This window comes from Plutella xylostella, chromosome 22, assembly GCF_932276165.1.
Source record: "Plutella xylostella chromosome 22, ilPluXylo3.1, whole genome shotgun sequence".
NCBI classification, from domain to species: domain Eukaryota; kingdom Metazoa; phylum Arthropoda; class Insecta; order Lepidoptera; family Plutellidae; genus Plutella; species Plutella xylostella.
Window position 1 is genome coordinate 5912181 of NC_064002.1, and position 142779 is coordinate 6054959.

General features: G+C 37.0%; 13 protein-coding genes and 1 non-coding gene across 25 annotated transcripts; 8 read left to right on the top strand and 6 right to left on the bottom strand.

Moving 5' to 3' along the window:
• Positions 1-3915: 3915 nt before the first annotated feature.
• Positions 3916-8122, bottom strand: LOC105382735 (pollen-specific leucine-rich repeat extensin-like protein 1). Of its 2 annotated transcripts, none has more exons than XM_011552670.3 (8): positions 7876-8122; positions 6673-6711; positions 6321-6443; positions 6103-6228; positions 5372-6022; positions 5166-5279; positions 5029-5079; positions 3916-4827 (listed from the first exon to the last, which is right to left on the bottom strand). In XM_011552670.3, the coding sequence occupies exons 1-8, from the start codon at positions 7925-7927 to the stop codon at positions 4217-4219; spliced, it is 1767 nt and encodes a 588-aa protein (XP_011550972.3). In that variant the 5' UTR covers positions 7928-8122; the 3' UTR covers positions 3916-4216. The 2 variants fall into 2 exon arrangements, with proteins under 2 accessions (XP_011550972.3, XP_011550971.3); XM_011552669.3 differs by having other exon boundaries at positions 6321-6446.
• Positions 8123-12624: 4502 nt separating this feature from the next.
• LOC105382769 (sporozoite surface protein 2) lies at positions 12625-14664 on the top strand. Of its 2 annotated transcripts, XM_011552706.3 has the most exons (5): positions 12625-12818; positions 13018-13356; positions 13504-13967; positions 14142-14240; positions 14558-14664. In XM_011552706.3, the coding sequence occupies exons 1-5, from the start codon at positions 12794-12796 to the stop codon at positions 14585-14587; spliced, it is 957 nt and encodes a 318-aa protein (XP_011551008.3). In that variant the 5' UTR covers positions 12625-12793; the 3' UTR covers positions 14588-14664. The 2 variants fall into 2 exon arrangements, with proteins under 2 accessions (XP_011551008.3, XP_037961660.2); XM_038105732.2 differs by lacking the exon at positions 13018-13356 and having other exon boundaries at positions 12628-12818.
• Positions 14665-15256: 592 nt separating this feature from the next.
• LOC125490348 lies at positions 15257-19230 on the bottom strand. Its single transcript, XM_048629323.1, has 2 exons — positions 18618-19230; positions 15257-16915 (listed from the first exon to the last, which is right to left on the bottom strand). Exons 1-2 carry the CDS (start codon positions 18955-18957, stop codon positions 15372-15374), a joined length of 1884 nt encoding a protein of 627 aa, XP_048485280.1. The 5' UTR covers positions 18958-19230; the 3' UTR covers positions 15257-15371.
• Positions 19231-19810: 580 nt separating this feature from the next.
• LOC119690403 lies at positions 19811-21782 on the top strand. 2 transcript variants are annotated; one of them, XM_038105362.2, is made up of 6 exons: positions 19811-19977; positions 20140-20271; positions 20392-20481; positions 20691-20890; positions 20973-21252; positions 21567-21782. In XM_038105362.2, exons 2-6 carry the CDS (start codon positions 20178-20180, stop codon positions 21656-21658), a joined length of 756 nt encoding a protein of 251 aa, XP_037961290.2. In that variant the 5' UTR covers positions 19811-19977; positions 20140-20177; the 3' UTR covers positions 21659-21782. The 2 variants fall into 2 exon arrangements, with proteins under 2 accessions (XP_037961290.2, XP_037961289.2); XM_038105361.2 differs by having other exon boundaries at positions 19812-19977; positions 20121-20271.
• Positions 21783-22111: 329 nt separating this feature from the next.
• LOC105382734 lies at positions 22112-35299 on the top strand. 6 transcript variants are annotated; one of them, XM_038105354.2, is made up of 31 exons: positions 22112-22227; positions 22450-22569; positions 22683-22766; positions 23005-23055; positions 23265-23408; positions 23630-23674; positions 23951-24025; positions 24373-24471; positions 24564-24680; positions 24755-24871; positions 25180-25287; positions 25575-25664; positions 25768-25821; positions 25916-26029; positions 26131-26217; positions 26556-26666; positions 26946-28565; positions 28949-29011; positions 29164-29229; positions 29316-29408; positions 29524-29763; positions 29870-29992; positions 30068-31291; positions 31556-31723; positions 31865-31993; positions 32085-32150; positions 32609-32698; positions 33114-33194; positions 33473-33601; positions 33924-34133; positions 34609-35299. In XM_038105354.2, the coding sequence occupies exons 2-31, from the start codon at positions 22461-22463 to the stop codon at positions 34896-34898; spliced, it is 5997 nt and encodes a 1998-aa protein (XP_037961282.2). In that variant the 5' UTR covers positions 22112-22227; positions 22450-22460; the 3' UTR covers positions 34899-35299. The 6 variants fall into 6 exon arrangements, with proteins under 6 accessions (XP_037961282.2, XP_011550965.3, XP_037961284.2 ...); XM_011552663.3 differs by having other exon boundaries at positions 29885-29992; XM_038105356.2 differs by having other exon boundaries at positions 23633-23674.
• Positions 35300-37604: 2305 nt separating this feature from the next.
• On the bottom strand, positions 37605-45055 carry LOC105394186 (peroxisomal targeting signal 2 receptor). Of its 2 annotated transcripts, none has more exons than XM_048629124.1 (8): positions 44912-45055; positions 44445-44658; positions 42625-42807; positions 41976-42161; positions 39406-39523; positions 38633-38717; positions 38154-38316; positions 37605-37745 (listed from the first exon to the last, which is right to left on the bottom strand). In XM_048629124.1, exons 2-7 carry the CDS (start codon positions 44643-44645, stop codon positions 38157-38159), a joined length of 933 nt encoding a protein of 310 aa, XP_048485081.1. In that variant the 5' UTR covers positions 44646-44658; positions 44912-45055; the 3' UTR covers positions 37605-37745; positions 38154-38156. The 2 variants fall into 2 exon arrangements, with proteins under 2 accessions (XP_048485081.1, XP_048485082.1); XM_048629125.1 differs by having other exon boundaries at positions 44851-45055.
• A 1266-nt stretch (positions 45056-46321) lies between these two features.
• On the top strand, positions 46322-48354 carry LOC105394177 (arrestin homolog). The gene is made up of 6 exons (XM_011566022.3): positions 46322-46622; positions 46699-46905; positions 46984-47115; positions 47194-47545; positions 47628-47822; positions 47903-48354. Exons 1-6 carry the CDS (start codon positions 46458-46460, stop codon positions 48049-48051), a joined length of 1200 nt encoding a protein of 399 aa, XP_011564324.1. The 5' UTR covers positions 46322-46457; the 3' UTR covers positions 48052-48354.
• A 3597-nt stretch (positions 48355-51951) lies between these two features.
• LOC105382767 (altered inheritance of mitochondria protein 21) lies at positions 51952-54348 on the bottom strand. Of its 2 annotated transcripts, none has more exons than XM_038105733.2 (4): positions 54219-54348; positions 53648-53772; positions 53013-53130; positions 51952-52740 (listed from the first exon to the last, which is right to left on the bottom strand). In XM_038105733.2, exons 1-4 carry the CDS (start codon positions 54243-54245, stop codon positions 52000-52002), a joined length of 1011 nt encoding a protein of 336 aa, XP_037961661.2. In that variant the 5' UTR covers positions 54246-54348; the 3' UTR covers positions 51952-51999. The 2 variants fall into 2 exon arrangements, with proteins under 2 accessions (XP_037961661.2, XP_011551005.3); XM_011552703.3 differs by lacking the exon at positions 53013-53130 and adding an exon at positions 53215-53338.
• Positions 54349-63857: 9509 nt separating this feature from the next.
• Positions 63858-69684, top strand: LOC105382732 (activating signal cointegrator 1 complex subunit 2 homolog). The gene is made up of 5 exons (XM_011552660.3): positions 63858-64029; positions 65983-66105; positions 66482-66637; positions 68465-68644; positions 68961-69684. Exons 1-5 carry the CDS (start codon positions 63940-63942, stop codon positions 69108-69110), a joined length of 699 nt encoding a protein of 232 aa, XP_011550962.1. The 5' UTR covers positions 63858-63939; the 3' UTR covers positions 69111-69684.
• A 1319-nt stretch (positions 69685-71003) lies between these two features.
• Positions 71004-75907, bottom strand: LOC105382731. The gene is made up of 5 exons (XM_011552659.3): positions 75684-75907; positions 72953-73065; positions 72172-72347; positions 71658-71847; positions 71004-71572 (listed from the first exon to the last, which is right to left on the bottom strand). Exons 1-5 carry the CDS (start codon positions 75717-75719, stop codon positions 71413-71415), a joined length of 675 nt encoding a protein of 224 aa, XP_011550961.3. The 5' UTR covers positions 75720-75907; the 3' UTR covers positions 71004-71412.
• A 173-nt stretch (positions 75908-76080) lies between these two features.
• Positions 76081-83351, top strand: LOC105382730. 2 transcript variants are annotated; one of them, XM_048629182.1, is made up of 7 exons: positions 76081-76339; positions 76683-76879; positions 77391-77541; positions 78540-78671; positions 78910-79049; positions 80303-80325; positions 81115-83351. In XM_048629182.1, exons 1-7 carry the CDS (start codon positions 76104-76106, stop codon positions 82744-82746), a joined length of 2511 nt encoding a protein of 836 aa, XP_048485139.1. In that variant the 5' UTR covers positions 76081-76103; the 3' UTR covers positions 82747-83351. The 2 variants fall into 2 exon arrangements, with proteins under 2 accessions (XP_048485139.1, XP_048485140.1); XM_048629183.1 differs by lacking the exon at positions 80303-80325 and having other exon boundaries at positions 78910-79072.
• A 577-nt stretch (positions 83352-83928) lies between these two features.
• LOC105382729 (protein anon-73B1) lies at positions 83929-85023 on the bottom strand. The gene is made up of 2 exons (XM_011552657.3): positions 84777-85023; positions 83929-84315 (listed from the first exon to the last, which is right to left on the bottom strand). The coding sequence occupies exons 1-2, from the start codon at positions 84921-84923 to the stop codon at positions 84214-84216; spliced, it is 249 nt and encodes an 82-aa protein (XP_011550959.1). The 5' UTR covers positions 84924-85023; the 3' UTR covers positions 83929-84213.
• Positions 85024-95194: 10171 nt separating this feature from the next.
• LOC105382728 (netrin receptor UNC5B) lies at positions 95195-102919 on the top strand. The gene is made up of 13 exons (XM_048629272.1): positions 95195-95697; positions 95784-96199; positions 96420-96630; positions 96990-97189; positions 97318-97396; positions 97731-97904; positions 98153-98209; positions 98498-98659; positions 99045-99170; positions 99432-99594; positions 99909-100027; positions 100448-100705; positions 101419-102919. Exons 1-13 carry the CDS (start codon positions 95616-95618, stop codon positions 102588-102590), a joined length of 3219 nt encoding a protein of 1072 aa, XP_048485229.1. The 5' UTR covers positions 95195-95615; the 3' UTR covers positions 102591-102919.
• Positions 102920-105828: 2909 nt separating this feature from the next.
• On the top strand, positions 105829-105908 carry LOC125490353. Its single transcript, XR_007267622.1, has one exon. It is a non-coding gene; the product is annotated as a small nucleolar RNA U3 (small nucleolar RNA).
• Positions 105909-142779: the final 36871 nt, after the last annotated feature.

A 142779-nucleotide genomic window follows, 5' to 3' on the forward strand; every position in this document is an offset into this window, starting at 1 on the left:
AAATACTATAAAGTTTAAGCCCCATAGCGCATTGGCACCCCGTGGGCCATGGGGATACTAATATTTTAATTGGAACCAAACACACATAATACGATTATGTTATGTATTTATCAACCTGTGTAGATATGTATAGCTATTAAGTTTTGTGCAGACCACCATCTATCGAATTTTAAGAAAACGATATTCATAAACTATAAAAATATAATATTAAGTTTCAAAAGAGTATAAATGTTAAAATATTCCAATTGGATAGCACATATATTCGTGACCCTGACTATTAAGCTGAAAGTCCGGGATGATTTTGTAGATAAAAAAATAAATTATCATTACAGGGACTACTTAAATATGTTCTTTTTTATATTAAGTACTTTGGATTGTTACATTATAATATGAGAGTTGCATTCAGTCATTTGATACAGATAAGGCCCACTTGCGTGGATCACAGGGTTAAAAATATAAACTCAGAGGTAACTAACTCAGGGTTAACTTTGTAAAATTTTAACCCGGACTTTTGATTGCGCTAATGGAAAATAACCCTGAGTTAGCTAACCTGACGTTTCTTTTTGCACTCTGTGAATCTATGTCCCGTTCCAGGCTGAAAGGGACCAAGTTTCTATTCCGTAAAAAAACATTGTCTTCTATCTCGTTTTCACCTCACGTCTTTGGATAAAACTATCCCTCTCTATTTCCATTTTCGCAATCTGTCAGTAATTTGTATTTTGTCAATACAAAGTGTCATATTTGTGATTTCCTTGTAGATATACATTACGAAAATTATAAAAAATTGAAAAGAAGCGGCGCGGTAGCTCAGTCGGGTAAGCGCTCGCTTCTCACACAAAAGATGCGTGTTTGGATCTTAGCACAGACATACCAATAAGTTCTTTGGAATTTAAGTACAGTGTGTGGCAACTTACAACCACACATTCTACTTACCACAAAACGTTCAAGAACCTTATCATAAGCAGCTCTCTTCAATCTAACCGTAACAGCAAGCAATACTCAACCAATAACAACAGCAAGTATTGATTTTATTGAACACATCGCGGTTGCAAGTTGTGCTTTAGATAACAGCAAAGATAGCCCTGAAAAGAGCTGTTTCTGGAAACAAAGAGGGAGTTCCGAAAATAACTGTTCAGCAAGCTCAAGCAAGCAGCAGCAGCGACCACCACCGTCACCGCGGCAGCTCGGAGAGGAGAGCCTCCGACAGGAACGAGTCCCCGTGCATTCCCATCGCCACGAGTATTTAAGTTAGGACCGCGCATATAAGTAGGCTTATTTTCTGTAAATAAATAATTATTATTCTGTCCACTCTGAGTATTATTTTCTACCTACTCTACGCAATATCTCCAAAAATGTATACCATAGCTCTTACGGTGAAAAAAACATCGTGATCTTGATGTGTACCCTAAAGTGCATTGTACTCTTTCAAAAACGGCGATACGGCTCGCGACCTATCACGTGAGTACAAAAATGTACAGCGAAAAGTGGGTGAGTCACCTCTGAGTAACTACATTACAGTCATAGTCGTGAGCATATATGTATGTAACCACACCATCGTGCTCTTAATTTCACAAGTGGGACCATTTGCTACTTTGCTAGATAGTGGAAAAATATAAGAATGATGAGTTAATCATCATAATCAAACATTTCCAACGAATACAAGAATATTGATAAAAACCTTTTCTTTTGACGTAAGCCGGGTTAGCGTCTTAACCCTCCAATATTGGGGGGTTAAATATTTAAGAGTTTATCCCAAGGTTAGCGCTCATGTTTCAGCGATGCAAGACAAATTAATAATCTAACCCTCCTTATGTCAAATATCTCCGAGTTAATTCGCTAACCCAGGTCTGCGCAAGTGGGGCTAAGGTATTTTAATAATTATTATACACTGTGTGCGACAAGGTATATTAAATCTGATTAAATCAATAGGAAGTCACATAAACCAACCAAGTGTATACCTAGATCAAGCGTATCGATAGATTGTAGCTATACAGGGTGTTTGGCACATTTATACTGACTATATTTCGAGTAATAAAGGATAGGGAACAGATTCCCAGGGCAAAAGATGTCTACTGTCACCTATATCTGTCACGAATAAAACGTATTTCGGTTTATATGTCGAACACTGTAGATTGCAATTATACCACCTTTTAGATTAAATTATCTTGTCGCAACAACCTTGTTTATGAAAGTTTTTATAGATACTTTAAAGATAATTAAGTATGTGAATCGGTTTCGTGAATGTTTCGTAAATAGATATTGATATACTCGTACATATTGGGTAACTTGGTGCCAAATAAGTTAGAGTAAAACTCTGTAAAAGTAATTGATTATTTAGGTTCTTTTGTTGAAATTTTATCTGTTTTTAAACTGAAGGTCAGACTACGGCTTGTCGAGTCAAACAATACTGTAAAAGATGTGCTGAAATCAATTTTTATTATTTATGAAATATTTAAATAGATTTTTTTACTTGTTAAATAACAGAATGAAAGAGATTGGTTTATAATAGCATTGGTAGATGTAAATAAGTTAAAATACCTGAATTAATTTAAATAAATGTACTTATCCATAATAGGGTGTTTGTTTTATTTCATTATAATATGCGGGGAACTATTATTTGATGTGATGTGGAGATAGCTGTCTTTATAACTAGGTATATAGGAGGATGTACTATCGGAGAATAGGCTGATGGCCGACCTTAGTGTTCAGAACCCTTAAAAGCCTGACGATTCGAGCACGGGATTATGCTTTAAAATCGGGAAAGCTTGGATTTTCCTAATACATGGATTACAAAAGAGAGAAAAGTGTGTTGTTCTTGGATCTTCTTTACAAATGCAAAAATGCAAACGGCAAAAAGCGGCGGTTATTTTGTAAGCAGTTTTTACAAAGTACCTACCTACCTACGCTAAAAAGTCATCGACAATGATCACCCTGTAACTTTTGAAAGGAAAAACTATATTCTGCGCAAGGATTTTTCTCTTTTGGGGTCGAAACAAAAATATTGGGTAATAAATCAGGGAAAGGGTGACCCGCTGATAGGTGCTCGGCAACTCATCGTTTCAATTCAACACGAGAACTGTGTTGGAGGCTTTGATTATGTTGGAGGAAGTTATTGAGCGTGTTCCTGAAATTCTGATATTTTCAGCATCTGTAATATTGGAAGTAAATTTGTCAACGTTTGATAAATGCTGTAGATAAGTTATAGGCTGTGTTATTTATGTACACAAAGGTTTTACTCGTATATATAGAACTATATTTTTAGAGGCTTATAAAACTGATTGTTTTATTGGCAAAGCTATTAGCTTTGATGATTGTACTTACGAACTAATATAGCTAGCTAGTTTACCCATTGTTGTTCGAAGACCAAGGATGATTTTTATAACTCTGTTATTATTGCTTCATTAATATTGCTGATAGGAAATAAACTTTTCCTCTTCGTTGAGGTAACACATTGTGTCACCTATGAGAAAATTGGGTCATTTGGGGGTCTTCAGGTCATTAAGTTAAATGTTCTTGTCAATATTGTGTCAGTGATTTTATCACAAATTTTCTTGTCTTCGACGTTTCGAATGTTTCGATGAAAGCGGTAAAATTTGAGGTTATACGCGCCGGGCTACGATACGGGGTATGGTACAAAAAAAACCCGACGGGTTACGGTACGGGTAAACCCGACTTAATAGGGCACCAAGTCAAATAGGAAACAGCTTATTTGTGTATCAGACACGTGTGATTCTTGGACACTAAAACGGGAAGACAACTTGAAACAGAAACAAACTGTGACCTAAAACGCAGCTAATTACACAGACAATCAACTCGTATTTACTTTACCCAATTAAAAAAAGCTTAACCTTCATCCCCGTGAACGTCCCAAGCAAATACCCGTGAATTAAAACGCAATTATGTAGTTGATTCTTCTCGTGTAATGAGGTTACGGTATTATCGGTCGCTACGTGCTTTGAGTGGTTAATAAGGACGGGTAATAGCGAGAAGGTTAAATTGTTTGCTTGTACAATCCCCGTTTTACTGAGGACTGGTTAAACAGGACATAAATTGCGCGTTTTGATGGAAGAACTGCTACAGAATTGCTTGATATATAATAGGGATTCATAGTGAACTATCAATCAAACAACTAAAGCTCTAAAACCACTATTATAATCCTAAAATTTTTTTTTTATCAAAGTTAAATTATTTAAAGATTATTATTTCTCAAATTTAATCAGGATCGGCAACATCCACAGTTGCAGCATCTGTCGGAACCCGGCTCTTTACCAGCACAGGAACAATTAGAGCTCTGTACACATGGATCCTGTACACATGGAGCCTGTACACATGGAGCCTGTACACATGGAGCCTGTACACATGGAGCCTGTACACATGGAGCGGGTGGGCGGCGGCAAACCGTCGGTGCAGGCTTAGGACATTTCACTATTGGGATTACTACTCTCTGTGGAGGCATTTCCACTACTGTCGGCGGAGGGCACAAAACCCTTTGCATAGAAAATTCTGTTGAGCGACATTCTTGTAGCGGACTCGGGCATTCTCCTGCTTTCTGTGGGCATTGGATGACTTGCGGCGGCGGCGGACATTCCATTATGGGTTCTGTGTACTCCACGATCGGTGGTGGGATGATCACTCTCTGAGGTGGACACTCCACTACTGGCGTCGGACATTCCAGGATAGTTTGGGGAACAAACACCTTCGAGGGCGGGCATTCTATTGGCGGAGGACTTTCTAATACTACTGAGCAAGTTGATCCCATTGGGTCGGCTGGACGAGGAGAAATAGCTGTTTGGTGAGATTTGTGCGCAGGGGTCTGACATGACGTGTCTGTAAAAGAGAATGAGAGAAAATAAAAAAAAATAACTCGCCTTTCTACACAGAAGAAATACCTAAATCACAATTTAGGCTAGATACACAGTAGATGGTCCTGCGGTTTCATAAACTGAAGACTTGGTTCGATTCCAGGTAAGTCAGATTAATAGTTTCTGTAATTTTTTTTCATATTAGTAGATTATTTAATAAACTTACTGCGACAAGCGCGATTGCTTCTTAAACTCGCTGTTGAGGGACAATTTGAAGCTGTAAAATACAAATAAACATATATTGTAATATGTAAGTAAGTTAGAATCACAAAAATCACTAAACTGACACTTTTATTAACTTACGAGGGCGCAAACACTGGTTCCCTTTATTTTTCTGATTTCTTTTCTTACAATGGCAAGGTACGGTTGACCCAGGTGAAGGATAACACATATATTTTCCTTTTTGACAATAACATTCTGAAATAAAACAGACGTAATGTATACTTAATGTGAGAGGAATTATGAAATTACTATTGCACATTTATAAAGAAACTTGAAGCAATAATTACCAAGACTGTATTGTTTATTTTCTTCAGCATCCGTTCGCATGCCATAGTCATTCTTTTTGTACCGAGCGGACTCAGTTTCGTATCCTTCCCGCCTTTTACGTGGAACATCTTCGTAACCATCACTTCTGTGTCGGGGTCGCTCACTTTCATATCCATAGTTGGGAGATTCGTTATCTTGTCGTCTGTGGCTGGATGTCTCGTAACCTCTTCTATGTTCTCTTGAGTAGTGTCTTCTATTAGCTGGGGAATCGAAACCTTCTCTCTTGTACGTTGGGGCTTCTCGACGACTATCACTTCTGTTCCTTGAATGAGTTTCATATCTTCTGGACTTACTAGATTCATTTTCTCCGTAATTAGATGAATCGTAGCTAATTCTTTTGTTTGATGGGGCGATACGATCATCGTATTCTGTTTCTGCGTCTTCGTGATTTTCCGGTGTATTTCTAGCTTTATTGGTATGAGTATGGGGTATGGCCCTGCGGGCCCGAGGGCGGTTTCTATTTCTAGAGCATCTGCAGTTCGGGAGGGGAGAGAGGGGGTAGTAGTTGACGTCGTCTATCTCCGTTTGTACATAATCGTTCGCCGCGCGGTCCACGTGTTGGATCGATTCCAAATGATCTGACGACGCTACTGGCCCTAAACAAATCGAATCTGAAACAAACAATATTTGTATTTATGATTTATATCTATGTAAGGATAGTAGTTAAGATATTTATAATATTTGATTTTACCATACGAATCGGTAGCATTAGGACAATCTGTGACTCCGCAGGGTGATGGAGGATTATGGCGGTCCGATCTCATGTTATTTTCGTATTTTCTATCCTTTTGCTTTCTCTCTCGTCTTGTTTCTGAAGCTGTAATTGCCAGGTTTTTACATTCGTAAGTGACAAAAAAAATGCTTTGATACATTAAGATTATATATTTTTGTTAGAAGGGTTATATTTACTTTGTGTTCGCTGATTGTTGCACTGACAGTCCGGTTTCCGTCCATCTTCTAAACGTTCTTGAATAGGACAACACTCGGGAGAGCACCCTGTATCGTGACGCAGGTCGCTGTTTGATCTCTTCACTTCTGGAAGAACACGTAAAACTCATATTAAACACTCTGTTTTAAAAAACAGAAAGTGCCTTTGTATAGTTTGGGGTATAAGACGCACAGATAAAAATACGAAAATTACGAATCATGCTTTATCTTACTTGGTCATATGAAACGATCAATATTTTTTCCTACTCGCTCTTGTGTAAAGGCCTGCATTTACAGTTTTTTTTATCCGCACGCAATGTAATTAATTGCTTACCTGACCAAAAGCTGGATCTCGAGTCAGGATCTCTTGAATCTATAAAAAAAACTTATATAACAAACATTAACAGTTCAATAAATGTTGAAAATAAAATATTTGTATTGATGGTTTCAAAATCCTACGGAAAATATGCATAAAAAGATAAAGATAAAGATATTTATTTGCTTGAATATAGGTAATTACAATGATGTTCGTTACAATAGAGGTCAGCTATATTTTACCCTTAAGGGTGTACAAATTTTCATATTTCCATGCAGATAATAATTAATTTAATTACACAATTCTATTATAAAAATTAAAATAAAAATCAATGTCAGTTAAAATTCAAATAAAATAAATAAATATAGGAACCTATGTATATAATGTATTACAATGTCATGCAGCAAACATTAAAATATAAAAAGGAACTTCGGTCGACTGATGCCGTGAAAATAATTCATGTATACTTCATCGAGTCTTTTATATCTTTCAAGACTAAATCTCAACCAATAATAAATTCAATAACAATATAATAATATGTATTTTGTGGGATAAAGTATATAAATCGTGTCACTGCGTCCAAGGCTCAAAATTACTCGAGCACTAAAGCTTAGGTTGTTCCCAGTATTTATATTGTATCTTTCATTTCTTTATACGATACTGGTGGTAAAAACGATTCATTGTTCTAGGTGACTCCCTATACTTTTTAAAGATATCAGGAAACATTACACTTTTGGACATGGAACGATGATATCAGTTTATTAACTCAATAGATATTTCTCATATTCTCTAGGCCGAATACATTGATAACATGAGCAAATTATTGATTGTAGGCAAACTTGGACCTAGCCGAAGGGTATTGGAACTAAGACTTTTTGGCACTACAGCCGTTAACTACACTAAGTCGATCGAAGCTAACTACCTAACAGTGAGCCGAACCGATAGACTTAAAATGGACAGTAACAAAAAAATATATATCTGCAAGTTTTAAGAATGGATTATTTTTGCATAATTTCTAAGGCACCGATAGGCCGGTTCATGTTTTTTTCAGAAGAGAAAATTTTATCATTCATGGGCTTCAACTCCAAGGTCCATAAAGTATCTGTCTTAATCTGTATATCTGCCTAGAAAAAGCTGGACTATCAGCACAAGATACAGTTCCGATTTATAGCGATTCGTTATCTTCCGATTGATAACGAACTTTGTAACACTGTCTCTTACATGTTCCTTTGTGATGGTGATGAGGCTGGCTGTGATGTCTGCGCCTCTCCATATGAATTTATAACCCCCAATCAATTCCATAAATGTATTACTTTGGTAAAAATAAAACGTACAATTTAGGCTTTTCTGAGCCAACATTTGATTATATTTTTTACGTAAATAGCTGAAAAACAATGAAAATATTATGATGCGGATAATGGTTATTTATATTTTTGACAAGCATTTTGATTTTTTACACAGAGTAGGTAATATGATTTTTTACGACAAGATTGTTTATGTTTTTTATCGTGAATCGGCGCTCCTGCACACGGTACGGATGCCGCACTGCCACGGCATCGGCACCATTTAGATTTGAATAAAAAAAATGAATACTATTACAGTTCCCCAAAATTGATAATGCGCATAGAAATCTTCGTCATTGCTCGGCAACGGTCGTTTTTCCCGAGCGTTAGAAAACTATATGTATTTAGAGTGGTTAAGTGCATTTTCTTCATGCAATTTTAGTAGAATTATGTATTTGGTGCTAACAGAGATATTGATTTATTAGTAACGAAATATGATTCGATAATTCATAATATTGTCATAATATTAAAATTTACTTCGAAAATGTTACAGTACTTTTCAAGTGTCTTACTGCAGCTGATGTTAAGATGGATGAAAGAAGGTTTGAATAACACAAGGTTTATATTATAAGAAGAAAAATGGATTTCAAACAAAGTTTTACTAAAATTTTAAAATCTCAGTTCAAAAGTATTTACAGCACTGATAATTTCACTAATAAAAATGGATTTCAAACACAGGTTTACATTCAAATTTTAAAATCTCAGTACAAAAGTATTTACCTACATTACTTAACTGATCATTTCACATTAATATTACAATTATAAACTTAGTCTTTTGGATGTGGCTTTATTTACAAAGTGAAGTCTATCAATGTGACATATATTTTATTCTTTAATTTGTTTCATAATAAGACGTCATCAACAATAATGTTATTAAAGTGGAAATTAAATTCACATTTGAAAACAAAACCAAGAACGATGTGTAATAACAGCTCTAGATACATATAATTCCACAACTGATTGACAAGAACTGAAGGACCTTTGACTGATTGGTGACAGCCGCCGACAGCCCGATTTTTTTTAGATTATGTACACATGATTTCAATCAAGGTGCAAAATCCAAGTGCATTGTTTAAGGCTCCCCTACGATTCAATGATTCGGGTGTTTCCGGGAATACGACAGTTTGCGAAGGTTTGCATGCGCATTATAAATATGGCAGAACTGTACCAGATTGTAAGTTACACTTAAAAGTATCATCATCTTACAATATTTATTATGTAAGCAAGATTTCAATATGAAGCCTACGCCGTAACTCGTAGCATCGTAGCGAGTGCTACGCATCTCGTAGCTACGTAGCGAGTGCTACGCACCTCGTAGCCTCGTAGCCCGTGTTACGGATCTTCCGTTCACTCATACACACCGACTCGGAGAAAAGAGCAGATTTTAATAATATGTAGGCACTTACAGAAAAAACACGTCCAAAAATGATATAATGTCAATGAGTATAACATATTCCCAATGTTAAACTCTCAAGCAAGCGTGCTAATCGAACAAAACATCGACGATTTCCGAAGAAACATATTTATTTCTATTGTCGAAATTCGGAGAAATCTCTAACAAGACTACCTACCGGTGTATTTTATCGAGACTCAAAGTATCTTGTTTTATTGTACCCTATAAATCTATATTACGGCTTTCATGTTTTCGCAAACCATTAATTTTGGCCGCAAACTGAAACTGTTGCTCCGTTTCTAAGATTTATGTAATTTTATCTGAATATCTTAAGTTTTAGAAGCAATTTATTTATTTACAACATTAGGTTTCTCAAGATTAAAATAAATCGATGCATTAATATGTTTATAAAACATTGCTGTTTTTTTAACATCATATAACAGGCGACAAAGAAATAAATAAGTAAGTAAGTATATTATGTATGAATAAATAAGGAAAAACAGAAACTATAATTTTACCACGAAAGCCAGTGAATGCACCAACATAAAATGTTTACTATGTATTTTTATATCCTTAATGAAAAAAAATACAGTAGTTTCGGCTATGATCGGGTGACCCATGGCGAAAATTAGGTCAAATCAAATCCAATATAACGTAATCATTTGCAGAAAGCCCTTTCTTTTATTGATCTGAACTCAACACTTACTGTGGCTTTCTTTGGTAAGTTATGCCACTTTAGTATCTTGGGATGTGGGAGTGGGTCTATCTACTTATATCAACTATTTATATTTCTTATTTTTATCACCGCTTTAAGTTATTGGTATTTTTTTATATTAATTAGTAGGTCTAAAAGGAATAGACCGATTTTAATTAGTTTTTGTTTGAGAAGGGACGAGACAAATGGGATATTATAAGTAATTATACTTACCAGGAACTTTATCCCATTTTTATGCTAATCAATCTAAATAATAATGCAAAGAGTTTAATGCAATATATTTTACACTAGCAGTTTTTTATAGTTTCCCGACTTTCATTCCATTCATGTATGTGTATCGTGTATCGTTATTCCATTCATGTATGTCCATACTTGATTCCCTATATAATCATTAAAAATACAGGATGTACATATAACTATCGACACGTTCCGTGACATGTACTGAATTATTCAATACCCACATCCAACTCTTCAGTGGGAGTCGGGATCGCGGTCCACATTTCAGCGCCGTATTTGTGGCGAATCGCGATATAGTGTTTATCTATGCCGGTAAGAAACCTGTGTAGTGGCACATGATCTAGGATGTACAATACTATAGAAATGTACTGATGCGGTCTCCCTCACACGCCGACGTTTGGCGCGTAGATGTAGTGAGCATCGTGACCTACCACCTACGGGGTAAATAGGAGACCCGGGCCTTAGAGATTCATTGCAACTCGACTTAGTTCAGGTGAAGTCGTACTTGGCTAAGCATTAGTTTGAGCAAGTGCTAAGCAACGACTATTTATCTGGGCCTCAATGTCTACAAACGAAGTTATAGAATCTGTCAGCGCGTCAAAAAAAGAGTTGCAATCTTGCCACGGAGGTCGGTAAGCGGTACCAATTAACAATTTGATTGTGTTGACGGTACAACTCAACCACATTTACTCAATACCTTTAAATGCAGAAATAACAAAATAATTTTATAGATATCACCATGTAACGGAGGTTGGTTCATGTCTTCAACATGGTTCAATCTTCTTCTATCTTATGTCTGGAGCAGTACCCTCAGTGGCCGTATTGGTATGTTTATTGTTGGCGTTGATTCGGCACCTCTTCTGATGTTAGAGGAGGGTCATCATTAAGATTCAAACAACCAGATTCTGCCATGTTTTCCTTTAATAACACACTGAAACATTACAAAACTTATTAAAAGTAATATATATAAACTCAAAGTAAAAGTAACGAACATTGATTCAAGTATGGAACATTATAAAAGAACATGAATTAAAAGTAATAAACAATTATTAACATTTTTTAACAAGATGTTGTACTTTAAAGAGTATTTTTGTGTGGCATAATTTAATTCAGAATAAAAATATCATTAAAATTTGGACAGTTTAGGCCATATTTTACGCTTAGATCACAACTAAATAACTAATAATATAATAATATTTGTAATTTCACTACAGTTTATAACTTAAGGTTTCCCTTCATAAAATTGTATGCGAATTTTATTAGCAATATCATAAGGGAACGGTCGTAAATAAAGTCATAAGTTAAGGGAATTGTTTTCGTCAAATTTACAAGACCACGCGTTTTGAAAAGGCTTTGGGTCACTCAGCAGAATATAATATCACGACGTCAAATCATATTCTAACCACTGACCTTCAACAATAATAGTCCTATATGTTTTAGGCGTGATCTCTGATTTTGTCATAAAGTTACAAACATTTTATTACTTCCATGGTTTCAGTAAGTTTCTTCCTGGAAGACGTAAAAGAGGCCGCCCAAAAACAACCTGGCGACGTTCTGTGGAGAGTGAGGCAAAGTTGTGGGGATGGAGTGGGAAGATCTCGCAGCCGCTCTGCCCAAGATCGAGTCAGATGGAGAAATCTTCTCAAAGCTTTGTCCCTGCTGAGGGACGTCAGGATGGATGTATGTATGTATGTATGGTTTCAGTATGCCAAACATGTTAGTGTGTGTGAATGAAAAGTAGTGAGTACAGTACAACAGTAGTTGTCATCAAAAGTTCTAGTCAAGTCGCTTATAAAAACTTAAAAATAAATCTGACAATAAGTTTTCTCGTTTACATCGTAAAGTCGCTCTTAATAAAAATAATTGTTATGTGTAATAATAATTGTTATGTCACTCTACAAGCCTACACTATTGCACTATACACCGTTATTGTAAGTTAATTAATTCATACAACATTACTGTAGATTTAAACTTTGTTAAATATAACAATATCTTTGGTTGTACTTTGCGAAACGTCCAAAAAGACGAGATCATTTTCTTGGGGACATTCTTTAATGCTATAAAACATAGCAAGTCCCTCGGGACTGCCCAGAGGTCAGTGTCGACCACATCGTAAACTCTAGGACAAAAGGGTATCAGCTATTTTATAGAGTAAAGGAAAATATTCCTATAGTATATTTTGCCATTTTTTAAGACCTTCTCTGAAACTTTTGTTAATATTCCTTCTTTTGAAAAGCTTACGAACTTTATTTTAAAATTAAAATAAAAATGTCGAAAAAAGTAAATGTCATAAGATGTTGTGTCATTCATAAAAAAACGCAAGGATTGGTGAAAAATGCTAAAATAAAATGAAAGTAAACTAAATATCTTCAAATACAACTTGATATGGCAAAATATTAAACCATACTACTTACATAAACATAGATATTTTTGCATTACATATACTTCACAATGTCTGCGCCAAGCAAGCAACTCGGTAAGAAATCATAACCATAATATAACCTACTTTAAATGAAGCAGTATAGGCATTCATATTATTTTTACCCATCTACTGCGGAAGACAATTCTGTTTTAAAAAAACACATTTAACAATCAGTAAGTACATTGCATTACTAAAGACGCGAGTTACGATAGTTCTTAAAAAAAGGACGCACCCTAAGCATAGAAAATTATAGTTTCAGAAGACGATTCAAACAGCGAGAATTTCTTCGGAACTGACTCGGCTTCCTCCTCATCGTCTGAGTCAGGAGATAGCACAAATAATTTCGAATTTAGCGAACCTTTTGTATTGGAAATTCATGACATTAAGGAAGGCAATGCATTAGGCTACACAATGTCTTCAGCTGATGTTAAAAACGGGAATGTCAAGAGATTAAAAAAGAAGAAGAGGAAAATAAATGCTACTAGTGGTTCCACCAACACTGCTTCAGATATTGTAACACCGCAGCCTTCAAACACAGATACGGCTAACGAAGAGTTTTTTGATGCGCATGAAAGCTTGCATTCAATGCCAGGTAGAGAATATGCATATTTTCCTCTTCTTCTTTTTCAAGGGAATTTATTAGGGATGAAGGAATAAATAAATATATAAAATTACTTTATTTTATACGCAGTAACCGTTTCTAGCAAGCGATTATAAATATTATGTATAAACTTTTCAGAAAACAAGCCTAATACAGTTGACCCGAAAAACGCACCTGCGGAGATAGACAACTCACAAATGCCAAAAACTAAATCAATATCTGGACCTCAGAACCCTCAACTCGCGATCAACCCTGACGCATTGCACCCCAGCCCACCGCCGTACAAACAATCCTCTTTTATAAATCCTCCCGATGCAAGAAATCCAACTGTGAAAGAAAAGGCCTCAGAACCAGCTAATCCAAGCATGAAGAAGCCTTCAGTACCTGGGCTTGGAGCACAAAGGGGTATCACGATAACATCGATTAACCCTCAAACTGGCAACACCCAAGGAGTAGATCCAGCTGCGAAGGACCAAGCGCCGGGAACACAGCCCGTGCTGAAGAAGCCATCAGCAGTGGCTGGTCTGAAGACACAGGATCCGAACGCAAACCAAGTAACTCCACCGCAAACAGATGCAGAGAAGAAAATAGCTAGTGGATTGGTAACGTTGCTTTTAAAAAAATTTACGTAGGTATTCTTCAGCAGACGGTTTTTATGTTATTTGATCGAGAAAGTTATTGTTCACACCTTCATCATGCAGCATCATCTTATTGTTGACATGAATTTATCTTCTAAACCTGTTATTATTTGCTTAGATTTTGGTATTTACTTGCAGGCTCCACCGATGGTGCAATCGGGACAGCTTCCAAAAATGCCAGCCGACGATGCTCTGCAGCAAGCCGACAATGCCGTTAAGCCATCCAACCCGGGATTGGTAAGTTTCTAAAAAAACTATTTTATAATTAAACAAAAGAAAGCTGTTGTGTGTATTGTATAATTTATAAGTACACCGAAATTCCCGATTTACAGCCGTGGTCTGGAAGAGATCGCTTTTAGCCATAAGACCGCCTCGTGTGCATTTCTGTTATTTAAGTTATGTTTTACGGTGTGAATTACTAGCTGTAGTAGTAGTAGTGTTGTAGGGTAGTATTAAGTACCCATATTTAATCAAAATTGGAAAGCACACTCGGTAAGATGCTCATTTATTTTGTAATATTTGTATCGTATAAAGATATTTTTTTTTTGTTTCAGAAACTTCCGGAAAAGGAAACACCGAAATGATACATTTAATTAGTTTCAATTCTCTATAGAAATTCAGTAATTAAATTGATTATACAAATAAACTATAACACCAACCATAAAGTCGTATTACTGATATACAGGGTGATCCACGCCGTGGCATCCTCGACGCGGACGCCCAGGCACATAATGTTGAATTTTCAGAATGTTGAATTCACAAAAAGTTGGAATTCCATAATGTTGGATTCCAAAATGTTGGATTTGCAAAATGTTGAACTGTTAATCCCAAAATGTTGGATTTGCATAATCTTGAATGATACTACTTACAAACTATTTACTTGCATACTACCTTTAGCGGACGCGATGCCACAGAAAGGAGAAGGAGGTTTCGTGGTATCGTGAATCGGGTAGATAGATGAAAGCTTAGAGAAAGAACATGGCTGATACGGAATCGAAAAGAAATATTTTACTGTAAAGCCTCTAAAGCCGCGTACACACCGGGCCAACGAACGCCAACGAACGTTTTTCGTTGACCTTCGTTGCTGCAATCTGCCCTGTATTATGTATGAATAATATCCATCGTTGGGATCACCGTTGGCGTTCGTTGGCCCGGTGTGTACGCGGCTTAACACATAAAACGTAGTGTTCTTTTCTCTATGCACATAGAGTAAAAATAAATAATCTCAAGACAACTTGCCTCTAAAGATTTTTTTTTTTTTTTTTATAATCTTTATTAATTTTTAGGGATTTTGGTACACATATGCGACCATGTCAATCCCATCATAACTTAACCTTAGTAAACATTCAAAAACTTAACAAACATAATCTAATTTCTTCTTAATTCTAGACACTTTTTTACAAATTTATAAACTAACTGAGCATTAATCGAAGTGGGTTCAGCTATAATACTAAAAAATACACCCACATTAACATCACTACAATCTAATCCTAAGCTACTAAGTAGCACCCTTCTTTCGGAAGCGTTCCGAACACACTCCGTCAACAAATGTTGGACATCTTCTATTTTACCACATACCTCACAATTGGGTGATTCGACTTTTTTCATTAGATATCCAAACTTATTTAACGGAGCGTGTCCAGACCGCAAACGATGAGCTGTAATTATTTCAGCGCGACTTATCTTGCATAAACTGAACCAAGGCACACGAGGAGGCTGTGACTGAACAATTCTGTACCAAATGCCTTTATCTAACGATCTTTTATCAAAATATTCTTTCCACAAGTTGTAACAGTAAATTTTGAATTTTGGAACTACTTCTGTATAACTGGGTAACACATATATTTCTATTCCTTCTTCTACTGCAAGTTTAGCCAATCTATCAGCCTCCTCGTTACCCCTGAGTCCAATATGTGCTGGTATCCACTGCAAACAAATTCTTTTATCAGTAGTGTTGTGCAACTTATTGATCACTCTCAATACAGCATAAGCCAGCGGGACTCCTCTGTATCCAGAAGCACACCGCATAATATGTTGCAAGGCACTTTTGCTATCACTTAAAACTACAATCTTATTATATTCTAATGTATCAGCATACAATACTGCCTCTAAAATTGCTAACAATTCAGCCGTCATAATACTAACAGACTTATTCATTTTACATAGGACCTTTTTATTCAAAACAGGATCCCAAAAAGCCGCCCCCATTCCTTTATCACTACGCGAACCGTCAGTATATAACTTATGCCATCCTGTGTATTTGGTATTTAAATCCAGCAATGTTTGGTTTTTTAAAATATGAAGGTTGTATTGATCTTTTGCTTTCTTGACTGACTCTAATTTATCTAGAATGACATTCTCAGTTTCAATATTTGAAAGCCAAGTATTGAACGAAAACATTTCTAGTGGATAAGATGAATGGATGTGTTCACTTTTAATTTCTTCATACAATAAAGGCAATAAGGGCTTCTTTTTGTTCATCCAATACCTATTAAGGCATAGATTTTGAAGTTTCTCTATTACATCATTATTTCCATTTTTAGACCATGACCTAGTTTTCAAACAGTACTTATACCCTAAGAATCGTCTTCTTAAGTGTAGAGGAGGTATACACAATTCACATTCCATCACATGTATTGGACTACTTCTAATAAAACCCCCTACTACCCGCATGGCCTGATTTTGCACTCTTTCTATTTTTCCTAAATGAGTCTGAGCACAATTGTCATAAAGGTAAGATCCGTAGTCAATTCGGCTTCTTATTAAGGAAATATACAATCTGCGTAAATGTATAGGGTGAACACCCCAACCCGATCCTGCTAAAACTTTCAGTAAATTTATAAATTTTGTAGTTTTTTCACAAATTTCGTTGAGGTGTTTACCCCATCTTAAAGTATCGTCTAACCATATTCCTAAGGGTGGGTTGCATCAACATCCCGGTTATCGTAATAGTTAAGGTTAAACTTAGCAATGACAGAGTCGTTACAGTTAATATTTTACTGTAACGTGTTGCACCATCAAATCGTCGGTCATTGTTAATGTTATTAGGGTTGCTATTCGTTTGAGACATAATTATCCCCAAAGTTATTGTGGGAAACGTTTTTAAGTAAGGCAATACCAAATCTAGCTGTCGGACTGAAGCCGTCACAGAGTACATTGTAGCCGTCATTCTCTGTCAAAGCACTCAAAGTCAACATGTCATATGAACTAAGTCTGTTGTTCCTCCAAATATTGACCAAAAGATTATCATCAATAAAACCCGCGACAAAGTAGACTCTAATAAGCCTTTATTAAGAGCGGTGGTAGCTCTGTCGGGTAAGCGCCCGCTTCTCACGCCAGAGATGCGGGTCCGATCCCGGCGCTGACATGTACCAGTACCAATGAGTTCTTTTAACATAAGTACAATGTATACCATCGCTCTTACGGTGAGGAAAACATCGTGAGGAAACCTGCATATCTAGATTTAGCACATCTAGATATGTGAACCCATCAACCCGCAGTGTACCAGCGTGGTGGAGAAATGGTCCAAGCTTTGGAAGGCAGTTTAGACCTTGGGGATATGCACAAAGGTTCCATTCGAGAGAGCCAGGTGCAGGTACTTACACCCCCAGAGAATAGAATAGAATAGAAGCCTTTATTATTAATTATCTTATTAATTAATTCTTAACAAGTTGAAATAAAAACTAAAGATGTAATCTATTAAAATAATTATTTATTGACATCCTTCGATTATGCTCATCATTCCTGTTAACTGCATAGACAGGTTCCTCTTCTTCAGATGATGAATCATCATAAAAAACCTAGCTGGTGGTACAGCACAGGGTCTCTATTTTGTTTACATAATATATTATGCAGCTATGCCGTAGCCACAATAATGGGCTGCACTCTTCTTAGTTCTGTCCTTATTTTCATTGATATATTGCTGTATTTGAGTGATTGCAAAATTTCTGAAAACAAGGTTATTCAATTAAAGAGTTACCTAGGTTACTTTGATATTAGATTGCTGCGCTGGACCGGCAACCGGCAGGTAGCCGGTAGTGGCTGGATAAGGAGGGCCGAGGGCACAGTGTTGTTTCGCTCCTTGGAAGAGCCCATGGCTAGAAGTGGACGCTTATTTGGTGGTGAAGATGATCATTACACCTACAACATAATAATAGGTGCACTTACTTCGTCGTTGGAGGCAGTAAGAAAGGTTCTAGTTTTAAAGCCAACACACGAGCCACATTTTTGAGACCTGGAACCTGCGAATCTATCAGTTCTCTGAAAGTACACCTTTCTCTTCATATTTCGTAAGTTCCGTACTTACTCCACCTCAATCTCAATTTCTGAGGAACTTGTTTCAAGCACTATTTCACGTAGAAGCGACATGATAAGAATTATTGAATATTAATATTTGTACGTAATACTGTTACTTTGAGGTTATACAACGGGTTTGACAGCTACCTGACTTTAACTTTAACAGTAACCGGCCAACATGGGGTGGTTATGGTTATCGTTAAAGTTATGACGTCATTTTAACCATAGTTGAATGGTGCAACCAATTTTTCGCTTAACCAATGCTTTGACAGACGATGTGACGTTTGTAATAGTTAAAGTTAAATGGTGCAACGCAACCTAAGTATTTAACAACATGGACAAGATCTAGTGAATGACCGTCTACCTCTAAATATATTTGCTGACGTCGTCGTCCTCTACTAAAGATACATATTTTACATTTTGTAGGGGCCAATCTTAAACCTAATTCATCTAAAAGTGCCTCCATAGTATTTAGAGCAATTTGTAGGGAATTACTGCTGTCGGTTAACAAATTACATCTTTTAAAAATAACAAAATCATCAGCATATTGTGTTATATAAACATTGTTAATTAGCTTACAAATTTTGTATGTAGCAATGTTAAACAACAAAGGGGATATAGGATCTCCCTGAGCTATACCTCTACTAGCCCATCGCATTATTATAGTATTATCATTTTTATTATCCTGTTTAATCTGTAAATGTCTTTCGTGTAAGAATTCCCAAATATATGTACAAATTTTGTTTCCCACATTAATTTCTTCTAAAATTTTAACCAATTTTTCTAATAGTATGTTATTGTAAGCGTTCTCAATATCTAAAAAACAAGCCACAGTCGGCACATTTTCCGAAAAACCTATTTGTATATGTGTAATTAACGCAACTAAACAATCCAAACATGATCTGGATTTTCTAAAACCAGATGAATTAGGCGACAGTATTTTATTATTTTCTACAAACCACTCAAGCCGTTTGCCTAACATATCATGGAAAATTTTACAAACACATGAAATTAAAGATATTGGTCTTAGCTTAGGTGGTCCACTATTTACTACAGGGCCAGACTTAGGGATAGGTATTACATCAATATTGCGCCACTGAATAGGAATATAGCCAGAATCAAAAATCATGTTATAAATTTTCAGTAACAGTTTTTTACCAGAAAAAGGCAAATGATATATCATAGAATACGTAATCTCATCATTACCTGGTGCAGTGTCTTTTTTCTTTTTATTTATACTACAATGCAGTTCTTGTATTTGGAATTCTTGTTCCAGAGAAGTGTTTGTCGAACAAAATGCAGGATGTGATGGCGTAACATAATCTCTAAAGATGTTGTTATTATTTTAAGGTATGGTTACTTATTTTGAGAAAAAATAATACAAAGATTATTTTACGGCTGATGTCACAAGCATGTCACAATCACAATAATTTTATCATAGACTAGAACAGACTAGAATGCTGATTTTCTTTAACTTTTCAAACTTATTGTTATTTTCTCTATGTAGTCTTTCAAAAATACCATAATATAAGGTTTATTTTTATTATTAACAATCTGAAGTCTCATATGAGACTTTTAAAAATCTATTGTATACCTAAATAAAAAAGACCGCGAACAGCTATGTACATAACCTGAACATAATGTTTTAATACATATTTTTTATTAAAATATAAGCGTGGTAAGTATATAGTGCGTATCTATAACAACCAAATGCAAAACCATTACAATTTATCATTTCCACCAGTACCTTTGATAACAAATAGGTATAAATTCAAGCAATACTTATAATGTTATGATAATCTATTGTCTGGGATTCTTTAGGCCCATTTCATACCCACAGAAGTCATTTGTTGAGTTAAACAATAACAACTCCCAGTAATGGATTCAAAGGCGCTGCGCAGCAAAAATATTAACAATAAAAACAAGAAGGCTTCGTCTAAACAGAAAACTAATAAAAAGAAGAAATGCGATGGTAAAACATTTACAAAGTAACTAGGTTCACCTTGCTCAAAACCTGTGTTGTATGGCACAGGGTTCGTTATTCTAGCTTTACGCCAAAAAACTACTATATTTACTTGTCGTAAATTTTCAGGGCCAACATGTTCTATGTTTTTATCTGAACTTACAAAAAAATTGCATATGAAGAAGAAAAATGAAGAAGAGAGGCCTAAAAATATAGTTCGTAAGTATTTCATACTACCTATCACATCACCAATGAAATACGTACTAACATCGTAAAGGCTGTTGCAATCAAAGTAATATTGTAAGCCGAAAGGCTGTTGAGCTCGTCATTATAAACAACTTTAAAAAAAATTGTATTTCGTAAAAAAATTACTCCTTTACTAAATTCACGTGATTTTCAATAAAAATGGAATAAACAAACAATTTCAGATACCATAATAGACAGCATAAGCCATGCGTTGCCGGTAAAATTTTCAAGGACTTCACCGCCAAAACAGGACTCTCCATTGCAAATAGATGCAATACAGGACCTGGCTCCAGAGTTACTGCCCACCGATGCAATGGAAGTGGACCTAAACACACCACCCGAAGTACCACCTCCAGAAAAAAATATTAATGTCATTCAAGAGGTAAACCAACTTTATAGTTCAGTAGAAATTATATTTCAGTACATCGACATCTTGATATTATCCTAGTGAAATAACTTTTCAGCACACTTACAAACCGCTTGCTAAAAAGACACCAATAGACACCGAGCTCAAAGGAGTGGGTTTAAAACCGGGCATTGTCAAGGCATCTCGAATACCATTGAAAACTATTGACCTTAACCTTAAAAATCTGAAGCCATTAGAACAACCTAAACCGGTGGTACGCAAAGAGGACGCGTCAGTCAACACTGCGGTGGATCGCGATGTCGCCAGTGAGCTGGCAAGACATGTGACGACTTTGCGTAAAATATCCTTGATTGCCGAAGAATTTAACCAGAAAACAGGTAAGATACCTCTTCTTGCTGTGTGAGATATGCTGCCAGTTTCGTAACTGAAAACTTTAAATAAAGCACAACAGCTTATGTTGCAGCCCTGTGATTGGCTGAATTATGGATCAGTGTGACTTAAGTTTATGCTTACAACGTAGATTTACTAAAATGAAAGTTTGGGCCTATATTATTGTGGATCCGGGGCATGTCATTGCATTATTAAAAGTAGCTCTGTCACGGTAGCGCTCCGATACAGTTTGTTATAAAGTTACAGTCCTATATTATGTTTGAGTTAAAAGATACGGAGTGAATAAATCTTGAAATTTCAGCCAGAAATCTGAAAGAAATTGTTGACAGCGTCCAAGAGGATTTGCTCAGAAAACTGAATGAAGCACAAGCTGAAGAAAATGCCTCTTTTTAATGCAATAAGTATCTTTGGTATTTGATAGAAGAAAAATATTTTGATTACTTTATCAATTTGAGGTTGTCAAAATGAATTACAACAAAATTCTCAGTGCCAGTAAATAAAGTTGCAATACATCCCAGTTTTAACTGTTTTATTTAAATGTGATTTATATAAATTCAAACATATGAAATTAACAGGCGGATAACATGAAAAATCTGTGTTTTGATAACCCATCTTGAAAAATCGTGGATGTTGGTAAGTTAGATTCAGATATTTTTTATTTGTACACAAAGCAGGACATAATTTAAGTACTTCTTACAGATCCCATTCTAATATAATAGTAGGCTACCAAAGGTGGTATTATCACAAAAGCGATTTCTACCAGACAAGAAAGGAAATATATTAACTTGTTACCTACTTTTAATACTTATTATAGTTCCCGTAATGGGTACTTTGTTTCAGTTTTCATTCGGCTATAAGCTTCAGATGTACACCATACAAGAATTGGGGAACCAATCCACACATAATTTTTGAGACGAGTTTTATCCATAATAGCATACTTTTTGAAACGCATTTATATTTTTGTAAGCATGTTCATAATTAATAGTTTTTCGCGGTAGATAATATTGAATACTAATTGAATTACTTAATAATAATGATCTACAGCTCTCTTTATTCTAAAACCTTATGCAAACAAGAAATTTCCTTTGTTTTAAAATGAAACAGTGAAGTTATAAAATAAATCCTAGATTGGTATGGACACATAAAACCAGAGTTCAAACTAGTCTTGTAAAAATTTATTGCAGTTTTATTCTCAATGGATGAAAGCAAACACAGTTTAGGGGAATCCACTACAGGCGACAAAATAAATGAACACAATGACTCCAAACAGTTCGACAAAGTTATGGAGGAACGAATAGAAAATGGTTTGTATTTAGAATAACATTGCATGTTAATATCGAGGTATCCTGGGATGGGTTTTGAATTGAATTGTTATGAAATTGATTTGCACGTGATTCTTACTTACTCTCACTTGCAGTTCCACAAGAACACAGGAAGAAGCGATTACAGGGAAGCAAATTACCAGTATTTTATAGCTCAAATTCTTCTGTTGATCATTCAGGTATGTTAATATTACGGAGTCTAGAGAATAGTTTTGAATACCTACTTAACATTAAAGAAGCCGAAAAACGCCGATACGACTCGCAACCTATCACGTGAAATGTACAGCGAAAAGCGGGTGGCTCGCTTGTCCTACTGGGGAGATTATAGTCGTGAGCTGAATGCCGAATGTATAAGCTTTAATATATAAGCTTTTTGTGATAATAATTAAATATTTTATATTATACTTTTAATTTAAGGCCACACTTTGGGGGCAAACAAAAAAAAAAGAAAAAGCATAGAAGACGCGCGTGAGTTATGTTTGCTGTTTATTACCATGTACCATGTTACCACTCTTAAATTTTTCGCATACTCCATAGGTTTATAAAGATTACAATTAAAAATCAATTTGGCCTTTCTGTATAAGTTCAAAGTCTAAGTTTTGGTTAAGTAAATTATGTACAAAATGTGTATTTTAATGTTAAAGCTAATTTGTAAATTAATATTGTATACCTTTCAGATTTAGGTAAAAAGACAAAGCCAACTCGTATACCGCGTCCAAAAAAGTGTATAACACGAAAATCATCGATACATTCCTTACAAAAACATGTTGAAGAGGCTGAGAAAAACGTGGTGCGAGTCCATCGACTCTGTCTGTGCTCGGGTAAGTGTGTTTTGTTCACGAAAGCATTACTCTAAATGTAAACAAACTATTCAAATAAATTACACTTATTCATGGCTAAAACGTGTCACTCTTATGTAATACACAGGGTTTTGGAATCGTTGTTTGTTGCCGTTTTGTTTACTTTTCTGTGATACTTCCGTGAGAATTTAAGTCGCTTTTTTTCTTTCACATATACTTAACTACATAACAACTGTACATAGAAGACGGCCGCCCATACAATTCTTGGCCTATCGGTTTGGCGAAAGGTAATTCAAATATTATGTATAGAAAAATATAGATAGGTACTACTTACAAAAATATTGGAATAGCTCCATTATTAGCCTGATAGAAAACGTATCTTGACTGCAAGCATAGCTGTTGCTGTTGACGATTAAAAATATCCATAAAGTACGTGCACACACTGCACACATACTATTTCAGATTATATTCTTTTAACGATATAATAAACCTACATATTTGAATATAATATTATCTTCTTTCTACAGTATAATTAATCTAGATATTTTAATTGAAACCTCCAGAGCCAACCAGCTCGCGGCCGATCCCCAACATCACCAGCACTTACAGAAGAACAATAGCGAGCGAACAAATTAATGGTAAATTGTATATTCCTGACGTTGAATGATAATTATCAGATATTGTAATTATCAAATTATTTACAGATAATACCTAAATACTTTTGTGCAAAGTACAGCCATGTTAATTAGTTACATACCTTATGTGGTGTTAATATTTGTAGACAATGTAACTGTAAGATGATGAGATGTAACTGGCTTATCCCGGATAAAAAAATATTTCCAAAATAGAAAGATAGGATGCCGGAACTTTTCTGACATAATGTTTTCTAAGGTTGTCCAGAGCCAAGGTGTACCGATCATGCTTAGACGCGAGAGCATTATGTTAATAAGTACAATAATGAAACCTTGTTTTGTGTTTCTGGTAGATTGGTTGCGGGAAAATGTAAGCAATCCGAACATGGTGCCACGTGGAGCCACCAACTCAGCTCATAGCTACATTGATGACACTAATTTGGGCAGTACAGGTAAGTTAAAAGATTTTCAATAATGACTATTTATGTAAACCTTTTTTAAAATGTACACAAAAAAATAATATTGAACAATATATTTTATGTAGGTGCCCCAGAATATTACTTGGATGTAAAAACAATTAACTCAAAATTACTCCACAAATGTGCTAAAAAACAGAAAACTAATACCACAAGAGAAAATGAAGTGGAACCAATACGACAAGGTAAATGGATGGTAGAGAGAATTCGTATTTTTTACGACAATTTGATCCAATTTATTAATATGAAATGTTTTCAGACCAAGACCTCGAAACTAAAACCGCAGAAAATACCAAAAATATCAATGAAAAGAAAGCGTCGATTGAAACGGTGCCCTCAGAGGTTGAACAAAATACTACCGACTTCGAAAGAGATGGCAAGCATTACATTATAGTCATATTTTTTTTATTGTATTTTTTATATATTTTTCAATAGATGTACTGTACAGCACTGTATGCAAAGTTCAAGTGGACTCTACCAACAAAATTTATAAGCAGTTATTCTCAAAATCATCACAAACTGAACATTATTTGAGTAAGTAGATATCTGTGGCTTGAGCCCAGGAATAACAGTGGCGTGCTTTGGGAGAGCCCTATGGACTGCTATATTATGCTGATGACAATGACGTTGATTAGTAGGTATCGGAAAATTTCGATCTATTGATCTAATCGATATTTTTTGCAGGTCACGTGATAGACGTGGTAGGCAGCAGCTGGACCGAGACCGGCATCGAGAACCGCGAGGACGATCTCACTGAGAAGCCGAGTGACTACTCTGATTGCTATCAACAACGTATGTTAGATCAATAATTATTTTTTCAAACACCATTTAAAATTTGAACGAAATTGCGTTGAAATATCTAAAATTTGCCTAGGAAATCATAAAATAAGATATTATTAATTTTATTAAAAAAAACGTTTGTAAGCATTTAGAATATAAGTACCTACTCGACAGTTGATACTTTTGATAAACTTGATTATGAGATGCAGCGCTGTGATTGCCTAAATTGCCATTGAAGTTCATACTTAGGCTTATGTCTAGTAGTATGTGATTATATTTATTAATATTACAATTTTCAGGGTATGAGACCCCGATTACTGCATTTATGGCCGAAACATGCAACACTTCCATTAAAAATAATGTTTCCCACGAAAGATCTAACTATTCAGGTACAGTCGAAGTCATAACTTTCCAAAACAAAATACTTAGATTGAACGAACATAATATTTAGTAGGTACACTATGATTTCAAATCTGTAATATTCTTTTGCAGGCCAATCCCGTTTCTCAAAGTTCAAGTATAAATGCTGGTATTGTCGGCAAAATGGTAAGAAATTTGCCGTATTAGTGATCCACTATGCTCAATAATGTAGGTACTTACACATTAACAGGAAAGATTTTGAGGTTTTTATTTTATTTAGGAAATGGAGAAGGCAGCATATTCCGACGAAGAAACAATACAAGAGGTATCAATCGAAGGCGTTTCAATTTCAACTTCATGAAGGCTAGAACTGTATCGCATAATTGGATTAAACGTGAGCAATATTTGATGTTTTTTATTTTACTTTCTGCAAAATCTAACTAACTTTGTGGTTTTGTACTTACAATATTGTAATTTTCATAATTGTTTTTTTAGGTCGTCCTTTCTACAAAACGTTTAATCAGAAATCTGTGTGGAAAGAGATCGGATCACAGACGCCAGCGGCTTGCCTCCGTGATAGAAGTAAGTGAATTGCAGTCTACTTATTCACAGTCACGTTCACACCAAAACTTATACGTAGCACTCATCAAATAGCAAAGGATTTCGATCGATCTTATTGATAATGCGCAAATTACTGAAATCAGTGCCGTGGACCATTTGGTAGGAATCACTAATAGTTTTAGCCAATGTGCTATCTCAGACCACCTACGTAACTTCAGAATACATAAATACATTCTACATAAGTATATCAAAATTAGTTCAACTATACTTACATAAAAGACAAATGTACATTTTCAAAACACTCAATTATCTAATTAAAAGTTAGCCTTACAATTTATAAATTATTTTCTTAAATCCAGGTATAAATTGTTACATTCTCAATACGAAATCAAGAGTTTCAGCATACGTTGTCAAGAAGGCCAGTCCTGTTATAAGTGCTGCGATATCACTAGGTGATCCACAATCTTTGGGTAAGACAAGTATAAAAGTATCACAACGTATATGAAGCCCCTGTTTCACAATGTCTGATTAGTCGCTACCTGTCGGATAAAATACATGCTGTCACTGTCTAAAAAATAATAACAGAGAGTGACAGCATGTATTTTATCCGTCAGGTAGCCACTAACCAGACATTGTGAAACAGACCCTAAAAGTATACCTTCACATAATAATTATTAATTCCGTAACTAAACTAACCTTAAATAATTAAGTATAATATCTGTATGTTGTTATTTTTATCCTTCTGACAGTTTCATCTAACGAAACATTAGATTCGAATATGAATAACGCAACTGAAATAATATTAAGCGATGAGACATCGAAAAATATGGAAAGTTTACAACTTTCTACAAAATCACATAGCGATGAAATAGAACGGAACATTTCCAGTGACAATGAAGATAACTTAGTAAGATCTACCCATGAAGATTTCGAAGATATAACAACGGAAAACTTCTTGACATTAAGTAACCAAGAAATCACAACATCCTCTAACGAAAATTTAAAAATGAATGGCAGCCCAACGGCTTATTCAAAAAATACTAGCATTGATTTAGCCATCACTAATATTCCTCTATTTATTGAAAAACCTTTAGTCATACACAACAGTATGGAACAAACCAACAGTTCTCTAATAAATTCAACTCCATTAGCTCCTGATATTGTGCTACCTTTATGCCATGATATTTCTTGTAACAAAGTATTTTGTAAACCTTCCATGAGCAATGAGCCTATCAAAGCAGAAAACCCTCAACTGACTGTTGAGAAACATGAAATAGAACCCTACGATTCCACATTGGAAAAAGCAAATGAAGCAAATTTTTTGATAATTCCTGATTGTCGAAATAAGAGCATTACAGTAATTCCAGAAATAGCAGATAAATCAACAAACATGTTTGTAGAAGCAAATGATATGGAATTAAGGCCTTCAAAGTTTTCTTTTTCCTCTTCTTTTAAGTCCATTGCTGATGTTGAAACTAGTGTAACCACATTAAATGAAACTAATATGCATGTCATAACTAATACTAAAAATATAAATGTTCCATCTCATTTTAAGCTCAATAAAAGATCATTATTTTCTTCTACACTTCAAGTACTAAGTAATGAGGAAATAAAAAATAGAAAAGTTAAAAGAAAAGATAAAAAGACTAGATGTAAGCCAAAGAAAGAAAAAGTAGGCTTCAAAATGGATGATTCCGAAAAAAATCAAGATATTAAAACTCGTAACTCAAAACCAATACTAAATGAATCTTTTATTACTTCAGATAAAGATATAAACGCCGTCCCAATATTGGTAGATAAAATAACATACATAGAAAGCAGAGATTTACTAGTAACGACTACTCGAGAACAAAGTTCTAAAATAGTACCAACAGAAGACATGGGAAATAAAAGCATGAATGACAGTGACAAAAATATAACACTTTCTATCGACTTAAAATTATGTCATAGGAAAGATAACAAAAATGTGCATAAATTAAAAAACATTAGAAATTCTACTGTCAATTATCAACATCAAAGTAGTAACACGCCTTTATCAAGAAAACAACACTTTTCGTACGCTAATTCTTTAATCACATCAAATCAAGATCAAGTTCATTCAAGCAGAATTAATCCAATTAATACTTTGAAATATAACGATGATAAATTGAAACAGTCTGAAGAAACACCGAAGTCCAATCTTTTATCAGATTATAATAACCGTCATAATGAAATCAACCCTTTGAATGATGATAAGGAATCGTTATGTTTAAAGGATATTTACACATTTGCATCTACACATAGACTTAAAGCCAATAAGAAAAGAAGGAACAGGAGAGATATGACTGAACCGAACGCAACAGCCACTTTGTTTAGCTACCCTATTCCTGGTAGGTATTTATTATCAATACTTCTAAAAATCGTTTAGCCAATAACAGATTCTATAGAACTACTATTATACTAGCTAACTATTATACAGGGTGTTGCAAAAAGGGTATACTAAGCCGAAACCAGCATGTGCAGCATGTTATATCTAAGTCCGAAACTGCCTTTGCCCAGCAGTCGACACAGGCTATATTTTTTTTTTAATTAGGTATACCGCCCTCTAATTTCATATTTTTTCCCTGTAACTGATGGTTGCCTACAAGATATCGATCTTAGTGATACGCCTATTGTTCATTTTTTCTAGTATAAAAGTATTTTGTCTGTTCTGTTATTTTGGTGACCAATAACCGAACAGACAAAAAATACTACCGGTATTATATTCTTTCAGATTCAAAATATGTGGATAAACAGAATCAAAGTACTTCAGCGATGGTTGATAATAGTACATCAGGTGAGATTGAGATAGGAACAGACAAAAATATACAAGCATTGTTTTATGAAGCCCCCAGAGCTGTTATGATATTTTCTAGTAGCTACCTACCAGTAGTGTTACTGTTGCTACCGGTAGTTATCAGATACTAAATATATCATTAAATTTTATAGGAATGTTTAATGCAACCTTCGAGTCTGCAATTCAAACTAATGAAGAACCGAGAAAAAAGGAAACATGTATGAAACATTCTTTCAAATATCCCTTTTTTTATTTTAAATGTAATTAACAACTCGCTAACGACTATGATTTAATATTATTTCAGTAATTGAGATTCAAAAAGATAAACAGATACATGTTTCTGTTTTGGGTGAACCAAAAATTGTTGTAGTCGGTGTTAATCTTGCCGCAGCTCCTGGTAAACATAGTTTCATATTTTTATTCAATATAAAATAACATTTAATTTTATATTCAACAAAAAAACTAAATATCAAAGGAACTAAAATTCCTAAAAATATAACACTATTTTTCAGATCATCGTAAAAAGAGGTCTAAAATGACGGCTTGTAAGGCAACAGAACAATCTGTTACATCGTTTCATCAGAGTGAACGATCTGACGAAAGCTCCCGGAAATCATTTGAAGACTCCCGAAACCGGGAAGAGAACATATTAAAAGCTTTCGTGGAACCTACACCAGGGGAATCGATACAAATCCCAACAAAACTACAGAATGAGAATCTGAAAACGTATTCCAATGATGAATGTTATCTGCGTAAGTACGCTTTTAATTGGTTAAATGGTTGCAGTGTTGTGAATGTTATTTTAATTTATACCTATACACTTAATTAAATTAATTTAATTTAATTTATACACTTTAGCCCTGCTCATTTCAGCTGACAGAATATCTACATCGCCGGATTATCGTCTATCTTCATTCATGGATGAAAGCAGTTTTCAACACAAATTCACCCAAATGTTGTCATTCCCAAATACTGGATTTGGTTAGTTTAATCAAAATCAGTTTGAGTAACCTTGATAATTATGTACACAATAACTATAGCTGCTTTCATTTACAGCGGCATCTATATCCAATCGCGAGGGTCAGAAAGTTTCGGAAAAGATACCAAAATCAGTGATAAAAGCTGACCCGTTATTATTATGTCAAACGCATAAGAAACTTATAGTTTTACATTCGATAAACTTTACCATGAATCCTTTCACATCAACAAATAAGCCAAAACAAATCTCTGATGATCTAACAAATAATAAAGCTGAACCCATGACAGAGTCTATCAATAAAAATGTAAGATATCATACTAAACGAAAGTCAAATCGAATAGATTTGAAAAGATTTGATAAAAAAATCAAATTCGACAAACTCTTAGCTGCTAAGGTTGAACCTGATAAAATGTTTATTCCGTCAAAACTAGGAACCGATCCAATAGTCGCAAGGCTAAAAGCCACAAACAGGATTCGTAAGAATAAAATGGCATCACGCAGGGTTATGTTACGCAGTACCAAATTGCGTTCGGACCGAAAAAAACTTGCGCAATTATTTGGCAAACGAAGATCAGTGGTGGAGGTGGTAGCGGCGGCGGTGCCCCCCGCGGCCGGCGCGCCCACCGCCGTCGACGAGGAGGAGTGGGAGTTCGAGGAGGAAGAGGAAGAAGAGTGGCCTCACCCACCCTGGCTGCCTCACCCGGAACCAATATTCAAAACCAACGTTGAATTTCTCAACTCTTTCTTCACAACCCACAAAGCTGAGCTCATCCGGTTCGCTTTGAACAAATCGTTTATCGATCTCAGAACTCAGATGAAACGTATTCACCTGTACCAGCATAATTTGAAGGAGCTGAGCATCATGATGTCTGAGGGTGTGACTGAGCTGGAGGTGTTGAAGGAGCCGGAGAGTATAATTCCGTCAGCTGTGATGGGGTTTGGTCAGCCGGCCGTGCCGCCGCCACCGACGGGGCACCGCGGCTGCATTCAGCGCCAGAGGGCGCTGGAGACCAACCTGGACGCCGTCACCACCCTCTTCACTTGCGACCGCGCCGACACCTGCTCGTGCAACTCACACTCCAACCTCATCGGAAAACGGTTGATCCTAAATCTGGATTCTATGAACACCATGTTCACCAGCTGCAAGCCTAACCTCAAGGCGTGTGTGTGCGGCCCTCCCCCGGACAACAGGTACAAGCAGTGGCCGATCTACAGCCTGACTGAGATCAAAACTTACCGTGGGTTTGGAGATAAATTTGGCCTGAAGGAGGCGGCAGAAAGTTTGTCATCTGAAGATGAAGGTTTGTTAGTTTTCATTTATTCCGTGCAAATTATGACTATTAGTTAACTTTTAAGCATTTCTCGTGGCTAGGTAAGGGCTAAAATGTATAATGTAACAATGTAACTTACATTAAAATTTACAATATTCGAGAAATATATTTATGTGATCTTATGTCAGAAGTTTTTATTCAAATAATTAGGTATTTTACAAAAATAATGTATATATAAACCTACAAACCTTTGGTGTTTTTAAAGTAAATAATAAATATATTTCTATCCAACAGAGAGTGATACAGAATCATCGGATTCATCTTGTGATCTATGTTCAGAACCATCGGAACATAAAATTACAAATAAAGTAGATGATTCAGTGCCAAATAAAGAGCAAAAGATCAAAAAAAGAGTAACATACTGCTTGCCTGATGAAGATGAGAGCATAAATAATGAAAACGGTAAGAAATAAATAATTTTATTTTTAATGATACAATAAAGTATATATTAAATGATACAATACAGTATATGCCTAATAACACTACATAATAATTCAAGTTTGACCATAAATACAATACCTACCTAAGTTATTTTCTTTACAGAGACTCAAAATACTACGACCACCACAAGATATCAGCATAAAATAATTAAATCATTCCATAACGTGAAAAAGAAATCAAAAGAACAAAATATATGGGATATTCCCAACTTAAAGTTAAACCCCTTTCCAAGTTAGTAAGATCAGAATACTTACTTCTTTTTATACAATCACAAAACTTAATGGAACCTTATAAATAACTTACCATGTATTTTGTTTTATAGTTATTGAAGTCGAAACAATGTTCATGAAATCACTTCGGTCCCAGTTGACTAAGAAAAATTTCCAAGGTACCTAATTACTTTCTACTGCAAAACGATAAATATGTATTTCCTTCTTTCCTGTCTGGAAATCGAAGATCGTTGATAAAAGATACTAAACTAATGATGATAGGTGTGCACCTAATCTGACGTTTTGTCTACAGGTAGGCCCAGAATAAAACGGCTTCTTTACCCTGCTTGAATATTGTCAATTCCACGGCCAGGGTACGTAGGAACTTAGATTTTTTTATCACCAGATATTTAGTAACACTCTGATTACTTAGTTTTCCAGTCCATAAAGTGTAAGTTTACACTTAAGTTAACTTTGGTCTTGCTAATATTTTATAATAAGTAAGTATATTATTTAGTTACCAATGGATTTTATTCCACTCAGAAATAATTATTTATAAGTATCTTCAGTGTTTATCAGTCATCATGGTGCTACTTTAGTCAGTAATATTGGCAAATATTAATTTCGTTTATTGCAGAAACTGAACGGGAACGGGAGTGCTATTGTCGACAAAAATCAAAATCCGTTCAGTTCAACACTGCAGAGTGTACCCCGAGGATATTTTCAGGTACCTAAGAACTGTATTTACCCGTTTTATTTAGGTACTAATAATAATTGCAACTAGTTATATATTTTTTTAATCTCAAATAGTTAATATCTTTACATATAGGAACATAATACTTATATAAACTCAAATTAGCTCAATGCTATGAAATGGGTCTTTCATTTTCCATATACTATCTAGGTACTAATATACTTACTAAGACTCCTTTGCGGGGAAGGCAGGCAGCAAAACACGCTGCACCCACCTTTGACCAGACCATTTCAGCGGTAATAAGTATAGGGGTGGGCGATTTCATTTCATTTCGTTTCTTTTGATATTTCATGCACTTCCGACACTTGAGTCAAGGATGGTTTAGAAATCAGCAGACCAATATAGGTAATAACTACATGGAAAGTTTAATCAATGACCCTTTTGGCAGATATAAAAACGACTACAACTGCTGCCTTGACATCTCGGTGGTGTCTCCCGATCCCTCATGCTTGTCCTGTTGGTAATCCATGTAAGTCCTTTATTTTCATATATTTTATGTAAATTGGATCTAAATAGTCATGTATAACCTATTTCCATCTACTATCGCTTATTTACTAGCTCTAATTATAAGAAAATAAAGCTCTCGCGTCCTGACGATCGTGACTTCATGGTTCAGAAACGTGGACACAGACGGTCAGACTGGTCCACCGATATTTAGTCGCTCAGAAGGCTAATGGTATACACTATTGCGGTAGATACGAAAATTAAGAGATCAGATCATATTTTCACAATCATAATTTCTTCCAGATTGTACGTACCTGTACGGTGAGCCCCGATGTGTTGTGCATGAACCAAACTGTGATGTGACCATCCAGCGAATCCACATGGAGAGTGTGTCCACAGACAACTCACCCGTTGTGCAAGATAGCAGCTGCCGTAAGTTTAATAAATGTAATATAACACACGGTGCGGCTCGCCAGTTCTGTTTCTCGAACTTGGCCTGACACGCTAAGTCTGTCTAGATTCGCGTGTCTAGATAATATTAAGGACCGCACACGTAACATCGGTGGTACGCAATCCTCATAGGTAAGTATAAAATGGATAATGAACCTACTGCCTGGTGTTTCACTGGATCACAAGCTGAGTCAGCGCTTGCTTCGATGTCTGGTGGCAACGACTCCCAAGTGGACTTTAATGTCTGCAGTAACGTCTCTCTATAACCGCATAATAATTAAATTATTATGTCAATCCTTCACAGAATGCCGCCTACTGGTGCCAAGAAAGAAGCAGCCAATAAAGCAGCTGGTGGACAAGACAACGTACTGCGAGCAACGTCGCCGACGCGTTGCCAAGCTGCGGACGTCAGATGACTTGCTCAACCAAGTGCTGCCGGGAAGCTATGATGCGGTCGCCGTGACGAAGAAGTCTGTGGGGAAACCGGTTGTGAGCAATGCGTCTACGTCCACAGGTATGGGAAGATTGTTGATTTGATAATGTAGAGAAAGATATAACCTACCTAAGTAAGCACCTAGTTTGCTGTTGGTTAATTTATGAACTGAAAAAATATACGATAAGTGTACTTATAAAGTTAGCCAAAATCAAAACGCTCTGCACCCTGCCGATGCCGATGCACCAAGCGCAACATGTTCCATAGACGAATACAATCATAAAATTATTATCTTTATTCTGGGAATGCACTTTTAAAATTTTCACTGTCTTTCTGACATTTTGGATGTCAGTTGCATTTGAAAACAAATCGACTTGAGAAAATTTCTAAGTTTTTTCTTGCTTTATAATTCTTATTAGGTGCCGATAAATAGAAATCAATTTACCATTGTAAAAATGATCGATAACATTTGCGAAGGTGACATCTAACTTGATCTCTCTCGTGCATAACCTCACCAATTTGCTTCCAACATTTTCAACCTAACCTCCTCTTCCAGACAAGGGGACTTCAAAACCCAAGCCTCAACCAGACGTAGTGAAAATATCTGCAAACATGTCCAGTAGAGGGACGCAGCAAAAGTGCCACCAGTCTCACACAAACCGAAGCAACATCAAAAGGGCTGAGACTTCCAAGTGTTGTCAAACTGTTGAACTATGTCCCACCTATAGCAGTGTCGACCTGGCTCAAGATGAGGACAGGGAAACCCTGCGGTCTGTGTATTGTCTGTTGTCCGCCATTGATGGAAGAGTCCGACGAATGAACAACACTCTGCACTTACGGTTATAGGGTTTTTTTTATCTTTGTTTTTCATGTTTTATTTATACGCATTTAGGTTCGACTGTTGGTGTTTGGGTATACTCGTCGTCCATGGTACTGGGTTCTCTTGTCTAAGGGGTTCTCCCACGCTTTGAGTGTTTGTGGTTATTTAAACCGAGTGTCCATTACTGATACAGTTGTACCTAAATTCGGAGTGTAAATTTTACCTAAGTAGATTTATCTTGTACCTAACTAACGATATTATTATTATGATTTTTCACTGGTAGCTCTGCAATGTCCTTTAGACAAGGTAATATCAAGATTTTTAGTCCTGTAATGTTCATGTGTAGGTTTTACCTTTATTACCTAAATGCCGGTTCTATATTTTAAATTTTATAGGAATTTACACAATAAAAAGTTTTGTTATTGCATTTCCACTTGTTTATTTTCAGTATAATAGTTATAGGTAAAATTTATTTTATTTTCAGTTACCTTTCTTTACAATACATGGAATGTACCCTACACAAGGTATTTACAGGATTCAACGTAGATAGATGAAAATTTAGCAGGTAATGTTTTTAACATAATTAAGGTTGACTTGTGTGTCTTCACTTGCATCATAAAGATATTACATATAAATAAATTCATAGCATAAGTAGTAAGTACCTACACCTCCACCTTCATAAACTATAACATCAGCTTAATTATACCTACAGGATGTTGCAAAAGTGCTATAGTAAGCCGAAAGAAGAAATACTGAATGGTTCAGCTCTCAACACTTATCTCACGTGAACAACTAACCAAAAGATCTAAGTACGGTGGCCTGCGCCTAAAAGTATACAAGCGGGGTTTTTAAAATAGCGATCTCAAGCTCACATGCTGCACAAGCACATCCACATAAACACCACTGCTACACGCATCACACACAACACGTCCCCGGATTTATAACAGATGTAGCTGGTCCCTTCATCATCAGGGATCGCTATTTTAAAAACTCCGCCTGTATACTTTTAGGCGCAGGCGTACGTGATTTTTCCAACTTCATTGAAGATAAGTTTTTTTGAACCACGTAAATATGAATATGAGTATGAAATGTGAAATATGAGTCACCCGCTCTCGGCTTACAATACCACTTTCATAACACTACTCAAAAATAAAAACAATTTAACTAGGTACTTACTTACAAGTATCACAATAACAAATAAAAATATAAAATATAATTACTCAGTCAAAAATATTGTAAAAAGTATAAGGATTGACTCAATGTTGACCAGACCACTTTTTCCTCATGGTAATAATAATTTATGATTTATGCCGTTTCCAACGATTTCTTCAGTAGCCCGCATAAATTTTCTGTACAAAGTTTTATCATAGTTACAATAGTGGCGCCAATATAACATGAATGTTCCTTGACATTAAGGAAAATAAAATTAAAGATGGTCCATAGTCTTAACTTTTATCAATCTTACACATCAGCCTTTACACAAAATACCCGACTGTAGGTCCTAGACTCATCTCTTTAAAGTGCTTGGACCAATTGGTCTTCGTAATACTTACAAAAATCCCTGTTTTGAACCCTTATCCATCTATTACATATATATTTCATTTTTCCAATCATTAAAAAACAATTTATAAGACTTAGGTAATAATTAGTGTAAATTATACAATACAACAAAAATGGACCAAACTAAGAAAGTTATAGTTAGTCAATCTGACTGATTTTGTTATTTCTAGAGTAAAACGGTAGACTATACATTTGATACATTAAAATCGAAGTGATCATTTGAAATTTTAGCACTTTAGATTATTTTTTAAGTTACGAAATAAAATTGCCACAGACATGATCTATGTTCGTATTTGATGGGTAGAAATTGAGCTACATCGAACATACTTTGCTATATCTACAGTAATATAAACAGGAATGAGAACCATGAATAACAAACGCTTACACGACACTTAATGGACAACATTTCATTTTCTTTACCCTATATTTTTATTAGCTATTCGGAAAGTTTTTAAAAAATTAGAGGACCCGTATTTTTTTATTTTGTATATACATGAATTTTTGCATGTTATTTTTAACTTTAAAGTTAATTATTTTAAAACCGGAAGTGACGTCACATATTAGGCTCAATTTTTATTTTTGTCTATTGCCATAGTCTCGAAAAAAAACATAAATGACACTGACAAGTGACATTTAAACTTTGTTTACATACCAACCAACAAATGGGTCATTTTCAAATGACTTTGATATTTCTGATGATACTAAAGTACTTATCATGTAAAAAAATAAGCAGAAGCATTTTTCAGAAGCATTTTTTCAGCTGTGTAGGCGGTGGCATGCTCTGGGACATATTATATAGCGGTCATCTCTTAATAAGTACTAACCATTTTATATGATAAATAAAAAAAATAGTCAGAAAGTGTCAGAACAGAATTTATGAAAATGACCCAAATAAACAACAACGTCACGATAAAACGTCAACGTCAATCATAAATGAAGTGACAGTTATTTTGTTTTTAAATCTGTAGGCTTTGATCATCAAAATGCATCGCACCTGATGCATGACGTCATCAGCACTTTTTTACTATTTTATGATTTTCTCGAAAATGATACATCCAAAAAACACAAAAACATTTTTTTTGTGGCCTTTAGAGCTAAATCTCCAAATGGTTTTCGATTTATAGCAGCTTTAGTTTTTTGAAATGTTGTCCATTACGAGTAATACAATAAACTCTTTAAAAATTACTTATTATTGACACTGTTCCGATCACTAAGTTCCGTTAGTTCTTGGAAATCCCATTTGGCACAGTATTTATTGGCACAGCCGTTTATTTCCACTTTTTTCTTACTAATCTCAAGCTCTCAGTCTCCTTCTGAAAATAAAAGAAACCAAAATAAGACAAAAAGAAAATGTGTTACTTTTGGGGTTACCAGAAGAACCGATACACGGTAACTGAAAGTACACGACAGGGCCTCTGAATCCATTGTAAATTAAAAAATGCATTTAGTTATCACTGCTCGCGCGGTGTCAAACCTCCCTGTGATGGTCTCCAATGGCTCGCAGCGGCGCTGTGCAATCCATGTCCTTTTTTTACATACAAAGTGGCGCCTCTAGCGGAAACTTTAGGGACTAAGTGAGCGAGCGCGGGGTGAAGACGAAGAAATTTGCGCTTTAGAGCGTGCAACAATCTCTTACATACAAAGTGGTGCCTCCAGCGGCAACTTTCGGAACTAAATTTCAAAATGGCGTCTTCACGTTTGACAACAATCGCCGTATCCACCTGTTAAGTGAGCGAGCGCGGGGTGAAGACGTGCACGAGCGAGTCCCAGCCGCAGTCGGCGAGCTGGTGCGGCCGCAGCGGGCTCCAGTCCAGCCCGTACGTGAACTCGCTGTGGTGGCGGATGGTTTCTAGAGGCTCGCAACCGCGTTTTAGGTCCCATATCCTGGGGGTAGTGAGGTTTGGTTAGCAGTTAGAAAATTTGCCTAAAAGTGGGACGCACTTGGTTGAAAGCCTTGTTTTTTATGTGTTGTTGTGTTTAATCGCCTTATAAATGAGGCTTGGCTGAATCTTACACAGCTAGGTACTATGGAACTGGTATAACGCGCTAAGATAAAGAAACAATAATGAAAATGAAGGAAAGAGAATAATAGAGACAGTCCGTCATTCCTATTCGTCCGTTTATCATTTTAGTATTGCTTCTATATAACTGTGTTTTAAGCTTATAGATAAATAGAAACGGATGATGACAAATGGATTACCTCGTGGTGAAGTCGTAAGATACAGCCGCTATCACTGAAGGAGCGTGTGGAGAGAACTGTACCCGTCTGACCGCACACTCGCAACCTGAAACAGAAGTACAATACGGTTTACTACAAATACTGTCTGCGTTTACTTAAAGAGTTGGACCCCAGAGAAAGTTTTTTACTTCTTAAAATAATAAAACTAAAGCTAACTCCATCTTTTATTAAAATAAGACAACAACTTCTAACACTTGTTAAGCGATGGCAACACAAACTCTAAGTACTTCATCATTCCACCAATAGATGGCGTAATTTGAGAAAATGTTACTTTTAATATGTGCTAGGGTAGCATTTAAATTTTTCGTAAGTAGACATCATGAAAGAAGAAAATGACGGCACACCAATGGAATCTTGCGGTTATGACTCATTCCATCTCCAGTATTGAAGAGGCCTATGTTCTGCAGTGCATTATTACGGGCTGTGCGTTTTCGTTCACCCCCACACAGAATAGAATATAATACCGACTATACTGTATTCATTCTTATTTGGCGAAAAGGGTAAACAATCTTTGTGTGTCTTTTTGATTAAAATACTATTAAACAAATAAACTACGGCCAAAATAAATGGTTTAATTACGAAATCAATCATTTTTGCTTGTAAGTATTTCATTTATCATTAAGTTTTAATTTATAATTTAGTTTTTAAATTAATTCAAATAAAAAGACACTCAAAGATTGCTCAAAATCTAAGACAAGTAAGAAAAAAAATACATTATAGAAGTGCAATATTACCTTTGAGTGTGAACATGGGCGAGGTGAGGCGGCGCAGGTCCCAGCCGCGGACGAGCCCGTCCGAGCCCGCCGTGGCCAGAGCGTGCGACTCCGTGCGGCTCCAGTCACATGACAGCACCTGTCAGTGGAAATTGACGTTAGTTTCAAATAAAACTTAGTAATACTGAGGTACTGATACGTTATTATGTAGAATAGTAAAGTCACGTGACCAAAAATTTTCTATGGAAAATGAATATTTTTTTTCGCGAATTTTGAAATTCTGATTTCAGTTTCGGGCTTAGATATACCATGCTGCACATGCTGATTTCGGCTTAGTATACCCTTTTTGCAACACCCTATATTTGCGGCCAAGGCAAATGTTCGCTCTTCTCCTATTGCCATTAGCCATTTTTATATTGTTTCTTTATCTGTAAATAAATCTACAGGGTGTTAACTTGATTGCGTTGGAGCGGGAAATGGTAGATACAGCTGATGATACTGAACACGATAAGACATTAAAAAAGGTATTTTATTTGCTTTAAGCTGACCAACATAAAACAGTTTTATTTAGTACATTTTAAAATTTCATAGTCACCCTATTCATGTTTAGGTACGTTTGACAGAATGACCATGAACTTGAAAGCCAAGGTCAAGGCCAAAAAATTCAAAGCCAAGGTCAATAAAAAAGTATGCGTGCATCAGCACCACACTTGGAGCCACATCGTCAAGGTACCTACCGAGATTTTGGGTACTCAAAGTACCTAATCCATTGAAGACATTTCATTTTACTCCATAAGTATCACTTTATTGATACACAATTATCTTTTATGAATACAGAACAGTTTCATTTTATGCTTCATAACATAGGTCACACGTATTCACAGCACAGCATAACATAAAACGAGATGAGGAACAAGGCTTGGTAATCAAAAGATAGAATTGTAGGTACCTTTTCCCTTTTAGGTAATAATTGTAAAAAATGATTGTAAACAAGTAAACAACAATGACTGACTGACAGACAAGATCCACAGAGAAGGTAATGACTATCATAAATACTCGATGGTTATGATACGCGAGATTGTTATTATTCTACTGGTATTCAAAGTGAGGCCATACTTATTATGAGGATTTCCGTACTATTCGGCATCAAAGACGTCTCAATCGCAAGTACACAACACAAATCGAGATGAGCGAGTGTAAGTAAACCAATTCGTCATTGAAGTAGACCCTGTTATCATCCTGTTATGCATTGTGGTCTTTTATCTTTAGCTGCGTACAGACCGGCCAAACGAACGCCAACGAACGGGTTTTGTTGACCTTCGTTGCTCAATCTGCCCCTGTATTATGTATGATAAATGTCCATCGGTGGGCGTTCGTTGGGCCGGTCTGTACGCACCTTTAGGTAATAAAAGCAAAATAAAACGTGGTGAGTATCAAGGGTGAATACTAACCGCTTACCTTATTCTGAGTAAAAAGGTTTAATTATTGTTCTGAGCTCCTAGAAAGTCATAAATTATATTCTGTACGATCTATCAAACTTTATGCACATCAGCTGTTTAATTGTTGATTAGTATGTCATTAATTACCATGAATAATTTCAATTTTATTTAATAATTGTTATTACCTACTGTGTAATTAATTACAATCATAGTTACATCAAATAAATTATGAAAAAAGAAGTTGATAACAAATTTACAGTGTGTGCTCTTTTGCAATCGAATGTCTCATTGGTTATGTATTTGTGTAGGGTGACCATGTTTTTGATTAAGGTAAAACTTTCCACTTTACTTTAGACTTTAAACATAAATATTCGAGATTCTGATGTTTTTTTTTCTTAGAAACGTGCTTGGTTAGACTAATACTAACCCCCATTTCCCGCTCAAACGCATTCTAGTTAACACCCTGTATAATACACTCATAAGCAATGAAAAATTTCAGTGACATAATATAACGCTTTCATTGGACGCTTTGGCAGCGTTCCCACTACGCCGGACCGGCAGATCTGCCGAAAACCTGACACCGGACAGAGTGTTCACATTACATCGGATCCCGGAAGAAATTCAGACAGTCCTCAGTTGAATTTGGACCTGCGCGCACAATCGAGGGGAGCACGAGCGGGGCGAGCGGGGGACAGATACCGGCACAAACTCGTTCACATTACTCCGGGCCCGGTCGTTCTACCGGCAATTCGTAGTGACAAAACGTTCGGTAGAAATGCCGGGCTCGGCAAAAATGCCGGACCCGGGATAATGTGAATAGCTTCATATAAATTGTACAGCCACTAGCTCTTCCGGCAGATTTACCGGCGCGGCAGATCTGCCGGTCCGGCGTAGTGGGAACGCTGCCTTTCATTGGACGGTCGAATGGGGTACGATTCCCGGCTGTAGCAGATATTTGTTTAAAGACAGATATTTGTACTCGGGTCTTGGTTTTTGATATTAATATTTAGTATCTATCTATGTATGTATTTGTGTAAATATATCAGCTGTAGGGTATCGGAACCCATAACACAGGCTCTGCTTAGGGGTCGGATGGCCGTGTGTGAGATGTCCACATATTATCATTGCTTGGCAGTGTAATAGGTACATTACCTCAGCATCGTGCGCCTTGACGGCGGCGGCGGGGCGCGCCGGGTCGCCGCAGCTCCACAGCTTGAGGTGCCCGTCCCCGGAGACCGACGCGAACGTGGCGCCCGAGTGCGGGGAGAACGCCGCCGTGTACACCAGTTGAGAGTGACCCGCGAACGTGGAGATGCACGCTTCGGATTCCGGGTCCCACTGGAATGGTTGGGTGGGTGTGGGTTAGTAAAGAAAGAAAGACACAAAGATGACATACAGTAAGAAGCAGATTTTCGAGACTTTTCGGTTCGGGTTCAAGCTCACTTAGGTTACGTTGCTACGACCTTAGGCCATAGGCCACAATGTAAGTAAGCATTACCCTTGGTGTAGTTCTAATCAAGCAAAAGAAAATAAATTTAGGTTCATAGGTTCTCGTTCTAATGATAATTCAGTCATGAAACTTTAGCGAGCCGCGTAACCCATATTGCAACACTATCATACAGCAGCTATAGACCCCCACTCACCAGCTTAACACTAGTATCCCAGCTGGCGCTCAGCAGATGCGCCCTAGGCCAGTCCACGGAGCACACCTCGCTACAATGACCGCGCAACACTAGCTCCACATCACCATGTTCGCCGCGTAACCCACCCCGCAACGCTACAGCTAAAGACCCCCACTCACCAGCTTAACACTAGTATCCCAGCTAGCGCTCAGCAGATGCGCCCTCGGCCAGTCCACAGAGCACACCTCACTGCAGTGGCCTCGCAACACCCGCAGCGGCGCCGCACACCCGGCCCGCCACACCACCACCGCGCCGTCGCCCGCGCCGCACGCCGCGTAGCCCTCAGTCGTGCCTGACCATGTCTGTGGAGCAATTAGTCCTGCATTACTATAAAGCTTTAAAAAAACATACAGACGAATTGAGAACCTCTTCCTTTTTTCGAAGTCGGTTAAAAAGAGATAATTTTGGCAATGACACCAAAAATGATGAATGCTAATCGGTTGAATCCCGTGAAATAAGATGCAATAAAAATCTAATGTGTGGCATGCGAATATCGCGACTAGGTAATAATACAAAAGAATAAAAGTGGGGCCAAAATATTGTGTTAAATCAAGCAGTGCAATGACTCCTTTCGATTTGTATGTATTTCCTCTGTCTATAATTCTAACGGTAGGATATTCCCTGTTCAAGAATTCAACAGCAAGGTATATAAGTCACATCATACAATGTAACCAGTCAGCAGTATGCTATCAATCAAAACAATCAAGACAGAAACATTGCAAGCCCTACTAAAATCCAACTAGAATATTCCTATAAGACCCCGATTACACAAAGTCGAATGCCTAATCTACTTGTAGCTCACATTGCGCCGTGCGACCCAACGCCAAGACATTTCAAGCTGAAAATCCTTCAAGGCACATCTATAAATAAAACGCATGATTGAGTAAGCCTGTTAGGTGGTGATGCAAGTGTGTTTGCGCACGTAAGCAGTGTGTGGGGCTTCCGATCAATGTGGCCTGTCTACTTTGTACTGTGGGAATGTCCCTGTATAATTTGAAATGGCTGGCTTCTGTTGTTTACTCACTTTACTGAGAATGAAAAGCAATTATGAAGTTTTCATTTTTCCTGTAGTTAGGTAGTTATACCCGAGATAGTCATTTTTTACTTGTACAATAACAGGACACAGTTTACAAAGCAAGATTCTCACAAATTGTTACAAAAGGTGGCCTTAAGCGGCTGCCCAGACAAGAGAATGAATACTTGAGCTGAACTAGGTTTTGTCACAGTGGTTAGGGAACAGGGCACACCAGTCCAGACATGTTAGTAAGGTATCATTGACATGTCACTCGGGGCGACCCCTTTTGTGCATACCTGTAAGATCATGTATGAGCATACTCAAATGTATCCATTATGCATATATGTATATCTTAATTATGTCTTCTTGTGGTTCTAACAAAGCTCTCTCAAATGAAACCTTTGTGCATATTCCCTTAAGGCTAAAGTTCCTTCCTATGCTTAGACCATTTCCCACCATGCTGATCTATTGTGGGTTGCTAGGTTTACACATTAGATTTAGAGATTTGCTCACAATGTTTCTATTCTAAGTAAGAGTTTATGCTATACAAAAACATCATAAACAATGTAGGTGGTACATGGATTCATAATAACTTATTGGTAAATGTCACTAACGGTATTTGATTCTGATCTCTGTTAGGTATAGCATCTGTTTTTCATCTCTGTTATGTGTTTACAGGCAAATAATATTTATTCTGAAACAATAACTTATTTATTTTAGTAAGTACCATTATTTAATTAACAATAGAAGTAGATGATTTTATTCACTGTATGATTTACATAAATTATTGTTACAATCTATTACTTGGTCTTTTGTCCTAATAATTACCCAAATAAATAAATTATTTATTTATCTTATAAGAATGATATACTTACTTAAGTTCTGCATTATTTAATGAGCAACCAATCAAAAAATGTATCTTACCACATCAAACAGCCCATCACTCCATTCCAACTTCTGTAGTTCCAGTATTGTGGCTCCATCGGGCGCTAGTTCCAAAAAGAACAAGGTGCCGCCCCCTGCGAGTCCGTAGTACTGGCTCGTAGCCACCGCTAGCATATCCGGCCGGGTCCGGGAGAATTTGACTGCATACCCATGCCGACCAGGGGTCAGGAATGTAGGCATGCTGATGGTGTAACTAAAATCAGAGTAAAAAAGGTAAAGTCCCTACAAGTAGTCGAACAACCTTAACCTAGTAATCTATCCGACTATTCAGCTTGTGTTTAGTCTGGTATTATCAGTTAGTTAGACAGCAATTTCAGAAATTTACACGTGTGTAGGTGTGTTCGTACTCATAGGGCTTCGTAACAAATTAAGAAAGCAAAAATACCTATTGTTTGGGTACGAAGTCGAATCAATCAATGAAGCCTACAATAATAGGAAGTACGTACGTTCAATGAAGAAACAGTCACAGATAACAACTTCACTGATTAAACATGATTTAGTTGGAAATTCCACTTCACGTTTAATTCAATATTCTTATTAGTTCAGCATTAAAATCTTATTTATTTTTCGGATTTAGTGAAGGGTTAGAATGAAACGTCAATGTCATAAATGTGTCAAAAACGTCATCCGTCAAATAAGGACCAAGGAGCAAGCAAGGATTCGGGGTGGATTCGAGCCTGACGCGGGAAAATCCTTAGAATAAAGACTTCTCCTTTTTAAACTCACTTTTGAATAAAAATCTTTGGTACAGCTTCATCTGTTTTTATTAAGTATAATAAAATCATGCGTCGAAGCATGACTTGCGAGCCCGAGGTAATGTACGAGATGGTAAAATAGCTGAAAGAAGGTGACTTAGGGGTAGGTAATTCTGAACAATATTCTATGACATGGCTAGGATGACCAGCTGAGCATTCTGGTTGCTTTAATAAAATTAAGGAGGTAGGTAGAGAAGACCGAGCCTGTACCAATCTCATTGAGATCAAGCAGGACAGGACTAGTAGAATATAGTGACCAAGTAAGTATGTAGGTACACTACACACAGGAGCACTCTCTGTCCTATCATTTTCGAATACGGACTCGATTGGAGAGAGCTACGACTAGTTACGACGTGAAGGACCAACTGATGTTATAAGTACATAATATACCTGTCCAATATGTCCATCATAAAGCATGGATGCCATGGATCAATAAAAATAACTTTTCATCATCACCAGATTATAAGCTTATGTACTTACCTATACTAACTGAACTTGATGGTCTTACCCTGGGATCGAATCACATAAGAAGTTCTTTAGGTATCTACCTACTAAGATGATGAAAAAAATAGTTAAACATAAGTACTATAACTTACCTACCTACCTAGTTAGGTCAATAATTATGTACTTACTTACCAAGACCAACCAAACTTAACTCATCTTGAAATTCTTGAAACTAAGCTGCGCATTATAATAGTTACTTTATTGGCCTCTCCTATACCACAATAGGTACTTTCCCTGGCATTGACTTAAATTATTACTTTGTTCCGTGGACTTCTTCAGCCACCATCTACCAGGTATCTGTCTAAGGTCTCTTGTCCATTGAACCTACTCCACTTGGGTTGTCCTACTTCACGGTTGCCAGTTCCTATAGTCTTTCCTCAAAACTCATCACCCTATATTTGACCTAACACTAATATCATACGAATATTATTTTCTAAGACCAATGTCACAAAGTTGGTGTATGAGACATCAATTCAAGCACTTATGCGTCACACCACCGATAAGTAATCCAATAAGCGACACTACGTTTAATCTTATTAGACAGTTATTCCATTCTGCAAGAAACCTCACATGTTCACCCTTATAAAAGAAAATATTTCCTGGCATCCATCATTTGTGGTGAAGGTTCTAAAACAATAGCACCTCAAATCTTCACACTCTATCACCTGCTACCCTACACCTAAATTCATTTCGGCCTATTCCTCTAAACTTCCTAAATCTCCAAGCAATCAAGATGGTTGTCGCGGTGAAAGTTTTTAAGAAGACCACCCCCAATGGAAAAGTGACGGTTTACCTCGGCAAACGCGACTTCATTGATCACGTGGATTACTGCGACCCTGTCGATGGAGTGGTGGTTGTCGACCCCGAATACCTGAAAGGAAGGAAAGTTTTCAGTCAGGTACAAAAGTGCAGTGAATGTTGGTGTCGTTGTGTTCTCAACAGTGCAGTGATATTAATCACGTCTTTTTGTGCAGCTCGTTACCAACTACCGCTATGGTAGGGAGGAGGATGAAGTGATGGGAGTGAAGTTCTCCAAGGAGATGGTGATCGGGAACGAGCAAGTGGTTCCGTTGGTCAACGCCAAGATGGAATTGACACCGGTGCAGGAGAAGCTCCTCAAGAAACTTGGACCCAACGCCTACCCCTTTACCTTCAACTTCCCTGAAATGGCCCCTAGCTCGGTAAATTATATCATATCTTTAATGGAATGATGAGTTCAACAATAGTTTAAAACTTTAACGTTCACATTTGTCCCGTAGGTTACTCTTCAACCATCCGAAGAGGACCAAGGAAAGCCCATGGGAGTGGACTACTGCGTCCGAACGTTCGTAGCTGAAAACGAAGACCAAAAGAGCCACAAGCGTAGCTCCGTAACTCTTGCCATCAAGAAGGTATGTCATTTACTTTATCAACTAACAAAGCTAACTTTATAAAGTTCGCCATTAATTAATGATTAATTTCTTCCACAGCTGCAACACGCTCCGGCTTCTCGCGGCCGCCGCCTGCCGAGCTCCCTCGTGAGCAAGGGTTTCACCTTCAGCAACGGGAAGATCAACCTGGAGGTGACCCTGGACAGGGAGATCTACTACCATGGCGAGAAACTAGCAGCCAATGTGATCGTCTCCAACAACTCCCGGAAGTCGGTCCGCAACATCCGCTGCATGGTGGTGCAGCACGTCGAGATCACCATGATCAACTCGCAGTTCAGCCGCCATGTTGCCTCGCTGGAGAGCCGCGAGGGCTGCCCCATCACCCCCGGAGCCAGCCTCTCCAAGACCTTCTACTTGGTCCCATTGTCTCGCACTAACAAGGACATACGAGGTTGGTTCTGACTTCTGAACCACCCCATTTCACTTTAACATGTTATGCCTCCTCACCCACTCATGTTTGATTATTTTCCCAGGCGTGGCTCTGGACGGGCACCTGAAGGAAGACGACGTGAACTTGGCCAGCTCCACCCTGGTATCCGAGGGCAAGTGCCCGGCTGACGCCATCGGTATCGTCATTTCTTACTCCGTCCGTGTCAAGCTGAACTGTGGCACTCTCGGCGGAGAGCTCGTTACTGATGTGCCCTTCAAGCTACTGCACCCGGCTGAAGGTAATGGAAATGGTCCTTAAGGTATCCCCATCCCGGAAACGATTGAGGAACATTTTATTCACAGATAATGGTTGTTTTAGGGACTGTGGAGCGTCAGCGCTTCAATGCCATGAAGAAGATGCAGTCGATCGAGAGACATCGCTACGAGAACTCTCTCTACACCAACGAGGAGGAAGACAACATCGTGTTTGAGGACTTCGCTCGCCTCAGGATGAACGAGCCCGAATAAACAATTGACAACAACCAAAAAAAAACGTAAAAACAATCTAAAAAAGTACAAAAATATTGCATAATCAAAGAGTTTATATTTATGTATAGAATTAACCATGCCTTGAAAATTGTAATCGGGATATAAAGTTTTCCTTTTATACACGGCTGATAATGATATTCTTATTCAAATTAGGTAGATTTATTTTATCATAATCTATAAATATTTTCTTATTTATTTTATAAATAATAATATGTACTCACTGTGCCAAAATTATCTACAGCTTCCAGCTATTTATAATACATTAAAATTACACCTGAAAAATGTTTTTCACTTTGTAACCCTTGAAAAATTCACTTTCCAAAACTTTGAAGATTCTTTAAATTATCGAGAAGTTACCACTAGAACACCCTGTCTTGTACTGACTAGAAACTAAGATGCAATTTATTTCGTGTCCTTCATAGGTATATTTGCATATGAATCTATTGTACCTGCTCCAGTAATAGGGGCGCAACGTCCCTCTAGATATTTTAATACGCCCCTTTCTAATATTATTTTTGAAGACCCGCACCTCATACTTGCGTCTTTTGTGTAAAGGTGTTATTGTTTTGAGAACGATAATACAATAGATTTTGATAAGATGAGTTAAAATTAAAAATCTTTCTGATAGGTATTCTTATGTAGGTACCTAGTGCACCTCCTGAGTTCCTATAAATATTAGGTACCTATCTCGTTTTTATTATCAGTGTGTAAAAAAAAAATATTGTTGGGTGTCTGTATATTGGAAATACTTAAAAAATAAATACTGATGAAAACTATACTTTTAGATGACCACATAAATACGTGGCTGATAAATCTAACCCATACATACATATTATTTGAACTTCGTTAAATTCCTATCAAGCTCATTGGGGAGTACTTATAGGGGTGGCTGATTAGCTCTTTCTCAGCGACTGCTCTCATAGTTATACCTACCTCTACGTTTCAGAGAATAACAACTTTACGGTTTCAAGGTATAATAACTATCTATAACATTTTTGCAATACAATTAAGAAAAATAGAGGAAAGGTACATATGCATAACCCAATAAACTTACCTACTAGGTACATGAACTTATACCGAGGTATGTAGGTACTTACCATAACGGAACTCCGCGTCTCTTTCTCTTTTCAGAACCTATCTAACCTATGTAGACAGGTAGGTTTGCATTTTGCAGATATCCTTACTTATAAAAAAATCGTTAGTAACGTTTAAAATAATGGGTCATCAAAATTTTCCCAGGCCAAATCTGGTCAAACTTGTTTTGGACAATGGACTAGGAAGACACCACTGTCCTAGTTAGCCCCTTGTCTTTAGGTCGTCTTTTCGCGACCCTTTCCGTCCAAAAACCAGTTTGACCACATGCATCGCCATGTGGGAAAGGATAGTTCAGAAATGACCCTTTATTTGCATGAACTGAGGGTGCTATTGTCTGATTTGAACCCTGAATAGAAACTAGGAAGTCACAGGTGTAAAGAAACCTTTTTATGTGCGAACTGTCTTCTAAAATTCATTGAAATGGTTCGCAAAAATCCGGTGAGTCGGAAGGGATAATGGACAATAGTGTTCTCATGATTGAAAGTGGTCAGACTGGTTTGTCCAAAGTCCCGGCTTTACAAAAAGGGTGGACACCTTTTGACCGAAACAGTCTTGAGAAAGTGGTAGGACGTGACAGCGGTTATTTTGCAAGGATTATAAAATGTGGGAACCGGCTAAGAGAATCAAAACTTGCGGAAGTGCAATAAAATAAAATGAACTTAGGTACATTTAAGTAATATTAAAAAGTTTTAGGTTTCCTGATGGCGAGATGGCAAGGTTTTCCTACGGTTTTCATAATGTTGTTCTACAGAAAAAGTATATAGAGCCGAAGACTTTGTAATAATAAAAAAAACCTAGGTATATGTTTTACATGCAATAAGTACTATGTTTCCATCTGACCTGCATTATCTAATGACTTAAAAGATTTTATCAATCAAATTCAATCCATAAAAAAGCTTATTATCAGAGAATAGCAATTATTGGATAATTTATTTAGCCTTACAAGAAAATACTAACCGAACTCTTGAAAAAACTCCGTTCCTCATCATTTTTGCTCAAAGCGGTCCTTTATTTTTTATCTCGGCTCGTGCGCACTTTGCATCTCCTTTGTTATTGTCAGGATAAACATTTAGGGAGATGCGGATGGTCGGTAGCTGGAAGAATACGTCCCCTAATATCACACTTATGGTCCAGGCACATAGTGGTTTAAGCGAAAATATTTGCATCGCACCTGTATTGTATGATCTTTTTATTGACTTATCAAAACCATCGTAGGTATAGGTAGTGTAACTGTTACATAAATTAATAATATTGATTCGTGTTTGTTGGGGCCGGAAGATGTTTTGGATGTCATGGATTCCTTGTCTATGTTTAGAAAATGTATCTTCATTGACGAGATAAACGATCCCCCGCTACGTTTGATTAATGATTAGGATATGAGATACTTAGACAGAAATTTAGGAGATAAACATTTGTTTTACGGAATTTTATCTTTATGTAAGTAATAGGTACGTACTTACTGACAGCAAATAGTTTTACAGGATGTCTAATGCCTATCCAACTTAGTACCTAAGTAGTAGGTAAGGTACCTGTTTCTATGTATTATTTATATTTTTATATTATCTACATAAAACCAATTTGGTAGGTATGTCTCATCTCATAACACCTTACCTACTGTATCACTTATATATATATATATATATATATATATATATATATATATATTTTAAATTGCAAATAAATACTTACCTTGAGAAGACTTCAAAAACGAAGAACTCATAAAAAGATATAAACGAAGATCCCGTATCTTATCGTAACGGTTGAAAGCGGAAACAATTGTTGTTAAAAAGTGAGTGTCCTTTGTCCAAAAACCAGTTCCAACGCACAGACCGTTAGACGTGGGAAGTTGGGATGATCACGATCGTGACCCTTGATTCGTTTCTTTATTTTAACGCATTTTTGGGACAAATGAATATTCATAAACACTGAACAGACTAGCATAACTAACTATAATTGTACCTATTGATCAGATAGTGGAGGGATTTACGAGTACCTAGTGTTAAGTTAACTAGGTAGGTACTTATTATTAATAGTAAGGTGAGAGGTCAAAAGGTCCCTTGGAGAGAGATCGCCAGGTTTTTAGAGATATGACCTTAGAACTGGCTCTTACATTAGTCTTTCTTGGGTACCCAGTAGGTTTCCATTAATGATATTCGCCAGATCTCCCCCGCCAGAGCTTTGTAGTTTTTATTCCATTTCTATTATTTATTCTTAGAATAATGCAGTTAAAATTGTATGAGTGTGGGCTTTGTGGGATATCGAATATATTTAAATTTATATGTAAGTATATCGACGACCACACTAAAACAAATCCAAAATCTAATTGGTTTCCTGGTAGAAAATTCATGGCAAAGCCGGTGTATGATCTAAGAAGGCCATTTTATTGTCAACATAAATAACTTTTGCTTTACATAACTAAACATTGCATTGCACTTAGAGAGATCGTGTCAAGGAAGATAGTCCGTTGAACCCAAGTGCATTGCCATGTTTCCTGCTCTACGCGAGTGGATTAACTGGTTACAAAACCTTAGGTTAGCTCTGACAAACTCACTTTCCATGAGAATCACGTTTCAGACTGTTTACCTTACCTGTGATTATAACTAAGCATAGCCTATCTATATAAACATCGTATCTCATAATTGTTTTAGATAGATTTTGTGACTCTTTGACTGGAAACTAAATTGCATTATTTAATACCATTAAAATAAAAAAAAAACACTCAATATCTAAAACCAAATTTTTATATAAATTAATAAATAAAAGATAACAATTCCTTAGAAACTAGGTAACTATCGTTAAGAACTTTCTTACTAATATACCATTATTATTCTACTAATTATAGTTATTAGCCCGTAGAGGCTGCAACACGTAGGCTTGACCCGTGCTTCTATCCACAATGTGCCCAGTAGATGGATCCAGGAAGAGCCTAGGAGGAGCAGAGGCGGCTGTCAGCTCGGGATTATACTGTCTCACCCCGGCACCGGTTGCGTAGGGGACGTATGGGGCCTTTGGTCTATTTGGTACATTAGGAAATGATTCTTCTAAGGAAGGTTTTTTAACTTCTTTCGTATCTTCAATATTATCGTCGACATTGATTTTTAGTTTGTTTCCTATATTTTGTTTGTGTTCCTTTGGTTGTTCTGTAACTTCTTCATTATTAGACTCGTCGTGGACATATTTGGGTGTGGTTTTTGCTATATTTTGAGTTTTCCTTTCTTTGTGGTTGCGAGGTCTGTAAACTCGCTGGGTCTCTGGTTTATGTTCCTCTTGATATTCTTGCGGCTTTCTATCTACTCTTAGCCTTGGTTGAGCTCGTTTATTTCTACCACTCTCATCGTACACTGACTTGGAGGACTTTTCTGGATCGTAGGCATCATCACTGTTGTAGGTTGGTAACTGTTCGCTTGGCTCATCGTATGGGTCACTGGCTTCAGGGTGGTATGAACCATCATCGTCGGAGCTATGTTCATAAGATTCATGGTCATGATCATGATCATTGTCATTGTTATGTCCAGCGTGGTTCAAATCCCAGTAATGTTCACCATAACCACCTTTTTTGTCTCCCCATCGAACCTGTAATCATCACACATATTAGGTCCTTGAAATATGAATTAAGTACGAAGGAAGTAGTTATTAGTAATAGTCCAGCATGGTTTCCCGGAAGAAAGAAGTAAGGCAAATAGAATAGAGAAGGATGAAAAAAAGAGAGGTTAATCTAGTTAAAAAAATAATTATGATCATTCTGTATATAAAGTGGTACCGGTAATGTAATGTAAAAAGAAGACAATTATTAAATAGTTATTTCTGGTTATTGTTAGGAAATTAAAAAGAAGCAGCAGCCGTACTTTGGCAGAGAACAGTCCCGTGGAAGGCCTGGCGCGCTCGTGCCGCTCCGTGAAGTGTCTGTCACTGCCCTGCCGGTGTCCCTGGTCATAGTCCTCGTGCGTGGGCGCATGCATATACCTTCAGCCAAGCCAAGCAAGCGAGACAGAGAAAGAAATAGGAGAAATTAGCGCAAGAAGGAGACAAAGCGAACGGGATAGTTACTTTTCCCATATCCCTGTGGTTCTTAAAATCTTTCCTCTCATACCGCTGCTCCCAGTTGTGGGGGTCCTCGCAGACGTGACCGAACTCTAGCTTGTGGGGGCTCAACTGAACTGAGAAAAAATCCCTATAAAATAAGTATAGTTTTTGTATTTGCTGCCAGTAAAGGTTTTTTACCTTGGTCGAGATACGTGATCGATTCAGGGTTTTCACCACAAAAATAATAGTGTGTAAAAAGTTTGATGTGTCTGTTTCTGGCATCGTAGGTATTATACATTGTAGAGATTGACTTATTATTTCAAAACAGTTGCTTAATTATTGTTTTTAGGATAACTTTGCATAGCATATACCTAATGCACTTTAATGTGATTGATTATGTACCAAAATTTCTAATTCTCCTTGAAGCCACTTTAATAATAAACACGGTATGACTCACTGGAAAAACTTAGCCTGAGCTTCCACAGTTTTCGGTCCCGGTGGTGGATTTTGTGCAGAAACTGCAGTGATGCTGCTCCACCACGCTGGCCCGATTTGAAGGGCCAAAAGCCACCATGCCAACGTCTGGAAATGTAATAATTTCATTGTTGTTTAACACTTTTGAGTTGTTTGAAGGATGCTAATTTCTGAGCCCTGTTTCGCATTGCAACACTCAAGGGACGACCATAACTTTATCCTTTGCGATTATTTTCTGTATGTAGGTGTCAGACCGTAATCCTTATAATTTAACTTGTACACAAACTGACTTTTTTCGTATCGTGTTGAAACTTTCCGTTTAAATACCGGGATGATAATGAAATAATCCGTTATCTTTATCACTGCAGGCTCTCACAAGTATTCACACCAAACATATCTTATTAGATATTTATCACCGTGCACATTGTGTAGCTACATACATAGGTAGAATAATCAATAACTAAATTTAAACAAAAAAAAATTTCGAAACAAAAAGGACGTTATCTTATAATTATCACATTTAGATCTAATAATTATCACATTTAGATAATCACCGTTAAGTTAACAATGCGTAGTGACATCTCGGGTCTATCACAGTTGGTGACGAAAGCCGGTGACCGTTACTTTATTTATACTGACCGCAGTGATAGCGATTTTCCCAGTGGTCACCAACCATTTAGAGCAGACGAAATTCTCCGGTCGGATATTTACAGAAGTTAAATGTTTCAACTTACTTTGCTGCTCTAAATAAATACGCACTAGGCTTCATATTTCATAAACTGTATAATATAATGTATTAATCATAAATATCAGGCATAATATTTTGAAAAATCGACGCTTAAATTTTTGGAATAAACTGAAAAAAATATAGAATCTGCGGAATAATTCTGATACTGTCATTTTGGGACAGTGACAGCCATATATTTTTTCCATTTTATTTGACTATGAAAAATCTGCTTTGAATTTCGCAGCTAGTTGAGTACTTCTGGAAAATCAAATCCATCGATGAAAGAACGTATCTTGCCACTGGCGCCCATTTTTGAACCTGTTTGTCTAATGTATTTGTTTTTTTTTAATGTTTTCCGGTAATATAGTGTCTGGGTGTACCTAAGCATAGTTAATTACCCTGTAATATTTTATATTTGCAAATTATTTACTTTTTTATTTAAACACTAAACGTTGCAAAAAAGTGCATTCTAACATATACATACATAAATATATAGGTAGAGACAGATATTTGCTCGAACACGGTCAAGTTTTTTTCGTACGTAAGTGGGTACCTTGGATGAATAAGTACAGCACATGTAGGTAGGACACAACAACACAACATGGAGGAGGCCTGTACCCTGCAGTGGGTTGACATAGGCTGATGATGATGATGATGATAATGATGTAGGTACCGTAAAAAAAACCATCAAACATTCTATCAATATAGTAATTATTATGCAAGTGGCATATTAAATTCTTAGTTACGAATATTATTATTTTCCTTTTCTTCAGTTAAGTCATCATAGTATTACGTAAAATTTGTCATTCACTGCTACAATAGGCAATAAAAATACTATAAAATACCTTTGCAGTTTTAATTAGTAATTAAACTGGGACTACGCAATCGCAACTGTCGAATTTAGGGTTTAAGTGTAGGGTGACAATAGAACGATCGCGCTTGGAAGGTTAATAAATTTTGATTTCCGATGTGAATAATTAGAAGTTCAAAATGTCAATCTAGTTCAAGCCAATCATGGCAATTATATTTTTATTTTATTACTAAGTAATTTAAAGCTGTGTTTGTTTGACGGATAAGGCCTATCGTCCCCTTATTCGAGAGGCCATGGGTATAGTATAGATAAAATATAGGTATAGTTGATTCAATAAAAAAAATCACGAAACATACGTGAGCAAAGACCGCCCCTACGTTAAAGTCTAGCCCCTAAAATCCAGTATAAGAAACCAACATCATCGTCACCCTAAAAGTAAGTAATTAGAGCACAGCAATGATTATAGAATGACGGAGTGAAAACAAGTGCATCCAATCCGCGCTCAGCCGCCATGTAATGAGAATAGACGTAATCGATGTAATGACCAATTGTTGAGTAAGTACTCTTTTTACCCCGAGGGCTAAGGAGGGTAGTAATAAGTATAAGTGTAGTACGAGTAATGGTAGTGGGAAAGGTTGCACAAATTTTATCATAATTAATGCTTTTAATGCAAAAATATGAATGAAATCTCAGATTTATTTGTTTTAGGATTAGTAAACTTTTTTTGCGATACATTGTTTATAAAATGTGTAAGTATATAGTAGGTATATAGGTTTAAGATAAAAATACATGTAAACGAAATTGTATAATTTTTTTTATTATGTTTTGATTTCAGTCTAGAACTTACTTTTATGGGCAACGCGTTGATGTCTAATGTATGGAAAAGTCATTGGAGTGCTTTTATTGACTTTATAATTTTTGATCAATGATTTTTTGAATTACGTAGGTACCATGTTTGTCTCATTGTTACACAATTATTATTATATGTAATTTCTTATTGCCTATATCAATACATGTAAACTTTAATTTAATTATGTTTGCAGTAACAATAAACTGCAACACAGACCGTAACTCTGTATGGGATTGGAAAGTATGTCAGTCCGGCGTGTGCCGGAGCAGACCCAGCTGTTCAATACCTCATATCGATCACGAAGCCAAACTGTAACAATAACCACAGGGTCTGGCACAAGCCATGGTCAGGTTACGTTTATTTTTATATCGAATATAAGACTAGCTGATCCCGCGAGCTTCGATTTTGCCTTAATTTTCCCATGGTAACTCTGCGATAAAAAGAAGCCTATGTGTTAATCCAGGGTGTCGGCTAACTCCATAGCAAATTTCATTAAAATATTTTCAGCAGTTTTGACGTGAAGAAGTAACAAACATACACTCACAAACCTTCGCCTTTATAATATTAGTTGGATAAATACAGCCAATGAAATGCGATCATATATTTTTGGAATGAAATTATATCTGTGAAATTATATCGCTTGCATCATTCAAAACTCTGCTGAATAAACATTTATATTAGCCAGAATAATATTTATTTATTATATATTTAATAGTATGTATATATTCAAGTATATAAGTATGTTTTATGTCTATACCTATTACTAGGTATAGATTAGGTGTTATAATATTATTTTCCTGTAAGTATGTATAAGTTATGTTTGTAATCTTTTTGCACTCTCTTTACACACTCCGAGGTAGTCTGGAAGAAATTACTCTTAGTAATAAGGCCGCCAATTGTACCATCTATGTTGTGTATTTCCTCGTGTAATTTCTGTGTTTGTGTGCAATAAAGAATTATCTATCTATCTATCTTCTCATCAGCAAATCAAAGTATTATACTGAGCAATATTCAGTCATAAAATTACACATCGCTAAATTTTGTCACTCACACCACAGATTAGGCAGATATAAAGCGAACTTAAACTTTACCTACGAGTCGTATCTGTACAATAAAATTGGACTTCGTGGACTAGCCGGGGGCCACGGCAATCGAACGCTGTTTATGTCATAGTCCGGGAGTCTACTGAGTCCATGACATACACGACTGGCGAGCAATAGAAAAGTTCCACCAGCCATGGCCGTTCCATATGTCACTGGAACATTTTCATTGCTCGTGGGTGTAGCTGACTATCTATGTAACCTGTTTATAAAATATGATGTAAGAATTGTAGAATTATACAAATATAGTAGTAATAATAGGAAGATTATAGAATAACAAACTTAAGGAATTGTTTAACCCTTTAGGGAGCTGTGAAGTTACTTTAAACTTTGACCGATTGTAATAATTTAGTGTTTTCATGTCCCATATTTGGTAATTCTATATTTATAAGTGAACTTATATTTATAAATTTATTTCGTATTCCTGCACTACGATCTGCTAAAGTCGGATCACGCGCCCATGCAGACAAAGAAACCAGGTCAAAATCATGGAAACTATCGCTTGTAGATACTTGTGCACAACAATAATAACTAAACACGAATCTGGGATGAAAATAAAATCGTGAATTGCAAGTTGGATAGTGAACTTGATATTTTATTTATTGAAAGTATTTAAAGATTATTTTTTTTCCATTAATATCAGATAAGTACATATATATTATTATCTAGATATTTGTAGCTTGAAGGGGTCATCACTATAACCACGAAGGGGTATCACTATAATCACGCACAAATACCTTTATTTTCTTTATGTAAAAATATTATATTCATCAAGACTTAGTGCTGTAGTATACCAAATAAAGTGACACATGTAGTCACTATGTTATTGTAATAATTTACAATCAAATATACGAACAACTTAGTACATTCCACATAACTGTAACATACGAATTTTCTACTACTAATCTGTTTAGCAAAATCCATAATATAATTGCAATAAGACCGAATATAGGAAAAGCCCAAGTTACTAAGATCAATGGCCAGCATCTCAGGCGAGCGAGCAAGCGGTCGAGCGGAAAAGCAATAGAAAGTGTTTAAAATTTGTTTTCTTCCTGCATTTATAAATAACAGACCTGACATCTGTGGCGCCATTGGTGATTTAGAGTGCTGACAAGGCGGTGCAAGGGACAGTTTAAAATTTTCGTTATAATGCAACTTTATACCTTGGTAAGTGACAGCCCCCTATTTTTATTATGTATCGTTTAACTTAATTTATCAGCTTTATGGGCTACTAGCTGTTCCCGCGCGCTTCGCTTCGCCTTAAAAAGTTTTCCTGTGGGAATTCCGGGATAAAAAGTACCCTATGTTCTTTCCCAGGGTCTATACCATATGTATACCAAATTTCATTCAAATCCGTTCAGTAGTTTTGGCGTGAAAGAGTAACAGACAGACAGACACAGTTACTTTCGCATTTATAATATTAGTTAGGATGTATAGTCAGGCATAACGGCTGTTACTCAAATACATTTACATAAGTAACTCATCTCGTCATCACAATTTTAAAAGCCCTTGTTGCGCCCTGCACTTGTGAATAATTCATAAATGTTATTAGCATAATTTTGTACTTCATTACAGTTGACCTTGGCATATGCTGTTGTGACGGTGTCAGGATGGTCTTATTATCCCGTAAGAGGACCAATCAGAATAACCAGATTCGCAAGACCACCTCCTTATAGAATACCAGGTATGGAACTAACTTTACAGAAATTTAGGTTAGAACGTAAAATTACATAATTATAGTTAGTTTAGGCTGAATTCAAATTAGATGCATTCTTATTTAACAATATTTGTCAGTATTTGAAATCTAGTTGGATATTTGATCCTTATAAGATAGTATATTTAGCACACCACTTTAAACTAAACCTCTAAAACTCTGTAAGGTAAGGTGGTAATTTTACCAATACTTTGTTAAATATAGCATGAGCCCTATGACGTTTTATTGACGAACAAATGACAAATAAAAATGTACGGATTTTAGGTGTCATCGGGCCTTTACAATATTTTACAAAGTATAGTCTCATTATTTTGATGGAGATGTTTTGTGACTTTGACTTTGATTTGCTGGTCAAGTGGTTAGATAGCTGGCTCTGGTCCTCAATGTCCCCTCTTTTTCGAACTCTAGCTACTTACAGCAGATAAACACGTGTTTATATAATATTGCTTGTAACTTGTTACGATGAAATAAAATTCTATATCTCAAAATAACTATATTCATACAATTAAAACGCTATCTTACAGTGTACCACCACCGTCCCGCTCACCACCCGCACTTGGCACCTGTCGCTGAAATAGAGGAAGCGGAACCGGAAGCATGGCAGCAGCGGGAGAAGAGGAACCATCACGATGACTACGACTCCGATCATCATGACTACGATCACCACAGTGACCACGATGACAAAGGCGTCACCGGCCCCGTCCACACATTTGTGAAGACAGATAAAAACGCCAACTACAAATGGGGTGTGCGACATCATGTGGGGAATAAGTTTGCGTCCTAGAGTTCTGTTCAAGGGTCGTCAGTTGGTGACTTCACCCTTTTCGTCTTCTTGATTCTTGTTGGTGATATTATTGTCGTAGCCGCAGTGGGGGATTGATTGTTGAGTAGTTTTAAGTTTTTGTTGTTAGTTTAAGCATGTTTGATTTAAACCAAAGAGTCTTGTAAGTTTTGATAATAAATAAAACAATTAATGTTAAATACCCACTATTATGGCTTTGATTATCTTTCTTATCACGGCGGTATCATTATATTATTAACCTATTCCGAATACCTAATTCAGCAGATCACATCTGACAATTCGGACAATAAATTATGAATCAAATAAATAATAGGCAGCCCGCTACATACTTCTCGTAACACCTGTCACATGTCTTATCATAAAATTCTAATAATTATGCCACAGTTTGCTATTTTAAGAACACTCGACCTGTCTCACAGTTCTCCCAACATGACCTTACTTCGCATCTCCAAACTAATTACCCCATTACCGCGGCTGTTACATAAAGCCCAACAACAGCGGTTCGCAACGTGAGCCCCGGTTTTCCGGTCCACTATCTCTCGGCCACGCCCGGGTAGACAGTTTCGACACTCACATACCTACTGCATGCTCCACGCGGCCGCAATACCGTCTCACATGACTGGGCTTGGGTCACCAGGTTGCTGAAACAGTGGTAGATCTAGATACTTTTACCAAAGAGGTCTGCCTTGCTTTGTGAACAACCTCGTTTTGTGAGCGAGCTTAGACTGATTGATGGTCCTGATAACATCTGATCGTATTATAGCGCCAGATGCTGGTACTAACACCCTCACATAGAATAGAATAGAATAACTCCGGACGAAAAAATATGTAAGTAGGTAGGTATTAGGTAATCATCAATAATCATAGCAAAAAAATTGATTCTTGTTTTTCTTTCCTCAAGACCTTCGTCATCAACTCATGGCATCCACTATAAAATGCAGTGCCATTGATTTGCTTTCTAAGTCCTAACAGGATTTAGAAAAAAAATATGGTCCCATCTAGGCATCTAACCCAAGACTTCTCGATGTTGTCGCAAAGTTTCTAACTCTAGACTACACAGAGTCCTGATAAACAAATACATACAACTGCTTCCCGATACAATATTAACTTATACATTCATTATGTCTGCAAAGACCGTATTGAATAATACATGACCTGATTCTTGATAGGATTATCGGCAACTGGGTCACATGTTCGATATCAATTCGCAAAAGTGAAAGGGGTGAACTGAAACTGTATACGTTTCAAGATTTTAATACAAACTTTGAGCACCTTGACAATTACTTCTTCACAAAATTCAATAATTAGGTATCATCATCATCATCATCACCACTACCCATCACGTCCCCACTCGGATCTCCTTCCAATTAAGGAAGGGTTTTAGTCTTAGTCCACCACGCTGGCCTAGTGCGGGTTGGTGGACCCCAACACAAGCAAGCTTGAGTTAGGTAAGTCCTTATAAAGAATTTAAAATTACGATTATATAAACCTGAATGATAATTAATTATGCCAGTAGTAAAATTATCAGGCCTCTATGAGCTTGATCGGGAGCATTCTTTTCATCTACCTACACCCTGTATAGTTTCCTTGACAATAATTTAATTCCGGCGGCGTTCCAACAGATTAGAATCACTTACTAAGTAAGTATATAAGTTTTTGTTTACTTAAAGTAATTATACATTTCCACATCAGTTAACTTGAATGATTTATTGCACTATTCACTCAATATTTTCTGTCCACTTAACATTAATTTATGATGATTTCTTTTGCTTATGATTCAATTTACAGTTGTATGCTACAGGTATTTAGGAAGGAACTTCCATTATTTTAGAAGATTTTAAGTTTTTTAGTATAAGGATTGGCTGTCGGCCTGTAGAACTTCCAAAAATACTCTAATTTAAAACCCGTGACATTGATTAGGTAGGGTCAAATGTTACACCTGTGGACAGTTTCCAGAATTTGGAGTAAAGAAGATAGCGTATAGTATAACGCATAACTTTGAAGTATTCATGTGAAAAAATCTAGAACACTCAAGCCAAAATCCCTTGATTTGACTAAGTAGGTCATATTTTACTCACCTACATAATAGAGCAGGGAAAAGATCCGTGTAATTTACATATTCATGACAGTTTGGATGAATACATTCATAATTTTATACTGTCACGGTCAAAATGTAGAGCACAAATTATAATAAAAATCTGTTTCCGACGCACAATAGTGTCGTAATTTTAATAGCTAGTAAAATATTTAGCATTCATGCACGTGACGTAGAAGCCTATCACGTGATAACCACAAACTATATACTTACTTACACTGGCCTGCAAAATAACTAAAACACTTTAAAATAGCTACAACATTATTTTACATACATAAAACGCACACTTTAAAAATTAAAATAAAATAAAAATTACTTGTTAGGTGCCAATTAAAGTTTTAATAAATCGCTGCTAAGTATTTCCATATCAAATATCTGTGCTGTTTTGTATTGGAAAATAATTAAGTACTTAGCCAAAATACCGCCATGACATGGAGACGATGTCATTGTCTCTAGAAAACTTTTGCTCAACTTTGGATACCTACATATCTAATAATCCATTTCTTTAACCGTGAATTTGATATTATGGGGACTAATCTTTCATTTCACGATTTACTGCGTATATTCAAAGTTCTTCAGAATGACTATCTTCTTTGGCTTCTAATATAAGTTACTTAGCTTTTTAAGCTTGCAAAAACGAGTTTTTTAAATAAAGTATAAGTGAGTACTTATTTTTGCAGGTCAGTACTATTTAATTATGCCATGTACTAACCAGTTAACGTTATAGCATTGCTATTTTAAATAGGTAATTGGTTAATAAGCGGATAATTGGTGAAAAGTGGAATAGTGAGAAAAGTCGATACATTGTCATCGCTAGGCAGGTATACTTATATAGGCAATTGTATTTTAATTTTATTATAAACGAGTTTATTAGACATACGATTCTAACAAACCGAAAGTACCTACCTAATCATCAAGAATATTCATTAGTTTTTTTTATTATTTCAAGTGTGTCTGTGAGCTTATCATAAAGATAAAATTTTCAATGATTATATGAAACTTCTAACCGAATTGTATTGTTTTTCAAAAAGTGTTTTCCCCATTACGGTTAATACCTATAATTAATTTGTATTGTTTGTATAATAAATTTATCTACCGAGTAAGTTTTTTTTTTCACAAAGACAACAATTATTCGCAACATTAAGCCATTGGATGCGATGCTTCACACGGGTGGCCTGGCGTGCTGTTGCAAGGTATATAACAGAGATGTATTATGTAAATATTTGTATTTGTACCTACCTACTTATTAAAATGTATAAGTATCTATTTTACATATTCTACTTTACGATACCTTCGTGTGACCATCTTTCAGGTCTTCCTGAACACGGGATACTTTCATCCTGGAATTCTCAAGGGAAATTAATTGGTAAGGCTAAGTGGAGCTTACAGGTTAAAGTCCTGTTAGTTAGTATTTAAGGTATCTCTTTTAATAATTACTGTTTATTTTTTAGCCTAAGAAACTTTTGATACACCATAGGTATCACTGGCCATCGCTACTTACGCTCCTGCAGCAAATTGTGCAAAATTGATAAAATAATGTTTGGGGCAAACCCGTCCTTGAGACTCTGAATACATCTCTGTCCGACTGAGTCGTCAACCAGCAGATTACACTAGAGTTAATTATTGATGCTAACCCGAGATAAACTGCGCATTGAAACTGAAATGTCAGCCGCGATAATAATAATACCCGAGATTTATCAGTCTGACTTTAATGTCGAAGGTTTCTGTTTTGTGAATTGATATATTGACGGCCCAAGACTACTATTAGTGCTGAGGTGATGAGTGTCGGTGTCGTCGGTGACGGTAAAATGCTTTAAGTTTTCCAAAATATGTTTGGTAAGTTAAGTTAATTAATATACGTTATACTATAGAAATTATTGGTATTTTCGCATCTATAATGTAGAGCTATTGTGTCAAGCTTTCATAGTCATCTAGTTGGCTTTTGCCCGGAGGCATCCGTTTCATAATTGTCACACCACTTTAATTGCCACCAAAGTAATTGGTCCAGTTCAAAACACCTTTGTATCCCCACAGAATGCCTCCCTCTACCACCACCTACATAGAAGGGGTGCCTGTATATAAAGTGAAAGAGTCCACTGCACGCAACACACGAAACCGAACTTACGCGCGTGTGTTTTGTTTTTATTTTTTTAAACGTGTTCTAAAGTGGTGTACCATGTTGCGTAAGAGTGTCTTTTTTGTTTTGTTCGGTTGTGCGCTGGCGTTCCCACAGCAATACCAGCAGCAGTACCAACATCAGCAGCAAGTCAGTAATTTTGAAATTGGAACGCTATTTTCTTTTTCAGCTGTGTGATGTGTGAAAGTGACAGTTGCAGTAGCAATGTGCCTGTACCTAGTTATTAGGGGAAAGTGTTTATGTCTCTGAGTAGCAGTTTCAGCCGCGTACCTATTATTAAAATTAAAAGTGTTTGATCGGTAAATACAAATACATACATAACATTAGGTATTATTGACGTAAAGTTTGTATTGCTGGTACGATATTTTAGTATTATTATTACGATTATCTATCATAGGTAAATATCATACATTATGTAGGTTTACTTCGTTTTAAACCATATCAAGTTTAATAGTTATGACTGTTTAAAATGTTGGAAATACTTAAATCAGTAAAGTTAGATGTCCTTGTGTTAAAGATTCAAGATGAAAGCCTTTCCCATAGCCTTCGGATCAATGAAAGATTAGAAGTTCTAATCGTGCTGGGGGTTAACGGAAAAGGTCGAAGTTGAAACGATAACATTCTCCCATTGTCTTCAGTTTCAGTACGTTTACATATAAAATTGCCACAAGTAGGTATTCACATATCCTTACTGGTGATACCAAGGATAAAAAAAACAAAGTATCCCTATCTTTCTGTAACGTTTCTTAGTGTTATTATCATATTAAGACATCATGAATTTAAAGATAGAAAACCTATAATTCCGAACCGAAAATGTGAACTCAAATATGGGTAAAATGTGAACTACTCGTATGGTAAAGGTAATCTTACAGTAGTTACAATGTTTTGAATAAAATGTTTATTATATTGGAAGTTTATTATAAGTTCTTATTCAGTATATCTTGTTCTGACTGTTATCCATATGAACTGTGCAAAATTTTACTAAATAAGTTTTATATAATATGCACTAGGCTAGCGAACAATGAAAAAGGTACAATAGTACCAAATTTCTCTTGTATTTCCAATCTGGGAAAAAGATGCTCACTTCAAAGTGTAACTCATTTTCGGAAAAAAGTGCTTAGCCCGTCAATCAGTAAGGTGACAATAATCAAAATTAAATCCTAAGCTCAAAATAATAATTATATACTTTGTTAAGTAACTTTGAACTACGAGTACTAAGGGTGGGTTGCACCATTTAACTTTAATTACGTATTACAAACGTCAAATCCCTTGACGAGAGAGATCAATCTTCAAGAGATTTGACGTTTGTAATAGTTAAAGTTAAATGGTGCAACCCACCCTTAACTTATCTTATGACTATTTCAATTTAATCAAGTACTATTCTTACACTGTCCATACAAATACAGACCGTTTCCCCTCGATCATCAGTCTAGATTCTTTTACCTAGATTTTGATAGATAATGTGGATATTATGAAGTAGCTAGCTAAGAAAATTCGAATCATATACCTGTAAGAGTAGATGGTAATAGGTACGTATACCTAATATGTAGTTCCGTTCTCTTGTAAAATTCACGCAAAATTATTACACTTCTTTTTTGTGGATCAGTCAGTCAAATAACCAATCAAGTAAATCGGAACCACTTGAACACATGCAACTATTACCTACCTACATATTTGGACCTAGGTATTTCATAATGACCATCAACGGAGTCTTATCTAGGTTATTTAAACAGGATCTGATATGTTACATAATGTGTTTTAACCTGGTTATTGACCGTTAAAGTATACGGTTGATTTGTAATTTCTTGTTATGTAAGAAAAAATATAATTGATACAGTTTGGCAATGATATTACCGACATGTGGTAATGAACCAGTCTCATTAAATATAGGTATTATTTGTTATGTTATGTATTTATCTATCAGCTGTTACACATTAGTACCTAATTATAACAATTTATCGAGGCTCAGAGATTACATTCGCATGTATTTCCTTCCTTTTGGCATTCACCATAGACTACTACACTAGTCTATAGGCATTCACCATAGTACACAATACTTACTATTTTCTCTCTCCAACCCAGGAAGCTGAAGGCATTCCCCCTCACCTATTGAGGCAGTACTTGGGACAACAGCACCAGCAGCCATCACCGCAGGCCACACAGATCCTCACGCGGCCACTGAACGTCGCCACTCCTGCGCGCCTGGTAAGTAATCACACAATACAGTCATAATCATTATCATAAGGGCCAGTATCGGCACATCATGCACTGTCAGCGACTGTAACTAATCAGAATCTGATTGGCTAATCCTCCAGTCCTGTTAGAGCTACTAACGAAGACTAAAAACTAAGAAAGATAATCATCAGCCACTTCATAGACTTAGGCCTCTCTCAAGGAGTGCCAAAATTCGGCTTGCCTTGTCCAACCACTACCAGTTAATAAATTATCTGAGGCAGTGATGTCAGTTATATAATCATTAATATCAGCGATCAATCCCCGACTGCTGTGTTATAAGAAAAAAGTTTACCAACTCTCAATCTGAATTATTTAGGCACTCACATCCCATTTCTCCTACTTACAGCCCTACAACATCCAACAAGAGCAGCAGCAGTACCAGCCCCAGCCCCAACCCCAGTACCAGCCGGCGCCCCAACCCCAGTACAGGCCGCAACCGGCGCCCCAGTACAGACCTCAACCCCAGGCGCAGGCCGCGCGCGACCCTCAGGAGGATTATGACGTAAGTTTTGAAGCTGTTCTATCAGTGTTATGTAAATTAGTGTCGGACGATGAAATGTATGAGGGAGAGGAACCTGTTGAAGCTTTAGGTTTCGTATTGTAAGGTAGCAAAAACTGCCCGCGAGCTTTGTTTCGCCAATAAAAGATTTCTTGTTAAAATTCTGGAATGAGATATAGGGATGTACCTATAGCAGCTTCCTACTTTTTACACACCAAATTTCATAACTTCCGTTCAGTAGATTTGAAAGAGAACTAATAATAAATGTTCACTGCTTCAGAGTAGCTTCTCTCAATACGAGCCATTAGTCTATCGTCAGTCTTTCTCATCTAAAGTTCTAAACATATACCTAACCGGCTTCCGGCTTACCTGTTACCCGGTGGACCAAGATGTTAAAGGAGTTACTATTTAGGTAGATGAGTTAGCTAGAATTCAATGTTGATGGAATTGCTGGTTTAAGCATAGGAATGGTAAAACGAAAGACTTGCTTACTGGACAGGTGGCCATTAACTTCAGTCAAAACATATTAGGAAGAATAGTAAAGTCTTTGCTTTCCTAAAGCTTTACTAGGACTTGTTACAAGCCTACAAGACCACCATATTATATGTATTATCTGCAACGTACCTACTAAGTCTTCCTAGATACAGAGACAAACGCCGTTACTCCATCACCAGTTAAGAATGCTGAATCTAAATCTTAAGACATTGTAATAGAACACTGGAAATGGTTATGCTAAGCGTTGCCAATTGTAGAACTATTATCGTGCGTTGGCAAAATACTTCCTCGCGTTTATTCGAAGGCACAGTTTTTTGTGTACAGCTGTTCCGGTTATTGCAATTTATGTGGCATATACAACTTTGTGCGTTCACCCGGTTATGTAAAAGATCTTTACGGCGATTTGTAATGAATATTTTCAGTTACGATTATGAAAGTCTATTTAGCTTTTAATTTACCGGAGCTTCCGGAAGCAGGTTATTCTGATGAGCACAAGCATCTGAAATCTAGCAAAGTAATTAAACTTTCCCAACAAATTAACAAGTTATCAAGACAAAACCACATAAACCGACGTTATGTTTTATTTACTTGGGTACCGATATACCTAAGGCTTTGCTATAGGGTTTTCAACCCATATTCCTCTACACATTAAATAGATAATTAAAGCTTAAGCATCTAATACTTGAGGCACCTTCCTGTTTTGTGAACATAATACATCATAAACCAACCTGATCTCCGCAATGGACTAAGTACGGCCAGATCCGACGATTATTAGTTTATTACTTACTACCTCGTAACAAGTTAACTTTCTCTGAGAGGCCAGTGGTCTTGCGTCGATACGCAAATTTATCGTTCATTATATTCAGGTAGGTACTTAGAAGAGATTGTAAAACGAAACCATCTTTGTATGAGCTTAGTAGCTTATATAGCTTATTAGAATCGAGCAATACTTTGTAAGGAGAGTCGGACATAACAAAACAATGGTAAATAAAATCTCGAAGTTCATCAGCAACTTATTGTTATTGGTTCTTTGTTAGAAATCCTATTAAATTTATTGTTTTGTAGGATGATTTTGATTAACTTTATAGTTCTTGCATAATAATAATAATGATTCGAACTATAATTATGTGAACACTAGATGGATCTTCAAATAGCCAGTTGTACTGATTGAAGCATGCACATTGCACATAACTACACTGACGAGGAATGCATAGGTTCCAGTGACATAAGGAACGGCAATGGAAGGTAGTACTTTATACATACAACAGCTACTAAAACCCCACTATTGATGACAATATTATTACGACCATTATTATAACCCATCTCCTTTCACAGCCCAACCCTTCATACCAGTTCGGTTTCGACGTGAACGACGACCAGTACACCAACTACCAGAACCGCAAGGAGCAGCGAGACGGTGACGTCATCAAGGGGTCCTACTCTGTGGTCGACAGTGATGGCTTCATCAGAACTGTTACTTACACCGCCGACCCGAAAGAAGGTTTTAAGGCTGAGGTGAGGAACTTTGGAGGGAATATTGTGGTTTGGTGAAGTTAAAAGACTAATTATTATCGGACTAGCACTACACTATACAGTCTAACTACATATACATATATTCTGTATAAGGGCAGAAAGAAAAGTGGATTTATCTGAAGAGAACCTTGAATGTTTTTCCTGTAAATTCATCGCAGCCAAATTTATCACCAACACCAAAATTTATAAGGGGGAAAATAATAATAATTAGGTATTTTTTCAAAATGACTTATTTAATCTGTAGAAGTATTTAACTATTATAATCTATGTCCGACTAATCTATTCCATATTACCCCAGGTTTCACGGCAACCGACCGACATTGTGGTGAAAATCCCCACGCCGAAGCCGCAAACTCTTCAGCACCAGCAGCCTCAGCAGGTTCAACACCAGCACCAACACCAGCCGCAGCAGCAACAGGCACCTCAATACTACCGTTACCAACAATAAAAAACCTTTTTTAAAGTGAAGCCGAAGAAAACAAAGCCACAGAGAGATTCAGCGGCGTTTCAAAAAGGAACGCATGTGACATTATGAACTCACAAAATCATTCCTAATTTAAAATTATGTTTCCTTTGGCTTCCGATATAAATTATACTGGCCGTAGTAACAAAATCTTTAGTTAACTTTTTAAGCACGCAAGGTTTTGTCACAATGGTCGTTAGTCCTTCCTATTTACATAATAGAATACTACATACCTACTTACCTAGATTTTGAATATTCATAATTTTTGTAGGTAAATTAATCTGTTGGATTTTAGACATGAATGTGAATAAGTTCTTATTTATGTAAAATGTACTTAAGTAAGTATACTCGATTTAAGAAAATCTGATTCTTAAAATACAGCACTTCTACTTTAGTGCAATTTTCTTAAAATTTATTGTATTTAAAATATTGTGATATAAAATAGGCTATCGTCATGTAAAACAAAGTCACATTTAAGCAGGTACCTACCCAATAACTTCAGTACCTTGAGAAGTCTGACTGTTTGTAGAGAAGTTAAAAATAAATAAAATATAAAATACTTACGTTATTTCATTTGCTTAAACGCAGCTTATAATAGAAGTACTTACATAATTAATTAAATAATAAATTAATAACTTTTACCTACCTCATACTTGTTGGTGACTTCTTAAACCTCGGATGAACACTACACTGAACAGACTGAGAAAAATACGCGGGAATCGCACTATACACATTTAAAATCCGATGGCGGAAGCGGATATTTAATTAATAGACAATTTTATATTATCTATAGACAAGCAAGAGTCAACAAAGAGTCAACAAGAGATTTATCCATAGACAAAATTTGGAGTGGAAGTGAAAATCTAAAATTCATTATTCTGAAGTTTGTAAACATTAGGGATGTCAACCGAACTTTACCGAGTTTACCGGTTATTGTTTTTCTTCACTTTGATACTTACTCATTAAATACCTACTGTGCTACCACAAATATCTTTATTTACTGTTTAACAAGTGTTTAAAACAAAATTTGACATATTTTGTAGGCGTTTGACAGCGCTAAACTCGTGTATGATAGTATTTATACTGTCTAAGTTTTTGTGGTAAGGCCCCTACACTTTAAAAAAGAGGCTGACAGCCTCCTCGGAACCATCCCGGGCGACGGCAGCGAACTAAAAGAAATTATTCTACCTTTAATAAACTCCTGTTAAAATGAAATTCTTTTTTCATTTAATTAATTTGTTTGTGCGTTTTGAATATCTTTTCAAAATGTTTAACTATTTTGAGGTATTATGTCTAATTTAAGTCGAATAATGCCCATTTGATTATTTTAATTAGTTTATAAAGGTGTTACTTATGCAAAACAATCAAAAAAATTATTGAAATGAGGCTAGTTTTTTTTTATTTTCGGTTTTAAGCATAAAATTTTGGCAAAAGATTAAAAAACCTTAAATATTACATATGTTAGAAATGGTTAAGTTTTGGATAATGCATTATTGGGTTCAATCGACTGAAAATGCCTTCCTCTATCACCTCCTGAAAGGATCTAGTCTACTAACCAATAACCCTGTATTTTACCGATGCAATAAGTTAAAAAAAATATTTTTTGACACCAAAAAATCACTCTTAATTTTTCCAATGAGTTTAATGTCGGTTTTATTATGTATAGGTATGGGTAATATTATTAAAGTTATTAACACTGTATAGAAATAAAAATAAAAATTTAAATAACTTATTAACAAAAAGTAAATTTTTCAGTCTATAGACATACTTATGTATAACAAATAAATAAAAATGGCCAAAAAATTTTCAATTCATTTTTTTGGCAATTTTTATACAAAGTTTATACAAATCATTATTATGATATATTATGTTTCTTAGCCTAATATTAAATATTCTAAAATTAAACTTATAACTAGGTATTTGTTTATAATGACTTACTTAAATGTAATAAATGCATTTTGAGAAATTTTATTTCAGACTCACTATTTATATAAAATCACACTCACATAAATAATTCGATTTCTTGAGAATATTCATACAAATATCGATGTCAGTAGTTATATACTGTAAATCAGTTTAATTGCGTTATCAATGTACAAACTTTTTATATCCGTTATAGTTTATTAAAATATTATAAGGTTTTTGTGCTATTACAGTTTGCTGAGGCTTGAACCATAGCCTATAGGTAAAAGTTAGCGGGTATTTATTTTTTAAATTGACGTGATGTTTTTTTACAAATGGCAAAATGAAATCAAATTGTTTAAATAATTAATCCTATTATATCTAACTAAGGTGTGCCTATCGGATCTGGCCGGCATACACAACCTGATTCTACGAGTACATAGTCCTGACCAGTTAAAGTCACAGGGCCAAGTGGTAAGACCAGGAACAAATACGGCACATACGTCTGAGTGCAGGAACCACGGATGAGTGAGCATTCACTGGACCTGTAAAAAAAACATATTTTTAAGTTACACAATAAGTTAAATAAGCAATTTTTGGTAGCCTTTAATTTATTGTACAATGACTTACTCGCAAACTTCAAAAACAACTTGCTGAAGAAGATCCGGGAACTTCTGAACTATTGTTACTGGTTGGCCAGAAGTCAAAGAAACGCCATACATTGGTGCTGTAGTGTTGTATCTCGTGCGGCAAAGTCGTGTGCCACCACATGAATTACCACTTGTCATTGGCGTTAGTCCTGGTATATTGCTCGCCCGTGCTGGAATGAGAAATAAATATTAATATTCTTCTTCTATCGTGTAAAATGCACTAAGCTAGCTTCCTCCAGTGTTTTGCTACTCTTATTGCGAGATATTTATTTATTATATATTTAATATTAATATTAATATTAAAATCAATTGAATATCGACCAGAGGAAATCAAAACCTTCCCTGCCTGACAATCCACTCTCTACGAAAGTAATAATGCAGAATACATGCATCACTTTAATTCAATTGTAGGTAGGTAGGTACCTATATCCATTCAATTTATTTTTAGACTTTTTGGTCAAGGAAAACCAAATAAGAATAAATAAGTAACTTACCAGTTCTATTGCCAGTATTTTTTGTATTTGCCGGCATTGCGTATTCCGTGTGAGCATCCAGAAGCGCTCTTCTCATTATTAATGGATCAACGGTTTTACTTGTTGGAAATCCAGATCTTGCTTGCCTCACCGACTGTCCCCATATTCCAGATTTTAATGCTCTGTTTACTAAATGCCTGAAATCATTAAACAATTCTTTTTTTACATAAATATAACAAATTAAATCTTATTTAAACGGTTCATCATCAACATCGTGCAAAGGAAGATTCACCATCAAATCAGATTTATTCTACAAAAAGCAAGCCTCTGGTATATGATAAAAACGGTAGGGTTTTTACATTTTGTAAAAGTATACAAACAAAAAATTTAATGCTTAAATAAACTGACATTATCTATAAAGGGAAGAAAAATTGGTCAGTAAAATTAAACAGTAAGTACGAAATTGAAGTACGTAAAGCAATCTAGGATAATAACAATAATTTCAAAATTGCAGTTAAGAAAATTACACTTATAAGGTTGAGTCGTGGGAAAATTCACACGGAATGTAGACAGAGCGTTCTAAATAACGGAATAACTGTGTATGTGCATTGGGAATAGGTACACTGATGCCATCAAGGTAGCATCACTTGAGAATATTTTAAATTAACTAGTATTAATATTATAAGGGATTAACAACTTTTTACTAAGAGTATGTACTAATTATATTTTTAGTGTTTTTAGATTTTCTATTTATTAAATCACTCCGAATGTAAGGATAAGGCAATGGAGAAACACTAATTACCTAGGATAGGGTCTTCCATCTGGTCCAGGACAGTCTGTACCTTCTAACGCATCACCCCACGCATATTTTAATCTGAGGCTGCAATCAGCGATGACACAGCTTATGACAAGAGCCTGAAAAACATAAATTAATAATATTGAAATTTCAATGAATCTTTAAGCTTACACCACGGTAAAAGAAAAAAAATATTAATATGCAAAGATGCACAATGAGGACAATCAATATCGGATAATGTCACACAAAATGACTGGGTGCTGCGCGTGAGTGGTTGTCATTGCGGTATGTATGCCGCGGCCGATTGACCTGCTTCCCGTTACCAACTTCACATTTGAAACAAAGCCTTCCTTTACTTGGCTTCATAATGATGGTCGAATAATCGTGATACGATTTTATCAATTGCTTTTGATACCGTTGCCTAGTGACGACCTACCTATACAAAATAACAGTAACAAACAGCGATAGATAATATTTTGTTTATAACTAATATATAGTTTATTAAAGATTTTGGTGACTTGCTGATTAAAATTCCTTTACAAACTGCGTTATCGTAGATTGTGTTGATAAAAAAAACGCATCTCATTTCAATATGTATGTTAAATGGTCCACAGCTAAACACACTTGTTACTTTTTGAAACAGGTGCTCCGATCCGGTTGTAGGTAGGTAGTTGGATACGCTCACAATGCGGTGGACAAGTGTAGGAAAAAGTTGTCAAGAAAGTGTCAGTCAGTGTATCTAGGTCAGAAATGTATGAATGTCATTCAACCTTTAAGACAACAGTACCAATACGCTTAAATTGTATTTCTGATTAAAGAGCTCATCGAATCATTCTTAAAATCTATCTTAAAGTGAAGTCAGTAATTTACCGTATTGTTAAAGGTAATCAAATAATTTATTATTAGCCACGTACCGTATCAAAGCAATTGGGATTTACCTTATTATAAATGTTATGTAGTAGTTAAATATTATAAATGTTATGCATAGCAATGAGAGTCTCTGGGGTTTATTGTAGGCAGGTTATGCATCTAGGAAATGATGAAAAAGTGAAATTAGATCAACTATGGATAGCGAAAGTGCTCATCGATCTCTTGGGTCTATTGTATGGACATCACGTTCTTGGACAACATTTTCCTATTTACTTCAGCACAGTTAAATACGTGATTGAAGTTTATTAGAGAAAGCTTCACATTTTGAATTTTCTCATGTTTAGAGTAATTTCTCCGATATTTGCTAGAAAGTTTATTATAGGTACATTTTTTGCGATAAAGCCCGCATAATATGTTTTCGCTAACAATAATTTTAAAAATAGGTAATTTGAAAATAATAACACTGTTTTTTTTTATTTCTGCATTAGGACCTTTATACAGTTGGTAAGTATTGTATGAGACAGACTCCTCATATGTATCAAAACTGGTTTAGCTCTTCTAAGGAAAGTAGCTAATAAGGAAGGTAACGGTAGTTTATCATGAAGCTTAGAGCTTAGTTGCTAGACTTGGAATTTATTCGTCATGCTTTAGTTGCTTCATAGTAATTTTATGATTCTTTCTTGATGAAGGCACTTACCCACAAAATACAAAATTTTGTGGTAGGTTAGTATGTATGAGTTACTTACTGTAACTTTTATAATCATACAGTTCCTACTCACATTTGATTTTGATACGAAACTGTAGTTTTTGAATCACATATTTACCGTTCAATGTTCGCCTTGATTATTAGTTCAGTAATATGTAGGATGTCATTTTGTGAATCTGCTGCAGGTAGGTATTTCATCCAATCGTTACTTATAATACGATAATGTTTTATTATGCCATATTTTCAACGTAATAGGCTTCTTCTAGCTACGAGTATAGGGTATTTTTTGTGTGCCAATACCTTTTATTGTGTAAAGTGCAGATATGTAACATAATGCCGGTCAGCCACCTTTATCTAATGACACGTTAATGCTTGGATGGCGAGCGGACACCGTACTTAACTGTAAAGTGGAGATAACACTTCACCCACAGCTTGTTTTATATTTTACCTTTTTTACCTATCTTCCTGAACGGTTTGTCTGCTCCGCATGCATAGCCAATGAGTCAGTAGACCATGCAGCGGATGCTACTTTACTCATTCTTAGACAACGGCAGTAAACATAGTTAACTCAAAAGTTATTCTTTGGTAAAAATTGTCAGATAGAAAGTTGTGGTATTGGCAGAAGAGCTAGGTTTTGTGTTGAATATATTTCAACATTGTAACGGTTTGGTCCATTTTGTAGAATCGTGAGCGTACTTTTGAAGTAAAGTGAAGTAGGAACCTACGTAGCTATAGACACATATTGCTAAAATTCAGTTGGTAATAATATCTTTATTTTTTAAGTATACTTAAATCTTCTTTATTTTGACATCGAGGTGAAGATACCTTACACAGTGTGTGCCATTTTTGCTTAGAAATATTTTAAATAAGTATTTACTGAATATTGAAAAAAATTGTAAAAGGTAAAAATTACTACAGATTATTTTGGTAGGTAGGTCTAGGTACTAATACCATACCCACATAAAAGCTTAAATACCTACATATATGTAATTATTATTATTATCACATAGGTAGGTACCTATCATGGGTTTAAAACAATGAATTAAAATTTACGCATCACTTCTACTTTTAACTTATTATCTCGGTTAAGTAGGTACTAACATAAATAATTCAAAACATTTATAAAAGTAATCCTTAAATTAATATGGGGTAGGTACTTACCAAGTTTACATAATAAACTATTAGCTTGGAACACATTTTGTAACTGATACAATAACACTAATATTACAACTCTGTTATGTGTAAGTCACTTTTATATGCGAAATTTCATCGAATGTGAGGACGATACATTCGCGTCCAAAGGAAGGGCGTGCGGTTGCGGTCGGCGCACTACCCAAGCAGACAACAAGTGGTGTTCATTATAACGGGACGGTTCGGCCGGGAATCTCTGCTGTGCCATTATCCACCTTGTAGCAGAGATATTATTTCATAAAAAATACCAAAACAATGCCATCTAGCGTGTTAGTTCGAAACTACTATACAATGACATAGACGAAATTTTAATTATACCGGTTTTTCCTAGACTGTTTTCCGATTGACGTTAGAAACATGCACATCACTATTATTTTTTTAGGAACAAACATGGCCGCATGGCCCGGTGACAGCACTTTGTCTGAAACACCAAAACAAAATAACGAAATAAATTTATTTACTCAGGATTTTTCTATACATTCAAATACAGACACTCAGTATGAAGCATTCGAGAGGGAATTCCAAGATATACGCTTGCATAATTATGACGAAAAAAGCTTTTCATCGACGAAAACTAAAATATCTCCAGAGGACTCAATTTCTAAGGAAAACACTGGAATAATACCGTGAGTTATCACTGAGTTAGCCGAAATTACAGTAATTATCTCTGTAGTCCTTTAAATTGCAATAAAACAACAGTTTTAAGTTCCCCTAAAGTTGCTCAGTTTTCAAACAGCTGTTTGTCAAACTAATTTCCATCTCGCTCGCACCATTGCGTTTCATGTATTCCCATCCCTTTTCCGTCTATTTTCATTTTTGGGCATTCTATTTTGGTCCATTACCATCATGAATTTATGAATTGGATACCTAGATAATAGTTTACTGATGACTATTGGGTTTGTTCCAGATTATTCCACTGTTGTATAGACTAAATTAACTGATTAATATTAAATATCTGTTTATTTGTAGGAAAAACGAAAATGAAAATGACACCCACAGTAGTACTGATATTGACAATGAAACATCAAAGTCCAATGCAGATAGAAGTAAGCGCAAAATTAATGACATTGGAGACGGTGGTGCGAGGTACCGGTGTGAGTATGACACCTGCTCGAGAACATACAGCACCGTTGGCAACCTCCGCACACACATGAAAACACATAAAGGTCTGCTATTATTCTTTGAGTTGTAGATGTCATGAAATAGAAACTGAGAGCTTCACAGCACAATACCTACATAATAAACTTGATGTCCCACCCCAGCACTAAGCCCCAGTTTCACCATACTCTGTTAGATCATAACAATAAGGGATTAGTTGTTGACTTCTGACACATCTGTCAAGAATATAATATGGAGATGACATATAATATATGACATTGGTATCAATTCTGAAGGCAGAAATTTTAAATTTAGCAATGTCAAAACCTTAATTTCTTTGTTTAAAATTCGACTCTATGATTGTTTCCGTAAATGTCATTTTATGCTAGCAATTTTTTTAGTTTGACAGCGTTAAAATTAGAATTTCTGCCTTCAGAATCAACATCATTATCATGTAAAAGGGGTGTTATTGATCTAACAGACAAATAAATCATCATACAACATATTTTGGTATAGTTTGATGATAAAAAATAAATTAATGCGTAAATCTAGTAACAACTTACTTTTTCAAATTTTCAGGAGAATACAGGTTCAGATGCTCAATGCCAGGATGTGATAAAGCATTTCTTACATCATACAGTCTGAAGATCCATGTCCGGGCTCACACCAAAGCAAAACCATTTGTGTGCAACATAGGCGGGTGTAAGAAAGCTTTCAACACTTTGTACAGGTTGGTATGTTTTACTACTAGATGTATATTTCACAATCAACAAGTATATTGAAAAATATGTGCTGAATAAATAAAGGTTATTTGTTATTTCAATTGAACTAAAACTGATGAAACTATAGATAAAGAGTAAATACTTATGAACAGTTGCTCCATGTATCAATATTATAGACTCAGTTGTATCCCACCTACATAAATTTACTGCCATTTTATGGGTTAAGAACTTGTATTTAAGAATTGTTCTTATTTAACATTTTAAAAATAATCTCCCTTTATGGATAGGACTATTTCCGATTATTCTTAGAGTGCTGGTGAAAAAACTAGAGCTGGAGTAGGATTTGTGTGGTGATTAGATTAGCCAGTCATATTAGGCCCGGGTCTCCTATTCCGCGCCGTAGGTCGCGTCCAGCGTCTCGCCGTAGGCCGCGTCACGATGCTCACTACATCTACGCGCCAACGTCGGCGTGTGAGGGAGACCGCATCAGTACATTTCTATAATGAGCATCGTGAAGCGGCCTACGGCGTGACGCTCCAGCGCGCTGGACGCGACCTACAGCGAAAATAGGAGACCCAGGCCTTAGTTGTTATTTGGTGACTGCCCAATATGTACTGAAGGTTTATAATCTGCTACTGCTTTTATGCACCTCATTATTCACAACAATCACAACTATAATTTACTAAGTAGCTACCTATTGAAATATTAGGTAGATAAAGCATGTCAAAAGAGATATTTTAATGGGTGCTTAGAAAGCTCACAACATTACTAAAGTAAGACTGTGATGCATGATTTGGATGTTTGCCAAACATATTAGAAGTGTAGGTAATGGGATATGATAAGTATTTGTAAACATATTGTGCAGAGATTATAAATAAATAGGGATAGAGTTTTAAAAGGTTCAGAGTCACTCGGTGAACATGAGATATCTTGACTATTTCGGTGTTTATTTCATTATACCTACTTTACTATTCATTATCTTCAGACAACTATTTCTGATCTTCAGATTACGAGCACACCAACGTCTACACAGCGGAGATACTTTCAACTGTCAAACTGATGGCTGCAGCAAATTCTTCACAACACTGAGTGATCTCAAGAAGCATATACGAACTCATACACAAGAGAGACCTTATAAGTACGTACCTATCTATACTGATGCTACATAGTTTTTTAAAAATATTATCGGGATAGACGGAATTACTGCAACTTATGTGACACCTATACGTATCATGGAAATTTTCTGTTATATTCCCATGGAGTTAATGTACAATGCCATTTATCACCAAAAACCCTGCCTGCCAATAATGGGCGCCGACCTTGACTTGTTATAACTGCACATAAAACAGCCATTTCACAATTTTCCCCGTCCACAGATGCCGCAGCGACGGCTGCGAGAAATCCTTCACAGCCTCACACCATCTAAAGGCGCACGCACGCACGCACACCGGCGCGCGCCCGCACGCGTGCGCCGCACCCGGCTGCCGGCGCGCCTTCTCCACGCCGCATAGTCTCAGGGCGCATAGCAAGAAACATCAGGTGTGTTATGTGGTTCTGTTTGTGTAAGTTGACTAATGGACGACGTCTGAAGACGTCCCCAAAAGTTCTCCGTCGCGCTCGCTGTTGAGGCTGCGCGATGTGAGTGAGCGCGATGCAAAACTTTTGTCACGTTTGTGAGTAGTGTGCAGAACGCATTTTTTTATAAATGCGTAAAAACCGATCGACGCTATAGTGTGCGATAAGATGCTTAATCGAGCAAGCGGTATACCTACATATTTGAGTCGATTATGACTGCTCGATCTACACTTGGCCCTCAGAGCGCATTTTCAATACGAATTTGTCAAAATAGCGACACTATAGTATGCGATAGACTACTCGATGTGAAAGGTCGTTCACGGCGTCGCACCAGCTGAAGGCGCACGCGCGCACGCACACCGCCCGGCTGCCGGCGCGCCTTCTCCACGCCGCACAGCCTCAGGGCGCATAGTAAGAAACATCAGGTGTGTTATATAGTTCTGTTTAGGTAACTAGACTGTTGGACGACCTATAAAGACGTGCTGGAATCGTTGTTTTGGGAAATGTTAGTGATGCATGCTAAGACACATCAGGTAGGTATATTATGTAAAACTTAATGCAGTGTACTATTTATGTAATCGAGCAGTGCGCAGTTTTTACTCCGTTCTAGTAGTGGCGCCATCTATTGGTATACGCTGCACAAGCTCGTACAAATTTGAGTCCATTTTTACTGCATACACTTGGTCCAAGAACGCATTTTCATTATGAATGCGTCAAAATCGAGCGACGAGTGTGCGATAGGCCGCTCGATCGAGCGGTAAACAAATTTGAGTAGATTTTCACTGCTCGATCGGTTATGGAAAACATACACTTGGCCCTTAGAACGCATTTTAAATATGAATGCGTCAAAATATTCAAAATCAAGCAACGCATAGTGTACAATAGTCCACTCGTTGTGAGAAGTGGTAATATGAATGCGTCAAAATCAAGCTATGCATAGTGTACGATAGTCCACTCGTTGTGAGAAGTGGTTCACAGCCTCACGCCACCTGAAGGCGCACGCGCGCACGCACACCGCCCGGCTGCCGGCGCGCCTTCTCCACGCCGCACAGCCTCAGGGCGCATAGTAAGAAACATCAGGTGTGTTGTGTAGCTCTGTTTGTGTAAGTTGACTAATGGATGACCTCTGAATACGTCCTGGCGTGGCACGGGGCGCAATTAAGACGCGGGCCTCCTTCACGCCGCACAGCCTCCGGGCGCATGCTAAGAAACACCAGGTATATTTATGTAACTTTACCCCTAACATGAAGCGTCCGTAGTCGAGCGGGCCTCAGTGATCGTAACTGATCGATGAGGTTAAACAACAACTGACACGGTCAGCCATTGGATGGGTGTATGGGTGACCAATTTCAAGTGGTGCTTTTCTGGACGCTTCCGTGCTTCGGACGGCACGTTAAGCCGTGGGTCCCGGTTGCTGCTTCGGCAGCAGTCGTTAAGCCTAGTCAGAGGCCTTCGGGCGGTTTGAAAACATTTGACAGTCGGGTTGCCCACTTATCCGACAACTCTCTCAGCACAAGCTTGCTTGTGTTGGGGTCCACCAACCCGCACTTGGCCAGCGTGGTGGACTAGGCCTAAACCCTTCCTTTATTGGAAGGAGACCCGTGCCCCAGCAGTGGGGACGTAATGGGTCGTGATGACCCCTAACATCCCGGGAAATTACAGACAGTTAAAAATCTATTGTTCTGTCTCGGTGAATTATCTTGGTTAGCAAGTAATGCAGTATTTATGGGCACAGGGTTTGAGCAAGCAGTGTGCATCTTTTACTGCGTCGAGTAGTGGCGAGTACATTTTTTATAGCGCGGGAGAGTCGCCTCCTAGCGGTATACGCGCTGCACTAGAAATCTAAACAATATGCGAGGTTTTTCTTACGATTTTATCAGTCCCGTACCTAAGAGCTTTACATCCTTAAACAAATTCTAATCAACTTATTCAGTCCAGAAGTCCAAAGTGATCATACCATAAAATATAAGCTTCTAAGATACTAACTACACTATTTTCCTTTTCAGGTTGCCATCGAAGGAACACCAACAATAAAAATAGTAGAACTACAACAAGCAAAACCAGCTAACGAGATCATGAATTGGGATGTTCTGCTAGAGTCTTTCGGGAAAATCAGCACTGAATCAAACTCCACTGACGAAGGCAGCTTGGAAGACCTCACTAGAGTTGATCCTTTATCCAATAACAATGTGGATATCACAGAACTTCTGTTTGATAGCTCAGCTAACACCAATGTAGAGAAACTAAACGTTGCCAACAACTTAAATGTGGATGGGTTCGATTTGACCGGCTTGGATGTGAACCTGGCACCATTCAATGAAAAACACAACAAGAAGAATATCTTGCCAGTTGAAAATACTTGGATGGATGTTGGCACATTAAATTCTATCGACATAACGTTACCAGTGGATGGCCCAAAACACATAACAGAAGGCAAGTCTAAAGCAATGCAACTGGCTTTGGCCAATGAAATTGAAGTGCAGGCTCCTTGGGTAGATGTCAGTGCTCTAGCAGCGTCCATATCAGAGACCCCAGTCAGTATCAAAGAGAAAACCCCAGAAAGCATATTCACACTGGCTACATTCGTGCCTACACACATGCAAAGCTACATAGACTTGAATAACGAAGGCCCATCTGCTAATGTACTCTCACAAAACTCCTTCGATCTTAACACACCTACCGTACTCGACGTGAATGAAAAAGTCTTCAACGACAGCGAATTAGTGTCAAATCTGGCGCCAAATAAGCTCGATGACTTGAACAGTTTCTTCAAAACCCCTGATGAGTTAGTGATTGAGGACAGATCCCTCCAAACGCCTTCACCGATAAAAGAACAACTGAACATCGAGATTAACCCTGCCAATTCTGTTCTTTTCAACACTGATCTGGCATTAGAGGACACTCTTCTGTTTGACAACGAGCCGCCCTCAGACATGTATGTGGTTCGCACCGAAAACATATTCGGTAAAGAAATAGCGAAGCGGAATGCCTTGGAGCAGTTGGCCGCCGACGCAGGAATTTGCTCTTGCACGAACTGCGCTTGCGACCCGTCCAATGGAGAATGTCGCAACTGTACATCTACCGAGAAAAACAGGCCTAAGTGTCCTGATAAGAAAGGTAAGTGTACAGAGGACAAATGCTCGTGCGTCGATTGTAAGTGCGACCATGCCACAATGAAATGCGCCGTCGGATGCGGAAAGGCCACGGACTCCAACCACAACACCTTCTTGGACTACCATCGCAGACACGCAAATTCTACCCTCGAAGAACTTGGAGTTTACACTCTTCACGAATGCGAGATAGACGAAAAATCTCCCGACGACGTCATTGACAGTATAAAATGCTCGTGCAAAACGGAAAGCAACGGTGATAACAGTAAAGCCAAATGCTGTACTAATACTGAAGATAATAGTATCTTCGGTATCCAGTCTAATAGTAGCCAGTCTAATTGCAGTCGTAATCAAGATAATTGTAACACCAAAGAAGCGTCCGCTTGCTGCGGCAATGGTGATATCACATCAAAAGCCTGTTGTGTCACAATCTGTTTTAAGAAACTCAATGCATTTAAGGCATTCTTGTCAGAAAACAATTTGGTGCATGCATTGAAGAACCGTAATATTAATTTAACCACTAGTTAGTAAACACGCGCTTTTTTAATCATTTGCATTTAAATGTACAGCTTCTATAACGTTTCATTGTGTAAAATTAGCATGTACTTATCTAAAGTGATCATTTAATAAATTGGTAACTTATATTATGTCCACTTTAGATATAAGTACAAACTCACATAATAATATTTAATTTGCTTTTATTGTTTTAATTCTATCTGCTTTCTTTCCGCATTTAGTCGCAGCAATATTTATGTCATATACCTATTCACGTGCTAAATGTTTAATAATGTGATTTTGTAATGCCAAATAAATAATAATATGTAAAAATGCATTAAGGAACAATAATGCTGTGTGCCATGCCAAATAATAAAAGTGCCTTAATAATATTATGTACCTATTTAAGATTTAATGCAATTACCAGTAGTTATATGAATAATGTTACCATTACAATTTAAACAACATTTTGTTGATTAATTATTATATCAGTAAATTTGTCATAGGTACATCATGTTAAGATAAACAAATGAAGTTAGGTACTATACTAAGTTAATACATAGGTAGGTACTTCTGAACATAAATTGAATCACTAAAGTCAGTGTATTTATGATACAATTTATATTATTTACATATTTTAATAAATAACCAAATTATCTTAGATTTTTATTTACAAATGTTATATTTATAGCTATCATAAATAATTATGCAACTGTTGGTGCTAATAACACTCTTTATGAAATGTATGTGCCTTTGTTTAAGTAATTGAGTACTTAAGCTTTTTATGTACAAAATGTTGAATAATTTATACTTACTCATACGAGTAAAAGTTAAGATTTATGTATGTAGGTACATATTTTCTACTTGTCATACAAAATAAATCTGTCATACTCAAACCATTGGATTTATTCTAGTCCACCCAATAAATGCTTTGAACTGCACTTGTTTTTTTAATAGTATCCTAATCCATACCTCACAGAATATGTTTATAATAAAACAATCGTTATTGCTATGATTATATTTTTTATTGAATTGAATGCTTCATGAGATCAAAATACTTAAACTTATCATTAGGTAAATAAATCGAGTTACTAATACATTAAAATATAGTTGACAAAAAAATATATAAATGATTAGTATCAACGTTAGTGCAGAGCACTATGCTCTATCACTCTCATACATAGGTACTATTAGGTACTGATGATTAAATGACTGAGTAACATGTACAAGAACTGACTGATTTAGAAAAGTAACCAACACAATAATATCTTATTTTTAAATCTTAATGTCTCAACCAAAATATAGAGGTTCAGCCAAGAACCACAAATGTTGGGCTACTGCTCCGTGGAGGCTGCTAGATCAACAAAAGTTGCTTTGCCTACGGTTTAAGTTAATAAAATCTTACATTTTCAAACCACTTGCATAGTCTAAACATTAATACATAATGTGAGATTCTATTCCAATAATATTTTAGTAAAATTATTTTATGAATCGTTTCCACTAACGCCTCTTCTTTTTGTCATGACGTCGCGGCCTCGAAATGGCTGGTCTGTGGCCCGGAGAGGATTGTTCTGAGCTGCACTCGGAACTATCAGTGAATGCCTGGAAAAAATATAAACAACTTTAAAAATATATATATTTGAACACTTTCAAATCATTAACCACTAATATCACCATAAAACCATTAATTCATCAACTCCAATAAATGTTTAGTTGTGTCTCAATTTCCCAGGATGTTATAGATGGGTAGTCAGTGTGACAAATCCTCAAACCATGCTTGGTGACAAACTATACTCCAAATCCAGTGATTGGTCCTTAGGCCAACCAGTCATAGCTTAGTGTAAGTAGCTTGTTTACAATAATAATGCTATCAGACAGATTCTACCCTATGATTGAGTAGGTCTACTTATGAAATTAAAATAGTAGTCCTGTGTGGGCACAAATACAACACACAGCACTTCATTACACAAAGACTACCAGCTGCGTATGTACGGCGCCTTTTGATATAGAATGGTCCCTGTAGTTCAACGAATCGACACAAAAATAGAAGGAAATAGGCTTACTTTGTCATGTTGATGATGATCACTCTGTTCATCAGTTAAAGTCACGCAGGCGAACAGGCAGGCCACTTGAAATACTGCCCCGATGTATAATCCATAGCGTATTATGGCACTCATGTAGTCGTCCATGAAAACCTCACTCGGAATCATTTTGAACGGGAAAGTTGCAGTTTTTATTGTAATGAAAATCAAAATAAATGTAATTTTAAATGATGCTTCGCCTTTGAAAAAGCAAGCAATGACAGTTGACACATGACACTGACAGGCCTGAGTGTGACACTGACATGACAACTGTCAAATTGGATTTAAATGTCAGAAAGGAAACACAAATCACAGACAGAAAATATCTTCCCAGAGTAAAATTGTAGTATTATGTAGTCTGAGCCTATCTGAAACCTAGTTAAACATTGTGAGATATGGCGTTTCGACTTTCTCCGTGTTCGGCATCATAAGGGTCACAGTGACAGTTAAATAAAGTCCATTTTTCTCTCCACCTTTAATTTGCAAGGCGCGGGTGCCTATATAAATAGAGTGAGTCGCCCGCGCGCCTCAGTTGGTTTTTGATTTTTGAAGTGAACACTTCGGCAAAATGGCTCAATGTAGCCACGGTTCTCGTCGGCTTCGCTCCGACGGGGAAAAATATAATATTGAATTTGCGGAGTCCTCGCTGCCGGGAGCTGTAGCGTGATGCGGACCAGGCGGCGCGGGGCCTGCCGGCTGCTGCGCACGCAGCCATTGCTGAGGATTTCGCAACGAAGGTTTGAGTTGATAAGCCGTGAGTAAAATGCTATTATTTACTGCTTTTAAAAGCTCAGCCACTGGTAATAATGCTCCGGCGCTTGGGGTTTTTATCCCACGCAGTAGGGTCCGATTCAATAGTCGTGGTGATGATTAATCACATATTCCGGTCCTACTAGTGGCGCTTGAGCTAGATACTTACATGAATGACCGCTTTAAGTATAGCATATGTTAATTTTATACAGGAAAAAATTATAAAAATATATTTTTCTACCCTCAATTTCTAATATTTTTAGAAAACAGTTGATAAAAACTTTGCTATTACAATAATGCACTTGATTATAGCTTATGTAAGGCTTTACAAACAGGAGCTTTCCAGGACCGTCATAGGATTTTTTACAGGAAGCACGTGGCTCCGAGTTTCAGTATGTTGGGACATTGTGGCATGTGCGGCGAGTAATTTGATCCGCCGGTACCTACCCGCTGAGGGTAGGCAGGCCGATTCGGTGAAATTGAAGTTTCGTGTAACCTGCACCCGGCCCTGTGCTCCCGCGCTGGCCGCCGTCTCGTGGCACCTGCATCGCAGCGTACACCCAGCCCTGCGCTCCTGCCCTGGCCACCGGTTCGTGCCACCTGCATCGCAGCATACACCCGGCCCTGTGCTCCTGCGCTGGCCGCCGTCTCGTGCCACCTGCGTCGCAGCGTACACCCGGTCCTGGCCCTGGCCACCGGTTTGTGGTACCTGCATCGCTGCATAGACCCAGCCATGCACTCCTGCCCTGGCGGCTGTACACCTGGCCCTGGCCACCGTTTTGTGCCACCGGCATCGCAGCGTACACCCGGTCCTGGCCCTGGCCACCGGTTTGTACTACCTGCACCGCTGCATAGACCCAGCCATGCACTCCTGCCCTGGCGGCTGTGTTGTCCCACCTGCATCGCTGCGCACACCTGGCACTCCTGTTCTGGTTGCCAGATCCAAACGCCCCCTGTCTGGGAAGAGATTTTATGCTCAGCGGAACCGCCTGCACTATTGCTAGCACGGTCATCATCATCATCATCAGCCATCATTATGAGTGACTTATTTAGAAGGTATCGAGTAACGTGCGCTATTCATCAGTGATTTTGGCATATGCAGACGAACGTTTACTGCCAAGGTTGGTCATGTTAGCCATACAAGGGCACACCAACGAAGCCTGAGTAACCACCTGCAGTCGCCGTAGCCGCATCGGCATGGATGACGACAAATCGGGTAACGTGCACCGCTTCTAAAAGTGTTATAGCACTTCAATTTGATGCCTCCGCTGAGGTAGGGTATTCTATTAAAGCAGCTTTCTTCTGAGTGACCTGTAGACTGCTCCTGGGGATAGTTGTGCAATAATTTTTTTTATTTTTTTTTTATTTCGATGTCTCTGCTGAAGAAACTGTCTAATGCAGCTTTTGTTCTAAACTGCCTAAAGATCATTGGACTGCTCATGGGAATGGTGACGCACGGTAAGTACAGGAGCGTTACTCTATACTGATGAGAAACGAACGAACGAGAGCTGTCGTGCAATCGGCACGTTTAATACATACAAACAGATAGAGCGGCTCGCGCCGCAGTGCACTGAAAGTTCGTTTTTCGTCATATAAAGTGACCCACCCAGACACTATCTTAAGTGTCATGACACATCGGCAGATTCCAGCTTTGAGTCTTTTCTTTTCTCGGCTGTGAGCAAAGTGAATCCCACCGGCGAGTGTTCAACCTAAAAGCACTGAGCTAATTCCTGATTTCGTGAAAGTCGTTGTTGCTATACCATACCGCTTCACAAGTTACCGAATTTATTATGATCCTACTGTCGGGTGATCATGATCGGAGTGTCATCGCGGTTTCTGAGTGGCACCATATTAGCTGTCTTCGTTATGTCCCAGTGAATTGTGAGTGTGTATCCGAGCTCTTTGTTGAAAAATGCGTGAACCTCCTACGCAGCAGCTGTCTACTAGTGGTGTATCGAATAAATCGAGTAACGGTGCTCTTGCACGAGACGACTACCTTTTGGTAAAATTATAACTTCCACTATTTTGGGAACATGCATATACCTACTGTGTACTGTGTATCACATCACGTGTAGCCGCAGCCCTACTCAATGTACGGGGCTAGATAATAAACAATGGCAGTCGTCATTAAATTTCTATGAATTTCGAAGGTCATCATTTGGAGCACAATCCAAAGTGTGAAAGTACCTATTCATGCCTAAACGGCTTCTCTAATGAAAATGTATTTTTAATTCGATTCTGGCGCAAACGTTTCATAACTATTTTTCAACACTGTATCTGCTGAAACTACTTAGACTGACTGGTTAAGATGCAGACGTGCCGTTTTCACAATTCCATTTTGAGTAATCCTCAACTGTTTTATGGATCTTTCAGTTAGTTACGTAACTAGTTACCAAGTAAAAAAATTACTTGTGTCATGCTCGTACTCGCATCTCATTTAGGAGCTCTCTGGCCTCTAGCTGAATGCTAGAACTGGTAAATATATCTACTAAGCTAGTACAGAGTTATAACCGGGCAGCGGTGACGTGGTAGCTGCTTGATTTATTAGAGTTTGCTGAAAACTTTCTAAATAAGTAATAATTATTAGTCATAATATTAACTCTTCGCAGTTCTTTCAGAATGCAACACCAGGTCGCTGAAGTAGGTAACCTTCCTTAGCTGGACAACAACAACAACAAGTAAAGAATGTCACAGTTATTCGCCGTTCCACTGTCATATCGATGTCCAAGGACTTTTTCTTGGGTATAGCTAACTACCTAAGTTTACCTATAGATAGCCGCAAGCTATCTGCTGTTGGCGAACTGTCAGTTCTGATTGATAAGTCAGGCTCGAGGTGGCTCGTCCAACTGTCCATGTTCCCGCCACCATGATTGTTGCTTCCACAGATTAGAGAGTCTATGTTGGCTGTCGTTGCATCAGGTCTGATCAGGTACAACTAACATCTTTACGTACCATCTTTATTTAATCGAGCTATTTTATTTTGTTTTATCTAGGTTGACTTAATGGTTTCAAAATCGAATCTACAACAATGTAAGTAGGTACCTACCTACGTACCTTTGAAGTGCAGCAACAAGGCGAAGCCTTAAGGTTTTGGCCGAGACCTGCCCGTAGTGTTGACGAACATACCTAAAGGTGGCCTTGTTAATGTTTTTCATATGAAGTACTGAACATTTTACTTATCCTGGTGGCATGACTGATCATTTACTTACCCAGTTAAGACATGTTAGCCGGGTTTCATTTATCAACTATTATAATTGTTATTGTTGTGTTAATCAATCTTTATTAATTGATGTCATCTACCAAGGAATGCTGCCAGAGCTCATAATATTCACACATGATGATACAGAATGATAGTAGCCCACAAAATCGGTGCAAAGGCTTATAAAATAACTTTCCTTCCTAGTAGGACTGCACAGGAACTCGTTAACCGCCGAGTTAGTTAGAATACAAAATTAGACTGTGTGTTACTTGTCAATCTAGAATATGAATATAGTGACCTGCATCATGTTTTGAAAAACTGAATACTTAGTTATCCGCCAGTGTCACAGCCTTCATCTAATCTTTTCCAGTAGCTGATGAGGCTGAGATATTTAGTAAAATTATCTTCCCTTCAAGCACCACTCCTCGTTCCAAGGACTAGATGCCGCGCCAGGTGTTGCAGGCCGTGTCGTCGTACAGGGCTGACTGAGCAGGTCCTCGAGGCTCCAGGGTCGGCTGCTGCATTTCTGAGGTCAGTCCAGAATTACATACCCTAGTCAGCATGTGCTGACCTGAGCCTCAGCGGCCTGGATCGATATTCTACATTTTACAGCTTTTAAATATTGTTGCAAAGTATTTCACTGGTTCCATCCATTCGGCTAGTGTATGTTAAAAATATTGCCTTGACAATAACAAGATTTTGATCAATAATTACTTATAAGTATTGCTTTCGAAGAGGCACTGTGTGTATCCATATGTATAAATACCTACCTATATGTAGGTATAGGTACATACCTTCCATAACTTTCTGACAAGTCAGGAATAATAAGGAAGTACTTAAGTCTTAAGTATACTTATACCTTTCTTTTTAGTATATCTATTACCTAGAAATCTATGCATTATAAATTTATAGACTCAAATATTTATCTACTGATATACTCATCAGTAGCTTATGGGTCACAGTTGGTTTTCTCTCCACCATGCGATAATAAACACATCTCACAATGTTTAACTAGGTTTCAGATAGGCTCAGACTACATAATAGACGCATTTTTCCTGAAATAAAAATGACATATTATGTATCTAGCCTATCTGAAACCTAGTCATTTCTGCATGGTGATATTACAACTGAGGCGCGCGGGCGACTCACTCTATTTATATAGGCACCCGCGCCTTGCAAATTAAAGGTGGAGAGAAAAATGGACTTTATTTAACTGTCACTGTGACCCTTATGATGCCGAACACGGAGAAAGTCGAAACGCCATATCTCACAATGTTTAACTAGGTTTCAGATAGGCTAGATACATAATATGTCATTTTTATTTCAGGAAAAATGCGTCTATTATACGTCGAAGTTTGTATAAAGTGGTATGAAGTGTATAGCAAGGACTTGTTTTTCCATGGAATTAATAAGTAGGTAGGGTAAACACTGGTGAAATTGGCCACCCCCAATAACTGGCCACACGGCTTTTTATTCGCCTAAAATAAGAAATACGATGACAGCACGCCATCTGTTACAGCTTGACACTAACCACTAGTAAGTTGTCGTTCATTTTAGTTCACACTCATTCCGCTTGAAGGATTGGTCTTCAAAATACCCGCAATTTTCTGACAGTCGGCGACAGTGCGTCTGTTAAAATGGTTGTGCGCTAAGAAAACGTTAAGCGAAGACATTATTTCGAGAGGCGATATTTTTTGTCCCCAGCTTCTGTGAGTGACTTTAAATAGTGACAACGATAGATTTTGAGTTAAGCTATTATAATTTGTACTGATTTAATCCTTAATTTGATTTTTTATTGCATTTTTCGACTTGGCCAGTTACTGGTTCCAGTTTTATAGTATTTTTAGTAACTGGCCCCCCTATGCCAGTTACCCCAATTTGCTACTTGCAAGTAAATTAACTTAAAATACAGCTTATTACCTTGATTTTAAATAGCATTTTCTGTGGTAAAAATTTTGTAAAAATCGTTCAATATTTAGTAGTAACTGGCATAGGTATTCTAGTGGCCAGTTACTACATGGCCAGTTACTGAGAACTATTTTATTGTTTCAGGATATATACTTAAATCTCTTCAAGATAATGGTGGCCCAGCCCACAAACAGCTTTCACTATTTGGACTGTATCCTCATCAATATCCGTAGTGGTTAGCAGCGATTCGAATCGGCTGTGTTGTTCTCTTTGGAAGCTGGAGTTGCCATGCCAACTTCAATTTGGTGCATCGTGGGACGAAGTGCCTGCTTCATCAGTCTTCTCTCCAGCTTGAAGTTGATATTCAGAGTGCCTCCAAGAAGTCGGTGATCACTCCCAGTTTAAAATGTATAAATCATATTGTGTAAATCACTGACGCATCTCTGGATATGTGCCGCTTGTCAGACATAATGAAGTCGATTTAATTTTTCGTCCTACACCATCGGGGCTTGACCATGTTCACTTCCTGCGGAGATGTTTCTCATAGAAAGAATTCATGAAGTACAGCCCATTCTGGTCTGTCTCATTCGAGGAAGTCAACAAGAATTTGCCCTCTCCGATTTCTGCTACTAAAGCCATGGGGTCCTACCCTCAATTCTTTGCATTCTTGTACTCCCACTTTGACGTTGAAGTCCCCATCACAATGGTGTATTGGGTCTTAGCAGAACACTTGATAGCCCTAGAGATATCTTCGTAACTATACTGTTTCGACTTCTGTGTCATAGTGTGTCGAGGTTGGTGCATATACCTGTACGACCTTCAAGGAATCCCTCTCGGTTAGTTTAAGTACAAGGTACGCTACCCGATTCGACACACTACTGATCTCCACTAACTTGTTGACAAAAAATCCTACGCCGCCAGTTGGTTACCCTCCCGATGGTAGAGCATGTGGCCAGACTTCAGGGTCATCGTGTCCCTCTCTAAGGATTTCCGATAGCCATATTCTATGATATTCTGTGCGGGAGTGTCAGTGCCTGCACCTGGCTCTCTCGAATGGAACCTTTGTGCATAACCCCAAGGTCTAAACTGTCTTTCTAAGCTTGGACCATTTCCCACCATGCTGGCATTCCACTGCGGGTTGGTGGGTTCACATATCTAGATTTGCAAAATCTAGACATGCAAGTTTCCTCACGATGTTTTCCTTCACCGTAAGAGTGAGGTATAAGGTATACATTGTACTTAAGTTAAAAGAACTAATTGGTACATGTCAGCACCGGGATTCGAACCCGCATCTCTGGCGTGAGAGGGCGGGCGCTTACCCGACTGAGCTACCACCGCTCTCCGATAGCCCTAAGATGTCCTTATTTTTTTGCCCAGCTCTACCTCGTGTTACACCATCTTCTCGTCCTCTCTCAGTGTCCGTGCGTTGTATGTAGCAAGTTGTATTTTATACAATCTTAAAATTAGTTCAAGAAGAAGCTAAGATTTAAAGATTTGACTTAATATAAACTTAAAATAATTCAATATGATTGTTTATAAAGATTTGTGATGATTTATAGATAAGAAACTTATTTTTTGTCATAATAATATGAGAATTGTGACGTTGTTACACTAATTACATTGAAGGAGTATTAAATTGTAGAAGTATTTTTGTTTTTATATTAAATTTTGTTAGAATATCCTTCCTTCATTGGAAGGAAACCCGTGCCCCAGCAGGTGGGGACGTGATGATGATGATGAACTGTTTATTTGTTAAGAAATATTAGATATTTCTCATTATTAAGTGTTAACACATTAACTACGTCATAACACATTAATTGTAATAGGTTTTTTATAATGTTTGCAGTAGTTATAAGGTTAAAACTTGTCATTTTAGTTAATTATATTAGGTGGCCAGTTACTGCAAAATAAGAGGGCCAGTTACTAAAATTTATGGCCAGTTACTACACAAAAGTGATACTTTTCATTTAAATAAAGATATTTAAATAAATAGTTCTTATTGATTATTAAATTGATCAAAAAAACAATCAACAGGATCTAGTGAATCATTAGATATATAAATCACCTAAATCAGATCATGCATTTAGATGGAGCACACACGTAAAGTGGCCAAGGTGCTTAAGTGGCCAGTTACTACCCCTTTTCCCCTACCTACAGTGAAACTATAAAGTCCTGAAATTAAATGAGGGCACTGCTATCTTTCATGTAGCAACCCTATATAGCGAAACATAACTGACTTTGATACTTGAAATTTTGCCTGAACAACTTACCATCCACAAAAAAAGCTCTTATACAAGCTAGAAGGTGTTAATATGAAGCCTATAATAGTGAAACCAATAAATATTTATTTAGATAACGTTATTACAACTGTATAAAAAAAACTGGATCTGTTGACGAAGGGCACACATAGTAAAGACATCAATTGCTCTTTTTGGACGGCCAGTTCTGTTTCTTCCAGGAGTTAGGAATATTCCATATTTTGCCCTCTTTGGCACGCTGGTCCGATATAACTATAAAATAAAATAAAAAATCTTTTTGAGTTACACAATGGCCCCCAAATTCACACAATGTGAATTTAGTAAGTAAACAAAAAATATATCTGCAAGTATCAAAATGTTAAGGTTTGACTCAACTGAAACCAGATGAAACCTACAATCAATGGTATGTAAACAATGTTCGACTTGGGCTCTAAACCTAGGTTTATCGATAAATGAAGCGTTGGTACTAATAAAAAATGAGTTATTACAATTTGTACAATGCTACATACCCGTCATACACGCTGTACGAGCGTAAACATCCTCCAAATTCGACAAAATGTGTCCAGCTTGATGTTCCGCTAAACATTGTATAAAAACTCGATAAATAACTTCACTAGCTTAACTACGAATATTTTTCTTCATCTTCCTAATTGCAACCAAGCGTAAATTGTTGCTTTTATCTAGATTATCCTTATAATTAATAAGAAAATTCAAAAAAACAGCCAACCGCCTATTGACATAAACAATTGTTATGACTTTTATGTTTCTTTTCTAATGGTGCCAGGCTCCTGAAATTTTTAGTTCCTAAAACATTAATTTCAGGACTTTATAGTTTCACTGTACTTACGTAAAAAACTTACATACATTTCTTTTCTATTTTCTATGAATGAAATATTATTGAAGGCAATACTGACTGACTGGGATGGACGGACGCTGGTCCCCTGGGACTCCTGGGAGCGTGTTAAGCTGCGTACAGACCGGCCCAACGAACGCTCAACGATGGATATTTAATCATACATAATACAGGGGCGATTACAGCAACGAAGGTCAACGAAACCCGTTCGTTGGCGTTCGTTTGACCGGTCTGTGCGCAGCTTTAGGAGCTTGTTATGGGATTCTACATAGTACCTATATTGTGTAAGTAGGTACGTTTGCGTCTTCACATCCAGCAGCAACAGTTAGAGTGGCGGCCTCGGCGGTTCAAAATGCTGCTAGATTAAAGCACCAAACTAGGTAAGTACCTACCTATACGGTTTTGAAAACCCTTTAGCATTTGTGACCAGAGGACCAGAGGGGTTTGGGACAGTGAGGCTAAAGCCCTCATAAGGGATTTAGAATCTAGACGGCCGTATTGTCTCCTGAGGATATGATCGTCGCTTCAGTCGTAGGTACTTGGCTCAAAGCTCTTGTGTTGTGCTACTTATTCAAAGAGGTAACGCTAACTCATGGTGGATAATTAATTCATTAACTAAAATTTTATATTTTTACTTCTTTCTTTGACAAAGCTTGTTATTTATTTATCTTTATTAATTTATGAACACTTTATAGTAATTATAAATTACTTATGAAGTAACAATAAAAAACAAGAGTAGAAATTTTAAGATAACTGAACAAAGGCGGGCTTATTGCCAAAAAGCAATTACTTCCAGCCAACCCTTGTTAGGTTGGGAGAAATTGTTAAGTACTTCATTTTATTCAGTATTCTTATCTAATAAAATTGTAATAAGTAGGTATTAATAAAAAATATAACAATGAGCCGTACAGTGTACTTCAAAAAAGAAATAAAGTAAAAAGAAACAGTAAGTAGGTACTTACTCACTTTACTTACTTACTTAGATGAAAAACGGTCAAAATAAAGACCTTCTAAATAATGCATGTAGTAGGGTATACCTACCTAACTACCTATGCTGACACGGAGTCGGGCTTTCAGGTTTTTACTTCACCTATCTAACTAAATCTAACTCAAGTCTAGTTTTTTTTTAATCATGCATAATGATGCAACATAACTAGGTACTATATGCAACTATAAAGTCCTGCAAACTATTATTATTTAGCGACTTTGTTGGTTTGTCGTCGATGCATTATTATATTTATTTAAGGAAACATCCGTTAAATTTATTATCAATCGGTATTTTATTTTTGAAATGTAAGTAAGTAAAGTTATTTACGAAAATGATAAAAGTCATTGCAAAATCTTTATTGTCAGGACTTTTTAGTTCCGTTTCTACTTACAGATTCCACGTTAAAACATAAATTATTTAAAGAACTGATATAGCATCCTTTATTTTAAGCTAAACACGTCACACCTGGCTGTTTCACAAGTTCGAAAGTTACGGATTTATTTCTAACTTTTGTAAAGGTTTTGAACTTTTTTCCCTTCTGCCGATCAACCCCTCGAGTTTGATGGAGCATGCGCAGAGCACCCTCCGCTGACAGGGAAAGCGTATCCCAACATTTTACTTTCAGTTGAGTTCTAGACCGCGGGACGTGATCACTATATCCTATTATCCTGGAAATACGTCAAAAGTTTTACGACAACTGTTTTCATATATTTTCAAAAATAGTGGCTTAAAGTGGCGTTATAAAATAATTATGTGAGTGGTGCAGGGTGCAGTTAATGTGTCGGGGTCCTTAGAATGTGATCGCCTCAGATATGGGAGGAGACGTAATTGCAAATGTTAATGGTTTCGGTTCATTAATTTATAAATGGAAGTGAAATTATGGACATGTTTTCTTATAATTCACGTGCATTTGGCTTCTTCAATCAAGGAAGGAAGTGGAAACACAAGTAAGTAGTCCCTTAATTTTTTAATGTCGGTATGCGGTGTCCAGCATTAAGTAAAGTAAAATTTATAATTGTGCATTCTTTTGTAGATCACAAACAACACGCAGATGATAATGCATCAGTAGAGAACCTGAAGAAGGACACTGATTTTGATAGTAATTTAGGGACATTAGATTTTCTAACCAAAAATAAGCATCATAAAGAGCACAAAGATTATTTCCTACCTCCAGTATTTCCAAGTAATGAGGAAGATGAGGATGAGGAGGAAGACGACGTACCCTACGACTATGACTATGATAACAAAGAATTAAACTACAAAGATGACGCAGAAACGCAAACTACCAAAGTTGACCTGGGAAGTCCAGATGTGTTAACCTTCGATGATAAAATACCTATACACACAGCCAAAGATAACTTACCATATTTTCTACTCGAGCCTGAAAACACTTATGTTGTCAAAAATAAACCGGCAACTTTAAAATGTAGAGCGGCAAATACGTTAGAGGTAAGATTAACTGTAAGGCTAATTTTAATTTTGGTAAAGAAGATGATGATTTTGTTAACTAGTTAATTTACAATTTAATTCTAACATTAAGCAAAGAATGTAATAACCAGACATACCTGATTATTACTTACTTATTTAATAACTTCTTGTTTATGTATATGTTTTTGTAAATCTTGTCTAAGTACATCAACGAAATCTGAAAAACCCCGCAATTTTATAGGTTTACTTCAAATGCAACGGTATAAAGACTCAAGCTCTTAATTTTGAGTTTGTGGACCCTCATACCGGAGTGAGAATCATTGAAGGCGAATATAATGTGACAAGGGAACAAGTGGAAGAGTACTTCGGTACAGACAAGTACCAATGTTCTTGCTTTGCTTGGACCAGCAGAGGCCATATAAAGAGTCAACCTGCGTTTGTTGACCTAGCATGTAAGTAACGTCCACTTGATTGCCCGAAATAACACACATACTTTACATATAACTCGGTCACATTATCTCTGCACCTGGTGTCGATGACGTCACGTCGGCGTTATGTTTCTGTGTGCAAAATAAGAATCGCTAGAATTGTGCATGCTCACGACTGTAATCCCCGAAGGGGTAGTCAGAGGTGGGTCGCATGACTCGCAAGCGAGTCACCCGCTTTTCGTTGTACATTTATACTCACGTGATAGGTCGTCCAGCCAGGTCCAAAGATAATGTGACCGAGTAGTATTCAGAACACAACTTGTTAAAAAAACTCAAAGCTCCAAGCAAACACAACAAGACGTAAAGGCAACGTTTGTCCGTAGACATAAAGAAGCAGTTCATATCGACACCTCAGTCGCAGCTGGTAAAGCAGTACACCCAGGCGTTACTCCGATGCGAGCCGCCGCCCGCAGCACCCTTCGCCCAGCTCTACTGGCTGAAGAACGGCGCTCCCTTGACTCTGGATGACAATGTGCAGACGCCTAAGGAAGGGCACTTGCTCATCAAACAGGCGTCTTTATTAGTAAGAGAACTTTTAGATGCCACTACTTTTGAAATAATAATGATGCCTCTGTATTTTTGTGCATTGTGTGTTTTGTTTCGTTGTAAGTATATATCTTTGTGGTGTATTGATGATAATTATTATTGTAGGATATGGCAAACTACACTTGCGTTGCTGAAAACCTGGCTGGTAAGAGGATATCGGAACCGGCGTTGCTGACTGTTTTTGGTACGTGTTGTCTATCTGTCAATACTTACTTCACTAAAATTACGTCGGTTAGGCGGATCTCACACTGCCACGGATCACGCATGGATGCGTTGCCGAACGTTGCTTGTAAGAATCTGTTTGTATAGAAAACACGAGCATCGAACAGTCCAACACATATCTACGTGAGTTCAAATGCGGGCAGTATGAGAACTGCATTACATGCATATGCTCAGGAGTCTCAGGACTGTAAACCCCCCGTATCATCGTCAGATGTGACTCGCAAGCGTGCTACTGGTACCGGATTTTCACTATACATTCACGTCAGGTCAATTACAAATTTCATATTTAATTTTAGTAAACGGAGGCTGGACACCCTGGTCAGCGTGGGGTGAGTGTTCTTGCGCCGGCCTGTCCCAAGGAGGCAGGCGAAGGGTGAGGACGTGCACCGCGCCACGGCCCCTGAACGGAGGCCAGCCGTGTCTCGGCCCGGCTATACAGAAGACCGCTGACTGCCTTGACTGCGACCTGGGTAAGATATCAAACTGCTAGCCTAGCACGGGGCACAAGACGCGGACGTTAAGGCGTGAGTTGACAAAAGCTTTCCGTCGCACTCGCTCTTGTCTGGTCTGTCTTGGTCTTGGCGAGCGTCTTGCGTCCCGCACTAGGTCTTCTGGAATACACCCGAGCTCGTATTGTTCTATGAGCGGATGATGATCAAAATAAGTCTTGTAAATGCTGGTGTAGGTACAATATTTTATTCGAGATTTTTGGTTACAGATGTCTACGTCGATGGGTTGGATGAATTGGCCGATGAGTCATCGGATATTTTGCTAGGTAAACTATTACAAGTAGTTGTCTCTTATTAGTAAATTTCTACAATCTTGGAAAAATTCAAATAAAATAAGCTGAATAAAATTTAAGTACCTACTAGTACAGGGTGTTGCAAAAAGGTATAAGTACTAAGCCGATTGGAGGTGACCCAGAGGAGTCAGAGGGTCATTCACGTTTTCGTGAATTTTCAAAACTTGTACAACAAAAGTTGTTCAGTATGACGAGTCACCCTCTTTCGGCTTAGTGTGCCCTTTTTCCAACACCCTGTATAACCATTCTTTTTATCCCTAGGTCGTTGGTCCCAATGGTCGGAATGGTCTCGCTGCGACTCGGACTGCCTGCAGTCCAGACGCAGGAAGTGCGTCACCAGCTCGGCGTGCCTCGGCAAGGACTACCAGGTGGCGCAGTGCCCTCTCTGCGTCAGGACCTCCAAGTCGGATATGATCAATAATGGTATCTCTTATTTCAAATCTCACAGACCTTTATTATAGTTTACCCTCAAATTCATAGACTGCAATGTAAATTTACAACCAGTAGTTCATCAAGCTCTATGAATTTGGGGTTAAGATGTGTATGTATGTGTGCTAACACTGCTAACGAAAATAATGTGTCCTGGCCTGGGTACCAAAGACGACTTTTTGTAGTAAAATAATTATACCTAATAGCAACATATTTAAAACACACTAAAAATATTTAAAAGGAAAAATATTATTATCATTATTATTTATTATTTGATACTTTATTGCACAAATATGAAATATAAGTGTACAAAAGGTGGACTTAATGCTAAAAGCATTTTCTAAAAATATATACCTACTTAATAACTATGTTTTTTCAGGATCATCGTACTGGCCACTTTTGATTGCATTGTCGTTTGCCGTTCTAATATTCATTGTCGTTGCTGTTTTGGGAATAAAGTATTTGAAACTGAAAATGGCTGAACCGTACGTGAAATCTCATCCAGGTATGAATCATATTTAGCATAAAAAAATGTTTACACATACATAATTTTAAACATATCCTGCTAGCCTAGCACGGGGCGCAGGACACGTACGTTGTTACAAAACTATTGCATCGCGCTCACTCACATCTTGATGTGCGCGTCTTACGACCCGTGCTAGCTCTTCTGTTAAAAGTAAAATTTCGAATGTATCTAGAGAAATCCAGGAAATAGGTACCTACCTACATACTACCAATATTACTTAAACTTTACATTTGCTCGTAGGCTCAAACTATTTCGGAAACGTGATAAAAAGAACTCTGACGAACCAGCCAGACCTCACCATACACGAAGAGTTCCAGACCATGGACTCACGACGCACGAGACACTTGAGCATGTCCACTCACCGGAACGAACACTTGTATGAAGTGCCACAGCTTGCTAACAGGTAAGCGGTGGAGTAGGAATAATGAGTAATTATTAAGTTTACCGTTTACGGTTAAGAGGTACAACTTCAAGTACTTTTCATCCTTTATATAGGGTGAAAATGACTACTGATCAAATTATACAACATTTTCCAACAAACCTACGAATCTTCTGAAATTACCTTTTAGTGTTATTTTTTAAGCTAGCTTACAACATTTCACAATTTTTTACGATACTAACTTTCGATAATATATACGATACCGATATACATATAGGTGACGCTTACTTAAATAAGCTTACAATTTTATTATTCCTAAACGTCCGTTAATTTTTCAGTTACATCTCGCCAATAGACCAAGAGGTAAGAACTGATCACCGGGCGGAGAGTGTGAGGACGTTCGCTTGCAAGGATAACACCGAGTCAGACCGCTCTGACTCTAGCTGCTTTTTGAGCTGTGAGTTTGTCACCGACACTATTACTTGTGTTATTGTTGTTTTGCACTCGCATACGCATGTGTACCTACTTGTGTAGTTAGGTTGTTAATGTTGCTGCTTCATCATCACAACCCACCACGTCTCCTTACAATAAAGGAAATGATGAACGATTTCAAAATAGTAAAACGATCAGTTTTCATTGTGCACCATCGCATATACCACATTCTCGTATTTTTCTTTTCAAAGTTGTTGTTAATGTTGTTATGGAGTACATACATAATATAAGTAGTATATTATATTGTTTAGGTTTATTTCTTCTGTATTTATTTCTTTTGACACAAATCAACATGCTAGCAACACCTTTAAAATAATTATTTACCTACCTAACTATAAATACCCAAAAACCGATCACATAAAACAGTGCACACTTAAATTTTCAGCGGGTTCCTCATATGGCAACGAAAGTGTAGAGATGTCGCCTTCCTTGAAGAACAACGTCTCTGTAAATTCTAAAACGCTCGCACTCAACTCTATAGAGACGTCAATTTCCAAGATAGTGACTTCGGAAGGCAACTGGTTGAATTTACAGAAATGTGGCGTCAGTCTTTTTATACCGGAAGGAACAATCGATAAGGGAGAAGAGCTATTCTCTATTGAGGTCGCCGACGAGGAGTGGAATAGACCGATACTGCAAGAAGGTAAAAATAACCAGCTATTTATTTTGTGCCTTGAAGATAGAAAATATATTTAGTTTTACTGTTGAGGATGATAGTTTCATCGAAAATTATGATTTTATTTTAAATTAATTGGCTCAGATATTCAATATTTTATCAGAGATAACCACAAAATTACCGGTGTGTAATAATTTAAATTTTTTTTTTAAAAAAATTACTCTTATTCAGCTGGAAGCTAGTTGAATAAATAATGAAAACCAAAGTATTAATACTCTAGTGCATAAAATAGCCACAGTATTTATGGACTTCCAAGTTTCCTATTGTTAGGTTCGATGAGAAATTGTGACCTGATTCGGAACTAGAATGTCAGAGTGCTGACCCGGAACTCGGAATATACCTGGTTTAATTATTCAGCCTGACCTTTGGTTTTGTTGATGAATTTCTCTTTATTAACAGCAACTCCATCCACCTGTCTTTTTATAGCCCCATAGCCGTAGAGAGTTCTAGTTTTAAATATTTCATTTCACAATCGTATGAACTATCAATAGGCATTTTAAAATACTTTAATGAAATCAATTAAAATAAACACTGCCCGTTTAAAACTGTTTAAGAAATGTGTAAGTATTTCAGTTTTTCAATTCCCGTCACCTACAAGCGGAACCGAAGCTACGAGTGCAATCAAACAATAAAGTACCAAACAATAGAAAACTCTTTGTAACGATCGTCTATTGTTTCAGGAGAAATACAACTGAGTCCGGTTATCCGCTGCGGGCCGAAGAGCACTCACTTCCGGAAGTCCATCATCCTGTGTTTCCCCCACTATGCGGCCTTGAGGAACGGCAGCTGGTTGCTTTCCATCCTACAGAGACCTGACGACCACGCCAGGGAGTGGCGGAAAGTTCTAACCCTCGGCCAAGAAAGTCCCGGAGCTCCCGTGTTCGCGCAGGTTGATCCCGGAAAAGTTTTCCTTGTCGGCGAGTTTCTAAGCGACTTTGTTCTAGTGGGACGAAGTTTCAGCGGTCTAGACGCCAAGTTGCTCAAGCTAGCTCTCTTCGTGACCAAACAAATGGAGGACGACAACCATTACACCTTAAAGATCCATGTCATGGACGACACACCCTATGTGTTTTATGATTGCGTAGAAACGGAGAGGAGGCTCGGCAGCACACTCCTCTGTGACCCGAAGACGATTTATTTTCAGGAAAACTGCTCTGATTTGTGTTTCAATATCAGGGAAATGGGAGTCGGCTGGAAAGTGAAATCTGGGGGGAAATATCAAGAGCTGCCGTACAACCAAGTGTGGGGAGGAAACGTGAGGGACTTGAGCTGCGACTTCGTAATACAACACACAGACGCAATAAACTGTTTAGAGTTGAACTTGTCCGTGTATCAGAAACAAAAGCAAGCGAATTTTGTTAATTTCAACTTTAAAACGAACGATTTTAATTCCAACTTCAGTTGCAATGTGAAGCGATTCAGTACGTGCAGTGCCGACGTAAACAATGTCAATATATTAGAGAATCCGTTTCATTACTCTTCGCTCTCTAGAAAGGAAGGTCGATATGATTTTGTTTATAAGAACAACAGTAATTTATTTAGAAGTAACTTTAGTGTAGACAATAATTACAGGTATAATGTTCTAACTAAGTCGGATAGAGTGATCCTGTGTAAGTTATTGGATGGCTCGTCTCCTAAAGGTAACGATTGGAGGCTATTAGCAGAGAAATTGAAGGTAGATTCATATTACTATTACTTCTCGAATACATGTTCACCCACTGAGAACGTGTTGAATCTGTGGATGTGTCGGAACAATGACTCCAACATGCTGGTGAACCTGGCGAGATTATTCCGAGAAATGTCAAGGATCGATTGTGCAACTGTAGTTGAGAGACGCTGTTTCCCGAATTAAATGTATTTAATATGCTTTGTAATATGTAGCAAGAGTTCTATGACGTTTGATTGACAGATGCTGGTTTATGTCTGGTCAATAAATGTATGGATTTGACAGCTGTCATAGGATCTTGCTATATTTTACAAAGTACTTATAGCCATTATTTACTTGCAATGTTTATAAATTAGTACGTACTTAAGTATCTTAGAAGTGCTTGATATTTTAATAAAGAGTATGTTTTAAAAACAATAACTGTATTGTAAATAAATAAAATGGATAGTGGATTGTTTAATGAACACGTATTGAAGTAGTGATTTCATTTTCAAATAAACTTTTTGACTATTTTATACATGCATTTCATTTAATATGGTTATTTTGTAGAAGTTAATTATTTTATCAACATAAAATTGATAGACATTGATTGAGATGAAAATATTATTTTTAGCAACTTTTCCAACTGACATGCTAACATTTAAATTGTCAAATATTTTTAAAATGCGTTAGTACCTTTAAAAAAAATAAGTACTTACTGCCTTTGCCGTTTAACGTGAACTTAAATGTTTACAAACTTTGAAACTCAACTCGTGGCTTTTCTTGAGTTAATTCCGGAATATTTCTTACAAACTGTTAACCGTAAAATACGAATTACCTAACTCGGTTACCAACTTCCAAGTTGAAAAGTCCAATTCTAAATCGACATTAAAAATATCAAGCTTGCTTAACTTTAAAAATGTTACGTTGGAATTGTGATTTATGTAGGTACTTAGGTAAGTTATTTTATGAAAAAATAAATAAAGTGTGATTTAAAAGTAGCGTTATCATAATCTGAAAAACATAATGCACCAAACCTAACTAACCCAAGGAACGGAAAAAGGAAATACCTAGTAACTACTAGATAACCTATCGCACCTTACGCCTAGAATAGCCTTTATAGCAGATACAGCCTTACTACCTACTATATGGAGGTAGAACATAGCGCCGTAAAGGGGATCTCATCTCGACTCGCCGTGACCCATATACAGGGGGTTCTAATCAAGTATTAATACCACACATATACCTGACGATTGCTTGGTTAATATTTGAGGTCGCACGATTCTGGTTGGGGCTATTCCAGTTTTACTATTTTGCGTCTAGCATTCGAAATGAGGTGATGCTTTTTGTAAATGAAATACCTACTTAGTTGGGTAAGTGCTCTTTTTGTGATGAGTTCTTTACTTTCTTTTAGGAAATAAGTAGGTTTTGCCATGTAAATGTTTAGGATTACGCTCTATTTTAATATTATTGTTTTGTTTTCGGGTTTTGCTAAATTAACCCGGGAATATTGTTGTTTGTAGATAAAACATTTGTCTTTATTCGTCGGCAGCCACTGCCTAGCATAAAACTATACTTTCTTAAATGAACACAAATACAAATACAAATCATAACACCTCATTAAACAAACGTGAGAGGGTAAAACATTATGTAAGTATTTCCTGAAGAAGGACCTTCCACAATGTATCTCTACAATCCCTTGATTAGAGTTTCATGAGACGGCTGCCAGGAGGCGTCGTGTAATAAAAAGCAGGTTATTGTTTTTTCATGGACTTCCTTGAGCTATTATTACATGTTTCTTACATTGATTTCTTTTGTTCGATATTTGACAACCATTGCCTGCCGTTCGCCACCTGTAAAAAATAACGACGAGTTTAATTTAGATTTATGAAAATACCAATTCGGTAGATACTTTGGAGGACGACTTTTTAACAAAATAACTACTTATTAAGAGCTTGGCCATAGACTATTGTACATAAAATAGTAAATACACCCCTAGATACGATCAGATATATCACGATAGATATCAATAGACCATTGATTTTGTTATATTAATATATTGACATTCTCATACCTAATTTTAGTCTATAGGAATATAATATACCCACGAAGCATCTATACAGGGTGTTGCAAAGAGGGTATACTAAGCCGAAACCTACATGTGCAGCATGGTTTATCTAAGGCCGAAACTGAAATCAGAATTTAGGCTTAGATATACTATGCTGCACATGTAGGTTTCGGCTTAGTATACCAATTTTGCAACACCCTGTATATAAACGCCTGCATCTGACCCAAGTCATCCGAAGCACCAAGTAGCTGCCTCTCCACCAGGCAAGCGTGATCTCCACGGAGACAACCGTGACAGGCCCTTGAGAGCTCTCCAATTAGTGGTGACACGCTTCACGCGAGGAACCTAAATGTTTTTTTCGCTTCAAATGGACGCTTACCTTAAGAATTCAAGGAATGGTTTTCATGCTGGAAATTAAATCCATATTATGTTCCAAATATAGTTCCAACCGATTATAAGTCAGATAAAAAAAAATACAGTAAATAAATCGGTTCGTGAATTGGGAATATTACCTACTATTTACTATGTTCAGAACAGTTACCTCAATTTACTTACCTACTTTTGTACTTGTCATAGCAGACAGGGTCACCATATAATCCACTCACAAACTTATAATCCACTTATCTCTTGCCATCACGAAACAACGGGCTAACATTCATTTGGAAGAACAAATCGCTACAGTTACCGGGTTTCATAAGCACAAAGAGTAACAAATAATGCTTTTAGCGGCTTTCCCGTCCACTCAAGACGCATCATTTCGTTTGGAGCACATATAGTAATACAGTGGTGTTATTCAACTGTGATACTTAAACATATGACGTTAGAGTTCAGGTGGAAATAAGCAGGGAAAGTGTGATATGATGTGATGTATGCGAAATCATCAGGGCATTGACGGATCTGATGGGTGGTGGCATTAAGCGCTTAGTCCTATTCACAAAAAGGGGACCTTTGAAAATATAATATATCGTCTCTAACTTTTGGACGACGAACTGGTACCTTGCTTACCTAACCAGAGTTGATCAGTGAACTATGCCCAATTTGGGCATTTGTTGATGGAAAATAGTGATTATAATATTGATCACATGACTGTTCAGTTTACTTAGTGAAATAATTATACTCACATTGGGTATTCTATTCTATTCTATTCTCTGTGGGGGTAACAGTACCTGCACCTGGCTCTCTCGAATGGAACCTTTGTGCATATCCCCAAGGTCTAAACTGCCTTCCTAAGCTTGGACGATTTCCCCACCACGCTGGTCCACTGCGGGTTGGTGGGTTCACATAATTATCTAGATGTGCTAAATCTAGATATGCAGGTTTCCTCACGATGTTTTCCTTCACCGTAAGAGCGATGGTATACATTGTACTTAAATTCAGAAGACCTTACTTCATAGGATCATTTCTATAGTAAGCTCTTCACGAGATCTCACATTGGGTAATATTTTATAATTTTAAAAGCAGTACTATGTACCACTGCCTCATTCGGCTTGAAATAAATATAGATAGATAGAATATTTTTTGTCTGGACTTATTGGTAAGTACTACCTGCTGTACCCAATATGCAATATTTTAATTAATTATATTTTTCAATTAAAATATAAAATGCAATATTTTAAAATTAATTGAAAAATATAATTAATTAATTAAAATACTTATCTGTTTTTCACCCCCTACAAAATCTACAAAAGTAGGTACCTACAAAACCTACAGCCAATATTCAATACACCAGTCAATAACACTTCCTACCATAGACGTCTCGGAGTTTCTCGAACTCGTCTAATGTTCAGGGTTTCCGATCCAGTGCGTCGGCGGAAGCGAGGGGGCTGCTCCCCTGTGAAGACAAAGAGACAATGGATGTCATCCCTGATGGATGTACGTGTAGACTGCATGGTGACTGAGGCGAGCGACGGGTGACATTTGATGAGTGACTGCAGTGTTTCCGCTGCCGGCTTGAAAGGAACTGCCTTGCAATGGAGGAAACTGGAAATGGTACAGTTCTTTCGGTTGCTTGCGTGATATTAGATTGTGTATTTCCGAGCTTTTTTACAATAAGTTTCATAGATGAAGAAGATTAACATTAATAATAATTTCAATTTAAATGATTATCGAGTCGGTGACAGTCGGATTGACAGAAGCACATTTCAAACCTTTGAGACTTCCACTTTCGATGGCAAGTTATCAAAAGCTATAGCAGAATTTGTGTACATACGTAATACAAGGCATACCCATCTGCCGGCTTCCGAAATAACTTTTTACCTGAAAAGTCCGCCGTCGCTCACGGCTAAAAGGTCAATACTTTATCAATTTTGAACGAGCTGAAAAAACTCATCACTGAAAAAGCTCTGTAATACGGAAGCACTCAACAGGATTAGAAACATAATCACTCATTGGTGAACTCTTGCGCTAACTTATGGTGCTTTTTAAACGTATTCACCCTCCGCTACTCGTAAGTTTCTTGGGAGGAAATTTCGAGCGATTAAATCGACCCGAGAGAGGAAAGTTAAGGGTTAAATTTGCATAACGCGTTGGCCCCGCGGGGTTAGTTTGTATCGCACATTCTCGATAGAAAGTGAATTTCAAGATAAAGTTGCGGCAAAGTTTACATACTTTGCTGATTATTTTCTTGATGTAAAATAGGAAGATAAGGCATCGTATTTTGTTATAATTTCTAGCTTTTTATAATTTACAATTGTGCACGGTACTTTTTTTATTAGATTGTGTTTTACTTCATAATAAGAATAACATAATGTTATTGTAATAAAACTTAATTAATCTCAGAGAGAATTATTTAAAATAAAACTAATCCCCACACAATTTATACTTCAAAATAAATTGAATAACACTAAAGTATATCTTTTAACATCTACACAATATTGCTAAGTAGTATACCTAACTGACTGTAAACATGATAAATTGTAGGTAGTTTGCAATTTGCAATATGTACAAAGCTTCTCCGTAAACACCGTAGAAAACCAAGCAGACCATAAAATCGAAGTGCGTATTTTACGGACCGGTGCAATTTGCGTAAAAACAAAACACGCTCACTGTCAATCACAGTTTTGGTAACATGGGGGCGCGCCGGAGTGGAATGTCATGTCAGCCATCTGGGCATGCTGTGACATCTTTTAAAACTCTATCTGAGAACCTTTGATAAACAATACTAAAACAAGTTGCTAACAATAGAACTAGATAGAGTGTCAGTGCTAAAGAAACATCTCGACAGTTATTTGTACTGTACCTCACTTTCCTAAGTGAGTTCTTATTTTTAAATAGTTCGGTTAGAATATTTGTGACTATTCATTGGTACAATGGCTCTATCTCCGTTTGGCAGCTTTAGCTTTAGCTTTGTTTTAGTATGTGACACTACATCTTGTTACACTTGTTGGATAATAGAGAAAAACGAGCTTAGGAACGAAAACGAGCTCTCTAAGCTTTCAGCTGTAAGCTTTAATATCTATTTACAATCCACAAAACAATAATTAACACAGTGTAAAAAATAAACACATTTATAAGTATATGCCTTTCTACCTTTATTTGCACTTATACATAGATATGCCGTATGTAGGTAGCTTTTTTCTCACCATTTAGCAAACGGCCGTCAATGCGTCCAGTAAAATTGTCAAACTGATTGTGTCTCGCACCACGTCACGCGCAGTCTTCGCGCATGGATAACCAGCTTTTTGTTTGTATTTGGTGTTCAATTTTCCCCGTTTGTTACAATGTACATTTTTCATCACGCTCAGTCGCATAGAAAAGGTAGAATTTCCGATGTCCTCGTTATATCTAGACTCCGTGCCTCGTCAAACGCGTTTGAACTATGAGTACAGACTGTACAGAGTTCTTCGGACAATTTGAGATACATTGTTTCGTCGTCTAACTGAAGGTTATCTAGACACAATTAAAGGGATGGTTAATGTAATTCGTAATTTTATTCCGTATACCTATTTAAAGTAGGTAAACCATTGTTTTACCTACACTACATTTATATATGTATAAATAAATAGATAGTATTACTTATGGTAGCCTGCAACCTGCAATATTTGCGTTTCAAGAAACTCAGGTTCAATAATGAAAATAGACTTGTAAAGAGTTGTCTAGTAGTAGCTTAGTAGAGTAGGTATTTTCTTAACAAGTTTATTTTCATAACTTAACCTTACAAAACCTACTTCCAGAAACCCTATATTATTCTGTGTAAGTACATCATTTTTACAGCACTAGTATTTTCTTTTAATTAACTGAGCACTTACTTCAAGTAATTTTACATTTCCGAAAAATTTTGGCACCGTTCCGAGAAAAAGTGGAGGAAAAGGCGGTATCTACCAAACCACTTCGGCTTTTCTAACAACCAGTTCAGTAACTTTTTTGAGTTTTAATTCCCACCACAATTTCCCGCTGCGCTATCTTGTTTTACAACAACTATAAAAACATTTACTGTTAACTCGTTTCCAGCACATAAAATCTATTATGAAAACGATAATTATATTATTGTTCAAGTATTTCTATGTAGCTGAATAAAATATGACCGATGTTGCCCCACTATCCTCTCGCTTCAATGAACCTGGGGACGCGGTGGAGGAATATTTAAGGGGAGACTGGGGAATTTTGTAGTCTTAATGCGAGTTTTGATGTTTTATGTTAATGCTGAGTTGGAAACTTTCTCGAATGGATTCATTGAACGATCTCACTGTTCGTTTTGCAATCGCAATCGATGAGCTATGGTGGAAAGTTTGACTTGTGTCGGTTTAAAATAAGGAGATGAATATTAAATTTAAAAAACAAAATATACTTACAGTACCTAAGCGTGCAATGTTCCACGATATTACACTTTGTAGGTATGTGTCATGGATCATGGAAAGCAAACTTAGGTCTATATACTGCGTGTAGTAGGACAGTTTCTATAATCTCCAGAACACCTAACTTCGTGCAAATAGCCAAAGCATTTATGAATAATACAGCTTTTGTTTTGGTTCTTGAGATGTTTATTTACCCTTCCATAGGATAAGGACGGTAAATATACATAAATATAAAGTTTTATATCCGTCTAAATATTTTCTGGTTTTTACAGGGGTTTGACATCAAACGCATAAAAAATATTTGTGCTCATTTGAATTTCACAGCGTTCTCATACATAATAAACGGTTCTTGGCAGCATCCCTTTACTGCTCTTTCTGGTACTTACATGTTTTGTACTATAGGGTTTTACGAACATCAACATCTACAAGTTTATAGTGTTTATTGCTGTATATCTAGTCATATCAAAATTAGGGCAAGATGCAGGTCAGATGCAGGTTAGGTTGCAGTTGCAATTCTGGTGACCATGAAGATATTTATTTATTACTTAATAAAAAATATAGTTTAATTTTAATTTAATTTTCTTTATTTGGAACACAAACAGCTTATACTATTACATATTATAAATTAACATATGGTTTACACACAAGCCAATAAAGTTTTCACACCTATTTTTTTACTAAATACTCAGAACATCACTGAACTGCTTAAGATGCATAAAGTTAAGAAGTTAACAATCAACAATATAATTAGGTACTTATATAATAATGATATAATTAGGTATATTACCCATGTACTATATATATGTAGTTAAGGCATAAATCTGCTGGATTTTAAATATTGGCTTATTTTAGTACTTAAGTACCTCTATATTGCGTTAAATAATAATAATTATTATGCCCTTAGCTTAGGACCTGTATAGACAGCTATTTTGTATCGAAAGGAATTGGGTGTTTAGAACCTGGCTAACTTTATAATACAGTACCTTTATAACAACAGAATATTTACGCTTACCGGTGACCGGTTTATTAGGTTAAATGTACAAATTCCGACGGGGAACACACTTCTTTATTTGAATTCCAGCAATTAAGTATCGATACCAAGAACAGACTATTCAATTGAGCGGATTGTTCCCGCCCTGGCTTTTAGCAGTGGACCCCATTACAATAAATCTGCTGGTGGTTTGAAAACGTTTGCCAGAAAGAGGAGTGGCGACTTACCGGCGCCGGCGAAAAAAAAAAAAAATACCAGCCATTGATTCTACGCTATCTATTAAGCACCTCCGTAGAATTAGCGAATAAAAGCTGCAGCCAAAATACAATTAGCAAAAGTACATTGTCAATGGAGGTGCTGAAGTTTAAGTAAATAAAGATTAATGTAGGTAAAAAGTGGTAAGTAAATAATTATGCAATAATATGCAAAGTTTTATTTCCCTTTGGTCACTGTAGTATCGGGAGCAGAGGAGAAGCAGTGAAACGCGTGACGTCTATAATGCAACTGGTTTATTAACTGATCATACCCACATACTATAAGTACATACAACATCTCTTCCCTTATACTACCAAACAATCAACAAATCCTATTTTATGAAAGATAAGAAATTAGTTCTAACGGTACCTACTACTACCAATGATCAAATGTACGATAAGTTTAAGTACAATATTTTGACCAATATAAACTGTAATATATACTGTAAGTATTACATAATCTCCTCCCTTATCTTGTATTAACTAACAAACAATCAATACAATTTATGCTTGAGAATCATAACTATGAAACATAAGTCCAGGAGCACCAACAATATGTGAATGATTATCACTACCTACCTATAACATTTTAAGTAAGAATACGTATAACCAATCTTAAAGTCTTAAACTTAAAGCTATTATCTAAATTATTATATTTGGGTTTAATTAAATATGAACAGTAATACATCAGTTACAATCTAACAATCCTAGTGTAATTAATTAACTTAGCTACCTAACGTAAAAAAACGATCTTTTACAGCAGAATACATGCCTAATGAAGGTAAGTACAAGTATAAGCATTTTACGTACAATGAAATACTTTGGGTGGTACAACCTGCCTGCCCGACCTAGTGACGTATAAGCCTTGTGTGCGACTAACAGCTGGCGGCGGCGGGTCATTGCCCGGGGAGCGCGGTGGCACAGCTGGCGGCGGCGCGGTGGTGGTGGGCGGCTCCCCCGCGGCCGGCTCGAGGCCGGGGCGGCGCTGGCGCATCAGCAGCACGTGCTGTCGGTTGCGGCGGTATACGGCGCCGTCTTCGGTCTGTAGCCAGTAGGAGGCGGGGTGCGCGGGGCCGGCGGGGCGCAGCACGCGCGCGCGCTGCCACAGCGAGTCTCGCTGCACGCGCACGGCGTCTCCGGCACGCAGCGGCGGTAGGCTACGGGTGCCTACGTCATAATTTGATTTCATTGCGGCCGTCCGCTTTTTCCGTTCTGATTCTACAACTTTCGCATCATATGGTTTAGGATCTAATTTTTTGTCACTAACCGGAAGTTTATCATTTAGCCTCCTTCCCATTAGCAGTTGCGCAGGGGAATATGTTTCTCCGGTGATAGGCGTATTCCTAAAATTAAGCAACGCTAAGTAGGGATCCTGACCCTGTTCATTAGCTTTTATCAGTATCCGCTTTACAGTTTGCACGTTGCGTTCCGCTAGACCGTTCGACCTCGGATACAATGGAGAACTTGTAATGTGTTCAATCTCCCACGCATCAGTAAATTTTTTAAACTCGGCTGACACATACGAACCTGCATTGTCTGATATCAATCTACTTGGTATCCCAAACTTTGAAAAAATTGATTTCATGTGATTAATTATTGTAATACTTTGTAAGTTTGCTAACTGAACGACCTCAACAAATTTTGAAAAGTAATCAACGATCAATAGGTAATACCGATTTTTTATTTCGAATATATCTGTAGCGAGCGTGTGCCACGGGCGCGGGGGCGCGGCGTGCGGCTGCAGCGGCTGGCGCGGCGGCGCGGCGCGGCGGCGGGCGCACGCCTCGCACGCACTCACCACGTGCTCGATGTCGGAGCTCATGCCGGGCCAGTAGACCGCCTCCTTGGCACGTCGCTTGCACTTCTCCATACCTAAGTGACCTTCATGAATTCTATTGAGAATTTCCTTCCTTAACGAAACCGGTATAACGACCCTCTCATTTCTAAAAACTATTCCGTCGTTTACATATAGCTCTTCTTTCACTGGCCAATATGGCTTTGCCATACCCTTAACCAAATTTTTTGTATGAGGCCAACCTTCATTATAATAATCGGATACTATTTTTAATGAATCATCCTTCTTAGTCTCCTCACGCACACAAACCAATTTATCACTCGAAAAGTTAACGCTTCCACACAGTGCATTCACGTGGACCTCAACCTTATCATGCACTTTTGAATCATCATCAGCTGACTCTGTCGCGGCGCGAGAAAGCGCGTCCGCTATATACATATATTTACCCGGTAAGTAGCGAATAAACAAAGTGTATTTTTGTAATAATAACCTCATTCTTTGCAACCTCGCAGGCGTCTCATTCAAACTTTTTTTAAATATTGCTTCTAAAGGTTTGTGATCACTTTCAACAGTTACATTTTTGTGCCCATACACAAACTGATGAAATCTCATACACCCGAAAACTATGGCTAACAGCTCCTTTTCTATCTGAGCCCAGCGCGTCTCGGCGGGAGTGAGCGTGCGCGCCGCGAAGGCGACGGGCCGCCCGCCCTGCAGCAGCACGGCGCCCAGCCCGCGCCCCGACGCGTCCACCGACAGCGTCAGCGGCTCCGACGGGTCGTAGTATCGTAGGACGGGAGCGTTCACTACACATGACTTTAATTTATTAAAGGCCAGCTCCTGAGCACTGTGCCACTCCCATTCTCGACCTCTTTTCATTAAATCTCGTAATGGGGCCGATACTTCTGAGTAGTTAGGAATAAACCGGGACACAAAATTTACTAAACCTAAAAATCGTTCCAAATCCTTACGGCATTCGGGAATTGGCATATTTCTTATCGCACGAGTTTTAGCATCATCAGGTCTCATACCCCTTTCATCAAATACGAAACCTAAATAAGTTATGCTCGTTTTGAAAAATACACATTTGTTTTTATTGAACTTCACACCATACTCTCTCGCTTTATCTAAAACCTTCTTTAAAATACTGTCATGCTCTTCCTTTGTCGTGGCATAAATTAAAATATCATCAGCGAAAACCTCAACTCCTTTACCTCTAAACATTTTTATCATCTCATTATGAAAAATTTCCGGTGCGCTCGATATACCGAACGGTAATCTTAAGTACCTATACCTGCCAAACGGTGTAGAAAAGGTACAGAGCTTAGAACTCGAATCGTTTAATCTCATCATCCAGAACCCTTTATTAGCGTCCAGCTTTGTAAAATATTTAGCTCCCGAAAGATTGACTGCTATTTCATCAATAGTTGGAAACTGGAAATGACACCGTTTGACAGCCGTGTTAAGATGCTGCGGGTCGAGACAGACGCGCAGCTTGCCGTCCGGCCGCGCCACCAGCACCACGCTGGACACCCAGTCCGTGGGCCCCTCCTCGCGCACGATCACCCCGGCTTGCTCCATACTCTGTAACTCGCTCTCCAGCGCGCCTCGTAATTTTATCGGAATTTTTCGAGTTGCATTTACGACGGGCCGCACCGATTTGTCTATTTCTATATTGTATTCACCGGGCAGGCAACCTATACCCTCAAATAAATCCTTGTAATTATTAATATAAGTTTTTTGGACATACTCGATATTGTTAACATTCATTACTCTTGTGATTAACTTTAGCTTATGGCATGCACTTCTACCCAACAAACTATTACATTTTACATCCAATACATATATTTTTTCTTCTATCTCTCGTCCTCCTTTTGATAACGAGGCAATAAAATATCCCCTTACGGGTAAACACCGTTTGCTAACCTCACGCAATATTAAGTTACCTTTACATAGAATGTCGTCTTTAAATCCCTGTTTTTTTAAAATTATCGTAAGACATAACAGAGGCATCTGCCCCACAATCTATTAACATCTATTGTCTCATACCAAGCTCCCTCCGCGCTCTCCGACGCGAGCGCGTCGATGATCAAGTCCTCGCACTGTCCGTCACCGTCAACAAATGATTTGTTATCGTCATTAGATTCATATTCCACTTCGCGCACATTTCGACTACTCATTTCACAACACTTTTCAAAATGGCCCTTTCTATTACACCGATAGCACTGCACATTAAAAGCCGGACACCTATTTCTCGCGTGAATACGGTCACAGCGATAACACCTCGATTGGGCCGGCCGGCGGCGCAGCGGTTGCGCCCCGCGGCCGCGGCCCCCGGAGCCCCCGGCGGGGGCGGCAGCAGGCCGGGTCCGTAGCGCCTCCACGCTGCCGCCCGCTCCGCCGGCGACCTCTCCCAGCGCCGTCGGTCCCGCGCCTACCTGCTCCGCCTGCGCCTGCGCCACCTCGGCCGCCCGGCACCAGCGGATGCCCTCCTCCAGCTTCAGACTGCGCTGACGCAACAGCTGTTCGCGTAAATGCACGTCCTTTATGCCTCTTATGAGTTGCGTCAAGATCAGGCTATCACGTAGTTCACCAAACTCACAAGTTTTACTATTCTGTTTTAACTTAGACAAGTATTTCTCGAATGTCTCACTCGTTTGCATTGTTTCAAAAAACAAATGCCTTTCAAAATTGACATTTTTCTCAGGATTACATCTTGTTTCAAATTTTTCACATAGCACGTTGTACTTATCTTTATCTGTGCTACTGATTTCTAACTCTTCATATAATTCTCGACCGAATTTGCCTATAACATGTAGAAATAACGCACACTTATCTTTGTCCGATGCTGAATCACGACCCGATGCTATTAGAAAGAAATCAAATGCGCACTTCCATTCTTTCCAATTCAGCGCCATGTTGCCATCTTGTTCCATGGCGGCCGGCTGTTGCAAAGATAATATAGCCGGTTTATCGTTATTAGGCATCGTGTTTTATCGAAATTATACGTACACAACACAATAAATGCACTATCCGTGATATAGTAAACTATATTTTTCGCGTAAGCTCACACCTGACACCATGTAGTATCGGGAGCAGAGGAGAAGCAGTGAAACGCGTGACGTCTATAATGCAACTGGTTTATTAACTGATCATACCCACATACTATAAGTACATACAACAGTCACAACAAGACTAAGTTGGTCACCATTATTTATCGAAGGCAAAACTGATTAGTGAGCTAAAATTCATTTTTTTCATATCAGTGGATGACGCTATAACAGATGGTCCTTTTACAGCTGAAAGTGACGTCACTCTGTACAAAAGCAACGGGCCCTATCAATATTGACGGACAACTTTTCCTGCTACTAAACTGTTTGTTCAGGCACATCTTCAGATGTTTCCCTGCTTCTTTCTAGTTTCTTAATACCGTCTTTTATCTCTCCCTCGGGGAGTTTTTCTATAATCCATTAAATTGTCAAAGAAGATTGATATAAAGGGATCGGTATCACGTTACGTATATACGGGTGCATTACTAACGACCTGCCTCCTTGATCTTTGCAATCTAATGAGACAAGTCAATGACGGTAAGCAGATTATTTTAAATTGTGTCGCACAGTACAGCGCACACTCTCTATAAAATAAAATAATACACCGTATCGAGGATACTACAGCTCAAGCGGTATGGAGCTTGGTTCCGCGGCACGGGGCCGCGGGTTTGAATCCCGCTCTAGCCTGGTCCCTAGTTGTTTTTTTAATGTATTGTTTTGCAAGTTCATTTCTGCGGGTCAAAAGCTTACATTGAGGTACATGTATTTCTAAGAAGAAACTATAAGAAGTTCAAAAAGACACAGATACGTAGTAGATACGACAGAGATAAGGGTTGTTTGCCCCTCGCTCGTCGCGGAAACAATTTCCGAACTAAACATCCGGGTGAGTTACTGAATGTAGCTTCGGACCACGGTGATATTGACTTTCTGTATCCATTGATAAGTGAAGAGTAGATAAAATTGACCAATCAATCTTTTTTAACAGGCTACGTTTTTAATTATTAAGTAGGTACAATGCAGAAAAAAATCTGTGCCGAACTTTTTTATTGCTCGTGAGTGGTCGTGTTTATTATACTATTCCTGATGACGAATGGCACAAAATATGAAAGATATACCTAATTATAAATAAAAATTGACAAACTGGCTATATGATCGTTATTTAACTACAGTTTTCATGAAATGGAGCATTTTACTTTACATCTCTTTCTTACGGTCGACTGAGCTTATCGTCAGGACTTGGACAAAAAAGCTCTCGCACTTGGAAGCATACAATCAACATTCAGGAAGTAGCCAACTTTTGAAAAATTTCCACCATATCCGACGTGCGCTGTAACGTGCCATAGATTAAGTACTGAAACGATTAATAAAATAAATATATATGGGGACATCTCACACACGGCCATCGGACCCCAAGCTAGGCACAACCTGTGTTATGGGTGTCGGACAGCTAATATATCAACACAAATACATAGATAGAAACATACTAAGTATAAATATGAACACCCACGACCCGAGTACAAATATCTGTCTTTAAACAAATATCTGCCCCATCGGCGAGAATCGAACCCTTGACCTTCGGCATAGAAGTCAGGGTCACTAACCTCTGCACCATTTGGTCGTCGAATTCGACAAATTACACAAACGATTATTGAAGAAATTAACACATACACAATATATCAACCTAATGTAAAAGTATGTATAAAAAAAAAGTATTAAAAAAAGTCGATTAATTTCATTATGTTTATGGCCAGCACCACGAGTCAATAAAAATCTCTTCTGCCGGTTGGTCAGTCTCCATAATGGACAACATTTCAAAAAACTAAAGCTGCTACAAATCGAAAACCATTTCGAGATTTAGCTCTAAAGACCACAAAAAAAATGTTTTTGTATTTTTTGGATGTATCATTTTCGAGAAAATCATAAAATAGTAAAAAAGTGCGAATGACGTCATGCATCAGGTGCGATGCATTTTGATGATCAAAGCCTATAGATTTAAAAACAAAGTAACTGTCACTTTCATTTTTGATTGACGTTGACGTTTTATCGTGACGTTGTTGTTTATTTGGGTTATTTTCATTAATTCTGTTCTGACATTTTCTGACTATTTTTTTATTTATTATTAAGAGATGATATCTATATAATATGTCCCAGAGCATGCCACCGCCTACACAGCTGAAAAAATGCGTCTGCTTATTTTTTTACATGATAAGTACCTACTTTCCATCATTAGAAATATCAAGGTCATTTGAAAATGACCCATTTGTTGGTTGGCATGTAAACAAAGTTTAAATGTCACTTGTCAGTGTCATTTATGTTTTTTTTCGAGACTCAGACAATAGACAAAAATAAAAATTGAGCCTAATATGTGACGTCACTTCCGGTTTTAAAATAATTAACTTTAAAGTTAAAAATAATATGCAAAGTTTATGTATATACAAAATAAAAAAATACGGGTCCACTAATTTTCTATAAACTTTCCGAATAACTAATAAAAATATAGGGTAAAGAAAATGAAATGTTGTCCATTCAGCATTCGGGATAGTTCGCGGCCAGAATACCTTCAGTATCAATCTGTCTAAGGCATTTGTCGACAAACACGTGTAGGCTCCTTCTTCTAGAAATTTTCAATACTTAATACAAAAAATATAACGATTAAAATCTATTTAAGCATACTTAAGTACAACTTAAACGTTTGAGTTGAACACAAATAGGCCACGGAACCCTTCTGCGATAGTTATAGTCCTTTCATAAACTCGAAACTTTAGTCATCAGAGTTTAGTTTAAGTTATGGAGGTAAGACAGATGCTGCCTCCTTGGAAACAAATAGATTTTGATGACACAAACGTTTACTAAGCTTTTATTTATTGACTATAATAATATACTTATTTTTTATTTATTTATTTAATTTAAAAAAGTTAATAAATGTGTTTTGCTTAACCTAATGATTCTGAAACTTTTTACAGTTTGTGCGACCACTAGTCATTCCTTATGAAATCTGATTATATTTTTTTAAAATAAAAAAATATATCCAACAATCATTTATTTATTGTCGTTTCTGTAATTCAGTGTATAATCTTTGCAGCATTGTCATTTTTCCGCCCTACCAGCAGCGAAGTGTGACAATGCAAGGCGCGGGGTATGAGGATGCAAGGGGGGGAGGGAAGGCGTGCTCTTGATGTTTCCATATTTCACAACCAAAGCTTTTATCAGAAACTTTTTAATACAAACCGTTTTGTGTAAAAATCTATCAAGAGTATCAAGACAATAGACTATGGATAGAATAGAAAGATAACGCTTTTGTATTTTATTACTTCAGGATCTGTGAACAGAAATAAATTCCCAAACAAAATCTAAATTATTTATAAAAAAAAAACACTTAAACATCCCAAACTCGCATTTACATCATACCACTACAACAAAATCTGTACATGTTTATTTGTAAAACAATATACTAATAATACGCTCACATTAGCCATAGAAGGCATCGCATGAACGCACCGCAACAAATGAGGGACCATATCCGAGCGATACTTCCGACACGGTATTCATGTGTCGACTGAACCCTAAAAAATTACTTCCCCGGTCAAAGTTCCCTCCGCAACGCACATGATACCTAACGTGTAATAATCGTAGGTAACTATTGTAAAATTTTATTTATTTATTTATTTATTTTAATAACTGAACAAACAGCCAAACAAACAATGATTAAATACATTTGACACAAATAATAAGGCCTACAGTTCAGATAGATTAACTAATTATTTATAAACTATGCGTTAACAGAACAGCTTATTAATTATAAACGTAAGTAATTTTACTTAACTATAAGTAATAAGAGAGAACACACATATAGAAAGGCAATTGAAGTGCTTATCTTTACATTTAAATTTAAGAATAATTATTTAAGTTTAATTGCGTTTACATTATATTAATAGGTAAATGTAGTCACACACGCCTTATTTATTTATGGAGTTATAGGTGAGAATTTATACATAAAAAAAAATAATAAAAAAATATCATATTAGTTATGTCAATTTATGCAACAAAAATACCTATAGGTTTATAGCAGGTAACTATACTAACATGGTATAATAGTAGGTAAGTAACAAGTTCACAGCAAATTTTTATTATGTACTATCCTGGGTAAATAACATTTGTTTGATTTTACTTTTGTAAGCAGCATAAGAATTGCCAAATATTTCGACACACGATAGTTTTGTATTATATAAATTACAGGCACGTCTAATAAATGAATTTCGGGTGTAGTTTGTTCTAGCACGGTAGATATGAAACAAAACATGTTTTTTATTTCGAAGTCGGAGACTAGGAACTCGATATTTTATACGTTCTACTAACGGAGGTGAGTTAAGTTGACCCTGTATTATTTTGAAAAGTACAGATGCGTCAATTGCTTGACGTCTTGAGCAAAGAGATTGAACATTGTATCTTTTCAAGCAAGATTAGTAATTGTCAAACTGGTTTCGATTACGATAGTCTAGGCACTTGAGGAATTTGTTTTGTAAGTTTTCAATACGATCGTTATGTTTAGCGTAAAGAGGATACCAAACTGAGCTACCAAATTCCAAGATGCTCCTTACGAAGCTGTAGTATAAAGTTTTATATGTATTGGGGTTATGAAAAGGTTTACCCATTCGTAAAATAAAACCTAATCTTTGAAACGCCTTTTTTAATATTTTATCAATGTGGGGAATAAAGGTCAGTTTCGAATCAATAGTAACGCCTAGATCACGGATTTCTGTTACTTTTTCAAGCGTGACGTCTAAGAGATTATAATCGAATTCATAAAGTTTTCTTTTACGTGAGAATGTTATAGAAAAGCATTTTTTTGGATTTAAGTATAGGCTATTTTCATTACAGTAGTTTTGAACGCTATTCAAATCGCTTTGGAGTAGCTGACAATCATTTGAAGAGTTAATTTGTTTGAAGATTTTGGCATCATCCGCGTACAATAGATGATTAGAAAACTTAATAGATGATCCTATATCATTTATGTAAAGTATAAAAAGCAAGGGGCCCAGGTGGGACCCTTGTGGGACACCAGAACTTACTATTTGGTAATCTGAAACAAACCCTTTAAGAGCTACAGCCTGCATGCGATTTTCCAAATAGGAGAGCAACCACCGGAAGAGGTCGCCGTGTATACCGATCTCCCACAATTTCGACAGTAGCGTAAAGTGACTTATTTTATCAAAAGCTTTGGAGAAATCAGTATACACGGCGTCCACCTGTGCGTTTTTATCCATAGACTCAAGAACAGATTCAGTAAAAGTTAATAGATTTGTGTCCACACTTTTACCCACACGAAAGCCATGTTGAGTGTCGGAAATAAAATTGGAGGTTAATTTTGACAACTGGTTTGTTACAATCTTTTCAAAAATTTTGGCAAAAATATTTAATTTAGATATTGGCCGATAATCAGCAATGTTCCGTTCATCACCTTTTTTCGGTATTGGTGTGATAAGAGCATATTTCCATAGTGAAGGGAAAATTCCTTCTTGAATTGATTTAGTAAATATTAAGAAAAGTGCTTTGCTAAGAGTCGGGGCACATTGAACACAAAATGGCCGAAATGTTTATGTTATTTAGACTGCATACATATTTCACAATGGGTATTAGACAAAACCATCAGCGGAAAACTTACTTTGCCAAGAACAGCTGGAATATGCTGATGATATTTTATTGTCTACAAAAGAAGTTACAATATTATTCGAATATTATTTTGTAGACAAAAATCATTAACATGCAACTCCCAATAAATAAGGCCATCGTTTCTAGAGTGATCAAACTTTCTTAATTTTTTGTATTAGTATTGTTTCGGCTAACTAGCCGAATGTATCATTGGCCGAATCGTGGCCGGAAATCTCTACAAGTCGGATTGTTCCATCATTAATTCGACTCCCGCGAATAATTGTTTCCGAGTATTATATTTGTTAGGACCCTTCTTCCCAATTTACAAGTAATCGTCCCGGGCTATAGGGTCACAATTAGGGGACTTTTAAACCAGCATGTGAGTTTTTCAGACGTATAGGCATGGTATTATATTTAAATGTTTAATAATATTAGTAAATAAAGTAAATTGGCTGTCTTTAATCTAACGCAACGCAGTAAAAAAAATAAGCAAACGAAATAAAAAACAAGTTACAAAGTAAAAAAAAGTTAATCAAGCCTGAAACCATTTCTAAGTAGTATTTTGAGCTCATTTCACTCAGTGTCTCCCCCATAATAATTAAATTCCTCAAGACGGACGAGTTTCGGATATAACTGTAAAATTGGTCCTCTAAGTTGTCTTTTGACTTGATTAGCCCTGTAAAAGTGGGACTGAGTGGATCAAAGCACTTATCTGGATCTACTAAACGAATTACTACGAACATTTAGAATTTTATTAAGCGTGACGATCATGGCCAAATTGTGTTTGCTAGAAGGAATTTCGAAAATTTGTGCCTGGTCTTTCGCTTTTAACGTTTCTCTATCCTAAAAGATCCCATAAAAGTTAAACAGAGTGTTAAAGACTTAGGCACAGGTTTTATACGAGTAATACTGATGTTTTTTTTGGGGGATTTTCGTACATATATAAAAATCTTTATTGTCCTCTTCAGACAGATGATCGTAAAGATTTTTATGGTGTGGAAATAAGAATAGGAATCATAAGTGAACATTGATACAAACTGAAAATATACAAGCTATTGAATATCTCATGAATACTATGTACGTAATGAATAATAAGGACAATCAAATTAAAACCTAAATAAATAAAAAACTCCATAGCCAACAGCGAACCAGAGAAGTTCCCCTAAATTCGTGACGAGTGCAAATTGGGCCAATCACATGTTGCTTTTGTGTTTCCCGACGAGTCTGATTGGTTCAAATATTTGTGATTTCGGCGCACTGCCATGTGTGTTTGCGTAATGACCTAACTTCACTCATTTGCAAACTTTTTGTCACGTTTGTGTCCTGCACATTTGAAGTTCTTACAAGTGAATATTAAATTAATGAACCTTGTTGTTAATTGTCACCTTGTTAAAAGTCTTGCACAATGTTTACACTTATTTTATTATAGGCAAATTGTTAAATAAATTCCAAACTGTTGATACCTCACGTAACGTAATAAATATAAGCACATTTTTGTCATAAAAACAATAACTGCCAGTTTCAATAACTCACATACATAATTATGACTGGTAGTTATTTTAATACGATTTTGACAGGTTGATTTTAATGTGTCAAAGTTGTGATCAAAATAGTATGAAAGAAACTACCAGTCATCGGTAGATAGAGTTATTGAAACTGGCAGTTAATGTTTTTATGACAAAAATGTGCTTATATTTATTACGTTACGTGAGGTATCAACAGTTTGGAATTTATTTAACAATTTACCTATAATAACTTGAATTTTCACCGCAAAAAAAAACCATAGGTACTTATCGATTCTTTAAATGTCAATCACATATCCGAGTTCACGTTGTTCTATGGTCAATCATCAATTACAAGGCAAAATCTTTTTGGTGTGATGTCGCAATGCACCATGTGCTTCGGCATTAAAATAATAAGTTACCCAAAGATTTAGTTACTTAGTATGAATAAACTGGGTAGATAACTACTTATATTTTTTTATTAAAATCACGTAAGTACCTATACGTACTTTATGTCTGTCTACATTTCTGACTTGACGGTGGGTGGTGCGTAATTCCGAACTCCGCTCATGACATTTCACACCGATACATCATATTTAGTCGCGTTGTGCTGATGCTGATCAATCAGTGCGGCTGGATCGGCCATTACTCAATTACAATGATGGATGGCAAACACCGCAGCGGAGTGTCTGAATCATTGGCTAAAACGCACTGTATTTTGTTAATACGCTGCTGAATTGACAGCTCTCCTATTCTCATGTGGCTTTTAGTGGATCATTCATTTCAGAATTATACTTGGTTACTGTAAAACAGTAGCTCATGTTTTATCAATATTACGTCGAGTACCTATGCTTCTTTTATTTAAATATTAAACATTTCATGTTGAATTGTAAAAATCACATAAGTACCTACGTCACTTATCTATGAAAGCATATATTTCATTTCATGTATATATACAGAAACATGTAAATATATATATATATATACAAAAAATGAACACATGGATGCTCTTCTCATATATTATAGAAAATATATTTTAAAATATGAATGAATCCTCAGTTTTTAAACCAAAGGCACTTTGCTATAAATTTTCAACTTCATCAGCTGACTCATCGAGACGACAAGAATTTTAATCAACGAAAAAGCTTCTAATTTGTGCACGCCACAAACCCTACATTAGACCAGCTAGCACCCCATTAGTGACAGGGGAACCCTAATATTATCTGGCAGAACCATCGAAGACTTTGTTCAGCTTCTCGGCAACTCATTTGGACTAAGAGATTGAACTTTCTAATTTAAATTGTTTATACCAGAAATCATATTATCAATTACTATAAATTTAAAACTTTTTTTAGGAAAACTAATTTTTGTTTATATAAAAAACGATAAAAATATGACCCCCTAAAAATATAAAAAAACTGTCACCTACTAATAACTTTTCGTTGCTACAGTTTTATGTTTGCAGCAATTTTTATAGATCATCTAACTCTACCTGTGTACACACCAACAGGCACTGGACCAGTTGCGTGTTAAGAAGTGGTCTAACTCTAACATAGGAAATCAAACATATCTAACAGATTCATAATGAAAGCGTAAAGTAAAACCAAGTAGAGTACGACGCTTCGAAATCGCCCTACATGGTCATCCCTCTCCCTTTTAAATAAGGGGGTGCAAGATAGAGGCTGGAAGATAACAGTAAATCTAATTGAAATGTTGCACTAAGGATATACTCATACTGCGGCTAGGAGGGTGTGCAGTGATATCTCAAAATACCGCTCTGGGATTAATATCAGTAATAGTTGCGGGTCTCTTGAGGGCTATTTTGAAAGATTTTTTAAATACAGTTACGTACCTATGGCTATAGTATATAGCTACGAGTAGAATTTAAAATGTAGTCGATATTATTAAGGCATAAAAAATACAGTCATAATCGCAAACAGCGGTGTTATGCCATAAGTCTGTCTACAGCATGGTAAATGAGATATCCAGTTTCCACGTAAAATACCCAGGATCCCATAAAAGCGACTAATATATTAGATGAGAAGCTTTCCATCTTGAACAATAAATTGGTAGCTGAATTTTGTCCTCTCAAAATAGCGATCTATAAATAGTCCACTGAGCATAATAATAAAGAATGGTGTGTCATAAAGTCTAGTGTAGGAAACTGATGATGAAGCAATACATGCTATGCTTTCACATTTGTTGCAATTACCAACATGTAGGTAATTGCGAAAAATGTGTTACGATTTTGCTGAAAAGGATAGAGTATTTTGTCTAAAAAAAGCTTAGCTTTTTTGTTTCAGCTCTTAACCCTATCGTGCAAGTTTTATCGCACGAGTCTTGGTGTGAAATATAACCCGTTAAACCGAACTAAGGGTAATTAGTACCCGCTGGAAACATTCACCGCTCATTAGTTTGTTCGCATCATTAAACCACAAATTGCGGTCTCACAGACCCTTGCCGGTTTTGTGTATGTTACGGACAACGACATTAGATGTGAACTTGGGTTGACAGAAAGTTTATCAAGAAATAGCCATAAAATTATACGTAAACTAATTGCATTGAACACGAAATGCCTATGACTAGGATAGCGTTTAATAAATAAATATAGCTTGGATAATAAACAATGCAAAGGAAATGAAAAAGTTCTGGTGACCATAGCACCAAATTGCTCCTAACTAAACGGAAAAACTAGCTTAATGACGCCGTTTTCAATATTTCATTTAAAAGCGCATCAGAACAACAACTCATTTAGTGTCAACATTTTGAAAGTGAAACTTATTCATTGATCATGAGTGTATAAGTAAAAAGTATAAATATATTAAAACAGGCAATCATAGTTTTAAGGTATCAAAGTAAAACGTATCTTTTGTCGTCCTGAAATACGACACCCATGTTACTCCAGGATTACTTTGACGTATTTGTTCTAAGTCCGTGTTAGGATTTCGGAGTTTAGTGTTTGACAAGTGATTATAGTTGGGTGTGAAGCGGTTAGTCATGTTGAAATTAAATGCGCTGCACACAATAGCTAGCTAAATAATGGGTTGTTTGTTGTGAAGGATTAAGTTTATTTTGAGATTATGAACGTGGGTTTGGAAGAGGTAGGTAGGTAGTACGGAAAATATAAGACATTTGCTCTATAATCCTAGCTTCTATGAATGAGATGATGAGAGATGAGATGAGAGAATGAGAATAGAGAGGAGAGCTGACCGCCAACCTCCAGTAGTGGAGAGTCACTAGCAGAAGAAGAAGGAGTAAGTCAGCGGCGGGTGAAACACTTTGGGTCACCTCTGAACCCTGCTTGGTAAACGTGTCCAAAGTAATAGAAAAGCTAACTTATACTTATTTAATTAACCTCAATAGACTATAATTTTTTTATTATATTATATGATATATTTCCGATACTGTGATAAATTCGATACTGAAATATATTGAAGAAACGCTGGCGTCGCCATTTTGGTGGTTTCCACTGTCACCGAAAATAAGAAATATTACGTGAACAGCAATAAGCATTGACGGGTATGTCCAAAGTAATAGCTATGTTCAGAAAAGAGATTAAATACAGAATCTCTGGTCAAACTGAACAACATTCACTATAAAACATACCCTCGCAAATAAATTTTTATTTCTTAACAAACGACCAACTTTAATACTTATTTATAAAAAAATGTGTAAGCAGATAGATTCAAAGAAGCAAGGAATTACCTATTCGTATACATTATGGCATACTTTTTACAAACATACAATATGAAAATGATGACCCTAAACTCTAAAAGAGATTAAAAAAAAATATTTTCTGTTCTATAGCGGTTGTTGATTTTACCCAAGTGTGTTATAGGAGTCGTGAATCGGACTGGAAGAGCCCGAAAAATCGGTTTTGTTTCTATGCCAAGTGCATTTCAAGCGTAGTTAATAAATTTGACTGGTTTTACGCTTCGTAGTTTCGAAATGTAGTATAGTAAGTATGGACTAGCTTTTACCGTGATATTCCCTTCACAATCTTTATTGAAAAGCTAACCTCACAGCTCCTTATATTTCTCTAACAAAATCATACCATACGCATACTACTATTCTCTGTGGGGGCGTAAGAATCTGCATTTGGCTCACTCAAATGGGACCTTCGAACCTTCAATCCTTCAACCAACACTGCTCATACATTTCCAAACGCTTTCAAAATCCACCAGTGACCTGTTTTACTCAAAACTTTTTTCTCGTCGCAAGGGTGCCAGCAAACAGATTTATGTTTCGTGACACAAAGCGCGAGATAAGGCCGTCTTCACACTACCATTAATATCAATCACCAACTATGTTCCGTGTCATGGTCCTGTAGAGAAAGTAAAGAAATTATATTGATTTAACTGTTGGAAAATCGGTTTTAAAAGTGTAGTTGTTTTTGTTGTTTACATGTAGTTTTTGTTTAAAAGTTAAAAACTTGATAAAATTATTCTCACTTATTTATATTTTATTTAAATTGGTACAGCTGCTTATATACTAGCAATTTCATGATTATAATATTTAATTCTGTACTTTACCACTCCACTAAATTTTTCGTAGTATTTTCGTAGCAGTTCTGTAGCCGCTGCGTAGCATGATGTTGTAGCACGTTCGTAGCATTATCGTATCAAACATTCGATCAGTGTGATGTGATTTCATATTTTTATAATTTATTTTATAAACTGTACATAAGTTTGTTATGTTATATTTTATGCAAGACTGTACCTCCTTCACATTTTGTGTCTGTCGCCGCGACCGATAAGGCGTAACTTTTCAATAGAGCCCGTCAAAGGTCTCGTTTTGTCCGAGTTTGCGCCACCAACGAATTTTCCGAACAATTTTCCCTTTTAAGTGAAACCCGGGGACAGAGGGATGCTTTGTGATAAGCAAAATTGAAATACTTCAGGCCATTTTTTCACTATTTTGTACAACCTGGTTGATGTGATGAGGTTTTATTATTACCGAGGCACTTAAATATGAGATAAGTAAATGAACGCAGTCTTAAAAAGTGTGCACGTTACTTAGTTACTTTATATGTACTATACAGTGAAGAGAATGATAATCATAAATAATACTGTGAATAGAATATTATCATATAAGTAATCAAACTTATAATATTGATAGGATAATAAAAGAATGATAATTATATTAGTATTAAATTGACCAACGTTGAATAACCATCCAGTCCAGTGAATCATTTTCTGATTCAAATTGCACATTATAACGCGAAACAATAACGGGTTCTATAAATAAATCATTCAGTAAATCTATAACGTATCGGTTTTCAATAAAATATCCGTTATTACTGTGGTTATTATGAGCCATAATTGTTCTTGGATAAGTGAAGTGCGCCGTATCCACGGTATGTAGATAATTGTGGTGTTATACGAGTATATGGTATGTAGGTAAGTATTCATGAATAATGAAGCTGAATTAACTATATGTGTAGTAGGTTAATAAATTTTATTGATATACTCAATAAATCTTATAGATTCTAATAATCCTCTAAGATGTAATCACTCGCGAAATGAAAATGTTCCACCTGCCATTATACGTCACTGGGACTTCTTCAGTAAAAACTTTTATGGTTAAAAAAGTAAAAAAACATACAATACGAGAAGGTTTTAGAAAGACTTATTTATTTTTTACAAACATGTTGCAGTGACAATGATACCTGAGAGGGGTCAGGTTTTTTGCCTCAGACTGTACCAAATAAATAGTTCAATTTATAATGCATCTCTGATACGTTGTAGAACCTCCCACTTCCGTTTGGTGTATGGGATATAAATTGTCGTTCCGAACCATTGTGCATAATTTATATACTTTCTGCTGCGGTTCGGATGTATATTATGATCTTGTATTACATACAGTCTTACATCTTAAAATTATATGTAGGTATTGCGACAAAGCAACTGTCATTTTCGTAAGGATGAAGAAGTCATATTTATTAAACTTATACCACCTTATACCTAGTTTCACCCTAGATCATTAACACCCCTGTTACCACCCTGTTACATTGTAATGTCATCAATTATACGTCATCCCCATATTAAATTCTTGACGATATAAGACTATACAAAATACAATACGACACTTGATGAAAACAATAATTAAAAAACTTCCGAATATTTGTGTCAGATAAAAAGTAAAAAGTCGTAGTCGTTCGACTCGTCGTGGCTCACGCGTATATTATTATACTTACAAAAGATTATTGTAAACTGTGAATTCTAAACAAATAAATATGATTTTTTCACGCCTTCAGTGGGAGTCCATTCCATTATGGGAAAACTCCAAAGACAGTTCCATTGGCACAATATCGAGGGGAATACAATCCAGTCATGTCCGCCCACAGACAAGGGCACGACCCCAATGTCTAAGGAAATGACTGAGAGTTTAGTTTCTTGGCATTTTGGATATACGCCCCGAGCCTCGCTTCACTGGTTATAAAGAATAGCTCTATTTTGTTTTCGAATAAACTTGTCTGGGAGTTTTTTAACGGATATTGATGTTACTGTGCTGGTTGGAGGAACTGTTCAATTTAAAGGTTCATTACAATTATGTATTAAAAACTACCTTCGCTTCACCTAAAAAAGTATGCCGGTGGGAATTCCGCGATTAAAAGTAGCCTATGTGTTAAACCAGTTCCAATTTCAATAAAATCGGTTCAGCCGTTTTGACATAATGTAGAATAATAATAATAAATAAATATGTGGGGACATCTCACACACGGCCATCCGACCCCAAGCTAGGCAGAACCTGTGTTATGGGTGTCGGACAGCTGATATATCTACACAAATACATAGATAGATAGATACTAAATAAAAATATCAACACCCAAGACCCGAGTACAAATATCTGTCTTTAAACAAATATCTGCCCCAGCCGGGAATCGAACCCGGGATCATCGGCTCAGTAGTCAGGGTCACTAACCACTGCACCATTCGGTCGTCAAAGAAGTAACAAACATACCCAGTACCCACTCACAAATTTTCGCCTTTATAATATTAGTGGGATATATGTAGTTTTTGGATCTGCTCGCAGCGGCTGTGCTAATCAATTACTCACTTCATAAGTCTCAATGTATGAACGTAAAAAAATACTATCGTCTAGTAATAAAATATTCTTGTACACAGTATAAAACCACGGCCATTCATAAACTGTTTACGTATACAGTGAAACAGGAGAATAAAAGGCTTGGAAGGAGATCGATCATAAGCCTTACTTTTCACAAAGCCGACAGGCAGGAGCCTACTGACTTATTTATAAGAAAGAACGTTGAATCGGAGCTCGTACTTTATAAAAATTACAACTTATCCGACGCAAGCAAGTTAAGTTTTAAGCAATGTAATGTGTAAAAAATAATAAAATTATAAAAAATATAAGGAGTTTTTTCTATGGGGGTTCCGGGTAATGAAGTTGTCAGACTGAGAACTGTGACATGATATAGCGTTACAATGGGGAAATCTCAGGGTGTAATATTTTTTGCAGTCAATACCTAGTAGTTTATTGGTTGTTGTTTATGATCATAACTCTATTAATATGACTTACTATTATTAGTAGAATGAAGTAATTGGAAGTTAGATCTATAAATATAAAATACCTAGGTACTTAGGAAATTTATAATTATGGTTTTGAAGTTGTTAAGACCATCGAAGCTTGACTATAGATGACTGAGTTTGACTTCCATCATTTTAATTTGATAAACTTATGATTTATCTACGTTACCATTCTCTACATTAATTTGTTCCGTGAAAAATGATTCATGGCACATTCATATTATATGTATAATGTAATATACCTAAGTAAGTAAGAGGCCTTTTGGTATTTCTCAGTGTCACCCCTCGCCCCTCCCACATATCCTGGTGCTATTGTCGTAAACATTCGGTTTACTACGCAGACTGTTTAATGATATGCCATAACTATTCATGGCATTTTATTTGTCTGGTGACGAAAGGAATTGTTGAAGAAGACGGAATTTTGTTTTAAGTACGACGACTGACGAGACAATAATGCTAGCTTTTTATTTTTATAATTCGATAGAAAAAAAGTGTATATTATTGTGTAGTTGTCAATCAATGTCACCATCATTTGTATCTCAAGGTTTCTCAAGATGTTTCACTCGGTATATACTTTGGTAGGATTAGATATTCGTACAATATGAGTAATTTCAATAATGAATAGGCAGGCCAATATCATAATGAAATAAGTACGTATAAATCCATAGGAAGTATAAGATAATTCCGATACATCACATATAATAGGAAGCAGGCAAAGGGAGAAACAGTATCCGGAACCATTCGACAATAACGATGAGTCATCGTATGTAAGCCTATCAATGTTACAAATAAAATAGGATTGATTTCGAAAGAAAATTAGTAAGTAATAGTATTCTATCCATTCTGTGGGGGTGTAATTACCTGGCTCTCTCGAGTGGAACCTTTGTGCATGTCCCCAAGGTCTAAACTGCCTTCCTAAGCTTGGACCATTTCCCACCACGCTGGTCCACTGCGGGTTGGTGGGTTGGGTTGCTAAATATGCAGATTTCCTCACGATGTTTTCCTTCACCGTAAAAGTGATGATATACACTGTACTTAAATTCAAAGAACACTCATTGGTACATGTCAGCGCCGGGATTCGAACCCACATCTCTGGCGTGAGAAGCGGGCGCTTACCCGAATGAGCTACCACCGTTAATCGTTTTTACATAATTATAGTGACATACGGTGGCCTATTCTATTTTTTTGTACTTAAATTTGTTTGTGTGCCCGAATAAACTTATAAATTATTTCCTATCAGCCTGCCTATGACTCATACGTGTAGTGTATGGGACATTTTCGCTCAATCTTCTACGGGTGGAATAACCAACATACCTACATAATAATGAATCTGCCGTCGATCCATAGCAAATAACACAAAGAAAATAAGTCCCTTTTCAATATATGTATAATTGAAGAAATCAATATGGTGCCCAGCAATCATAAGAGGGGGAATCGTTTTTATAGCTTTATTATGTGCAAATTGTTATTTTATGACTCCATAGCGGAGTGTTCAAGTTTTGCACATTTAGGGGACATTTTCTACATACATTTAAAGTCCTTTGAAGTTAGAATGGAATGTCTTTATGGATAACATACAAAGAAATCATTTTCTTCTGACAAATTCAGTGCACTCTATACGTAATATTATAAAGTATTACCAGGTATACCACGTATGCCGCTCATTTAATGAAAACAAATGACGGCGCCCAAATTATGAAAACATACAAAAACACACCAGAGGCCCCATTTCTGTTCTTCTGGAAATAATGTCCAGGAGCGTTGCTCTCTATACCTACCTTGTTTCACGGGGAAAGACATCTTTTACAAACAGAAACTACCCTAATTCGAATGTAATAAGGGTCCTGTCAGATGTATTTCTCCGCGAAACAAGGTATAAATCGACGAACGAACGAACGAACGAGAATGCATTGTCACGGCTCTATCTTGTTGTACTAAGCGTGCCAGTTACGTGAACATTTTTGTCCGTTCTTTCGTCAATTTAGAAAGTGACCCCCAGAGTCGAGACTAAATGTAAGTATATTTCTTATTAATATATACCTATAGTATGTATATGTAGGAATTAAATCAGATGTTGTATTTATCACTTTTATTATATAAGGGTCAAAATAAAATAAAGAAATATGAAATCGTCTTTACGTCTTTACTTATACGTCTTTCACACTCTGCTTTCACTCTATGCTCCTCTGTTATTCGTCGTCATGGATACTTCACCTTGCGTTCTGTTCCACTCCCACACTCGGCCATCCTGACATTAAGGCTGCCCTCAGCCTTATTCATTACAATAACTGTAAAGTACAAGGTTACACACAATATAAAACATAGCATTATCAAATGTTAAAGATAATCTTCTTATTAAAACAAAAAAAACTAAAAACTTAGCAACTCAAGTTAACAACAATTTAGATTAGTTAGATTTCAACTTAGGGTCTAGACAGAAAAACATTAACAACTATTCTATGCAAACAACATCTTGAAATACCTATTCAAAATACCTATAATACCTGTTTTGTTTAAACACACCTTTTGTAAAGAATATGAGCCTTAAGCCTTCAAGACTTAACCTTACAATCATTACAAAACCTATCTAGATTGACTTTATTTACTGCTCACACATAACTTATTTATTACCATCACTGACTTCTTCATTCATCATCACTATCATACCGACACCAATAGAATATTATGCAATAACAAAACAAAATAAGAACTTACTTACTCTTTATGGTCTGGCCACGGTTTCATGTGGTCTGCAGAGCTAGAAGTACGACCTGGACCTTCGCTGCTGGGATCTAATTTCTCTACATCATACCTGTCATTCCGCTTCACCTTCTTCACTACGTAGGGACCTAGGTACTTAGGTTTCAATTTAAGACACACACCAAATTGAGTCCTCTTAATTGCCACCAAGTCTCCCTCCTTGTACTTGTGACTCTCCTTCCTACCTCTGTCTTTCACCATTTTCCTATTTAACAATCTATAATCTACACAGACTCTGGTGTCCCCGTCTTTCTTCTTAACTAAAACTAAAGGGCTAGCATACTCTGAATAACTCACCTGAATAATGTTGTCGTCCAGCCACTCTCTTACTTGGTTTTCTACTACCTTTTGCTCTGCTAGTGAAATACGTTTCGGCCGCTGAGCCACCGGGATATCATCCTTCAGCACGATCTTCATCTGTATGGGAGCCTCCTTGACCTGTAGGGGCTGGTAGTCCTCTACCATCTCCGTCAGCTGCTCCTTGTACTGGATATCACCAATGTAATCTACAACCACAGAATCACACGTATAACACCCTACTTGTTTCATCCATTCGTCATCTTTCATACGTAAACTCTTCCATAATTCCGTCTTCCGTCTTCCATAATCAATACCACTCTTCTCAAAAAATCTTGACCAACTATCACATCGTAAGGCAAACAACTTCTATTCACAACATGAAACAATACGTTATTATAATGTTCTTTATCTATCTTCACACTTAAAGTGACTTTCCCTAGGGGTTTCACTTCCAATTGTCCGAGTCCCACCAAAGCACTCACATGTCCCTCGTCAAACTTAGGAGAACCTATCAGTTTGTAGTATTCGTCGGTTAACAAGTTAACTTCACTGCCCGTATCTATTAAAGCAGTCATTTTGCAGTCTGAAATTTCAATAGTCTTCATCGGCTTTCGTCTTTCCGTCTGTTTGTTTACATTTGCATTCGCATCTGTCATCTTGACGTTGACGTCCATACAGTTTGAACTGTCACTGGCTGTCACGTTCTCACGTCGTTGGTCGCTCCGACTCGCTGCTGAATTTTCGTTGTTTGACTCCGTAGGCATGGTGAACATTGAACGCCTCTGTTGACACTGCGTAGCAATATGTCCAAAGTCGTTGCAGCGGAAACATTTAATACCTCTCTGTCTGTACGGGCAATCTGCTGACATGTGTTGACTCTCTCCACAGTTGTAGCACAGTCGCACGGCCGTCGTCCTGTTGCCTGGCGCGAGTGCAGCTGCTGCGGGGCCTGCGGGTGTAGTTGCAGTAGGTAGACGATTGAAGACTGGTGCCCGTCTTCCGCTCGACTTCTGCCTGATGGTCTCGTACACTTTCAACTTATCTTTCAGATCCCCATAGGTCGTCACGCCGTACAGCATCACCTTATGTAACTCGTCGTCTAGTATTCCGTCCACGATGTACTTTATAGCGACGTAGTCGGGCATCTTGCCTCGCTTGCCGAGCTCTTTCATTAACAGCATGTAGTCTAGGCACGTCTCATTTGCTTTCTTCTTCCGGCTGCTCATTAACTCATGGATCGTCTTGGAATCTACGGTGTCTGGGAACTCCTTGGTGACCGCCGTCTTCAGAGCCTCCCACGTCTTGAAGGGTTTCTCTGAACGCAGCCAGAGTGCCGCCGTACCGGTCAGTGACCTGCGCCCTACGATCAGCCGCTGCAGCTCCGTCCACCCGAAGATCTCGGCGTTGTCATCGACCTCCTGCGCCCACCGTGTTGCGGAATCGGTCTGGTCGCACCCACTGAACTTAGCTACCAGCTCCTCCGTGTACGTGAGCGGTCCTGATGTTCCGACTGCTTCCCCGTCATCTCCCGTCGTCGTCCGTGGCATCTTCTTGTAGTCGTCGTTACGTCTTAAAATGGTATATGTTCAGACCTGAAGGCGTTGTGATGCGAAGAAAAATTTTCTTGTAAAATTTGCAACTGTCAGTCTTGTTCTTTTTATAAAAATCCGTCTTCATCCGCCGTATAGTGCCACAAACTTATCTGTTCCGGTGAGAGCGAACTAAATTGGTCCATACCTCATTACTTACTGTACTAATGAATTTCATATTGACATAGATTATATGGACCAATTTAGTTCGCTCTCACCGGAACAGATAAGTTTGTGGCACTATAATCTCCGAGATTTTTTTAATTTTATTTATTCCGGACGAGCCCCCAATTTGTAGGAATTAAATCAGATGTTGTATTTATCACTTTTATTATATAAGGGTCAAAATAAAATAAAGAAATATGAAATCGTCTTTACGTCTTTACTTATACGTCTTTCACACTCTGCTTTCACTCTATGCTCCTCTGTTATTCGTCGTCATGGATACTTCACCTTGCGTTCTGTTCCACTCCCACATATATGTCGCAGGCATCTGGTTGAATCTCCTATTTGATTGAACCACTAGCCCGTTCATAGGATGGCGCTATTCAGTTGTATGACTAGGCCGAATGTTGATTCTACAAGCGTCACAAAACGTCCAACTAGTTAGCTGACTTAAAATCAGTCAGGTGGTGAATAAAACAAATATGGCGTCTAACAGCTAACAGCTGACACATAAAGCACTTATATTGTTAATTTTTTGAAAATAAATTAGCTTTAAAATGCGTTATTTGTGTTAAAATAGTGTGACAACATGGATTTACCTATTATTACGCCGCGGGCGGATAGTTTCAAAGAAAAAAATGTGGCGAAACTGGAAAGTTATGAACAACAATATGAAGGTACGTTTATTGTTATTGTTTAGTTAATTTGTGAGATAAGAGCTTTGTAACATAGTCTTTTTGTTGACTCTTGTCTGGTCATGTTCACCCTAACCAGAAATTACAAAGTGGCTAGACTATATCCCATTCAACGACTTCGCTGAATGACGTTCAGTCAAGACGTCGAACGTTACAATCAAGGACTTGGCGAGTTGTCCTTTAGTCATACAACTGAATAGCGCCATCCAATGAACGGTCTAGCGGTTCAATCAAAAAGAAGATTAAACCAGATGCCTGCGACATATACATATACTACAGATCTCCGTCATTTACCCACAATTCAGATGTACACGATAAATCTTACCTTGCCTGGCGTGACAACCATGTAAGCTCTATAGTATTAAGTGCCAATTTCTCCATTGTCGGTTGTCTAACCGACAGGGATTGATTTATAAATTAAACGTCACCTCCATATAAAATTCATGACAGATGTGTCAAAAGTTAACCACTACTCCATGGTTATGCTCTAACCGAGAATGGAGAAATTGGCACTTAGGGTTTTAAAAATTTACTCAAATGTTTTACAATTATAGTACAATGATACACAGAACATTGCCATTACAATTGCAATGTCATGTTTAGCATTAGTATCAATTAGCGTAATACTGATCAGCATCCCAAAGGGCTAATTAACATTTATTTACATACAAATTGATTGGGATTCAAAAATAACAATACTAACACACACAAAATACAGTTTAAATACATCTGTCATTTACATAATAAGTAAAAACTCTTTTTTTTATCCAAAGTTATATGGTAGAGATTTTTATAAGCAATAAGGCCGCCTGTTTGTACGAGTACGGTATCAAAAACTTGATAATTCTGAAGTTGGCAGCGAATGCAATTTTGTACCTTATCACACTAACAAAGCGCCTATTAATTATTTTAAAGATTGACAGTTAGTTAGTTTGACAAAGCACAAAAGTGTAATCGTAACCAACTTCAGGAACGATAAAGTTCTTTGGACTGAACTAGATATACTGTTTTATTTTTAAGTTTTTGCTAAGCATTTAGTTTTTGATGCAAATAAAGTGTATCGTATTGTGTTACCATTTAAATATAGGCGAAGCATTGCAATTTATATCCTGGCACAGATATCTGCAGTATGTAAATTGAGCGTGCATTCGGAAATACAGAATAAATATGCATGTGCAGTTTTAATCAGTAATCTAGTGGGCCAGACGCGCGTATCTGGGCGGCATCACTCCCGAATTACGACTGTGCCACCCCTAAATGCGTGAGGTTTGTTTCGTTTCGAGCTAACTACATTTCGGTTCATTTTTAGGAACCAAAAGACGAGTTATCATAGTTTTTTGATTTTTAATATTTGTGTCTGTTTGTGACATTGTCAGATTAGGCTGAAATAGGATGGTCATGTGAAATTAAATGAACTGAATGACTAGAAGTTGACTAGGTCAAGAGTGTTTCTAGTTATGCATAAAAATTCGTTCATCAGTTAAATATTGATAAGTTCAATATACTTAGGTATATAACAAACTTAAATGTTGTTTTAGGTTTTTATAAGTGGCTTGTATTTGATTTAATAGAAAAAGAATTTGACATATTCATTGTTTCCTATCTCTTCAGTGCGTCTTGAAAGTTTAACTACATATAACGGCTGCAGTCGGCTGCACACAGTCAGCATGTAAATTCGTTACCTTGAAACATTCCTATATTAACGTACTTTAATCACATTTCTATCACGATAGTGTTCTGTACCCTACTCCCCTACTCTTGAAAGGCAATGTAATGCATTTGTCTTGCGTTCCCAACATTAATAAAAACATAAGTTCTTCTCTTCAGAGGCGTTTTTCCAAAAAGTAAAAATAAGGATATCAGCTAGTTAATGCCTATTTTGAAAACCTAGAAACAATAATTTAATGCCTACAATTTAGAAATTACTTAGCAAAAAGGCCAAAAAAAGGTTTTTCGGCCTAAATCTAAATAAATTCTGCAATCTGGGTAGGTACTTGGTTCTTAGTGCTAGGTTCTAAAATAAGACGTTATCTTGGTGAACATTTATGTATTTTTACTTTTTTAAAATCGATTTTTAAGAGAAGTTATGATATTTAAAGTTGAGAATGCAAGACAGACGCAATACATTGCCTTTCAAGAGTAGGGAGGCTGAGTCGATCACGAACCAGCCCCCATCGGGCGAAGATGGAACTGGCCCGATACCAGCGCGTGGTGTCGGCTAAATATTCCATGTCGGATTTTCTTATTTCGTCCAGCTAATTGGACTGGGGCTGCAGAAGTTTTATCAGGATATTGGGATCTAAGTGCAGACGACTGCTGTCTATATTGGACGTTTACTATTATTATTATTATGTCTCACGAAGATTTATCTGCTTTATTTGCTCTTACAAAATAAGTTTCTCAAGAACTGACTGAAAAATCAGTGTGTTATAAAATAGACGTGTAGGTATGCATCTGTGTGTGAGTAACTCACATAGCTGAGAAATGGCAGAACCGATTTAAGTAATCGTGTGCAATGTTGTAAGTGTTGTAACTGAAATTCTTCTTACCTATTCATGCCCATTTAGGACTTCTGCAGTTAGCTTTCTCAGATTTAACTTTCAGTTTTGTTATAAACTTATAAGTTTCAGTATTACAACCCGTTGGTCTGATGATCTGCGGAAGGTAGCGGGAAGCCGCTGGATGCAGATGGCGGGTGACCGTTTGGGGTGGCGATCGTTAGGAGAGGCCTATGTCCAACAGTGGACTACAGAAGGCTGAGAGAGAGAGAGAGAGAGATTACAAGGGAGATTAAGACCGCGACTCTCTGAATTGCCTTATTCAATTTATCCCTTTCCCGGAAAGCAACAATTCAGCGACCAATAACGACCTACGAAATCGCGATGACACGCCCGCGGTAGGGTTGCCCTGTAATTACCCGAATACCCTTTAAAATTACCCACAAAGTGAGGAGTGGGGTTCAACTCTTGCCCACCGCGGGGTCTGAGGTAAATCTTTTGCGGGAGGGGAGGGAGGTCAGGTTAATCTGGTCGGTGATAGTAATTTGCTTTTTGCTCGTTAGTCTTTCGCTCCATTGGGCTTGGGAACGCTGTGTCATTGTGCCCTTCGATCCCGGATAATGAGGTCAATGTAGCATTACAGTGATAATAACTATAAGATTCTATATTCCTCTAGCCATGTAACTCAATCTTACCAACGTAGGTTACATGTGAGTATATAGATATAGAAATATGTTATTAAAAACAATACCCTCCTCCTTCGGTAATAGGGTAAAAAACCATTATGATAAGCTTTTACATAGAGTTTCTTTTTAATGTTACACTTAAATTTATTGTCTGGTTCTTGAGTATTTGACATTTGATATTGTCTGGTTCTTGAATATTTGATATTTTTGGAAGCTTATTATAAAATCTAATACAGTATCCTAAAAACGATTTATGAACTTTCGCCAGATGCATCGCTGGAAAAGCCAGTTTATGCTTGTTCCTAGTATTATAGTCAGAAATAAAAAAGGTTGAGTTTTAAAAAGCTAAATTAAGAGTAAACAATTTCAGTGCTATCGCAAAGCCCAAGCTGTCCGGGCAAGACAAGGCTTAGACAATAAGACAATTAGACAATAACTGGAGATCCACCGTGAATAGCTTAATCTACAGGCAAACGCTGTCAACGTTTCCCTTTGTCATTGTGGCACAGAGGTGCGGTGGAGTAGCTGTGGTTGAAACGAAGGTACATTGACCAGCCAACGGGCAGTACACTGATAAAATTTCACCCTAGAAATTCTTTGTTCAACCAATGTCGGCGGTGGAAGTCTTTGAGTTAACATAGAAACATATTTATTTTATTACCAGCTTTAAGATACCATTAGACTGTAATGTAATGGTTTTACAGCTATTTTTATATATGATCATAATCACAAGTTCACGACCCATCATGTCCCCACTCGGGTCTCCTTCCAAATTTTCTCCTTAGCATAGAATACTTATGAAGTCCCCTATTCCTAATCATTGATAGTCATCACGTAGGTCCTTTCTGAGGTTAATTTCCGCAACCTCAGACACATAATGATCTTGGCACCCCATTCTACTACCTTGCAACCCGCGGTGCAACAACCAACCACAAATGAGGTTCAATTATGCACTTCCAATAGACTTATTATATCAATAGGGCGAGTGTACTCAATACTGAATACATCGAAGGGTGGCCAGCAACAATTGAATTTTAACGACTTAACTAGAGACGCATCTGGCCACCCTGATGTTGAAGAAAATCCTATTTTGTTTTATAAGAGGATGAAAAGTGGATGCAGCGTGGTGCGTTGTGATGAATAATTTATTTTCTTATATAGGTACATCGGTACTTACGTCAGAAATCAGTAGCAACTTGATAAATAATAGATCCTGAATTTGTATTTTATATAAACCATCGTCTCTTTTCTATAACAATGCTATTAACATTCACAGTTTTTTCAACGTTTACATGCACTCTCCCCAGTCACTCGTATGCACCCTTTCAAAGTCAGCGGACTAATGAGACAAAAATAAAGATGCAATTACGACCAATTAGAGCCCTCGATTTGGAATTCGAACACGCGCGTAGCACGCGCCGGCTTAATCAGTGCACGCGTGATCACAGGGCACTTTGAAAAACCTACTCAGATGTCAAAGCAGCCAGTGCGAAATAGTGGAAAAAGTCCCGATTTGCTACTGACAAATTAGCGCTTAGCATTCAGTTTTTTGATGCACGATAATTATTCCACGCGTGTTAACTGACAGTGATGGGCTAAGGAAGTGGAAGAAATTTATCATATTTTTGTAAGGGCTTAATTAGTACTTAAGTATAGGTACTAATTTAAGTTTATAGTATGGAACACAAAAATACAAAAAAGAGTACTTAGACTTACCCGTACTCGTAGAGCAGATCTGCAATATTATGGCAAATACCTACCTAATATCATCAAGGAAAAACTCTTTATACAATACGCTAGCCTACATACAGGTATACTTTAATTCGTATCGCTTGAAATGACTTATTTTATGCAAACCTTTTCAGATATTACATTTTTCATTTAAGTTTAAGAAAGAACCAAAGACCAAAAACATTAACACCACGGCTTGAACACGTTCTATTCCACCGAACTTGGGGTCCTTTGTCTTTTGACGTCACAATTACTGTGAACTGCGATGCGTCACATCACATCATACGTCACACGCTGCGTCGCGACGGCGCGGTGACGCGTGTCGTGACGACGACGACGCAACGACGACGCGTGCCGGCCGCGTGCTCGTCCACTGATCATCACTTTAATCAGGAGCCTGCTGAGGTTTACAGAAGTTAAGAGGCTCTTCATGCAGCTGATTTATAATTGTGTTTTGTTTTAGCAGATAATGTATTGTGCTTGAGTCGAACTGACTGATGAATGATAATTTTTTTTTGGTAGGTAAGTTATAGGACTTTTTTTTTCAGTACTTACTTGAGTTGAGTTTCTAAAACTAGTCTAACGAACGGCTCACTTTGATTACCTTCTACGACTTGTTGACCGAGTATTCTATTCTATTCTATTCGATAATAGACCGATTATTTTGTTCCAATATTTTTTATGCTACGATATAAGCATGTTAATTCTGAACTATACCTACATACTTTTACTTCGGATTAAGTATCTATATTCCATGATATACTTAGTTAACAAGACATTTGTTAGTGGTTAATTTTAATTTTGTGGGTGTTAGATGTAAGTTACTATGACAATGCGTGACTTGAAGTTAAGAATAAACGTGCTGTTCGTTAGGAGAGAGTGATCTTGTTTATAGTTAGTCATACATTTCGGTGAATGAATACGATGACGTCAGGGGCTATAGGTAGTTGATACTTCATGAATCATACGATACCACACTGCCCATACGGATCTATCCTCATAATCATAAAACAGCTTAGTATTTTAGAGATACGTTTCGCTGCTGAGGTACCGGGGAGGTCTGGCATAATAGATTTTCTTCAGAATGTTCTCATTTATTTATAGAAAACCAGAAGTAACATAAAAAATAGATGATGAGATTATGTATAAAACAGGTACTTTAAATAAATAGCTATATTATTATATTACTATATTTAGCAATATACCTCTTACTGCATAATATATAATTAACAATATCTCCCCAATATTCTTATAGCTTCCCGCGACCCCACCAAACTAAATCCAATTAAAGGATATCACGTATTTGTAAGTAAGTACGTAGGTGTACTGTACATGATTGCAGATTTATATAAACAGAATTGGAGGCTTACAGCAAGTCGCAGCTCTTTGAACTAGCGCCAGTAAATTTCATATTTTCCCGGCCAATGATCGAGAAAATTACTAGGAATTAGGCGTGCGAACTGCAACATGGCTAGGGAATATGCAAATTGCTCCGGATATCTTTCTACACATTTATATTTCCCGAAGCTAAGGAATTAATACGTGGGAAATGGCCATTTGTAATGAAACTATTAACGGTTTAATCGCATAATAATATAGGGCTAGCACGTTTAATTACAGGTTATGTAAAACGTGGGTTTCTGTGCTATTACAAATTTATGGCGCTATGGTATTACATGAAAGTCAATAGACGCATTTTTCCTGAAATAAAAATGACATATTATGTATCTAGCCTATCTGAAACCTAGTTAAACATTGTGAGATATGGCGTTTCGACTTTCTCCGTGTTCGGCATCATATGGGTCACAGTGACAGTTAAATAAAGTCCATTTTTCTCTCCACCTTTAATTTGCAAGGTGCGGGTGCCTATATAAATAGAGTGAGTCGCCCGCGCGCCTCAGTTGTAATATCACCATGCAGAAATGACTAGGTTTCAGATAGGCTAGATACATAATATGTCATTTTTATTTCAGGAAAAATGCGTCTATTATGTAGTCTGAGCCTATCTGAAACCTAGTTAAACATTGTGAGATGTGTTTATTATCGCATGGTGGAGAGAAAACCAACTGTGACCCATAAGCTACTGATGAGTATATCAGTAGATAAATATTTGAATCTATAAATTTATAATGCATAGATTTCTAGGTAATAGATATACTAAAAAGAAAGGTATAAGTATACAGAAGACTTAAGTACTTCCTTATTATTCCTGACTTGTCCGAAAGTTATGGAAGGTATGTACCTATACATATATATAGGTAGGTATTTATACATATGGATACACAAAGTGCCTCTTCGAAAGCAATACTTATAAGTAATT

Bases quoted from the DNA above. Each gene is read 5' to 3' on its own strand.
- LOC105382735 (XM_011552669.3), bottom strand. From the start codon at position 7,927: ATGGAGAGGCGCAGACATCACAGCCAGCCTCATCACCATCACAAAGGA. The intron at 6,447-6,672 runs GTAAGCAATTAA...GTGTTCTTCCAG, and splicing joins GAGATCCAGCTTTTGGTCAG to AAGTGAAGAGATCAAACAGC. The intron at 5,280-5,371 runs GTAATTATTGCT...GTTTTATTTCAG, and splicing joins AAATAAACAATACAGTCTTG to AATGTTATTGTCAAAAAGGA.
- LOC105382769 (XM_011552706.3), top strand. From the start codon at position 12,794: ATGTCTGCGCCAAGCAAGCAACTCG. The intron at 12,819-13,017 runs GTAAGAAATCAT...AGAAAATTATAG, and splicing joins TGCGCCAAGCAAGCAACTCG to TTTCAGAAGACGATTCAAAC. The intron at 13,357-13,503 runs GTAGAGAATATG...TAAACTTTTCAG, and splicing joins AAGCTTGCATTCAATGCCAG to AAAACAAGCCTAATACAGTT.
- LOC125490348 (XM_048629323.1), bottom strand. From the start codon at position 18,957: ATGCGATGGGCTAGTAGAGGTATAGCTCAGGGAGATCCTATATCCCCT. The intron at 16,916-18,617 runs GTTGCGTTGCAC...ACCCACCCTTAG, and splicing joins CCATGTTGTTAAATACTTAG to GAATATGGTTAGACGATACT.
- LOC119690403 (XM_038105362.2), top strand. From the start codon at position 20,178: ATGGATTCAAAGGCGCTGCGCAGCAAAAATATTAACAATAAAAACAAG. The intron at 20,482-20,690 runs GTAAGTATTTCA...AAACAATTTCAG, and splicing joins GAGGCCTAAAAATATAGTTC to ATACCATAATAGACAGCATA. The intron at 21,253-21,566 runs GTAAGATACCTC...TTGAAATTTCAG, and splicing joins AGAATTTAACCAGAAAACAG to CCAGAAATCTGAAAGAAATT.
- LOC105382734 (XM_038105354.2), top strand. From the start codon at position 22,461: ATGGATGAAAGCAAACACAGTTTAGGGGAATCCACTACAGGCGACAAA. The intron at 22,767-23,004 runs GTATGTTAATAT...TTTTAATTTAAG, and splicing joins TTCTTCTGTTGATCATTCAG to GCCACACTTTGGGGGCAAAC. The intron at 23,409-23,629 runs GTAAGTGTGTTT...AACTGTACATAG, and splicing joins TCGACTCTGTCTGTGCTCGG to AAGACGGCCGCCCATACAAT.
- LOC105394186 (XM_048629124.1), bottom strand. From the start codon at position 44,645: ATGCCTACATTCCTGACCCCTGGTCGGCATGGGTATGCAGTCAAATTC. The intron at 42,808-44,444 runs GTAAGATACATT...ATTGCTCCACAG, and splicing joins GTGATGGGCTGTTTGATGTG to ACATGGTCAGGCACGACTGA. The intron at 39,524-41,975 runs GTAATGTACCTA...TTCCACTGACAG, and splicing joins TCAAGGCGCACGATGCTGAG to GTGCTGTCATGTGACTGGAG.
- LOC105394177 (XM_011566022.3), top strand. From the start codon at position 46,458: ATGGTTGTCGCGGTGAAAGTTTTTAAGAAGACCACCCCCAATGGAAAA. The intron at 47,116-47,193 runs GTATGTCATTTA...TTTCTTCCACAG, and splicing joins TAACTCTTGCCATCAAGAAG to CTGCAACACGCTCCGGCTTC. The intron at 47,823-47,902 runs GTAATGGAAATG...TGGTTGTTTTAG, and splicing joins GCTACTGCACCCGGCTGAAG to GGACTGTGGAGCGTCAGCGC.
- LOC105382767 (XM_011552703.3), bottom strand. From the start codon at position 54,245: ATGTCACTACGCATTGTTAACTTAACG. The intron at 53,773-54,218 runs GTGATTATCTAA...TTACATTTCCAG, and splicing joins TACGCATTGTTAACTTAACG to ACGTTGGCATGGTGGCTTTT. The intron at 52,741-53,214 runs GTAACTATCCCG...TGATGATTACAG, and splicing joins ACCACAGGGATATGGGAAAA to GTTCGATGGGGAGACAAAAA.
- LOC105382732 (XM_011552660.3), top strand. From the start codon at position 63,940: ATGTTGCGTAAGAGTGTCTTTTTTGTTTTGTTCGGTTGTGCGCTGGCG. The intron at 64,030-65,982 runs GTCAGTAATTTT...TCTCCAACCCAG, and splicing joins AGTACCAACATCAGCAGCAA to GAAGCTGAAGGCATTCCCCC. The intron at 66,106-66,481 runs GTAAGTAATCAC...TCCTACTTACAG, and splicing joins TCGCCACTCCTGCGCGCCTG to CCCTACAACATCCAACAAGA.
- LOC105382731 (XM_011552659.3), bottom strand. From the start codon at position 75,719: ATGTGTTCCAAGCTAATAGTTTATTATGTAAACTTG. The intron at 73,066-75,683 runs GTAAGTACCTAC...TATGTTTTTCAG, and splicing joins TAGTTTATTATGTAAACTTG to GCTCTTGTCATAAGCTGTGT. The intron at 71,573-71,657 runs GTAAGTCATTGT...TTTTTTTTACAG, and splicing joins GTTGTTTTTGAAGTTTGCGA to GTCCAGTGAATGCTCACTCA.
- LOC105382730 (XM_048629183.1), top strand. From the start codon at position 76,104: ATGGCCGCATGGCCCGGTGACAGCACTTTGTCTGAAACACCAAAACAA. The intron at 77,542-78,539 runs GTTGGTATGTTT...TCTGATCTTCAG, and splicing joins GCTTTCAACACTTTGTACAG to ATTACGAGCACACCAACGTC. The intron at 79,073-81,114 runs GTGTGTTATGTG...TTTCCTTTTCAG, and splicing joins CGCATAGCAAGAAACATCAG to GTTGCCATCGAAGGAACACC.
- LOC105382729 (XM_011552657.3), bottom strand. From the start codon at position 84,923: ATGATTCCGAGTGAGGTTTTCATGGACGACTACATGAGTGCCATAATA. The intron at 84,316-84,776 runs GTAAGCCTATTT...TATTTTTTCCAG, and splicing joins ATCATCATCAACATGACAAA to GCATTCACTGATAGTTCCGA.
- LOC105382728 (XM_048629272.1), top strand. From the start codon at position 95,616: ATGGAAGTGAAATTATGGACATGTTTTCTTATAATTCACGTGCATTTG. The intron at 95,698-95,783 runs GTAAGTAGTCCC...ATTCTTTTGTAG, and splicing joins GGAAGGAAGTGGAAACACAA to ATCACAAACAACACGCAGAT. The intron at 97,397-97,730 runs GTACGTGTTGTC...ATTTAATTTTAG, and splicing joins GGCGTTGCTGACTGTTTTTG to TAAACGGAGGCTGGACACCC.